Raw genomic sequence first — 142996 nt, forward strand, 5'->3', positions numbered from 1 at the left:
CTCTTGCAGGAACTAACCAGGGTCCTGAGAAACCCTGGGCAGTGGGAAAAGCCCCTTGACCTAGTCACCTCCATTAGGCCCCGCCTCTTAAAGGACCCACCACCTCTCAACACAGCCGTGCTAGCTAGCACCCTTCCAGCTTAGGACTCTGACGGATATCCTTAAATCATACCCAAACCAGGGCCAGAGAGATGGTACAAAAGTTAAGGCATGGACTGCTCTTCCAGAGGACAAGGGTTCAATTCCCAGCATCCACATGCGAGTTCACAACTGTCTGTAATTCCAGTTCCAGGGGACCCAACACCCACGGCAAGACACCAATGCATACAAAATAAAAATTAATCAGTTAAAGAAGAAACATACCCAAACCACAGCACACCATTTTCCCAGCATCCCCTCAGCTTCTCCACAGCTCCCATCATCGCTAGGCACTCTGCCCTCTCTGGACCACTGTCCAGAGCATGGACTCAGCATCACTGCTGTCTCAGGTAGGATATTCAGCCTCTACCTAGCAGGCACCTGCAGAGACCCACCCTCCCTAGTTATGACAACGAATTTGCCTGCATGTTTGCTGCTCCCTGGAAATTTTTGCTCACTAAGGAAGAAACTGACCCACTAAGAACCACAAGCTTTAGCAGTTAAAGCCACCGGAGTAGCTTTAGCCAGTGGCTTAACCTCTCTGACCTTTAGTCTTCTGGTCTGTGAAATGGGCTCCTCAAGACTCTAATACATGTACTGAGGATTCCAGGACATAATGCTTGAGAGCCATACTTGGAATACTTAGCCCAGAACTCAAAAGGGAATGAGCTCAAGAAGGAAATGGCATCTAGAGGCACGAGTGACTTCCTGAATGGGACACAGTGCCCTGGGGCCACAATGCCCTACCCTTTGTCCCCCAGACTTCACAACAAGGTTTACTTCCTGTCTCCAGTAGAACAGTAGAACAGTAAAGAAAATGTGACCATATCACAGCTGGGAGCAGGGCAGATGCCAGGGAAACTGCTGGGCACTTTATCTCATGATTCTCTCTCTCTCTCTCTCTCTCTCTCTCTCTCTCTCTCTCTCTCTCTCTCTCTGTGTGTGTGTGTGTGTGTGTGTGTGTTTGTGTGTGTGTGTGTGTGTGTGTGTGTGTGTGTGTGTGTGTGTGTGTGTGTTACCTGCATGTTGCATGCCTAAGGAGGCCAGAAGACAGCATCAGTTCCTCTGGGACTGGAGTTATAGGTGATTGTGAGCCACCATGTAGGTGCTGGGAATCGAACCTGGGTCCTCTGCAGGAGTGGCACATGCCTTTAACTAATCATCTGCTCAGACCTAACTGTTCAGGTCTCTAACTTTAACTCTTCCTCATCCAACTGTCACGTTCAACTCCTCTCCCCTTTTCTCCTTGCAAGAGGCCTTTGGGGCTTTCCCTTTTCTTGCTCACATATGTTCACACCGTGTGTGCGTGTGAACCTGGAACTTGCTGATTCAGCTGTCCCCCAGATCCTCCCGTCTCTTCCTCCCCAGCACTGGGATTACAGATGCATGCTACCACACACAGAATGTAGATGGGCTCTGAGCACAGATCTCAGGTCCCTGTGTGATCTGTCTCCCCAACGGAGCCATCCGCCTGCCGATGTGCAGTTTCCCTTGTGAGTTGCTTCATCGTTTTAAAAAGCCACATAAAGCAAGCAGGTGAGGAAACTGAGTTCAGTGAGTGCCAAGCTGAGACTTGCTGGAGAACTGAAGGGAACATTCAGAGAGCAGGGTGATCAGCTTCACACACTAGGGCAGTGACAGTGTCGTTAGTGACAGTGCTTCACATGTAATCTGCAGTGACCAGTTCATCCGCACAATGTCCCCTGCAAGCATGACATGATTTCCTTTAACTGGTGAGGAAACGCAGCACTCCAGCCAGCATGGGTGACCAACCTAGATCCCCTCATCCAAAAGCAAGCTCCGTTAATTCTCCCCACAGGCAAAGACCCCAGTGGGCTGACATTGGACCTCATCTACCCAGTCCCAGCCAGCTATCCCCACACTTTGCCCTCCTGTGTCCTTGACCAGCTATCTGGGGCACCACCAGACTCAAAAGGGCAGAAGCAGGGAATACCTGCACTCGGGAATACCTGAAAAGAGGTTCAGGGATCAACAGGGTGGGCCTGGAATGTGTGATGAATGAAAGAAGCCAGATTCCCAAGGACCCACACTGCAACGTCACCAATAGGAAACCCTGGATCTCCTGGAACAGGAAGTAAATCAAAGAGGTGCTCCTGTGAGACACTGGAAATGGCTGCCCCTGTTAAAGTTTGTCACTCTCACCATATCATTTGATATTTTGTAGTCTAGGCTGGTCTTGAGCTCTGGATCCTCCTGCCTCAGCCTCCCCAACAATTAGAGATGGCTTTAACAAGAGTTGTGTTGGGCTGGAGGGATGGCTGAGAAGTTAAGAACACTGCTCTTCCAGAGGTCCTGAGTTCAATTCCCAGCAACCACATGGTGGTTCACAACCATCTGTTATGAGATCTGGTTCCCTCTTCTGGTGTGCAGATATACATGGAAGCAGAATGTTGTATACATAATAAATAAATAAAGTCTTAAAAAAAAAAAAAAACTCTTGTTCTTCTGGGAGGGGTACTTAACAGGTGTGCTGGGTCACTTAACTAGTCATCTGCTCAGACCTAACTGTTCAGGTCTCTAACTTTAACTCTTCCTCATCCAACTGTCACGTTCAACTCCTCTCCCCTTTTCTCCTTGCAAGAGGAACAAACTCTCCTTGCAAGAGAACAAACTCTTGTTATGTCTTACCATAAAACAAATACATAAATAAACAAACAAACATCTGGGTGTGATGTGCATGGGATCCTAGCACTCTAGGTTGGGGGAGGGGGTCAAGGTCACTCTCTGACATGGCAAGTCCCAGATCAGACTTAAGAAGATGAGACTCAGGGCTGGAGAAATGGCTCAGAGGTTAAGAGGGCAGACTGCTCTTTCAGAGGTCCTGAGTTCAAATCCCAGCAACTACATGGTAGCTCCCAACCATCTATAATGAGATCTGGTGCCCTCTTCTGGTGTGCAGAACACTGTATACATAGTAAATAAATAAATCTTAAGAAGGAGGAGGAGGAAGAGGAGGAGGAAGAGGAAGAGGAGGAAGAGGAAGAAGAAGAAGAAGAAGAAGAAGAAGAAGAAGAAGAAGAAGAAGCAGCAGCAGCCAGGTGTCTGTGGCTCCAGTGCCAGGGAATCAGACACCCTCACACAGATATACATGCAGGCAAAACAGCAATGCACATAAAATAAATTTAAAAAAGGAAGGGTGGGGGTGCCCCTGACCTCTCTATGATTGTCTATCTGAAATAATAATAAATAATAACAATAATAATAGACACCTGCAATCTGACAGTCAACTCTGGCAATCCATTTAAATCTACATCAAGCTGTTTCTTCTTGTCCTTTGGTTTATTTTAATTTTGCAAACAGCATGACCCAGAGCTTCAGCGTTCTGTCTAGTGGACACAGCAGCTGTGTTCACTGCTTCCAGCTGGGACCCGGGTGGCCCAGCCTCCTACCCCACCGCAGGGTAAACAGTGACCCAGCACACCTGTTAAGTACCCCTCCCAGAAGGAGAGGCTCTAGGCCTCCCTGTTTCGTCATCTCTCCCTGGCTTGGAGTGAGACCAAAACTGACTTTGGCTCTGGTTGCCGGAGGGCCAGCTCCTTCAAAGATAGCGCTGCCCCTCCCCTATTAACTGGCCAATTTGGATCCCTGGTCTTGAGTGAAAATATTATTTTTCCCCAGTCAATCTCAAATTGCTTCTTCATGAAGTTAAAGTGGCCAGTCCAAGCGAGGGAAAAGAAAACAAAAACCCAGGCTTTGAACCAGCTGCACACTCCTGTGTAGACAAAATATCCCTTTGACCGGCGTCCCAGGCAGCCCAGGACCCCAGTCCATCCTCCCAGCTCCATGGCTTCTCACACTTCTCTGCTCTGGATGAGTTTGTGATACAGATGAGATTCCAATATTCCAGAGACGGGATGAAAAGGGGATAGCTTTGGCTGGCTCCTGGCCCTGACCTGCTCTGACCACTGAGAATGGATCTAGAGCCTTGTAGCTACTAAGCAAGCATTCACCCACATGGCCAGCCCTTTTTTGTGATTAATTATTTACTTATAGGACATAGCCCAAGCTGGCCTTGAACTCGTTGTAGAAACAAGTATGCCTTTTGAGCTCTTGATCCTCATGTCCCAACCTCTGGAATGCTGGTGTGCTCCACCATGCCGGGTTAATGGGGTTGAATCCAGGGCCTTCTGCGTGCAATCACACACACACACACACACACACACACACACACACACACACACGCACGCACGCACGCACGCACGCACGCACGCGCGCACACAGGCACGCACACAGGCACACACACACTCATTCCCAGCCTCCAGACACCTTCCCTTCATTCTCCTGACTGCAAAGAATGAATCTGTTTACTCTTGAGGGTTTCTTTTTTCATGTGTATTCATGTTCTATCTACATGTACATATATGTACCATATGTGTGCAGTGCCTGAGGAGGCCAGCAGAGGGCCTTGGATTCCCCTGAAACTTGAGATGGCTATGAACAGCTTTGTAGATTCTGGGAACAGAACCCAGGGCCGCTGGAAGAGCAGCTAGTGCTATTAACCACTGAGCCATCTCTCCAGCCCAGTATTGCTTTATTAATCCAAAACTCTTTTTTTCCCAAAAAAAAATTCCAGGGAATATCAAAGAACAGCCTCCCTTAGAAAGGGCTCTGAGTTTGAGGCCAGCCTGGTCTACAGAGCCAGTTCCAGGACAGCCAGAGCTGTCACACAGAGAAAGCCTGTCTTAAAGAAAAGAAAAGGGTCTCCACTTTGAGTGGCCCACAACTCTTTTTCATTTTCTTGTAGCAGCATCCACAACAAGAATTCTCACAGCAAGCTGTGCTGTGGTGGCACTCACCTTTAATCCCAGCACTTGGGAGGCAGAGGCAGCTGGATCTCTGTGAGTTCAAGGCCAGCCTGGTCTACAGAGTGAGTTCCAGGACAGCCAGGGCTGCTTCACAGAGAAAAGAATTCTCATGACAGGAGGGAAGGCAGCTGCAGGTGGGTTAGGCCTCCCAGCCCTGTAGTCACTCTCTGCAGAGAAGAGTCAAGAAGCTCAGTCCAGAGAGGCCCAGAAGAGCTCTGGGGGACACCACACACACATCCACCCAAACACACTCACACATCCAGATGCCCACTGACAGGAACTCTTAAACATGCTGACTCTGACTCACATGTACACCCGCTATCTCACACAGCAGGACACACCGGAACAGACACACTATCAGCCACACAAACATGTACAGTCAAACCTGCACATTCTCTCAACACTCACACTCACACACACTCACACTCACAGTTATTCCCACACAGACTCAGCTTCCTTCCCTAGAATGAGTTAGTCCACGAAGCTCAGCGCCAGTCTCATCTTCAACAGTACCCAGCTCTGGAAACGCAAAGCCCAACAAAGTTCCAGATATCAGTTCATGGATTCAGGGTCAGGAACCCCTGAACCTGTAATTAAATCAAGGAACAAGGAGGCCTGGGCAAGAAGTAGCCTACTGGGCTGGAGAGATGGCTCAGAGGTTAAGAGCATAGGCTGTTCTCCCAGAGGACCTGAGTTCAATTCCCAGAACCTTACATGGTGGCTCATAACTACCTATCATGAGATCTGGTGTTCTCTTCTGGCAGGCATGCATATATGCAGGCAAACACTGTATAATAAATAAATAAATAAATAAATAAATAAATAAATAAATAAATCTTTAAAAAAAAATGTAAGCTACTGTGGGGCGTGGTAGCACTTGCTTTTAATCCCAGCCCTGGAAAGGCAGACGCAGGCAAGTATTTGTGAGTTTGAGGTCGGCCTGGTCTACATAGTGAATTTCAAGATACACAGTTAGACCCTATCAAAAAGAGGAAGGAAGGGGAAGGAAGGAAGGAAGGAAAGAAGGAAGGAAGGAAGGAAGGAAGGATATCATTTTAGTAACTTAAGTTAGCTGGAGTGGATGCCCAGGCCTGTGACCTAGAGAGCCAACTCTAGAGAGAGAGGCCTAGGATTGAATACATGGGCTGGGGATTTGGCTTAGTGGAGAGCATACTTGCATGAGGACCAGAGTTCAGATCCTAGAGCCCCCTCAAAGCCAGGAGGAGCAGTGCATGTGCTGTGATCCCAGCATGTCTATGATGAGACAGAGAATTGCTGGAAGCTCTGGAGCTTGCCAGGCTAGAGTACACACCAGAGATTATTCTCTGACCACTACACATGAGTCATGTACCTACACGCCACACTTAAACATACACAAACACATTTATGAAGAAGGACAAGGAGGCGGAGGGGTGGAGAGATGGCTCAGTGGTTAAGAACCCTGTCTGGTTTTGCAGAGGACCTGAATTCAATTCCCAGCACCCACATTGCAACTCAAAACTATCTGTTAACTCACAACACTCTGTAACTGTAGATCCAGGGGATCCAATGCCCTCTTCCAGCCTCCAAGGGCACCAGGAACACACCTGGTGCACTCACATACTCACAGGCAAAACACTCATCCACATAAAATAAAAATCAATAATAGTAACAAAAATTTACAAAGACTCAAGGACACTAAGTCGCAAAGAAACAGACTAGTGCTCCCTTCCTGGAGGAAGTGCTCCCTTCCGGGAGCAGAGCCACAGAGGGAACTTCTGCAGACACCAGCGCCACAGAGAGTTCTCAAAGACTTTCTTGGTTTAATGTATGTGGAGAGATCTTTGGGGAGTTGTTCCCATTAATCAGCTGTCTCTGTGTGCTGCAAGGGAGGGCTATCGAAGACACTAACTCATTTACCAGAGCCTGGCCTCCCAATTTCAGAAATGAGTTTAGCAGAGCCGGCCACTCTGGGAGTATTCGAGAAGACAGGAAAAGTCCATGTCCTCCTCAGACATCCCCAATCCTGCATATACTAGGCCCTCAGCATCAGTAACTCACTAGTCACGTGCCTTAGAATCTTCCAGAAGGCTTGCAAAAACAGAGATTGCTGCCTCCACCTACCTTCCCAGTCTTCAGAGTTCTCACTCAACAAGTCTGTTGGGGATGGGGTCTGCTGAGGGTTGGGTGGGGTCTGTTGGGGGTTGGGTGAAGTCTGTAGGGGGTCTTTTGGGGTGGGGTCTGCTGGGAGTGGGCTGGGGTCTGTTGGGGGTAGGGGGTGGAATCTGTTGGGGCAGGGGTGGAATTTGTTGGGGTAGGGGGTGGGACCTTTGGGGACAAGGGTGGGGTTTGAGATGCTTCATTCCTCACAAGCTCCCAGGAGACAGTGAGGGGCTGCTGGTCTGTGGCCCACTCTTCAAGGTTCATCAGTGCACATCCTAAATACTACACTGACATTCAGACACAAGAGTGAGTTTCTTCACCTGGAGCAGAAGGTACATTGCTTTGGGCTTGGCACTCAAAGTCAAGCAGGCACTGGGGAGAGGGCTCAGTTGGTAAAATGCCTTTGGTGAAAGCTTGGGGACCCGGAGTTTGGAGCCCAAGTTCAGAAGGAGACCCTGCCCAACCACCCCCTGAAAATAGGATGAATCTCGTGCTTGAGGAAGATACCTGACATCAACCTCTGGCTTCCACACACATGCTTGTCCTTGTGCAATGCCCTTGTGAGCTCTCATGAACACACACCTGCAGAGTCCTGCAGACATGGCGGACTCAGCGGGCATGCCACAGCAATGATCAAGGGTGTCTCGGCTTGTTACCTATGTAGGTGAGAGGGTCAGCAAGGAGAGAAACAGAGGGAAGACAGGCTCACAGATCGGGTGGAGACTCCTCTGGTGACCACCTTCACAGTCAGGTGCGCCTGGGTTGGATCGGGTGGTTCTTTGCTTTGTTTTGCTATTTTGCAATGCGGGGGGGGGGTTAAGATGAAGAAGAGGAAGAGGAAAAGGAGGGAGGGAGAGGGACTGAGCCCCCCCTCTCCAGCAGAACTAAAACGCTGTTAGTACTTTACAAGCTGTGAGAGCAATGCAAGCTAATCCACGCACAGATGGAGGCCAAGACGGAGAGGAAAAAATACACACAGCACAACTGCACATCTTTCGAGTCTGCATGATGCTTCTAGAACATTCCATGGGACGGCTATTTCCTGCTGTATCTGTCATTATCCTATCATTACAAGTTTTGGTCCTATCTCGAGTCCCCATTGTGGGAATGTTGGGATGCTCTTATGCCTCGGCACACATGCGTGACAAACCCCAGACACAGGAACGATATGCCAAGGATGGCGCTAACACTGCTACAGCTTCTCAGACATTCCAAACTGCGCCTCAGCAAGCTGGTACCAATTTACTAAAAGTTTCCAGGGCCTTAGCCCTGATACCATCGTCCCCACATGGCTGCCACTTTGATGGGAGAGTGTGGCATCTTGTTGGTCTCATTTCCTTTTTCTTGGATATTGGGTGAGACTGGAATTTTTTTCACACACTTGAAGCCCTCAGGTATGTCTTTCATAAACTGCCTGTCTGTATCCTTGGCCCAGAACTTGTTTATCATTCTTATTGATTTACAAAAGCTCTTTATATAGCAAAGATATCAGGCCTCTAAAGCAGAGACCCTAAAGGTATCTTCTCTGACTTGTCATTTTCTTTGTTTTTATTTTATTTTTTACTTGGTGTGTGTGTGAGAGAGAGAGAGAAAGAGAGAGAGAGAGAGAGAGAGAGAGAGAGAGAGAGAGAGAGACGTGCATGTGAGCATATACCCATAAGCATCTAGGAAGAGGTCAGAGGAGGGTACCATGTCTTCCTTCGTTGCTTCTGCCTTATTGCCTTGATCCAGGGATCTGCCAGTCCCTGTCCTCTAATTCTGGAGTTATACACAGAGAGAGATAATATTTTATGTGAGTGCTGGGGATTCGAACTCAGGTCCTCGCGCTTGCAGTGAGTGCTCTTACTCACAGAAGCTCCTTGGCCACTGGGTTTCCTTTCTTTATTTGTTACTCTGCTCCTCTGAGATCCACTGGGTCACCAGGCAGGGGAGCCCCTTGTCTTCAGCCCATACCCTGTCCACCCCACCAGCCGTGGGCCCTCTCCAGCTTGAAGCCTGGGGCAGTTTCTTTGATTTGCTACATAATGAAAAGTCCTAGTTGGAAAGTAGCTCATCAGGTTTTCCAGAATTCCAAAATGACCCCCAACCCACTGGGCTCCTAACCCTGCTGGCTGGGATCACAGGTCACAGGTCATCACGCCCCAGTGACCCCCAAAGACAGATGGCTCTGGCCCCTGGTGATAATAGTTGATGCCAGCCAACTGGTTCTGCAGCTGGCGGAATGTGGGTAACTACATAGGCCTGCAAGAAAATGACTCTCCTTTGAGGGTAGGTGATGAGCCTCATGGAGCCAGGCTAGCTTAGAGCTGCTGTGCTCTGCCTAGCCAGAGGCTCCTACACACTGAGGCTACTGTGTTTGTTCTTTAGGAGAGATGAAAGTTGAGTGGCTTTCTGTGGGGAACCCTCCCAAGACATGAAACCAAAGTTACATGTAGGAAGTCTGCTCTATTCACAAACCTTTTTTTTACCACACCAGAGAACCATGGGCTCATGTGCCTGCACCAATGAATAATTATTAGCATGAACACACGTGTAGATAGCATGCATATCTACATGTGAACACTGCAAATACATGCCCACAGTGTCTGTCTGTCTGTCTGTCTGTCTGTCTGTCTCTCTCTCTCTCTCTCTCTCTCTCTCTCTCTCTCTCTCTCTCTCTTTCTCACACACACACACACACACACACACACACACACACTATTTTATATTTTTCTTCATGTGTATTTGTGCATGACTGGTGTGTGTCATATGGGTGCAATGCCTACAGAAGCCAGAAGAGGGCGTCATATCCCCGGAGCTGGAGTTACAAATGGTTATGAGCCACCCAATGTAGGTGTTGGGAACCAGACTCAGGCCCTTTGCAAGAGCAGCACACACTCTTCACTGCTGAACCATCTCTAGCCCCCAGAGCTATTAAAAGATAAAAAGAATTAAGCCCAGCTGCCTCCAGCATCCAAGCTGTGTGACCCCATGGAATTCACTTCACATCTCTGGGCCTTTGACTCTTTATCTCCAGCGTGAGGCTACTGTTGTCTGCTGCCTGCCTTTACAAGTGTGAAACAGACCTTTCTGAAAGGGAGGACCACATTCTCCAGCATGCACAACACCACTGTGCCCCCACAAGCCAGCAGGACCTTGAGTGAGAGAGGGGAGGTTCATTTTCAGGCTCTCAGGCCCTGATTTCTGAACCTCAGCTTTGGTGGGGGAGGGTGCAAGGAGCTGACAGCCACCGTGGTGGAAGGAGCCTCTGCCAGGGCACTTTTTTGATCTGCTCTAACTGCTACTATAGAAAATTAGATAGAATTCATTTCTGTGATGAAGGAATTAATGGTTATGGAGAGAATCGAGTTCAGGTGGAAGGCTTGAATCCAAGGAAGGGAATAAAGCCTTGAAATTCAAATGAAAAATTATGATATAAGCATAAAGGAACCCTATTTTACACCTGTAAGACCAAATGTATAAATATGAACCAACGGCTCCCTCTGGGAGACCGGGATTGTGCTTCTAATTCACCTAGACAAATAAGCCATGCATGCCTTCCACCCACACGTTCCAATGAAGGCCCGGCACCAGGCAGACCAAAGACCCGTGATGGCTGCCTCCTTTCTCTGCAGCACACCTGCCAGTCAAGCCAAAGCCAGAGCTCCAGAAACTGCAAATGCCTTGGATAAGGTCATCCATCCCCACGCTTCCTCTTAGCTCTAATTCCCTGGTCTTCAATTTCCCCATCTCCACCATGCCTCGAGGGTATAAAATCACCATCAGGTGGCTTTGGCTTCATTCATTCATTCATTCATTCATTCACTCATTAACTCACTCTTTTGAGTGTCCACTCCATGCCTGATATTGGGTATCGACATCAAGGGGAAACTGAGGCTATGGGTTTTGGGATCAGAGAGTCTAAGTTAAAATTCTTTCCTACCATGTTGAGTCAGAACTTAGCCTACTTCCTCATTCTAGAACAAGAGTTTTGATAGTCCCCTTCCCCCTCCCACGACAGGACAGCTCAGAGGTCACAGTGCTCTACATACCCAGGGCAGAGGAGGCATATCCCAGAGGTCAGCTCACAATCGTTCAGCTTGGCTATCAATTGAGCATCATTTGTTCTACACTTCACCTGCTAAGCCCAAGCATGCAGAGGTACAGACAGATGGACCCAAGCCACCCATGGCCAAGGGTCCAGCAAGCAGGAGCCAGCATGCAGAGTGCCAACTATAGGCAGGGCTCCATGTTCTTACCCGACCCAGCCACCAAACTCTGGACTAGCAGGCTGTGTCTGGGGTTCACCATGCCTAGATGGCCCCTCAGAGCAAATCACTGAGTCCCTGAGATTTGAGTTAAGGTCCTGCAGCTTTTCCTTGAGCCCAGATGGCCTGCTTATGTGAGAATCATTTGTTCACTCTTTCCTTCATTGCCCAGGGAGACTACATTGAGCATCTAGGGTGGGCAGATGGGAGACAGCAACACACAGAACAATGCCCTCCCACTGGGGGAGCTTCCAGAAAAATTCCAAGACCTTTGCTCCAGCTGACAGGGGTGGAGAGAGATGCCTCCCTCTCCAGTGAACTAATTTGGAAGCAGGAAGCAACAGGAGCCCCACGGGCCTAAGAAGCCCAATTCTATCAGCTTCCTCTTGGCAACTGGCCAATCTGAGGTGGCGAACAGGTAGTGTTTGATCTTTCCATCCCCATTCTCATCCTTCCTGGTGCCCCTAAAACGCCTGGGGAGTGGGAGGGGGGCTGAGGGAAAGTTTTCCTGGGCTTGAGGCTTTCCCTGGATTGGTGCAATTGGTCCCAAACTGCAGATCTGCCTCAGCTGCAGGCCGGACTGCACTGGGCTCACTGCACGCCCCCCCCAACCCCGTTTGTTTAATGAAAATACTTTTCGGGTGCCATAGATGGTCGGCTGTGATAAGGTAATTGCCCAAGGGCAAGGTCTACAACCCATTAACGCCCAGACTTGCTGCAAATTGAACTTGGAGGAGGGATCTACAGGGGCCAGAGCCAACAGCCCAATGCCATCTGACACTTGGTCTTTTGTTCGGACTGCTGGGAGCCCAGAGGAGGCACGAATGCACCAGCCCAGGCTGTGCTCACAGACTCTTGTGCATGTGTGCACACACATGCTCCCAGCCACACACGGAGAACATGCACACTCCCATACACACAGTTACCCCCCAACCCACTCAACTGGATGGGGGCCACCCAATCTTCGGCTCCTGGCAAGGCTCTTTCCCACTCCAGGAGTTGAAAGGAAAGAGAAAGGAGAAGACAGAAGACAGGCTGCTGCAGATCCTCATGACTACTCTGCAAAGGCAGCCTTGGCCATTATCTCTAAGGCCAGTGGGGAAGAGAGGGCAGGTGCATGGGGACAAGAAGGAGGAAGAGGCACTCCTGGGTCAATGGAGCAGTCATCTGCCCTGCTTTTTATTTCTAGAAACTTCAGAGGTGCAGGCTCCCAGGACCAGCCTGAGAAGAAGGCAGAAGATGAAGGAATAGAAAAGAATGGACAGGAGAGGGAGAGGGAAAAGAAGAGACAGAAGGAAAGAGACCCAAGAGCAGTAGAGGAAGAAAAACGGAGAGGAAGAAAGGGGAGGGAGGGGAGGCGGAGGGCAGAGAGGAAGAGGAGGAAAGGGGGGAGGAAAAGGGAAGCCAGCAGAGGAGACCCCAGGCCCCGTCCTCAGGCTCCTGGCTCTCAGCATGTGGTTCTCTGCCTGGAGAACAGCAATCTCTATGCAAATTGATTTTTTGTTTTTCTGGGGGAAATTAAAACATGAGATATGAAAACAATTGGGGCTTCCTTCTCCTTCCCATTCCTGCCTGGGCGGGCACTTCCGTGTCAGCACCCAAAGAGCACGTTCCCTACAAAGGAGGTGCAGCTGTGTCTCCAGGGATCCTCTTCGCAGGGCTCCAGTCCCACCTGGGAGACCCAGGAGCCTCAGGGCCCTTTGTTCCAGGCCACTCCGCCCCGTGCCTTCACCACACCCACCCTCCTGTCTCATCCAACCGCAGCAGTCCAGTTAGTGGGCTCTGGCCCCTCCCATCCCAGCAGAGATGTCAGGAGCCTCAGGAAATGTCAAAGACCCCAAACCAAAAGCCCCATTTTTCAGTGTGTCCTTAGCACCCTGTAAAGAAAGACGCATTGGGTAATCATGTTCTCAAAAATGCTCACTGCATCTGAGGTGAGATAAACAGAATCCACCAGCATCAACTTCCTAGAGCTGGGGAAGCAACAGTGGACACTCGGGGGTTGGGGGAGGAGGTATTGGCTAAAGTCTCACACTTCCGGTGCTGTGTAGACCTGAGCAGCCAGGGTAACCATCCCCCAGCTCCTTTCAACAGTCCATATTGACTCCGTTTCTCCCCCCCCCCCTTGCTTAATGCAGTTTGGAGGGCTCCACTAAAAACTTGAAAGGAAGACTGTTGGTGTTGCTGCAATCCTCTAAGAGAGGGACAGTGGTTGTGTGCAGAGATTCCAGACTACGCTAGGAGAGGTGGGCTTAGAGAACTGCCTAGGTGGGGACAGCGCTGAAAACAGAAGTGGTTCTTAGGGGGATGAAGAGGGTGACCTGCACAGTTAGACCAAAGAGAAGACGAGAAGAGAAAAGATGGAGGGAAGAGGGAGAGAAAAGGAGGGGAGAAGGAAGAATAGGAGAGAAAGGGAAGAGGGAGGGAGAGAAGGGGAAGAGGGAGGAGGGGGGAAACGGAGAGGAATAGAGGAAGGAGAGGAAGGGAAGGAGGAAGAGAAAGCAGAGTAAGAAGGAAAAGAAGAAGAGGAGGGGAGGAAAGGGGGAGGAAGGGAGAAGAGTCTCATCCCCAAGATCCAGCTCCATCTGGACCAAAGGATTCTGGTCTGAGTTCCAGCCCACAGAGCAGTGGAGGCCGGTCATACTTCTGGAAACCATGGAGATGGGGAGGCGGGAGGACCAGGCCACAGAGTCGGGTAGAGGAAACCCGCTGGGAGGAGTCAGAAAGGCGAGGAGGGGGAAAAGAGAGAGAGAGACACACACACAGAGGGACCCTAAGCACAAAGCAGACGAAAGGAGAGAGGAGACAGATGGTGGGGTGCAAAGGGAGGCTGGGACAGAAAAAGTGTGCAGGGAACTGAGGTGGAGTGAGGGGGAGGAGAGAGGGAGGGGATGGGGCTAAAGAGAGAGCTGAACAGGGCAAGTGCAGGGCTGCAGCACACAGCTGGGGCAGCAGTCCTGGGAGCCTCTGAGGCTCTGGAGATCTTGGGAGTTGATTGATGACTTGAGAAGGGGTGCATTGGGACAAGGGGCTAGTCAGGGGGACCAGCAGAGCAGGAGAGATTCTCCCCCACCCCAGCTGTAGCCACCCATCCCCAGGTGAGCCCCCCTTTCCCCCTGTTGGATGTGAAATCGCCATTTCACCCCGCCACACTTCTTAATTGTTGCAAAAATCATTTGTGAAATTGGTCTCCAACAGGCAAGAACGGCCACGCTCATTCTGACAGACAACCCCGCTTCCTCCCCCGTGGTGCCCGCCCTGCCTGGGCTCAGGGGATCCCCAGCTGCAGGAAGGCAGTGTGGCCAGCGCGGGGCCTGGGCAGTGAGCCTCTGTCTCTGTGTCTTCCTCCCTGGAGGGTAGAAAGTAGAAGATGCCTCAAGGACAAGGTGGCCCCCAACTACCGGTCTGAGGATCCCAGCAGCACCTGCCCTGCACAAGGTGACCAGCTGGGTGTCTGTCCCACTCCACCCATGTACCAGTTGCAGGGCTGATAACAGAGAAACTGTGCCTGACAACCCAGGTGGCAGGCAACCGCCCCCCCCCAGAGGAGCTAATCAAAATAGAGACCACCACCCCTTCCCAAACTTTGCTTAGAGCTATGCTTAACATACATGGAATCCGCAACATAACACCTCTGTTGAGGGACCCACATTTAATTTACCAAGACTGACTCAATACAGATCTACAGAGAACCCCACCTGCACATAAAAACCTAAATATGCCAGCGAAAGCCACTACGCTCACCCATGAGTACACTGGGACCAGGCCATAGAAGGTACCTAAAAACCTGCCATGCCAGAAGGTGGATGGATGGAAAGACAGATGGATGACAGGATGAGAACACATCAAGTGTGTGTTGTATAAGTTTAGAGAGAGAGAGAGGGACATAGACATGTTTTTATAAAAATCAGTATCTGGGGCCGGAGAGATGGCTCAGTGCTTAAGAGTACTGACTGCTCTTTCAAGGACCTGGGTTCAATTCCCAGTACCCACAGGGAGGCTCACAACTGTCTGTAATTCTAGTTTCAGAGAACCTAACACGCATGGCAAAATGCCAATGCACATAAACTAATCAATTAATTTTTAAAAATGAATATCCACTTCAAGACAAAACAGGCTAGGTTCCCAGCAAGTTTCCTTTTTCCCTGGACAAACTACAGGCTAAAAACTCTCACGCCCCACCTGGCTGTTGAGGGCGCCTGTGGCTCAAGCAACAGAGTCGAACACTAAATGGTCTCTCCCCTCTTCCCATTCAATCCTGCAAGCGTGTATTTAACAAGCTTTTCCACAGGGCTCCCATCCCCGGAAAGCCTGCCCCCAAAAGTCTGACGCCACCCCCCCCCATGGTAGGAGAAAGGGTCAGTAGCATGCTGAGAGGGGCAAAGGTCACAGGTGAGAAGGAGGGAAAGGAAGAAGACACACTGGGGCCAGCCGGCAGAGAGCACCCCCCAGGCCAACACCAGACTGACCCTCTCCGCCACCAGGAGAAGGCGGGGAGTTTGGGGGGATGGATTTATTTTATTGTATTTTACCTCCAGGGCTGGACCAGCGAGGCGTATTCCTGGAGTGTTGGGGGCGTGCGGGGGTAGGGGGGCGAGACACAAAAGGTCTGTGGTAGTGGCGTCCTACCCTGCTGGGAGGGCGGTTCACCCCTAGGAATCTATGTCCTGAGGCTGAGACCTGGTTACTCTGGCTTAGGAGAGCAGAGAATTGTGGGACCTCTGACCAAACCCACACGCACTCTGGACCATCTAATTGGGGGACCCCACCCCCACCCAGCCCACCAGTGGAGGAGTTGAGTTGGTACCAAGCTCTGCCCAGCCATCTCCTGCTCATCTCCCACCAGTCTCCCAGATCCACAGCCTTGCGGGTGTGCTTTCCGGACACCCAGCAGTTTTCTAGTAAGGGGTCCTAGGTGGTGGCCTAGGAAACGGAGAAGGGGGAGCTGAAAAGAGGAGGCAGAGAGGTTTGGCAAACCCAGGTTTGCCACCACCGGGCTAGCTATGTCCTGCTAGGTTTCTTCGAGCTGCCAGGCCAGACCAGAGCAGTAAAGCCCCGAGGTCGTACCAGAAAAGTAAAAATCTTTCTCTGGACATCACCCCAGTATGTTCCCCCAGGGAGGGAGTCGCTGTCAAGGAAAGTTCAGAGCTGGTGAGTTAAAAAGAGAAGAGGTGGGAAAGATGCCCTCTACTCCGGGAGGTGGGGGACCGCAGGAGAGGACAGAGGTGCGCCCCTGCACAAGGCCCGCTTTCCTAGACAGCAGGGAGACACTTGAGGGCTGGGAGCACGAGACCCGCCAGTTCATCTCTTGACCACACTTGTACGAAGTTGTCCCCGCCCTCTCTCGGGCACCCCCAGCCCACCCCATCCCTGGACTCTGTTCCCTCTATTTTCACCAGAGGTTCAAATTATCTCCCTCCCCTAACATCCCCTGCAGAGAGAGAGAGAGAGAGAGAGAGAGAGAGAAGAGAGAGAGAGAGAGAGAGAGAGAGAGAGAGAGAGAAACGAGGTCGAGTTGGAGATTAGAAAGGAAGAAAAAATATTCGTTGGCGACTTCGTTTCCCTCCCGAACTGGCCCCCTTCCCTCCTCATGAATAAAAGAAAAGTCCGAACCTATCAGATCTCTCTGGCTGTCTCCTGCTCCCTCCCCTCCCCTATGGTTGAGCACTTTTGCACAACTTACCCAGCTGATCGCTCGCGCCCCCTCGCTTTTCCTCGTCTCATCCCCAGCCCTGTCACTCGGGTCGCCTCCCCTCCAGCCAGAAACCCGAGCAGGCGCGCGTCTCCGCTCCAGTCCTCCCGGGGACAGGGTGTGAGGGCGAGCAGAAAGAGGCGTGGAGAGGAGGGATCCAGGGGAGGAGGGAGCCCGAGCCAGACCCAGAGAATAAATATATAAATAAAGACCCAAAGAAATCCACTCCGCAGCCTCTCGGCTTAGGAACTTCTGCGGAGAGCGCGGGAGCGAGTGGCCGGCAAGGCGCAGCTGGGGACGGAGAGCCCGGCCTGCAGGGCGGGTAGCTGCTGTTGTCACTCGGCTCAACTTCTGGCCGGGCCTGGCGGGTGCAGGCGGACTTGGGGTTGGAGTGTTTATTTGTTTGAACTTCCTTGTCGCCACCTTCCCTCCCCCTCCGCCCCATCTCCCCCCCCCCCCGCGCCAAGCTTCTGGAAGGGGAGCGTCTGCAGTCGGGCGGGGGAGAGCAGAAGGGAGGGGGAAGAGGCTGGGGGTGCGGTGGGGGGGAGAAGAGAAGCAGAGAAGGATCGCAGCAGGGGTGAAAGGAAGAGACGCCGAAAGGTTTCTCCATCCGACTCTGGATTCGTCTCCAGCGTGCGCAGGAATGGCGGCGCTGCCCGGCGCGGTCCCCAGGATGATGAGACCCGGCCCGGGGCAGAACTACCCGCGCACCGGCTTCCCCTTGGAAGGTAAGAGCGCGCAGGAGGCCTTCACCGGATATTCCAGGGCCTCGGAGGTGCACCCTCCCTGGGGAGCGAGCGGCGGGTCTTCCCCGGCTCTGCTGGGTCGGAGTCTCCGTGTGCGACCCGGGAAGTTTCTAGAGCCGATACTTGTCGGTTTCTGCGTGGGCTTCGCTGACCCGCGGCCGGGGCTTCGCGGGTCACGGGCAGCGGGCCTTTCCCCGCAGGGTGAGACTCCCCGGGGAGTTTGCATCTGGTCCGTTTTGCACTCTGGTAAATTCCAGTTTTCCCCACTATTTTCTGACACTTGGCGTAGTTCCCCGTCTTTGCACAGTGCCGCCGGCTTTCTTCCCTAGTTTTGAATCGGTCCCTCAGCCTCAGGATGGGGTCCCAACCCCTTTTATTTCGAAATACCAACAAGCAATACTCTATTCCTACCCTACCAAACTGTCCGCTTCCTCCAAAGCAAACTTATTACCCGGTTTGTCTTTTCGGCCCGGAAACAGACTAATTGGAAATAATACCACATTCTCCCTCAAAAACAAAAACAAAAAAACCAAAACACAACTTTTCCCTCGTTCTTTCTAAAGTCTGCAAACGTCCCGGAAGAGAAATTCGAGACAGAGAGAGGGTACAGCAATGTCCAATCCACGGGACTTGGTGATGAAACATTCATCCAAATTCGTTAGCCACTCCGGGGAGTAGACGGGACCGGCAGGCGGTGACTGGACCCGGAGAGGAGAAGGGGCCCCTTTGCGCCCCCTCCCTTTTCTATTTAAACTGATGCAAGGCTTTCAGCCAGTCACGGAAGGGTCATCCGCTTCCTCGGGTCAGGCAGCCCAGGGTGGGTGTCACAGGAACGGTTAGAAACAGTTATTTTTAGTCGCCCCTCTTGTCATTGTGTGGGCCCCACTTGCGGGTGCGGGAAGATGGGGGGGGAAAGGCGAGAAGGGGCGGTCTGGCAGCCTGCGATCTGGGGAGGGAGTCCCCCCTCGGGCAGCGAGAAGCCGCCGGGTCCCCGAATTAGACAGAGGCGAAGAGAGTGGGCTGCGTGATCAAGTGTGCGCGAGCGGCCACGCAGGCGGGAGAGCGCGGCAGCCGGGGATTTGCGGGAGCCCTCTCCTGGAACGAATGCAAGCAAAACAGGCGGCTGAGGACGAGCGAAGGATTAGGACAATATTTGCCCAACATGACGCAGAATACTGAGGAGAGCCGAGTGCCGGTCGCTAAAGAGGCTCTTGAATATAAAGTTGGGCGTTCGAGAGCTCTCCAGCGCTAATGGCGTATCCCGCCACGGAGACCGAGTGACTCTGGCTTGGCGACGCACGATTTCTGATTAAATCCGAGGGTGGCTTCAGATACCTACTTTTACAAAGAGAAATTGGTGGGGGGGGGGAGCAGGAAAGTAAGGAGTGGGCGGTAAGAACAGCTCAGCAGACTGAGCCTTTTCTAGCCTCCTCCTTTCCAATTATTCTATCTGCTTTCTCTGCTTGGGCCGCTGTGAAATCGTTGTAATCTTCCAGATCTCTGTAGCCGCGAGTCCCCAAATTGGGGGTATCGAGGCCGGATTAGTGCACTGGGTATCCCCTCAACCTTCTGTGATAAAATTGTGTAGACTTTGCATTAAGGCCTGCCTAAGTTCTCCCCTCCCCAGGTATGCCAATCTTCCTAGCACACACACACACACACACACACACACACACACACACACACACACACACACACACACACACAGTGACCCATCTTCATTACAGCAAGGACTTCTGGGACAGTTACTGCATTTCTGAGACCCAGTGGGGGTATTTTGGAGCTTGTGGTAATGGTGGCATGTGCCCTCAATTTGTCTCCAAACGAAATGAGAACGTTGAGGGTGTTTGGAAGCAAAGGGAATCCGCTAAGGGGTGGCCTGTGCTCCCTGGAGGCGGTACTGGACAGCTTTATGTCACCAACCCTTAAAATGTAAATACTTAGGTGGCATAGCCCGGGCAGCTCAAGCCAGAGCTGTAAATATCAGGAGTGGAGAGGCCTACTGATGGTGGAGTCCTCACAGCCCAGGGTTGTAGAACTGACCTGGTGGGCTATATCTGACTGACCGCCAGCGTCTTCCAGGGCAACAGGGCTGTGACCTCAAGCTATGGCCCCAGAACCATTTACCACTGCTACTAGGATCTCTAGTCTCCACCAGGACCCACTTTCTGTCCCTGCAGCAACCCACACCACAGAAAGGTGTATCTTCATTTCCTGCCGTGTAGAGTGACTCTGGGAGACAAACAAGCCACAGTTCTGAAGCCAGGGCCCTCTTCTTTCTCCCTGTTGGAGCCTTCGAGCGCTTTATGAAGACCTTGGAGAGCAGCTGTTGGAAGCCTAGGGTCTCAGCTCCCCTTCTCACACTCTAACCTAATTCTGTGTTTTTCTCCCACACCATCTTCCCTCCCTCCTCCAGTGTCCACCCCTCTTGGCCAAGGTCGGGTCAATCAGCTTGGTGGGGTCTTCATCAACGGGCGACCCCTGCCAAACCACATCCGTCACAAGATAGTGGAAATGGCCCACCACGGCATCCGGCCCTGCGTCATCTCCCGTCAGCTCCGAGTCTCCCATGGCTGTGTCTCCAAGATTCTGTGCCGGTATCAGGAGACTGGGTCTATCCGGCCTGGGGCCATCGGTGGCAGCAAGCCCAGAGTGAGTGTCTTGGCCTCTGAGGCTGGCAGCAGAGCTTCCCTAGTTTGGGGACCTTGGTTGTCACCTGGCTCACAATTTCTTGTCACCCAGCAGCCCTAAGTATCTGGACGCTCCCCATGGAAAAGACTGTAGGAGCTCCCCTTTAGCTCTCAAATACTTCCCCATTATACGAAAATTTGAAGGATGGGTTAGCTGAGCTCTAGATTGTCCAAGACTTTGAAGCCAATAATCCCTCCCTGGAATTTCCCTACATCTGCCCCCACACCGTACCTCCACCCTAGCCACAGGAACTCTCTCTTCAGTGTTGACTGAGGTGGTAAGGGGGGGGGGGGACAAAGGGTTACAAATTAGATTTTATTTCATTTCGGTACTTATCCCTGCCCCCACCGATGCCATCTTGGGAGCCAGGAACAGTTTCCTTGAAAAACCTAAAGGCCATCTTAGGAAGAAGGGCATGATAGTCACAAGATAGTGGAAATGACCCTCAGGAGCGGCCAACCTGGCTGGGAGCTTTTTGGGAGGTTGATACTAAAACTGTCCCCCCCCCATTCCTGCTATCCCGCCTCCACCCCTGAAGCAGGTGGCGACTCCGGATGTGGAGAAAAAGATTGAGGAGTACAAGAGGGAAAACCCCGGAATGTTCAGCTGGGAAATCCGGGACCGGCTGCTGAAGGATGGCCACTGCGACCGCAGCACGGTGCCCTCAGGTGAGAAGGCAGCTGAGCTGGTGGCCCAGCTGGCAGGGAGTCTGGCTGGGGATTCAGAGTGTGGGGCTGGAGAGTGGACGGAGGGAGGGGGCGGGTGGGTGGCATCTGAGAGGAAAACAGTAAAGCATACAAGCAAAGTAGAAGCAGGCGGACCAGAAGCAAGAGGGGGATAGAAAGCAGGAAAAGGAGAGGTTCGGAGAAGGAAGGGAGGCGGGAATGCTAAAAAAGAAATTAACCTCGAAGGTAGGAGTCCCTTGAGCTTTGGGGAAAGAGATCTGGAGAAAGTGCCACCTGTCCCAGCAGGGTTGATGTCCCTGGGTGCCAACCCCCACCCCTTATTAGCACCCCTGTTTTGAAGCTCAGATCTTAGACTATGCTGCCATGAGGGGGAAAGCACTCAATCTGTACAATTGTGTGCAGGCAGGGCCAGGACACACCTGCACTGCTGCAGCAAGGGCTGGGGTGCTGAGGTTGGCTCTGGGGCAGTGGCCACGTTGTGAGTGCATGTAGGGCACCTGATGAGTGTACAAGGATGTGTACTGAGAAGCACTAGGTTGGTGCTCTCCCGGCTTACCTGGGCGTGTGTGCCTCAGGAGTGACCTAGGTTTCCTAGGCCGCTGCGGAAGGAAGCCTGACATGCCTGGGTGCCAGGGAGCCGAGAATGGGTCTCTCTGACTTTTGCCTCCTGGTCCTCTGCCCCAATAACTTATACTCTCTCTTTTGCCTTTAATTTCTGAGGTTTAGTGAGTTCGATTAGCCGAGTGCTCAGAATCAAGTTCGGGAAGAAAGAAGACGATGAAGAAGGGGACAAGAAAGAGGAAGATGGCGAGAAGAAAGCCAAACACAGCATCGACGGCATCCTGGGCGACAAAGGTAAGAACCTGCCGCGCGACCCGCGACGCTGGCAAAGACCATGTTTTCCCACGCTGGTGGTGAGGACTTGTGCGGATAAACAGCTGAGACAGCCGAAAAAGTCGCAGGGTGCAGGCGGTCAGGGTTGGGTTTTGAAAGCTTTACGGTGCGCCGCCGGTCTACCCCTCCCCATCAAGCCAGTTCAGGGGTTGCGTGGCTGCGGGGTAACCCAGGCGTGCGCCTCAGCTGTCACCCCCGCGCACCGGCCCACAGCCTGTGCATCCTCCTGAGATGGCTTTGGAGTCGATCAATTATTTATAGAAAACTTGGGCAAGCTTGCGGGGGGGGGGGTGGGGGAGGAGGGCCAGGAAGGAGGAACACGCCCGGGGCTCCCTAAATGAATTTGTTAACCAGACCCGCACACGCTTTCTAAACGGTCCCTTGAAACCCCGCCTGACAGCTGACTGACCGCTGCAATCAATAAAAATTAGCGCGGGCCGCGCGGGCAGCCTCTCGGCCCCGCATGGCCAAGGAGGAGTGGGGGCACTCGAGTGCTTTTCTCTTGGCAAGCACTGTTGTGGCAGGGGGCTGGAGGCCAAGCTCCCAGATGCCAAGGGTCGGTGGATTCAGAGAGAGAGAGAGTCAAGCGCCCCGCATCCGCGGCACAACCTCAGCTAGGCTTCCCTGCGCCGACTCCCTCGCTCAGCTTTGTCTCCGGAGCTGCTAAAGCTGAAGTTTATCTTTCAAGCGCCTGCACCCAGGCCTGGAGAACCCCGCTGTGTTTCTGTTTCTGGAGGGGGATGTCGTCCCTTGTCACCCCTCCTGTAGAAGTTTTCTTGTTTTTTGTGAAAGCGGGGCCAAAGGGTGGGGTGGGTGGAGATGGAAGACTTCAGAGTCACAAAGACTGACCCGGGGTGGGGGGTGGGGGTGGGGGGTGATGCGGGAGAAGGCGCCTGAAACACACATGCCAGGGAGGCAGAATGAACCCGAAAGCCAAATGGAGAACCTTTACTAAGGAACCCTTGTTGTACAAGAATTCTTCCAGAGGTTTCTGCAGTCTAGGTCTAGGTCTCTCTGGTTCTCAGGAGTGCCCCCCCCCCAAGCTTGAAGATGAACTTCACAAACAAAAGCCCACTTCTAAAGACAACTCCCAGAGACGGAGGCCCAGTCCTGCCAGCTCAGTCCAAGGGGGTAGGATCGGAAGGAGGCGTCCCCCTTCTTAGGGCAGTTCTTGCAAGGGAAGGACAGGCTGCTGACACTCTCCGGGCCCCTGGAGGAGCTGCTGTCCCTCCAGGGACAAAGGGGCCAGGAAAGAAAGGCAGAAAGCAATGTGTGGTGCCCTGCTGTGCCCGGCCTGCCAGGGGCCTTGGGTCTGCTTCGGGAGGCAGCCTCTGCAAATAGCTTGGCCATTTTGCCAGAGCCCAGGGACTCCTTCTTGGGGACCCAGGGTTTATCTGTTTATCAGGAAGACAAATGGAACTTTTTTCCCCCTTCTTTTCAAAAGTCAGTTGTACTTCTGGTGGCCTTTGAATCTGAATAATCTTGCCAAGGGGCATGCTATACACCAAATACCTCTAGGAGTTACGTCCAGAATTGGTTGGGATATTTCAATTTGTTTGAAGTTATCTTGCATGTGTGCATGAAGAGGGATGTGTCTAGTTCCGTGTGTGATGAAATGCAAGAAGTCAGTGGCCTTGGAGAAAGGGAAGAGGAAGAAAAGGGCTGTCTTGGGGGAATCCCTGGGACTTAGAGAATTCATGGGCTTCACAAAAACAACAACAAAACAAAACAGTGAACCAGAGGCTTCGGTGGAGAGAGGGTTTCCCTGCCAGAGACCCAGGATGCTTCCTGTCTCCTGCGGTTTAGAAAAGAGACCTGTTCCTTCCACAGCTGAGAATACAAGTGTTGAATGTGTACGCTGTAAGAGTGAACTGTCTTGGGGGGGGGGGGGCTGGTGTCCTGACAGATGCCCAGGGTTTGAGTTGCTCTGGGGGTATGAATGGAGCTCAGTGACACTGGATGGCTATGGCAGTGCTTGCGTTCTGTAGGTGGCTGTATGCCTACCTATGCGCCTTTGGATCGGGTCAGGAATGCCTCGAGTCTTAGCCGGCAAGAGTCTGCAGCTTGATCATAGGCGACCTTGGATCGGCAGTGGTGGTTCAAATGAGAGGCAGTTTTCATTCTGGACAGATTTGGTGTCCAGTGTGAACTCTGGCCTGTTGACTGGCAGGCATGTGGGACTGCTCATCTGTGTCTTAGACCCTAAACATCAGTTTCGCTGCTGACTTAAAACCACTCCAGCTTGCGCTCAGGTTGTAGGAGTTCAGAGAGGGCCCAGATGCCCAGGCACCCCCCTCCCATGGGCAGAGCAGGGGGAGGGGTACACACACTCACAACTTTGTTTTGGCTTCTTGCTTTTTGACAAATGCTTTCTCCCAGGGTCGCCCCTCTCGTGGCGGGGAGCCACCAAAGAGGGGTTTAAGAGAGCTCCTCTTTAAGCGCTAAAGAGAGATCCCTCCCTGAGTCCGTTTCTTCCTATCGTCCGCTTGGCATTTAATAACGTTAAGACTTATTAGAGCTGGTAATGAAAACTGAGGCTGCTGAATAGGAAGCTGTGTTGGAGAGGGGTGTAATAGCTTCCAGGCATGGTAAGAAACTATTTATCCGCAATCAGTCTTCACTCTCAGAGTTTGAAGCACAAACGTTAAGTTGAAGGGTTTTAAAGCAGATTAAATTGAGCTTTTATTTCTCCGCACTTTCATCTCTGAACGGCTCACTCCTGCTTCCCTTGGGCTGATATTCATGAGACTGTGGGCTTTTTCCCCCCTCTCTCCCTCTTATCCTAGTTAAGACTGAGTTATTAGGATTGTTGCTTGTGAGAAGTCTCAGGACTGCTGCCGATAGGGGCTGCAGTCTCGCTCAGCTTACCTGGGGAAGGAAGGGGACAGTTTGCACCCTTGATAGGTTAGACCCTCTCCTCTCCATCCCTTTCCCCAAGAATCAGGGGGTGGTAGCTCCAAGAGCCAGCCTACTAGGGATCTGAGCAAAGAAGGTAGAGAAAGAAAAAGATTTCCCCCAAGAAACGGATAAGGGTGTGCAAAGAATGGTTGAGTTCTGTAGTCGATGAGAGAGGCGAGGAGGAGAAAGAAATACACAGTAAAGTAACAACAGCTACACCACCTGCAGCCAAAGCTGCAGGCATTTGACAGTATTTAAGTTGAAGCCACAGATGAGCACATCAGACATAGGATTGCTCTCTAGGGTACAAGGCCCAGTGGGGTTATAATTAACATGAAACACTCAAAAGTTACCGGGGGATGAGAAGTTGTTTTCCTATGTGGCCAGGAATACCTGTGAGTGTCAGGGTCCAATGGGAGAAGAGTACTGGAATGTGAAAGGCCATCGAAGGCTTGGGAGGAGGTTGGGGACTAGGACTTAATTTTTCCATAGAGAGGATTGAACCGGAGTCTTGCACATGCCAGGCAAGCACGCTCTCCCACTGAGCTATAGCTCAGGCCTTAGATTTGTTTTCTTTGCATTTTCCCCTTAATTTATTTGAAGAAAGGCAAACTTACAGGTGTGGAGTGGGATATGACGGGAAGGATGGAGAGGAGGGGAGAGCCTGAAGTCTCGGGTTTAGACACTTGTAAAAGGAGGTGGGAAACAATTTAATTTGGCAGCGGCGATGGCTGCTAATGCGGTTTTCGGTCGTTTGCCGCACCGGAGGAAGCTGTTTTGATTGTGTGTACAAGGACCTGCCAAATTTAATTAGGCTCCGGGGGAGCGAATGAATAGGGGAAGGGGGGGGGGGAGTTAGGGCTCCTCACAACCCACACTTTTTCTTTTCTTTCCTTTCTTTTTTTTTCTTTTTGAGACTTCACACCTGGAAAGGTCGCTGTTTTTTTTGGGGGGGGGATAGGTGAGAATGGGGTTGGGAGGGGCCTTGGAGAAGAGGACTGGGCGGAGAGGGGACCTAGTCGGCCCATTTATCAGGAGGCGATCTGCATTGATTTAAACCTACAACTTCCCTCCTCTGTAAATGTGTGTTTAGAGAAAGGTAATTGACACTCCACCAAATCAAAGGATTACCCCGGGTTGGCAATCTAATCAAACACAGTCCAGGCGGGATTTGAGTCTGTTCAGAGGAGGATCAGCTTCGCATAATGGGGGCTCCGAGGAAGATAGGGGGTGTCAGGCAATTCCTCGGCTTTAGGCAGCGCTCCGCTACGGATGTGGAGGGAACAGAGCAAGCGTGGAGGGGGCCCTGAAGGCCCCACGGTCCAGTGGGGGATGGGACGAGGGAAGGGGGGATGCTAGCGAGGGGATGAGCCCACATTGAGCTGACAAGCCCCCCCCCATCCCCCTGAACCCAAGACAAGAGTAGGAAGGAGGGGGCTGAGACTAAACCACTACAATGCGGCGATAACTGTTACAAAGGCGAACACGCGCTCGCACGCTCGCAGCCCCGCATCCCGCGGTAAATAAAGTCTGCGCTCCAGATAAACGGGTACCTAAATCTAGTGTGACGGGCCAGGAGAGAAAAGACAGAAGAAGATAAGGTTGGGGAGGGGTGATGGAGGAGCCAATCTAACAGAAGACATTCAGAAAACAAACTTTATAAACAAGAGAACCGCCGAGTGCCGAGAGCGCGAATCTCGCAGGGCTGCAACCAGCGTCTGGGCCTGGTTGCTGGGGATGCCTCCGGGATAGTGGGGATGCTGCAGGGATTCAGAAGCCGAACGGGCGGGCGCGGGGGGGGTTCGGAAAAGAAGCAGGGCTTTCAGAAGTTGCTGGAGTCTAGCAAGTGGGGTCCCCTGCTGCGAGGACTCAAGTGGGGTCCCCTGCTGCGAGGACTCGCGGGTTCTGTGTTCACCTCCGGGCACTCACCCGCAGCGCAGCGGCCATTTCAAGGTGTCTGTACCTAAAAGATTCGTGTGCACGGAGAGGCAGTTAAAGGAATTAGATATTTACCAGTTTGAAATAAGCCTGGCTAAGAAGAAGGGAGAAAAGAGAGAGAGACACACACACATTGAAAAGATGAGGCTGGGGAAGACTTCAAACGAATTCATCATTTGGAACGGTGAAGGGAGATTTACCAGACAGTATTGGGAAGTTATTTAGATATTAATAACACATTTTCCTGAGGCGCGACCACAGCAGCCGTCTGCGCTGCTCTCCAAGCTATTTGGCTGGGTAAAATATGGGCGTCTCAAATGTTGGGAGGCGATAAGGCAATCGGGCCAACCCTGGTCCTGAGTCTGCATCGCAAGAGCGTTAAACCGGGATTAACCTCCCCCGCCCGCCACCCCTCCCCTTCCACAGATTTCCAAATTTTTGAGTGGAATTTACATGGAAGGGTTTTTAAGCGCATATAGCAGTGACCATAAGGTAGCGAGGTGATTATTGGGACTTTTATTTTTATCATTTTTTAATTTAGGAGCCTTTTTCTGAAAACAATTGTTATACATTACGTTGCATATCAATATTACATAAAGCACAGAGAGGGAGGCGGGAGCAAACCACGTTCTTTGTAAAGTTACGATATGCCGTTATTCTGGCCATCAACAAAGTTAAGGCGGCCTCGGCCCTCAGCCCCAGGTGAGGGCATCTTAGAATATAAACCCGTAAATGAATAGGCTCAGGACAATCGGCCTGTGAGGAGGGATCGTGCTTTGAAACCCCAAAAGGAAGGTTCTCTGGGGCCATGAAGGCCTGACTGGGGGGGGGGGGTCGGTGTGCATTCCGGGAATTCCTGAAAAATAGCTGCATCCCCTCCCACTCCACTAATGGGGTAATTAGGAAACCCAGTTGGGGACCCAAGGTAAAAGGAAGACTGAGATGCCCCCCTAAGTTTCTGTTACCCTGGGCCCTCCCTCTCTTTTTCCCTATCCCTAACTCCTGCTGAACACGGGAAGGGGGTGGAAATGGGGTCAGCACTTTCTGACCCGCTCTGTTGGGACTGGCCCCACTGGGGTCAGGCCCGAGGAGGGAGGAAACTCGCCTTCCCAAATCTAATCAAGGCAGAACGGCGACCTAAGGGGGAAGCTGCACCGTTAGTGGCTAGATCTCTCCATAACTTCAAACAAAGTGGGGCTGGGGAGAGGTGAGACCGGGAGGCGAAGGGGGAAAGAGCTTAGGGAACTGGGGGGGGGGGGCGCTCAACATGCGAAGGGGAGGGGCCTGTAGGAGGAAGAGAAGGGGTCGAGGGCAAAGGGGAGGTGGGGGCCAAATGAAGGGGGGTGAGGAGAGAGATGTGAAGGCGGGGTCAACAACTTAAGCCCCGGAGGAGAGAGAAAACCTTCGACAGACCCGGGCAGCCTCGGGAGAGGTGCGGGGAAATTGTGTGTGCCCCAAATCCAGTTTCCAAGTGCCCCAGAGCGTGTGTCTGGTCCTTCAGTGGGGCAGCTCAGTTGAGCTCGGGCAGATTTCCAGGAGCAGGAGGCGGCCGCAGGTCTCTGGAAGTCCTCTGCGGCCGTGAATTGGCCTAGCGTGCCCGAGGTCTAGGGTCAGCCCGGTAGCTCGGGCCTTGGAAGTGCGCGAGGCCTAAGTCCGAGTGAAGAGTCGGGCAGCGGTGGGAAGGAAAGGTGGAGACCCGGAACCGTAGACAAGGGGTGAGAAAGTCGTCAGAGAGGGTCTGCAGAAAGGGCGCGATCGTGGAGAGCCGCGGAGGAGAGAAGACCGGGAGTGGAGTGTGGGGACGCTAAGCGCTCCAGGGGGCGGGAGGGGGGGCGCAGGACAGCAGCTGGAAGGACAAAGGGACGCAGTCGCCGAGAGACAGCCCAGGCCGGCGAGCGCGGCGGGCTGCAGAGCAAGCGGGGCCGGGCGGCGGGTCGCAGCGCTTTTGATCCTCGGCGTTGGGTGACACCAGTACAAAGGCGGCTCATCGTATTACCGCGCGGCCCGGCGGCTTCCCGGGATCCAGCCGCTTAATTAGAGGCGAGCGCGCCGGGCTGGTGGGGCGGGGACCCGGGCGGCGCGCTGTGACCCAGCGCTGGGCCTCGGCCAGCGGCTCAGCGGTGCGCGATGCCCCCTCCAGCCGTGAGTCGGGCTCTCGCCTTCCCGTTTAGCTGTCCCACTGCGAAGTTCCCGGCGACAGCGCGCAAGTCCTCAGCTCCAGGTTTTGACCTCGGAGTCAGGGGGATGGGAGAGGGGACACTGGAAGACTGCTCCCTAGCGCGTGCTGGAGGCTAAGTGCTGCCCCGGGTCCTGTTCCACCCACCACTTATCCACAGCTGAGTGTTCGCGGCCCTCCACCGGCCTGTGCTCCTGGCCCCAGCAGCTCCGGGTGGGCGATGCTGGAGGACCCGGCACGGCGCAGGCGTGGGGGGTGCAGAACGCACCAGTCCCCAGAGTAGATGAGTAGATGAGTCTGTCTGCTCCTCGGTTTTCCACGGACAGGGATTTACACAAAGGTTCCCATCTTTGGGATGGGATTCTGGAGCCATTTGAGAGTCGGGTAAAAGCTAGACAAAACCAACCAACAAACGCCCAATCCTTCACTGGACTCCATGGGGGCAGAATTTTAAATACTGTGTAATGACGGGCCTCTGCTTCCTGAGGTTACACCCTGCTCAGAACCCCACAGCCACATTTTCTGATAGCCCCATGTTCTCTAAAGACCTGGGCCTCCCAGAAGAATGACATTTAAATAAAAGGGGCAGGAGAGAAGTGAGAATCTCTCTCTCTCTCTCTCTCTCTCTCTCTCTCTCTCTCTCTCTCTCCAAAACAGTCAACCGACTGGAGACACAGGTAGTGGTCTAACTAGGCTGACTCTGAAACACAGGCAGCCTCTCAGCTTCATGATTGGAAAGGTCCTTTCCCAGACATTTAAATTTTCATTTATTTAGTTATTGTTTGGGATTGAGTATGCACATGAGAAGGTCAGAGGACAACTTGCAAGAGTCGGTTCTCCCTTCTCATCATGTGGGTCCCGGATTAAATTCAGGTCATCAGGACCTTTACCGGCTGAATCATCTCACTGGCCCCTTCACAGATAAGTGCTTATGTGATGTCCCCTTCTGTCCCATATCACTATCAGAAAAGGAAGGAGAGAAAAGTCTTCCTCTGAGGAGTCCCATCATTTGTTCTTCAGAACTTTTTTGTAAGGCATATTCGAGGCACCGGGCACAGTGTTAAATGTTTAAACTATACTCCAGATACCAGGCGCCTGCCTTCATGAAGTTCTGACCCTGGTACTGGGAACAGACAATAAGCCTCAGTAAACAGACCTCTTTCACTGGGTGTGTCTGTGTTCACCTGCGTCTCTGGGAGTGGTGTGTGTGTGTGTGTGTGTGTGTGTGTGTGTGTGTGTGTGTGTGTACATGGTATGCAAAGTCTGCTAGGGGCTGCCACTGGGAGTAGCAAGCAGTCCCAAGCTGACCTTTGGAGTTGCAGGCATCCGCTGCCCAGCTTCCCTGTATTGAGGGTTCCGGAGGCAGCGGTGGAGGATGCCTTCACTGAACTCTTTGTCTGAGGGGCCAAAAGACCTGAGATCAAAGAAGTCTCGGCAGGACAGAGAAGGGGTGGGAACACGAGAAGTAGCTTAGAAAACTCTAACCTGAACTTCTCTGGGGTCCTTCTCGGGGAAGCCCCAGCAAGCGGGCTGGGGCCTTTCTGAGGGTTCCTCTCCAAGGCCCAAAGCCTCAACAGGGATGACAGGTGATCAGCCACGCCTCCGGATGTGGGTTTAATTTCAGACAGCAGGTCTTTAGGTGACTGGAGAAAGTGAAGCCCAGCCTGCCAGAGGTGTTTGGGGAGTGTGGTGTGCAGATGGGGGGGTGGTGTCTGGCTTAGAGCTTCCTGGGTTTGTATGAACTGTGTAGACCTGAAAACCAAAACTGGAGTTCGCCTCCTAGGCAAGTTTTGAGGTTGATATGCATTGGGGGGGGGGGTCTTAAGGAAAGTTTGAGTACTATTGGAAGCTTCCAGAAGTACCCCTATCTCCTGCTTTCTCATGCGATCACAGAACCAGGAGAGCGGTAGACTGAGCCCTTCCGCTCAGGACTAAGCTTCTGGCCCCGCCCCCACCCTTGTAATTTCCTTCCTCAACAGGACTTCCTGGATTTGCCCTCTCCAGGGCAAAAATCCTGTAGAAAACAATAAATTCCAATGGAGGTGGGAGGGCTGCAACTGGAAGGCACCTTGGGCTTCCGCTTTGGATCTCCCCTGACCTGGGGGCCAATACCCTTTCTCTCATCTTCCTCCTGCTGTCCATCCAAAAATGAACAGGAGTCAGAATTCCTACCCCTCTTTTGTCAGGGATGGGATAAGAGTGAATTACCCATGCACTTCACACTATTATTAGTGGGGCTCCAAGAGGACCTAAGAAAAGAGGCTCTGGAACTCTATTGAAAAGCAGGAGACTTTCAATGTGTTCTGGTGGGACATTCCCTTCCATAACCAGTTGAAGCGACATTGAGGGCCACCAGAGAGTGCTCCTGGCCAAGCTGCAAATGGCCTTTTGCTCTGAACCTCAAAGACTGAGGGTTAGAGTTAGGGTTCAGATCCCAAAGTCCAGTCCCTGGAAGGGAGCCTTGCAGCAGTAGTGACTTCCCAGCCAGCCTTAGCCTCAGTTTCCCCATCTGTTCAGCACTGTGGAGAGATGCTCCAACAGGAGGGAAGACAGGACGGATAAGGGGGAAAGCTCCTTGGAGCTCCTGGAGTCCCGCGTTGGAGAGAAGCCCTGGCTCCTCCTCCCCTCAGCCGCCGCCTGCTCTCGCCTCAATGGCCACTTTAGAAATACAAACAACTTTAGAAATAAAGTAACCAAACTCCCAAGGGGCTTTGAAGCCCTGCGATTGCCTGGTGGCGCTTTGCTGTGGTGTGGGCCAGGCCCGGGCCTAATCTCGCTTTCATTTCCACCGGTGGCTGCGGGGGAAGAGCTCCCGGCCTCCCGGCCCCTCAGGAGGCTGATTAGGCCACAAAGAGCCCCCATTATCCCAGAAGAAAACGGGGGCGGGGGTGGGGTGGGGGGGGAAAGAGAGGCAGGAGCGGCCTCTGAGCCAGTCTATTGACTTAGTGGATGAAGTCAAGAGTCGTGCACACACGCAGGGCCTCGAGGGGCGGGGGCAGGCCCACAAAACCCCCAACAAAACGAGAGCAGCCAGCCTCCTGTACAGGGATTGCTCTGCTGAGCTGCTTAAGGGTGACTGCCCCAGCTGTCCACCGAGGGCCTAAGACAGTGAGCTCCACCAATCTAGACCTTGGCTTGCTGAGCGAGGGGACTGCTCTGCCTCAGGAATGCCCCTCCTTTGTGAGTTCAGGAAGCTGATTTATCCAGAAGTCACTCAGCCACTGAAGAGGAGGAGGTTGAAACTGAAGCCCAGGAGGGTTCAGGGAAGAAAGGTCCTGGTAACTCAGTGAGATTTTTCTGAGACCTCATGTCCTTTTTGATGGGGTTTCTCTGTGTAGCCCTAGCTATCCTGGAACTCGCTCTGTAGATCAGGCTGGCCTCAAACTTAGAAATTTGCCAGCCTCTGCCTCCCAAGTGAGGGGATTAAATCCACGTACTCTTGGCAACTGGAAGGTAAGCATAGATAGGTCTCAGGATTCTGGGTAGAGGAAAAGATAGCACTGTGCAAACCCAGAGCAAACGCCCAGCTCCCCAGCATCCTTCCTCCTTCAAGGATCCCTTGGCATGTGGGCTGTGACTCTACAGCCATCATTCAAAGGTGAGTGGGGTGGAGGCAGGACAGCCTACAGATGACCATATTCTTCCTGTCTACAAACCCGGGCCAGGAAACATGATAGACCCCGGGGAGCTGCCCATCCAGAGGGCCAAGGGAGAAGAGCCAGTTCTTAAGTCAATGAATGCTGTTAGTTAAATGCAAAGACCTTGATAGTTCTGTCCCTTTGCAAGGAGAGGCTGGGCAGCTGGGTGGAGAGGGTGGGGCCAAACACTGGGAACCAAAAATGGTAGAAATCCCTCCAGATAGGTATGAAGGAGGCAGGGAAAGATGAGTGACAGGAGTCTCTCTTCTCTCTGCCTCTCACCCCCTAACCTAACTGTGCATCCTTTCCGATACCCAAAAGCCCCCTTGAGACCGGGTACATGGGGCCCCTGCATACCTGGGCCATGATGTGCAGGCAACGCTGCTCTTCAAACTATTCATCCCCTCACAAGAGACTAAGCTTGGCATGGTGTACCATGCTGGGAAGTTGCTTCCCCAGGGTCCTGGTTGGAGGCTCCTAAAAAGCTGATCTCAAGACTTCAACTAGGGTTTATTCCCAGGACAGTGGGGCCCCAGGGAGGGATTTCAGCTGGAGAATGATGGACTGAGCAGAGATGTTGTGGAGGCTGATGCTGTGATCCAGAGCTGGGAGAAATGAGGGTAGGAGTAGAGAGCTAAGGTTGTATGGAGACGCTCTGCTGCTGACAGGGAGGCAGGGAGGGAGGAAGCCGCTCAGTCCCTTAGTCCTCCCTGCCCTGGAGGCTCCAGGGTGTGGAGCCAGCAACTGCCACCTGGGGGTTCCTCTTCAAGCTGGGAGGGCACAGACTCAGTCAGACCCCTGAGCTCATCATTTCACAATGCGAGTTCAGGGAAAAGGTGACAGGAGTGAACGAGAGGAGGGACAGGCCGCAGAGCACATGAGTAGAGGAGCAAGATGAACAAGCAGCGGGCCAGGTGTTCATTCAGAAGGCGTGACATGAAATCGGCTCGTGCAGACTCTGTGTTGAATGTGGCACAGGCTTGAATACTTCACGGAGAGGGAAACTGAGGCAGAGAGGTGGTTGCTGGGAAGGAGAGCTCTTTTTTTTGAGTCAGCTAGACCTTAATTTCCTTGGTTCTCGGTGGCCTGGAGGGGACCCAGCCGTGCTCTTCTGATTGTCTGGGTTGGACGACTGAGGCCCACCACCTTCCCCATCCTTCATGAGCCCTGAATCTTCTTCAGTCCCAGGGGAGACTGTGGCTCCAACAGAAATCCCTACTAACCACTTAGGATGTCAGCATCCCCAAGTAGCTTATGAGAGCCGAGACAGGACGGATGTCTCAAACCTGACCTCTGAAAGGTCTGTTTCATCACCCTGTGAAAAACCCAGTGAACAACAGGGAAATGAAGCTCAGGAGGCCAGGTGGCCGCAGGCCAGCAGGAGTTGGAGTGACCCTCTGCGAATCTAGTCTCTGGTCCTTGGGTCTCTTTGTCCAACCATGGCAAGGCTCAGCCCAGCGGTTTTCAAGTTGTGTTGGACAGGCACGTGCGGTGCGGGTGTGCACTGGAGGGGAAGATGTACAAGGCAGACTTGCCAGGGCTGATGGAGTGCGTGAGACTGGGCTTTGTCCCAGGGAGGACAGACCAGGCTGCTATCCAAGGCTTCTCTGGCCAGGGTGGAGGGGAAGCTCTGTTTCTCTTGGAATCAGCCCCTGGGGCTGTGGTTATTGGTCCTCAGAGATAAGGTGGTGATACTTATCTGGTGACAAGTGGATCCTCTCCCTTTCTAGTCCCCTGATTAGGGAACTTTCTCTCCTGACTGAGAGTCTTAGGCTGGGCTGTTTTATGGACACTGGTGTCTGCCTCCCAAGTCTGCCCAGCTTACTGTGTCACCAGGGCAAGACTTCATCCCCTGTGTTTTCCTGGTGTGTATGTGGGGTGCAGGCCATGTGGTCCATCAGAAAGGTGCTAGAAGGGGGATGCAGCAAAATGTGAACACGGAGGTTCTCCAGCCAGCAAGACTAACATGTATATCCCAGGTCACTTGACGGCCACCAAGACTGGAAGTCACTGGCCTTGTGTAAAACACTGGTGTAGAGATAAAGAAACAGAGGTCCAGAGACGGGAAGGGACTTGGTAATTGTCACAGTTCAAGTTAAGAGCACCTGAACAGGGCTGCCATCTCCACACCATTAAGCCCCGTCCTTCAGTGGAGCATTCTTCCAAAGTTTCTGGGTTCCTCGTTCTTTATTCATGCATCACTTGGCCCTGTTGAGGATCTGCCTAGCAGGCACCACACTCTACTCTGTCCTGCTGCTCCCAGCTCTTGTTTGGTTCATGGGGTGGCCCTTTAGGCAGTGTGTGCAGGTCTCAAGCCTGGGCTCTCCCTGAGATGTGGCTTTTATTCCTTCTGCTCTCTGCCTTGCCTTTCCCACCCAGCCAGTGAGGATAAAAGCCACACACACCGGAAGGGAGCTGAAGCAGAAGAAGAGGCACTTGGCCTTTAGGAGGGCTTGGTTAAAATGAGGGGAAAGATTGGAGGGTGCTCTGTGTGCCACCCAGCAGACACAGAGGCTGGCTAGATGAGGGATTCCCAAGCCAGGTGCACACTGCTCACCAGGGGCTTTGAAAAAACATGAATAGAGTCCTCCCCCCCCCCCGCCCCCTTGTGTGTTTAAAGATTTACTACAAAGGTGATACATGCTTGTGAAATTTTTAAATTGTATTATTATTGTTACTATTTTATTTAGTTAGTTTCTATTATTTTATTTTGTTTTTTCGAGGCAGTATTTCTTTGTGTAACAGCTCTCTGCCTGTCCTGGAACTTGCTTTTTAGACCAGGTTGGTCTTGAACCCACAGAGATCTACCTGCCTCTGCCTCTCAAGTGCTAGGATTAAAGGCATGTACCACCACCGACCAGCCAGGTTGGAAATTTACCTATCTGTCTGTCTGTCTGTCTGTCTTAGTTTTTCCAGACAGGGTTTCTCTGTAGCTTTGAAGCCTGTTCTGGAACTCGCTCTGTAGACCAGGCTGTCTTCGAACTCACAGAGATATGCCTGCCTCTGCCTCTCAAGTGCTGAGATTAAAGTGCCACTGCTGCTGGGCTTAGAAATTTATTAACTTACTGTTTTTGGTTGGTTGGTTTTTTTTATTTGTTTTTTTTTTGTTGTTTTTGTTTTTGAGATGGGGCCTCATGTATCCAAGTTAGCTGCAAACTCATTATGTAGTCAAAGACGGCCTTAAACCTCTGATCTTCCTGCCTCCATCTCCCAAGTGCTGAGATTATAGGCTCGCACCACGCCATTCATGCGGTACTGGTGATTGAACCCAGTGTCTCATGTATGTTAGTAGAGCCCTCTACTACCTGAACTCTCCAGCTCCTGTGAATAATAAAAGTATTAGCTCTGGTGGTGGCGGCTGCGCACACCTTTAATCTCAGCACTCAGAAGGCAGAGGAAGGCGGATCTCTGTGAGTTGGAGGGTAGCCTGATCTACAGAGTGAGTTCCAGGACAGCCAAGGCTACACAGAGAAACATGTATAAAGAGATGGCTCAGTGGTTAAGATCTCTTGCTGTTCTTGCAGAGGACACCAGTTCATAACCATCTGGAACTCCAATTTCTAGGGACTCTGACCTCCACAGACACCAGGTACACATGTGTCACTCACACACACATGAGGCAAAACACTCATGCACATAAAGTAAAAGAAATTAATTTGAAAAATATTTTAAAGTATAGAAATTAATGTTTAGCTGGGTGGTGGTGAGGCAATGCCTTTAATCCCAGTACTCGGGAGGCAGAGGCAGGCGGTTCTCCTGTGAGTTCGAGGCCGGCCTGGTCTACAGAGCAAGTTCCAGGACAGGCTCTAAAGCTACACAGAGGAGCCCTGTCTCGAAAAACAAAAACAAACAAACAAATTAATGTTTAAAGATCCACCTTCAGACCCATGTGTTGCCAGCCTTTCAGGGTTGGGGCAGAACCAGCTGTGTGGCTGCAGCTGTGTGTTTCTGAGTAACCCTTGTAGACCTGGATGAGGGTGTAAAGTGGGTCATATCAACTCACTTTGTGACTGTAGCGGGGTGGAGGGTGTGACCATGACCATGAACCCCAGGTTGAGTTTCTGATCCGTCTACCTGTGCTGTTCCCCTGGGCAGAATCCTTGGGGTTTGTTTGTTTTGTTTTCTTCCCCTGGGGTCCTTGCGATGTTCAAGCTGTACCCTTAGCCAGAGCTCAACATCCCTAACAGGTTTAGCACCCAAGTCAGAACATTTGCAGGTGTTTGTCCCCTCAGAGCCGCCCCCCCCACACACACACACCTAAATGCTGCCCCTCCCCTCCCCCTCCTGCACCTGCCCCAGCTTCCGGCCTCCTCCGCTTCAAAGCAGCAGGCTGGCTTTACCTGCCGGCCTTTGAGAAAAGCAGTCAGGCCTGAAAGGGGAAGTGGTATTTTAGGGGCTTAATTAGACACAGGACAAGAATGGAGGCTGGCGCTCTGGTCCGGCCAGAAGAGACTGTTGGGATTAACACCCAGGTAAACCTATCAAGGCCTCAAGGCTGGCAGGCAGCAGGCAGCAGGCAGCAGGCAGCAGGCAGCAGGGGAATCCTGGGTAGCAGAGATGCTGGGCCAACTGGGCTGTCACCCCAGGAACCATACTGGCAGGGGTTAGGAGTCACAGTGGTGTGTATTGAGAGAACACCCCCACCCTGAGCCGTCCCTTCCCGGACTCTTTCCCCTTGAGAAGGAGGAGTTAAGAGCCATCATTTTATTCTGGCTAGAGATGTGGGGAATACGGACTGTGGGTGGTGAGTCAGGATTGAGAGCCTAGGTATGAAGGGGCAGGACCCCACTTCAGGCTTACCCATGGGGGAAACTGACGATGAGGGGGGTGCGGAGCTGGTAGATGCTTCTGGGGGAGGGCTGTGGATGGAGACTGAGGCTGGAGGATGACAGATTGGAGACCACCTGCACTATGTAATAGGGTCCTAACCCTGTCTTAAGAAAACAAAACAAAATCTACTACCAATTCCATCCTTCAGAGGAGTAAATTCTCCAGATAACAACTAGAAGTAGGAATTATCACAAAGCTCATGTTTAGATAGGAAAAAACCTGAGACACAGTGGTCACCCTGGGGCAGAGCTGGCTCAATGGACATCCATGTCCAATGGGGCCACCTTTAACTAATGTGAAATACAATGGAGTGCTTTATAAACCTCATCTCATTCAACCAGCCAGCCCCATTATCTTTGGCTGGTAAAAAGTGGCTCAGAGAGGTTCATTCATTCACCTGGCATCACACAGCCAGAAAAGGGCAGAGCCAATAGCTAATATAGGTCTTTCTATTGTGGCATTGACTTTTCCACAGGCATGCAACTTGGGGACATTCTTCAGAAGTTCACAGGGTCCTGTGTCCTTGGAAAGTGGCTTCCCTGTCTCCTCCTGGGAGGGGGTTTACTCTTTAGGGAAGACTCATGGAGAGTAGTGACTGCCTCCTTTGTTGTTTGTTTGTTTGTTTGTTTTTCGAGACAGGGTTTCTATGTATAACAGTCCTGGCTGTCCTGGCACTCACTTTGTAGACCAAGCTAGCCTCGTACTCACAGAGATCCACCTGCCTCTACTTCCACCCGGCTGGCTGGCTCCCTTTTCTAATGGAGTTCCAGCTAACAGTGTTGCCAACTTGCTGTGTCTGATCCTCAATCAAGAAACCTCAGTGACCTGGGAGTGTGTTGGATTGGTAGATGAAGCAATCCCTGTAAAGGGCATTTTTTTTTTTCTGTTGTGTGGCTTTTGTTACCTTTGTCACCTGGCCTGTGCTGAGTTGCATCTTGGGTGTCAGGATGACAGCATGGTGGACCTCTCTGGTCGTTGGTGTGTGTGGCATAGCCTAGGATGTGTGCCAGCTGAGTGCTGTGTGCATGCAGGTGTGTGGCTGCTCTACCCACAAAAGAAGTGTGTGCTCAAGTGACTGTGGAGCCCACTCTGCCTTGTGGATTTGCCCACAGCCCCATTCACACATAGGAAACGGGATAGAGGGTCCAAGTCAGTTTTGTCAAGGCACCTAGCTGGGAGTGACTGAGTGAAGAAGAGAAACCAAGGCTGGCTTCAGAGCCTGGCCTCTCTTCTCTGCTCCCCAGGGAAGATTTAAGTGACAACAAAAAGTTTAAAGGCACTAGCAGCATGCAGTGGCCCCACTGTCATCAAGGGGTCTGGCGGACTGGCGGACTGACTGTGAGATCACATGCATGCCCCCTCCTCATTCTGGCCTCTCAGCTCCTGCCCATTCCTGGGCCCCCAGCCCAACCCCGTCACACGAGGGCCTTTCTTTCTGGGGATTGCAAACGCGCCAAAGATTAACGCCTGCAGCTGGCTGTAGCCCTAAACAATGGCAAGACCTAGGAAGTGAAGGCATCGCCAGGGGAACACAGAGCCCTGTCCAGTGAGGCGGGTGGGTCACGGTCTGCCCGCTTGACTCCAAGTGACCCCGACCGCCTGCCCTTCCCCCAGCTCCAGCTCCAAGCTCCAGGCTGGAAGCATAAACAGGCGTGGTAGAAATTCTCACTCCTCAGACTAGACCACTTTGCACAAATAAAGCCTTCTACTAGAGATTGGGGGGGGGGTTAGTTAGGGAAGATTGGGAGCACCCCTCCAGCCAGGAAATAATCAAGTATTGGGGAGGGGCCTGGTGTCAGAATCACAGCTGGGAGCTTTGACCCACCCTGTTCTACAACAACAAGATAAACTGACAATCCCAGCACTTGTCAGGCTGAGGTAGGAGAATGGCTATCCTGGGCTACTAGGAAGGCCCTGGGGACTAGCGGGGGTGGGTAGGGAGAGGCAAAACCAACCCAGGCAGGTACACTGACTGCCTTTCTTCTCCCTCTCGTGACAGCTGAAATAGGCCTTTCATACTCTTGAAAACTTCACCCTGGGCTACTAAAGGGAAGGAAACCATAGTGGGAAAGGCCAGGCAGTCATCTGCAGTGATTTTTCAAGGCAGTGAGAGTTAGGGAGGGCTGGGGCTTATAGTTTGGTGCCCCAGTACCAAAATCAATGAGCTGGGACAAAGCATATGGTGGGCAGAGCCTGCTGGCTTGTGGCTGGAAGGAATGTCTAGGCACAAACCTACGTTGGCAGATGACTTGCTGTGTGCTAGGCACAGCCTTCTGTCTCAGAATCCCAAGAAGGAAAGGTTTCAGTGATCCCATTCACAGATGACAGAATATAATAGCCAAGAGATTTAGTCACTCGGCCCAGACCACTGGGCCCAAGGAAGAGACAGAGAGCTATTTGATCCTAGCCTACCTGGCTCTGGGTTCAATACTGATATCTTGCTGGGCATGATGGCATATGCCTTCAATCCCAGCACTTGGGAGGTGGCAGAAACAGGCATCTCTCTCTCTCTCTCTCTCTCTCTCTCTCTCTCTCTCTCTCTCTCTCTCTCTCTCTCTCTCTCTTTGAGGCCAGCTTGGTCTACAGAGCGAGTTCCAGGACAGCCAGGACTACACAGAGAAACCCTGTCTCCAAAAAACAAAACAAAACCAAAAAGATTGATATTGCCCTCCTGTGTGTGTGTGTGTGTGTGTGTGTGTGTGTGTGTGTGTGTGTGCGCGCGCGCGCGTGTGTGGTGGTGGAGCTCAGTCAGAAGAGTCCATCAAAGGGAGAACTTACCTTGCTTGGCTTGCCTGGCTGGTGTCTACAGCTCTGTGGAGATTTTATCCCCCAATCCAGAGCCACCTATATCTGTCTTGAATTTGGGCATTATTGGTAAATTCAACTCTGTTCTTTTCAGGGGCTGCTCAGGCGCCTGCAAATGCCTTCCCATAGCACACCAAAAACAAACAAACAAAAAAAGAAATAAAAGCACTGTCTGGGTAGAAAACAACGCCCCCCCCCCCTTTTTAGTAGCCAGATGTGGGTCTCCTTGGATCAGAAACAAGGGCTGTGGCAGGTCCCAGCCCGTGACTGCAGAGCTTAGAAATGCAGGTGGCGAGTCCCCTCCGAAGATGAAGCCACTTAATTACCACGCAATCAATATGCAAACAAGTGCCAAACTGGGTTTGAATCAAATTTCTCATTGGGGACTCAGTGGGGGAGGAGAGTCAGGCAGGAGGGGGGCCGCCAGGGTGGAGTGCAAAGGAGGGGGCTGGCTGATAGAGAAACGGGCACCCCAGGCACCCCAGGCCCACTCAGAGCACCCCCCACCCGGAGTCTGGCATGGGGCCCTGCTTCCCATTGAGAGGAGCTGGGGTCTGTGCCTCAGGCCGCCTTCTTCAGGAGGGTTCTGAGGTCTGTCAGCTGAAGTCTGGCGGCCTCTGCTAATTCATTTGACTCGGAAATCTCAACTTGACCAGGTTCCCCCTCCCCTCTTTAAAACAAACTCATTAAACTTGTCAGCACTCATTAGGCCTGTAAAACATTGAACTGGAGCCACTGGGGGAACTCGGAGAGGGTATGTGTTAGCTGTGTGTGAGCATCTGGGAGCGTGCACTTCGGAGCTGAGCCAGGCCCTGGGAGACTTAGCTCAGGCTTGGCCAAGGGGACCAGAAGTCACAACGGTTTGTTTTCTTGCATCTGCCTGGTTATCAAAGGCAGAACAATGCTGGGAGTGAGGCCCCCGGGAGCTGCAGAGTTGAACTTCAGTTGGAGTTTGCATTTGACTGTCTTGTTCTATCACAGCAGGATTCAGCTCACCCGGGCAAACACTCTGTCACCAAGCTGCATCCCCAGCCGAGCCTGATACATTTTAGAGCCTGGCATTGGTAGCTGCTGTGACTTTGAGGAGCTGCCCCCCAACTTCAGCTTCCTGCTGCGAGCCCATCTTTACAGGACAGCCTTTTTCTCTGAGCCTCGGTTTCCCCAAAGTAAAAAGTGCGGCAGTGGAGAAGCAGGGTTGTGGTCAGGGGTTGGTTGGCACACGAGCAAAACCAGTAAGGTCTGTGCTCCCGCAGGGACATCAGGAAAGAATTTCTTCTTTGTCCCCCACCCACCTCTTCTACCTGCTCCGCACCCTCACACCCTCGCCACACAGTGTGGTATCCCTGGGGTGTGGTCTGGATCCCAGTCCTTTGGTGAGAGGCATATGTGTTTGGGGAAGCAGAGATCTGAACCCAAGGATGGAGGGACACAGAGGGTGTTAGAATGAGAAAGCACGGTTAGCAAGAGGGAAGCGGGTTGCGGGGTTGGGAGTATAATTTAGTCACAGAGCTCTTGCCTAGATACAGGACATAATTCTCAGTATGGGGGGCATGGAAAAGAAGACCTTAAAGGAGAGCTAACTACTGTGTATACCCCCCCACACACACACACAAAGCGCGTGCCTGCTTTTAAACGCTGCCTGTTGCAGAGGAACCCAAACCACTCTACAAATGGCAGCTGGAAGAATCCTGCTGCTGTGGCCAGGGTCTCCTCCCAGTCTTCAGAGTCCCGGGACGGCCTCCCTGCCTCCCTGGTTCTGCTCTCTGGCTGGGGAAACAGCATCCAGCCGATGAATAGCCGTTTTGTCTGGGACCCCTTTTAGGATCTATGATGTGTTCTTTTCCCCTTTAAAGTGGGGTATCTGCAGTCTCCGGCTCTTTCTCCCTTTCCCCCTTCCCCCTCTTATTGAGAATACCCCCTTTAAAAAAAAAAGAGGAGAGAGAGAGAGAGACGCCAGCCTTCTGCTATTTTCCCCTTTCCTTGAAAATGAGAACATCAGCCATTGAAGTGGATTGATGAACTCTTCCAAAAAGTTTATTAAGGGAGCTTAGACAAAAGCCCCCGGGCCTGCAGGCAACTGAGCAGTCAGTATATATACTGGGCCCTTTTGTCCCCCCAGGGCCGACGCTTGAATACCTCTCAATGGCCCTCTTCAGAGTGACAAGATCAAGCCAGACAACGGCTTGTTAAAAGGAACTGCAAGCCGTTTCTCTCTGGCCGGCGCAAAGCTGCATCCCCCACTTTGCTCCTGCATTAATGTGCATCTGCACCCTCGGGAATAATCGGCTGGAATTCTGTTGGTTTTGTGTGGGTTTTTCTTTTCTCTTAAATACACCCTCCTCCTCTGCCCTGCCCCCACCTGCCCCTCCCCTAGCCACCCCCTCCCTCCTCACAGCTGTCCTGGAGGCGTATGTTACCCAGCTCTGCGTCTGTGTCTTGGGAGTACCCCGGGATGGGTACTTCTGGAGAGGAAGGAAAGACCAGGGCTCTGGAGCCCCTGTCTCTTTGGCCCATCCTCATGGATGCTCCTGTGCCCCAGGGGGTGGGGGGTAGGAACAGCCACATCGTCACTCCTGAAGCTGGGGATCCTCTGTCCCATTTTTGGATGGAAATCCAGGCGGGTGAGTGGGAGTCTGAGATATTCTCCAGATCTGGCCAACTCAGTGTCCCTAGGTATGGAGGGCTTCCCCTGCAGCAAGCTGGTGAGAGGAGGGAAGCTGTTCTTAGGGACAGAGACAGCTGGATGCCAGATCCTAGGATGGAGGATGGGCAAGACTGTGGAAGATCCATGGGAGTGGACGGGGAAAGTACAAGTTTCCTAAGAAGGAACCATGGGGGGACACTGACAGGGGGACACTGGACAGAGAAGCCGAGCAAGGGTCAGATCTGCCCTCTTCAGCTGGACTGGGCAGTGTGTGTGTGAGTGTGTGTGTGAGTGTGTGTGTGAGTGTGTGTGTGTGTGTGTGAGAGAGAGAGTGTGTGTGTGTGTGAGAGTGTGTGTGTGTGAGTGTGTGTGTGAGTGTGTGTGTGAGTGTGTGTGTGTGTCTGTGTGAGTGTGTGTGTGAGTGTGTGAGTGTGTGTGTGTGTGAGAGAGAGTGTGTGTGTGTGAGAGTGTGTGTGAGTGAGAGAGTGTGTGAGTGTGTGTGTGAGTGTGTGTGTGAGTGTGTGTGAGTGTGTGTGAGTGTGTGTGTGAGTGTGTGTGTGAGTGAGAGAGTGTGTGAGTGTGTGTGTGAGTGTGAGTGTGTGTGAGTGTGTGAGTGTGTGTGAGTGTGTGTGTCTGTGTGAGTGTGTGTGTGTGAGTGTGTGTGTGTGAGTGTGTGTGAGTGTGTGTGAGTGTGTGTGTCTGTGTGAGTGTGTGTGTGAGTGTGTGTGAATGTGTGAGTGTGTGTGTGAGTGTGTGTGTGAGTGTGTGTGTGAGTGAGAGAGTGTGTGAGTGTGTGTGTGAGTGTGAGTGTGTGTGAGTGTGTGAGTGTGTGTGAGTGTGTGTGTCTGTGTGAGTGTGTGTGTGAGTGTGTGTGAGTGTGTGTGTCTGTGTGAGTGTGTGTGTGAGTGTGTGTGAGTGTGTGTCTGTGTGAGTGTGTGTGTGAGTGTGTGTGAGTGTGTGTGTCTGTGTGAGTGTGTGTGTGAGTGTGTGTGAGTGTGTGTCTGTGTGAGTGTGTGTGTGAGTGTGTGTGAGTGTGTGTGTGAGTGAGAGAGTGTGTGAGTGTGTGTGTGAGTGTGAGTGTGTGTGAGTGTGTGAGTGTGTGTGAGTGTGTGTGTCTGTGTGAGTGTGTGTGTGAGTGTGTGTGAGTGTGTGTGTCTGTGTGAGTGTGTGTGTGAGTGTGTGTGAATGTGTGAGTGTGTGTGTGTGTGAGTGTGTGTGAATGTGTGAGTGTGTGTCTGTGTGAGTGTGTGTGTGAGTGTGTGTGAATGTGTGAGTGTGTGTGTGTGTGTGTGTGTGTGTGTGTGTGTGTCCATGTGTGTATACTGTGAATCACTGTACTAGGGAGTTTCATTCTACTGTCAACTGCATCTTGTTCTGTCTGGATCCCCCCAGCTCCAGAGTCAGGACACTGTGACAGACAGGTGCTCAATAAATGTTCCTTGCATCTAGAACCTTCCTGAGATCCAGAGGGGTAGCTGCTTCTTCTAGGGGCTGAAGCTCTTCCCTCCCAGCCTCAGAGACAATTATTTTCCCCTTCTCCGGCACTGCTAGGGGAATCAACTATTCTCCCCTGGAGGATAGAGATAGCACGAAGTAGAGAAAGGGCTGGGGCCAGCAGCCTGTGTAGCTGGCTCCTAATGGCCCTGATAGGGAACAGCTTTCTCAGTTTCCCCTATTTCTGCAATGAACCCCCGCCCCCCAGGAGACCTAGGCCCATGGATGGCCCAGACAGCTCAGGTGAATCGGCTCATTCTACTAGCATGAAACCTCAGCCTCACTCCACCTTGGTGTAGACCAGCATAGGCAGGTTCAAATCCTGCCCCTGCTGCTTGCCAACCGAGTCACTGTGACCAAGTCTTTATGGCCAGCAGAAAGGAAATGCTCAAAAAAATGTTCAGGTGGGGACAAATGTTCAGGCATCAGGGCCAGCCCTTTCTCTGCTCTCGTCCCAGCCCCCTTCATGTCTTCCAGCTTAAGGATAGAATTGGGAGAAAGGAAATCCAGGTGGATGTGTTGATGTGTGTTTACTTGTGTCTGTGTGCATGTGTACACCAGGTGGGGGGAGGTGATGGGACAGCCATTGTAACTTAAGAAATTTGCCTCTCACCCCTGTCCACCCACCCCAGTGAAAGATAACTATTTCACGGATGATTCAAGCCAAACTTCCCTGGAGGAAGGGCTCTGACCCATGACCTCTGTAACCTGTATTTAGCACCTTCAAAAGCCCCAGAGAGTTGCCCTGAGGCAGACCTAGGGAACAGGGCCATCAGCAAGTCAGGTCCTGAGCTCAGGAATCCTGAGTGAAAAGCCAGATGGATCTGGGAGGAGCTGTCCTAGCCTGTGAGTGAGTGGCCACAGGGAACCTGGGATGGTGGAGGGAGGGATGGAGGAATGGGCTCCTAGAGGGTGAGCAGGAGGTAGAGAGAGTTAGGGCAGCTGTCCCCACATGAGAAGATATCTCCTCTCTGACTGTGTTGGCTTACTTATAAATGGAATGGCGTTGTGGGGTTTTGCAAGGATGCATGAATGCTATAGAAGCTGGCAGCTCCCATAGGCCTAGCCAGTATTGAGGACTTGTCTGTGTTGGAGGGGGACAATGCAAAGGTCTGTACACAGGCAGGACAGCAAATGGGACAGATACAGTGATGAGGCTGCAGTTATTAGCTCAAGGGTGTGAGTTCATGACATTGTCTTGGCCTTTCACTAGCAATGCCAGACACGTGCAAAAGCCAAGAACAGTGTGGACTCATCCCTGTCCCCAGGGACCCCTGTTGTGATAGACAGATAGATAGGCAAATGTGTCCCCTTCTAGCCTATATAAAATATATCTGGGACTGGAGAGATGGTTCAGCAGTCAAGAGCACTGGGGCTGCTCTTCCAGGGGACCCAGGTTTAATTCTAGAACCCACATGTCAGCTCATAACTGTCTGTAACTCCAGGATCCAACACCCTCACACAGACAAAACAACAACGTACATAAAATAATGTTCAGGTGGGGACAAATGTTCAGGCATCAGGGCCAGCCCTTTCTCTGCTCTCGTCCCAGCCCCCTTCATGTCTTCCAGCTTAAGGATAGAATTGGGAGAAAGGAAATCCAGGTGGATGTGTTGATGTGTGTTTACTTGTGTCTGTGTGCATGTTGGACAGGTGATGGGTGGGTTTCTCTGTCTCCCCAGCACCCCCCTCCGTGTGTGTGTGTGTGTGTGTGTGTGTGTGTGTGTGTGTGTTTTGAGACATGGCCTCATTCTGTAGTTCAGACTAGCCTGGAACTCACCCTGTAATCCAGGCTGGCACAGAATTCATGATCTTCCTACCTTAGCTGCCCAAGTGCTGAGATGACAGGCATGAGTTACCATCTGGCTTGCTTTGTCTTGGTTTTCTCAAATTGCATTTCCTGTGCATCTCTGCAGTCTTCAGATCTCTGGGCTGGAGTGACAGTTCATCTGGTAAGAGCTTGCTATGCAAGCATGAGAACCTGAGTTCAAACCCCCAGTGCCCGCGGCTGTGTGCACCTGTAACCCTGGTGCTGTGAGGGGTGCATTGGAAGCAGGAGGATTGTTGGGGCTTGTTGGCTGTTGGTCTAACTCCAGATTCAGTGAAAGACTCTGTCTCAAGGGAATAAAGTGGAGATTGATGGAACGAGACACCGTCATCTTCCTGTGGTCTCTGTATGTGTGTGCACACATGTATACATCACACACACACACACACACACACACACAGAGAGAGAGAGAGAGAGAGAGAGAGAGAGAGAGAGAGAGAGAGAATGAAACAGAGAGAGAGGGAGAGAGAGAAAATGAAATATGGAGAGAGAGAGAGAGAGAGAGAGAGAATGAAACAGAGAGAGAGGGAGAGAGAGAAAATGAAATATGGAGAGAGATCTTGGTCTCTTCCCCCACCTCCTGCTTCTTGTCCCAGCCTTGCCTTTGTCCTAGCCGTCTCTCTTCAACTGGATATCACTCTCCCTCCTCTTTCAGGTAGGAAGGTAAAGGCTGAGGGGGAGAATGGTCTGTCTTCACTGTCCTTTCAGGGCTCTTTGGAAGCTGACACTGGACAGACTCCTATCTTAGCTCAGTCCTTACTCTGCCACCCCAGGCAAGACACCATCTCTGTAGGTGGGGGTGGGTTCACCATCTCACAGTGGGAGGAAGCCACATGCTAAGTCCATGACCTGGCACATAGTGGGCCCTTAGAACCTAAGTGCTGATGTCCAGGAGGCCCTGGGGCCCGCATGGGCTTCCTGGCTGTGTGCAGAGCCTGGGCTCCCACAGCCTGGCCAGCCTTTGAAGGTCAGTGCAGCCCTTTATTACCACAATTAATCATCCAGGGACAATGGTGCTGTCATGCCCTCAGCCTGGCCTTCAAGGGGCAGGGGTGGGTGGAGGGCACCCGAGGGGGGTGTAAGCAGCTGCCCGTTTGTTTAGGGGTGTAGAACATTTGCTGGCTTGTGCTACAGCCCCATTTTGGAACTAAAGAGTGTTCCTAGGGAGGGGCGGTGGTCAGTCTGGATCGAGAGGGAGAGTTGCTTTTTAAGGAACACAACTTGTTCTCAGATTGTGCCAGAATCCTTTGAGGTCTGCTCAGGGGCTGGGTGACAGCTGTGGTTAGCCAGTGGTTAGAGATGACACCTTTCTAGGTTGGCTAAGTAAGACAAGGAGCTTTGGTGTCCCCTGGCCCACAATGAACATCCCCAGTGTGTGACTGGATAGAGTATCTCAGCTCTCCTGAGCTCTGGACTCCTCTTCCACAGGCGGAAAGTAACCAGTACCCCAGGGATGCTCTGGGGACACTTACTGGTGGCATCCAATTATAAGCCTTTGTGAAGTGTTAGGGTTTGACTTGCATCTTCCTTCTGTTCACCGTTCATTCATTCATTCATTCATTCACTTGTCATTCATCCATTCACCAGCCGTCCATTTCCTCACCACTTACTCATTCACCCATCATGCATCCGCTCATCCATCGCCCACTCCTCCATCAGCCTCCATCCACCCATCCATCCCTTCACTACTTATTCATCGTTTGTCCATTATTCATTATTAGCCATTCATTGCACAAAGTTCAGCATTCATTCATTCATTCATTCACCATTCACTTTCTTACCCTGCGAAACTGCAGTTTGAGGTCAAAATTCTGCCTGGGATTTGAACAGAGGAAATCTGGTTCTTAACATCCACAAAAATTTCATTGAATTTTCTTATTGAAAGAATCTCTTGCTTATTATAGAAGGAAATCAGTCAAAGGGGATAGAAGGTTTGCCTGCCCCTGCTTCCTACAGCTAGACTCTAGACGCAGGTAATTTGAGAGTCTGATATTCTAGATGCTTCTCTGTGGAGAAGTATGCTTATCTCTACCTATGTGTCCTCTCACAATGGGACAGTGCAGTGACACTGTTGGAATCTTTCTTAGATGACAGTGTGCCAGGGGCAGTGTTTGCTAGGAGCTTGGGAAGTGAGGTTCTTTCCCCAACACCCCCCAGTGCCAGGCCTCCTCATTTCCTTTGACTGCTGTCGATTTGGGCAGGAAGAGCTGAGGTGCCAGTGATTCAAGGTTTCCCATGGTTGCCTTTGGGCTCAGTGAGCCAGTGCCGCCGTCGTTTCACAGAGGGTAAGACCTAGCGCCACAGGACTATTGGTCTCAAAGTAGTTGGCATTTGGGTTGGTTTTTTGTGTGTGTGCGTATGTGTGTGCATGTGTGTGTGTGTGTGTGTGTGTGTGTGTGTGTGTGTGTGTATGTGTGTGTGAGTGTGAGAGAGTGAATGTGTACACATGCACTCTCTTGCCTGTACTGAAACCAGAGGTCAACCTTCAATGTTATTCCTCAAGGTCCAGCCACCTTCTTTCTTTTCTTTTCTCTTTTCTTTTTAATATTTACTATTTGTTTTATGTATATGAGGGACTTGTCTTATCTTCAAGCACACCAGAAGAGGGAATCAGACCTCATTACAGATGGTTATGAACCACAATGTCGTTGCTGGGAATTGAACTCAGGACCTCTGGAAGAGCAGCCAGTGCTCTTAACCACTGAGCCATCTCCCCAACCCCCATTTCTTTTGTTTTTAAAAAAAGATTTATTTTATTACTGTGTGTGTGTTGCGTGTGTTTTGGGAGGTCAGAGGACAACTTGTGGGAATCAGAATCAGGGTCTCTTTGCCACTATGCGGGTCTCAGGCGTCAAACTCAGCTCAGCAGAGTTGGCAGCAAGTGACATTACCCACTATGCCATCTCGGTCCCCCCTGAGCTCTCTCTTACTTTTTATTTTGAGACAGGTTCTCACTAAGTTGCCCAGGCTAGCCTTGGACTCACTCTGTGGTCCAGGCTGTCCTTAAACTTCTCATCCTCCTGCCTCAGACTTCTAAATGACTTGGATGACAATCCTTAGCCACCAGATCCGTTATGGTTTGGGTCTGTACTGAAAAACCCCCCAATCATCAGCCCCCTCTAGTTGTTAGTTCTGGAAACATCCAGAGCCTTCCACTCTTCACAGGGAAAGGCTGTGTCTTCAGGAAAGCTACCTGACTGTCCCAAGGTAATGTGGCTCATTGGTGGCATAGAGTGATGGAATATCAGGTCTGGGTGGGCTGAGGACTTGAGAAACACACAGTCCTTCCCCCGTTTTTTATAAACAAAGGTGAGATACTGAAGAGTGGAGGCAAGTAACTCCGGCCCTGGAGCCTCTTCCAGACAGAGGACAGTGAGCCCAGAGTGGGTAGAGAGGCCGTCCCTGAACCCCAGTGATTCTGAGCAAGGCAGGACTCATAGTGGCCTTTTCCAGGTTCCAACCTGAATCTGCTGTTTATCCTTGGGAAAACGTCACTGTCTCTCTGTGTTCCCATCTTCGTTCACGCAGTGTGCATTTTTTTTTACAGTGTACTTGAGAGGGGAGATGACCTCTTGCATGCAACCAGCCTGGGCACAATAGGTCCTCAGTGCATGTAATGGCCTAAGTGCTATTGTCAGGCTGATGGGCTAGAAGAGGTTGGCTCTGCTCTCAGTTTTGTGTCCCTGACAACGTATCCATAGCTTGTGTCATTCATTCATGGATGACTACAAATGGTGAAGGTGGGAGCAGGTGGGCTCATGCCTGGGGCTGCAGAGATGGGTGTGGGGGGTTTCACTATGGAAATGGTGCCCTTCTGAGGAAGAGCAAGAGCTGTGGCCTCTCTCCCCAAGGCACAACAGTCAGACCAGCTTCAAAGTAATGGCTTGATTACTTCAAACTGTTCTGCAGCCTGCCCTGTGGCTCATCCCTGACATCTTAGCACCCCTGAGGGGAGGCAGAAGGATGACACATTTCAAGTTGGCCTGTCCCAAATAGTATCACAAATACTATAGCCCTATTTCATAACCAACAACAACAAAGTCTAAAATAAACTAGGCCTGGTGGCATGTGTCTGTGTTGCAGAACTTGGAGGTGGAAGCACCCTGTCTCGGAAAAAAAAAAAAAAAAAAAGAAAAAAGAAAAGAAATATCAAGAGTTTAAGACCAGTCTTGGCTACAATGAGATCCTGTTCTCAAACACCCAAAAACAAACAGATAAAATAAACTCCAAACAAAAGCAGCTAAAAAGAAATTAGTTAAAAAGATAAAATAATTCTGCATTCTGGATGAAAGCCAAAACCAAAACAATGTCTGTTCACATGCCTCCACACACGTTTGGTTCATCTTGCTCTAAACAGAGACACTGAGCTTGCTCAACTGGTAGGAACCCAAGGCTCCCAAAGTTGTCAGGGAGGGGTGGCCTATGTTCTGCTCCACCCCAGAATGTCCAGTGCATGGGTGAACATCCTCCCCCAGCCACGTGCCACAGCTCTCTGTAAGTGTAATGCCACAGGGACCAAGGGGTCCCGCCTGCTGCTGCTGGCTTAACCTCCAGAGTGACTCAAGGCCCAACTGGCCTGTGACTGTGGGAAAGACTTGGAGTAGAAGGGCCAGTGAGGCCACCGCAGAAAGCGTCTGGCCATTTACCAAGCGGGACACCTCCCTGGTCCCTGGCAAGGTCCTCAGGGTCCCACCTCTCACCCAGGTAGTGTGAGGCAACACTTCACCTGAAGACAGGCTTTGAAAGTCAATTATTTGAAGTGAGGCAACCAAGGCCTGTTGGGCCTCTCAGAGAGCTTGCAGCAAACAGATTGTTGGCAAGTACAGGACCTAAGGAAACAGGATTGAATTTCCCCTCACCTCACCTGGGGAAGATCCACACTGCCCGTTGGTGAACTTGGCTGAGAGGCTTCTGGGGTAGGGGCCTTTCATGGTTATTGAGGAAAGGCCCAAAGATGCCGTAGCCCCGCCCATCCCTTACGCCCTTGACAGCTGCTTCGGGGCTTAGAACTACCAAGGCTGGCTGGTTCTTCCTTTGGTGTGACTTTCCTTCAGATTAAAACAAAAGAAAAATAAAACAAAAGAGGGCTTTGACCCTAGTTTAAAAGTTACACTAAGGAGACAAATCCAAGCCTTGACCCTTCCACAGGGAGCTGTGAATAACACTGGGCAAGCCTCTTTACCTTTCTGCTATAACCATCTTTGAAATGGAGGAGGGTGAGAATACTCAGGTTAGAAGGGCTGGGTGGTGGCGACACATGGCTTTCATCCCAGCATCAGGAGGCAAAGGCAGGAGGAGCTCTATGAGTTTGAGGCCAGCTGGTCTATATAGTAAATTCTAGGACAGCCAAAGCTATATAGTGAGACCCTGCCAAGAAAAAAACAAAAGTTCCTGGCCAAATATAGCACACTACAGATAAGGGGAAGAACCAGGGGAAGAGAGTTGGGTGGGTGGGCGTCACCTGAGTCCTTCCAAGAGCCTCTGGAATGTAATAGTGATTGGTCCTTCAACCCCCTGCACACACACACACACACACACACACACACACACACACACACACACACACTCGAACTCACACACCAACCCAGGCAGGATCTCTCGTAGCCTAGTCTGGCTATGTAGCCAAGGATGAACGTCTGATCATCTTGTATTTATCTCCAGAGTACTAGTGCACAACCACACCCAGTTTTGCAGGGCCTGGGGACCAAACCCACCATGTCCTGCCTGCTGGGCAATCAGGCTACTAACTGAGCTATGGCCCATAAAGATGTCCTTTTCCCCAAAAGCCATTCATGACTAGAGCTCAGGAGCCCCAACTTCAGCAAACGGATCTGAGGGACACAGACATGGGGACATGTGCCCTATTTAGTATCTACACGCTCTGCTGCAGTGGGGAGGGGAAGGGTAGCGATTTGAGGATTTGGGGAAGAACTCCAAACACAGAGGCATGGAGTACTTACTGTCCCAGTTCCTACCCAGGAACTTGGGTATACTATTCCCTTCAGCTGGGGACCCCGGTGCCTATCTGGAACTTCCTCCAGTCCTGTGGGCCTGAGTAGTTGTCAGAAAGCTCCCAGAGAAGGCTGGGGATGTAGCTTAGTTGGTAGAGTGTTCCCCTAGAGTGCACAGAGCCCTGAGTTAAGAGTCCCCAACACTACCAGACAGGGGTGGTGCTACACACCAGTAAACTCAGCTCTCAAGAAGGGGAAGTAGAGAGAGCAGAAGTTCCTGGTCGTCCTTAGCTACATAGTGAACTTGAGGCTAGCCTGGACTACAAGAGAACCTAACTCACCCCCCCCCACACACACACACACACAAAGTCAAAAAAGAAGGGCTCACGGTGATTTCAACCCTCCCCCACCCAGGCTGAACAGGAACACTATGGGCAGTCCAGCAGTCGCTGCCCAAGCCAAAACCTTCCAGGTGTCACTCTCCTTGCCTATAAAACCCCAGTATTATCAGTCATCCCACAGAGGTGACAGGCAGATTAGAAGAGACACCAGTTGGAGAGAGAGTTCCCCTGGCATCTGATAGATGCCCACTAAAGGCTTGCTAACCATAATAATGGCTTCTGTTTCTGGAGCACCAATCAGGTGCTCATCCCTTTGCATGCATCATTTACATAGGCTCTTCTCTGGAGCAGACACCCCCCTCCACACACACACCAGGAGGAGGCTTGCCTTTGTCCTGCTTTGGGGTGCTGGGGTGTGTCTGCAGCTGGAGCAGGCCCTGGGCTGGTGCCTGTTGGGACATATCTAGGCAACCTTCAGCAAACAGTGACTCAGTCACTTGGCTATAGATAAGTCTCTTCCCAGGCTAGTGCCAGCTTCCTCAGGTTTCTCCCCAACATGTCAGGACCCAGGAAGATGCAGCAAGCTTTTGTGTCAGTTTTCCCAAGAGGCCCAAGTAGAGGCTGGGGGCTGAGAGACTGGGATTCCTTTTCTCTTTAACCCCATTTCTCCTGGCACCAGGGTGGGGTGTCTCTCCTTCTCCCCTTTTCTTGTCTCTAGGTCTAGGACACCCTCATTGGGAGTAGGGTGGCCCTGCTTTAGAGCCAGTGATGGGTGATCTTAGAATTTAGTGAAAAGTAGCCCCAGACAGGACACTGGACTCCTTCGTTGTCTGTTAGGGCATGCTGTCATTCACCCTGATTTTCAGTGGCATACTCTAAGCACATCTGGGATTCTCTGGGAACAAATGGAGTGGGGGAGGGCTTGATATTAGTCCTTAGCTCCTTCGGTCACCTGCTGGGTGACTCCCCATGAATCCCATCCCCTCTCTGGGATCAGTCTTCTCATCAGTAAGGCAATGAGACTCTTGATGTGGAATGAGGTCTCAAACAAGTAGCCTGACCTCCTCTAGGGACAGCAGCCCTGGGTTCAGCCCCATAATCAGCCTGGAAGTTGTCACACAGAAGGTGGCTTTGCCTCTATAGGCTGCTTTCTCTGTAATATAGTTGATAGTTAAACAGAAACAGCTATTCTGCAAATGCCTCGAAAACACCCCGGCCACGGAAGCTGCCTTCCACATGCCCTCATGGTCACTGAAGGGGTGGCACTGCCATTTGGAGCCTGGGTCTCTCACATGGACATGATGGTACTTACCCGCTGGGAGAAGCTCCAGCAAGGATTAAATGAGATACTAGGTACCCAGAGCTTGGTTGGTAAATCATCTCAATCATTGCAAAAGCCAATTATCTTCACAGGTGTGGTTGAGTCTGTCTCCCTTTGCCAAACCCTGTCTTAAGAGCAGGTCAGAAGAGTTTGGGAGTCAAGGAGTGTGATACACAGAATGGTGTGGCTTTTGGTGACCCTGCCCAGGTACCTGGACGTCCTGAGTGTCCAGGCTCTGTGTTGCACCTGTGTTCTACCCCACTCCTTTAGCCCCTGGCTGTGGTTCCACCTAAGCAGAGTCTGCTTCCTCTGCAAGCTCTCCTACCCACTTGTATACCCTGGATCATAATTCTCCACCCCTAATTCCTGAAACCCGTGGACTCCTGATAGGCAGCAATACCCACCCCCCATGCCACCTCCCATCACCCCAACCACTACCAGGCATCCAATTATCTGTCTATTCTCCTATCATGAAGGAAGTCTTACTAGCCAGGCTTTGGGCTGTGCAGACGGAAGCCCTGGCCCGTGGGGCTACTCTCCACCTGGCTCCTGAAGCCATCAGGCCCCACTTAAGAGGATGTCCCTCACATGGAGGGCCCGTCCGGCTGGAGATGCCTTCAGAAATGGAAATGTGGTCCATTTGTTTGTGATTTACTCCCTGACCCTTAACGGGAACCCGATGGGACCAATAAAGGCTCCCAGCGTGCCCAGTGCCCAGCCTCAGGAAGGCTGGAGCGCATCCAGTTCTCTGGAGGCAAAAAGCATCTCTAAGTGGAGCCGACTGCTCTGCTCTCACCCCAGGCCACCCTAACCGCTCACCTCGGCTCCCTGAACTTTTGAAAGCTTCCTCGCTGTTCCCCAGATCAGCCTCAGGCCACTAGCCTTTCCTTGCTGTGGGCAGGAGGCAGAGGATCCGGCTTTGGAGGGATGGAGGGGATGGGGACCACAGTGAGGATATTCGGAACACAAGGTAGGTTGAGAGGGGTCCAGGATGGAGAAGAAAATCCAGTTTTCAATTTTCCTTGAGAGAAAAGTAAGCTGGCAAGAGACAGAATAATTTTCCAGTGTGCCAGCCATAAGTACAACCTCCTTGAGACGTAGCAAGTTATTAACGAGGAGAAAGAAAAGCAATTGTGAAACCTCTTTGCCTTTAGCAGAACTGTACAAAACCGCTTATTCCCAAGGGAATCTAATTAGAGGGTGGGGGCCTAGCTGGGGAGGGATGGAGGCCAAGGTTGGGCTGGGAGGCCCCAGTGGCTGGTTCAGGAGAAGGACATTCACAGTATCACAGCAGGTTCAGGGGACCTGGATGAGAAAATAGTCGGGCTTGCTAGGTCATGCCTGTCACCCTAAGGCTTGGGAGGTTGGGACAGAGATGTTGTCAAGAGTTTGGGGGCAGATTGGGCTACACAGTGAGGTACTTTGTGTTTGTATCTTGTTTTGTCATGAATCCTAGGCTGGCTTTGAACTCCTGATGCTCCTGTTTCAGTTTGCATGGTGCTAAGGATTGAACCCAGGATCTCACACATGCTAGGCAAGCGCTCTGTCAACTGAGCTACATCTTCAGCCCATAGAGTGAGCCTCAGGACACTGTTGGTTCAGAGTGAGAATCTGTCACAAAAAGGAAAGTCAAGAAACATGCCCAGAATTATAAGGAACACAGATAGACACCCCTGTGCCTGGCTGACCCATGTCTGGCAATGTCGGTGAGGCCATCCCTATTGGTCCCACCACACACAGCATCTACCACCACGTGTGACCTCATCCAGGACGCTTCATCCGTGATCACCAAATGCAGCCTCAGTCCACAGAACTCTGGTCCTCTTCGTCTCCCCTCATAGGCCATTCGCAGTAAACATAGATGTCTCTAGGACAGGGGATAAGGGGCCTGTAAAGAGAGCCAAGGCAGCGGCATCAGAGAGAGTGCTCTACAGTTTCCAGGGTCTGTTCAATACCCTCAGTTCACAAAGGGCAAAGTGACTAGAATTCTGAGTTCAAGTCCTGCTTTAGCCACCAACAGCTGTGTGGCCTTGGGTAAGCCCCAGCCCCTCCCCGACTCTTATCTTTAGAATGAGATTGGCCTTGGTGCCCACAGGGATGAGACACAGTTATGAGTGCATAGCTTGACACCCAGTGAGGCATCTCGGACACCCAGTTTCAGCTTGTCCTCACATAGTAGCCTCTAGCTCTCCAGCCCTCTGCCCTCAGCTCCTTCAGCAAAAATTTTGTCCATGTTCACAATACCCAGAAGCAAGGATTCTGCCCTCTGAGAACCAGTGTGTGTTTGGGGTTTGCCACCTCCTGGGATCTTAATGCCACTGCCCTACAATGGCTTGCCACATTTGGGGGAAATGACATTGCTTATTTTAACAAGATTCAGCTAACTGAGCCCAGAACAGTAATTGCCACGGGTTGCAAGTAACTGATTTATCTGTCTGTCTGTCTGTCTATATTATCTAAAACATATCAACCTAGAAATGGCATAGGCAACAGGGGCAGATTGGATTCTAACTCCCTCAACAGTCTGTTTATAGAGCTGTTTGACTCTAGCGAGAGTCCAGGGGTTGTCAGAGTCCCTAGGTAAAGGAGACTATTTAGCAATCATGATGAAGACACGGTATTTGCCTCAGGACGGGAGTGAACTGAACATCTGGACACAAATGGGGGACTGGATGGAGGGTCTTCATGTTGGTTTCCAGGGCTCAGGTCCTCAGCCCTCTTGGAGCAGTCAGCAGGGACCAGGCAGGCGGCTGGTGCCACATAAATCAATCTCTAATGAGATTCTTGTGCAAGGAGATGCTAACAGACTGGCCAACAATCATGCTGGCTTAAAAAGCAAATTACTGTGGGCATCTGCTGGGGCCTTCCAAGTTAGGGCACCCATCTGGACATGAAGAAGAATTCATACATTCATTCATTCATTCATTCATTCATTCATTCATGCCATAGGCCAGCTACTCTCCTGGGCATCAGGAACAAAGCAATGAACAAAACAGAAATGAATATATGCCATTAGTCTATGACGACATATACTCAATGTGGACCCTCCAAATCATTCAGCCACAGAGTTAGTCTGGGACAGGTACAGTCCTGACTTAAGTTTTTTCAAGGCCTCTCTTGATTGGGTGACAGTTCTTTGACCTGGAAAATATTAGGGATGCCTCTGACTGCAGAGCATAGAGGGAGGGACTGCAGGTGAGGAGCCGGACTTAGGTCAAAGCCTAGATGGAGAGGAGGGGGTGTGTCCAGAAAGGGCAGCCTGTATACAGGCTGGGTCCTGTGGGAGGTGGCCAAGAGATCTGGGGACTGCCAAAAGCCCTGTCATGTCATGTGGCAGGAGAAGGCTTAGGGTGGGTTTCAGGCTCTCCGTTCCTCTCTGCCATCACACAGGGGAGGAGAGCTGTAAGTCTTCACAGCCCTCCCCTCTCTGCTGAGCAGTCAGCCTTGTCTTGTGGATTGCTCTGGAGCCCCGGCCCCGAGGGGCCCTCAAAGCTGACAGTGACCAGCCCTCACAGGTGATCTAGGCTACAAATGTGCCTGCTTAAGTATCTCCCACAGACCCACCAGGTGATCCCACGTGGGGAGCTTGGGAGGCGTGGCGGCAGCACAGCATGGTGACTGGATGTAGTCAGCTCTGAGCACCTCCCCTGCTCTGAACCCAGACCTTGTGTCTCACAGGCTCAGATCTCCAGGCCTTTCTGAATGTTTCCAAATTGCCCCATCCATATGAGGACTGAAGATTTTAACTGCCTTAATGGCTGCTGGGACATCTCAGGTCAAAACCACCTCCTTCTTCCCCCTGTTGTGCCGCTATGGACAGACAGAAACCACAGCAGGCAGTTGGTTGGCAGTTCAGCGGGCCCACACTGGTCACTTTTGCAAATCAGTTTCTCCAACTCTGACAATGAGTATCACCCACTCTGAGAGCATCAGAGAGGCCCGATGTTAGTATTCATTCCAAGATGTCAGCACCCAGAGGGACTGTCTAGCCTAGCCCCTTCTTGTCAGGAAGAGGCAGGATCATGGGGACATTAACCTGGCCCAGGTGACACCGAATGTCAGAACTAGCTGCCCACTCCTCCCTACTACTTCCCCTCTTGTCACCCTTTGGGTCCTCACAGCTGGGCAGCTCCAACAGAGCTCAGCCCAAATTCCAGGCTCATCTTTCTTTTCCAAGCATGGTGGCTTTCCCAGGATGGGGTGGGAGAGGAGTGACAAAAGCCAGGGGCACAGGAAGAAGTTCTGGGTCTCCCCTTGTCCTGATGGGGGCAAGGACATCTCAGGGCAGTCACACTCTTGACTGCCCACCAGCACCCAAGTATAGGTCCTGGTTTCAGGCTGGCAGCTGCTCTGGACCAAGCCTTACAGGGCAGGGGCATCTGCCTGCTGCAAGATGTAACTGTAATTAAGAAATAAGCTGCCTCGCCCAGCACCTTGGCAATCATTTGGCTAAGTAACTAGCATGGTCCAATGCCTCAGAAATCACCATTAGAGTACGCTCCTTATGGCCATAAAATTTCTTGTTTTCTGCCTCTCGTCAGCCTCCCCCGCCATCTTCGCCTTGCTTTATTTACACATTCGTCCTCAAACAATGGCAATAAACTCTTTCCCAGAGTGTTGCAAATCAGAAATTTGTCCACATTTTTCCACCACCTTCCACTGTGGACCTGCTCTGCCTGGGAACAGCCCGGCCAGGCCAGCTGGAGAGGGCTGGGCAGCCTGGGTTGATGGAGGGTTGTCCCCACCCCCCACCCACCTCTGCCATGGGAAGAAGGTGGGACAGGAGGGAGCAGATTCAGAGGAGAGGGGGGCCAGTGACCAGCAGGATGCAAGGGGCATCTAGGACTAGGAGAGAGAGAGAGACAGAGAGACAGAGACAGAAAAGAGGGAGGGGAGGGAGAGGAGGGAAAACCTAAGAGGGCTTAGGAGGAGGAGAGAGAGGAAGGAAGGAAGGAAGGAAGGAAGGAAGGAAGGAAGGAAGGAAGGAAGGAAGGAAGGAGAGGAGGAGGAGGTGGTGGAGGAGGAGGAGGAGGAAGAACCAGCAAGAAAAGATGACCCCAGACAGTTTGTGAGGGAAAAGCTCTTCCTGTCCCATACAGGAAACATGATTTTAGGATGTTTTGTGGCCCACACTGACACCCCCAAATTAGTATCCGGACCCCTTCTGGAACTTCAACCCCCACTATCTGTAGTCTTTTTTAGGGTGACAGCCAGCTCTCCTGTGTGCTAAGCACACTGTCCTGGGCTTTGACCAGTGATGAATAAGCCACGTACAACCAGGGTCTTTCTTAGGTTGAATTTAGACACCTAAGAGAACCCCTTCTTCTCAAAGATGGGAAAATGGGGCTCAGAGAGGTGATTGAGACTCTCAAAGGTCACACAGCAAGTTGGTGAAACTTGTCTGGAGTTGTTTTTTTTTTTTTTTTTTTTTCTTTTAACTAGCCTTCTGGGAACATTCCCATGGCTGAGGTGACAGTCATCTTATCTGGGCGAGTTGTGGGGCTTCTTCAAAGACACACCTACTCTCTCACACACGCACACGTACATGCACATGAACACACACACATATTTGAGACACAGTCTTATGTAGCTCAGACTGGCCCCCAAGTGCTAAGTTACAGGCTTGTGCCAGCCCACCTGGTTTATGTGGTGCTGGGGATGGAACCCGAGACTTCCTGCGTGCTCGGCAAGCACTCTGCCACCTGAGCTACGTCTCTAGCCCTGTGTGCAGTTTCTTTCATAAATGCATCTTAGGTATCTTTATGTGTATGAGTTTTGTCTACATGTATGCCTGTGGGAGAAAGCATCGGATCCCCTGGAACTGGAGTTGCAGACAGTTAGTTGTAAGCCACTATGTGGGTGCTGAGAATTGAGCCCGGGTCCTTTGGAAAAACAACCAGTTCTCTTAAGTGTCCAGCCACTTCTCCAGTCCCACGTCTTAATTTTTTAAGTGACACGTGGTAGTTTCCCATGTTTGTGGGGTGCAGAGGACATTTCTGTGGATACAGGGTGTTTAGTTCTCCTACCTACACCTTCATACATGTGCCATTCCTTTGTGCTAGGGACATTTGCACTATGTCCTAGCCATCTTCAAATATTCCGTTATTCATGGTCACCATCGTGACACACCGCATACTAGAACACTAGAAGTGATTCCCTCTACTTCCCACAGTACCTGTGGCCAGTATCCACTTCTCTCACTTCCCTGGTGACACACACTTGTCATCCCAGTGCTGGGGAGGCTGAGACACCCACATCCCTGGAAGCTCTCTGGTCAGCCAGCCTGGACTACTTGGTGAGGTCCAGGCTAATCAAAAACTTAAATTAGAAACAATCTTATTTTACATATCAATCCCAGTTCCCTCTCCCTCCCCTCCCCCATCCCCTCCCCAGGAAGGGCGAGGCCCTCCATGAGGGATCATTAAAATCTGTCAAGTCGTTTGGGGCAGGGCCTAGGTCCTCCCCTGTGTATCTAGGCTAAGAGAGAATCCCTCCATGGGAAATGGGCTCCCAAAGTCTGTTTGTGCACTCGGGATAATGTTTGTGCTCTTGTTGGCTCACTTACCTAAGATCTCAATCCCCACCTGCTCTTCTGTGGGCGCCATTTGTATTCTGGGACAGATTCCTGTGGAAAGAATGAAGCAGAGGTAGCTGCATGCGGCTGGGTCTGTGAGAAATAAGAAGAGGGGGATAAAGGAGTATTCATTCATTCATTCATTCATTCATTCATTCATTCGTTTACTCCTGCCTTTGTGTTTTATGTCAGGCAAATCCTTGCCTCCAGGACCCAGGGTAAACTAAGTTATCTTTGTCAGAGGTGCTGGTGGTGACATCAACCACAGTTACCGGGTACTTACTGTGTATTGGGTACTGTTCCCAGCCCTTGTTTTACAACAGTCCCCTCCATCATCAGGAAAGAGGACTCTAAGAGATTGGGAGCATCAGCTGAAGGAAGCTGATGGTCCCTCCCTTGACTCAGAGGGATAAAGACACTTCCCTATGTGCTGTGGGGCTGGGAGACACTCTGTGCCTCTTGAGGGTCACTTTGAAGCTACACCAGCACCGTGCGGGAGAGCCGCGGCAAGCAGGTATCAAGAAGAGGGAGACCCCGAAGGGAGGGGTAACACACTTGGGGCTAGATCCTGAGGCTGCCAGTCTTCTATACTGGGTGAAACGAAAGAAGGGGCCTGGGGAGGTGGCTTCCTGAGCTGGTCACCTTGGAACTCTGTTGTCACACACAGGTCTGGGAGTTCAGCCTGGGATTCCATTCCATCAGAGTGGTTTCCTCTCTGCTTAGCTTCCCTCCACACTGTCATCAGTGACCTTTTAGCAACGACAAGCCCAGCAGCATCTGCGGCTGGAAAGAGGCAGACAGATCTCCAGCCAGAGCCACAGCCCATTTCTCTGACACCTTTGTCAGCTTTGGCTGCTTTGACCCTGCTCTTTTACAACTAAGAAGGCAAGAAATGGTGCCCTGGGCTCTCCTCTGCCCAATACTGGTTGTTGTTCTCTCTGATTGACATTAATAGGTGGCTTAAATCAGACAGTTATTGGGAAAACCCAAAGGAGGGCTAGAGGGATGGCTCAGTTGAGATAGCACTTGCCTTGCGGGAGGACTTGGGTTTGATCCCCAGAAACCACTTAGAAAGCCAGGCATGGTGACACACGCTTGTCATCCCAGTGCTGGGGAGGCTGAGACAGGCACATCCCAGGTCAGCCAGCCTGGACTACTTGGTGAGTTCCAGGCCGGTCAAAAACCCTGTCTCAAATGAGAAGTGAAAAGTGCCTAGGGAATAACACCCAAGGTTGTCCTCTGACCGCCATGTTTCATCATGTCCACCCCACCCCCACCAAGCACATGTACCTCCAAGAGTGTGGCTTACACAGACATACTAGAGAAAAAATAGAGTAAAAACAGTGTTCTTAAAGCCAGCTAGAGTGGAAAGTTTTGGAGTTCAGCTCCATTTAGAGTAGGTCTCCAAGGCACTCACATTATCCCATACATCTACCACCCCTCCACACACCCCACTAGCTACATAGGCCCCCCAGGACCCTTAGACCTTTTCTCTTCAGGTAGATAAACTACAGTTTTGAACTCTGCACCATGACTCCAGTGTCCTTGGCTGAGGTGTTTCCCACACAGGACACCTGACTCCCACACATGACATATGCTTGGTTCCCAGTTCAGTATGGAAGAAAGAACACTAGATCTGCCCAGGAAAACATGACTGAACTCTCACCACACAGTGCTGTTCCAAGTGGTGCTACTTCCTGCTTCCTGGATCCACCCCTTCCTGTCAGGAATGTTTGGACAGCGCCCTCTAATGCCCAAGGACAGTACTGTGCTTTTAGCACAGTATCATGCTCAAACTGCCCCACATAGACCCCATATTTTCTGATACAAATGGTCCCTCCAGGGCTCAGAATTTGAAAGTAGATGGGAGTTAGATGGGGAATTCCTAGCTGAGGAGGGGTTTTGTCATATTGAGAGTAGATGTGAGTTCAACTCCAGCGATCCCAGAGAGGCTACATTTTTTTTTTTCTTGTTGGGTTGGGAGTTCAAAACATCAACAGACTGGGGATCCAGGGATCCTGCTCAGTGCCCCCACCTCAGGAGGAGCCTCTATGGAAGCAAGCGCTCTGGCAGCCTGGTGTCTGGCTCTGTTTCACAGGGGTCCATCAGACCTGGGGGTGGGGTGGGGTGAGGGGTGTATCTTACTCTCTGACAGACCAGAGTCCCCTTGAGAAGTCGGAGCTACCCCTGCTATATTGGTATAGCTCACCTACCTCCCTAGACATGGGGCAGATATGGTATAGCTCCTGAGCTAGACTGGGCTCAGGCAATGGAAAACTCCAGAGTCGACTGACCGCCTCACCCCACCCCCACTGCTACTGCCTTCTGTTGCTGTGGGCACATCCCTGAGACTCTGACCTCCACACAGACTCTTAGCTCTGCCATGTAGTCTTGGCCCAGGAACTGGAGTTAATGGAGTTCCTGGAGCCCCAGAACATTTGGGCTCCACCATATCCCCCAACATAGGGTGAGGGAGAGAAGGCAGCAGGGCCTGGGGATTGATGGAGACCCTTCTCTGCACAGAGGACTCTTCAGGTCCCTGCCTTCTCCCCAAACTGGTGGGTGCACAGCCTGCATGGGGCAGGGTGCATGGCTGGGTCCTTGTTACCAAGACCAGGGAAGATGTGTATATGTGGAAGGAAGTGTGGCCAGAGAACAGAGCTCGGGGCCAGCATTTGCTCTCCCGGGGCAGGACTCCTTTTTGAGCCCCAGGTGGTGACGATAGAGAGGGTATCTGGGATGCTCATGATGAATCAAGGTTGGACCATTCTGCTCTTCACCAGCAATGCACGCACAGCATCCCTCACACTCAAACAGAGCAGGGTACCGTTAAGAAGAGTGGCATGTTCCCAGCATCCATCTCTTTGTCTTGAGACACACACCCATTTCATCCTTGGTTGACTTATGCCACACACCCTCAATGACTCTCAATGCCCAGCACCAGAGGTTCAGCTACGAAAAAAAAATGCTGGACAAGGGAGAACACCTACCTTCACACAGCTGGCAGTGGTGCGCTTGTGTAGCGGGTGTTTGGGGTGTCATAAACTGAGTTCTTCACCTTCCCATTGGTCAGACATGTCATGGGAAGGTTGGGTCCCCAGTATGAGATGATTTCACACAGGAGTCTGAAGAATCCTGTGTGGGTCAGCAGCCAGCATCTGGCTGTTTTGCCCACTCCCAACCTTCCTGGGTGGGTCTGGCTAGCTAACCAGAGGCTTCATAAGTGAACCAGGCCAGGGGGCATATGAGGCAGAGGGCACAGTCCAGGGTGGAATAGAAAGGGCAGACTCAGGCAGAACAGAGGGCTGGGCCCTGAAGCTGAGTTGCTTGGTGCTGGGCTGAGTGCCAAAGAGGAATATGGGTAGAAGAGGTGGGCAGGAGTGGGGTGCTTCATCTCCTGGCAGGAGTCCCCATGTCTCTGTGAATCACGTGTAAGGCCAGTTCCTGCAAACTAGCCTGGCCTGTGCACACCCGGTGAGCCAGTTACAGCTGAGCACTTTGCACAGAGGGGACGAAAGGACAGGCCACCACTAGGCTGGCGGCCCCCAGCTGAGCTGTAAATGACTTTTCCATTTGCCAAGGCCTGAGCCCAGGCCTGCTTGGTATTCAGGGACACCGGGCCCACACTCGCCAGCTCTCGGCTCTGCCCGAATTACTTGATTAAAACGCATATCAACTATTATGTGATTCGTTTCTCCTCCACAGCTCCACACCAGGGCCTATGTTAAACTGTAATAACGGGGATGGGAGGAGGAGGGAGAGGGATGCAGGGAAAGGGGCTGGGAGGGCCTCTGTGATGGGTGCAGAGGAGAGGGAGACCCTTGTGCCTCTTGACTAGTGTTGGCTTCCACTGCCTGGAAGAGAGGAGGGCTTGGGAGTTGTGTGGCTTCAGAAACCAGCACTATCTGCAGGACTTCTCCAGTCAGAAAGAGGAGGGAAAGGTTGGGGAGGGCAGAGCAGCCACCATGATTTCAAAATCACAGCGGGCTTCTCAGAGAAGCCACCGTGGCAGATTTCCACCACCATGGAGGCAGGGTCCTTAGCTTTTGTTCCAGCCTCACTGTTCCAGGACTTCACAGGCATCTGTAAAATGGGCCTACGTCATCTTCTGGCATTCCAACTGATAACAATGATTTCATGTTAGCAGTGTGAAGAGTCTGCAACGCTGTGCATGGAGATGGGTGCTGCAGGATGCCAGACTTCAAAAGGCACTTGAGATTGCTCTGCTGGGCTGTGAGCACTGGTGCTGCTATCCTGAGTACCTGCTGTGTGCCAGGCACCATCCGTATCACAGTCAAGGATCTGCTGGCTTAGCAAGACCAGTAGGCCCATCCACAGACACAGCCATTGTCTCCAGAGACTTAAGACATGACTCTGCGTATGTGTGTTTTTGGAGGATAGGGATGTGTGTAGGGACCAGAGGTTGATCCTGGGTGTTGTTTCCCCAGGAGCGGCTTATTGGGACAGGGTGTTTCACTAGGACCTAGGGCTCATCAGTTGAGCTGGGATAGCGGCCCAGTGATCCCCAGTGATTTGCTTCTGTCTCTCCTGTGCTGAGGTTACAGGTGCACTTCTCTGCTGGCTCTTTATGTGGTAGCTGGGGTTGAACTCAGGTCCTCACACTTGTGCAGTGAGCACTTGGCCATGGAGCCATCTCCCAACCCTTCATCCCTGCTTTCTGATGGTCGAGACTTAAGAGCCCCTCTAAATGTTGCTGAAATCTACCTGGTCTGACTCCTTGCTGGAAGATCACCCACTATGAGGGGTTGTACTGGATAAGGAGGCTCCATCCCACCGCAAAGACATGGCTAGAGGTAGAGGCAGGAGGTGGCCCTACATTTTCATATAGGAAGTGATAAGCCTAATTGTGAGCCTTGTATGTGGGAGTATAGAGTCTGGATACACAAATGGCAGATTAGTAGCCTCACTGGTTTACTGAGACTTCTTGGTATAGCCCAGAGCTCAATGATCGCTTCCTGGGATGGAATGTGGTCTAGAAAAAGACCCCAAAGAAGGCAGAAGCAGTGTGGCTGGGAGAGGTTATGGTAGCCACCCCCAGCAACTTCTCATTCTCTGTTTGTCCCCCACTGTCAGCATGGTCTGTGCTATCCTGGGCTGTGCTATCATGGGCTGGGCTATCCTGGGCTAGGCTATCCCAAGCTTTGACAAACTTGGCATCTCTGGTCCCTAAACTGTCTTCAGATTTCCCTGGCTTTGGCCAGTCATGTGGCAGTCTTGATGTCTGTCTGTTTGTCCATGCACCCATTTGCTGGATACAGTGCTTCCTCCCTTGGACTCGGATGTCCCAGCACAGGAATGACACCTCCTCCATCAGACTGGAAGCTTCCTAAGACAAACTGTTCCTCCCCATCAGATTGGAGGCCCCAGCTTAGAGACCGTTCTTCCTTGCTTGGCATGGGCCTCCCCTTCCTCTAAGCAGAGACAGGATTGAGGAACCCAGAGAGGGCAGGCTCCTTATTGTCCCTTCTCTTTTGCGTTGGTGCTTGGGACCGTTGCATTCCCCAGCTGCAGAGAAGGAGGAAGGCATGGGTCACAGCTGGCCAGGAGCTGCTCCCTCCTGCCCACCTCAAATCTGCCAGTTATTTAATGAATACTTTTCCATGTCAGCTTTTCCCACAATCCCTCTCCCCAGGCCCGATGCCCAGGCCCCATGAGCCACCAGCTTCCCCCGCGCAGAGGACTCAGCCACAGCCTGCAGGGCCACCAACACACTTAGTCTTGATTAGTTTAACTCAGAAGGTAAAGGGTTACTAGCTAGGGGTAGAGAAGGGGGTGCTGAGAAGGTGGGGTACAAGGAACTGAATCAAGGGTACTGAGGGGTGGCCTAGAGGCTTCCTGTCGCTTCTCAGGCTTCTCTGTTCCTCCCCCTCCCCCATTTTTCTATCATCTTTGCTGTCATCGTTAGTAATAACAATCCTACCTATACACTTTCTGTCCAAAGACACACGAAAGCCAATGACAGAGCCCTGGGCGCAGTTCCCAGCTGGACCAGAGTTGTCCCTGGAGTCCTCAAACACCCAGACTATCTCCCAACTACATCCTTGAGTATGCACTGGTGGGTAGTTCAGAGAGGAGAGTGTAGACTGACTGTAGTGTAGATTCTTGCCCAGAGACACTTCAGCCTGCCTTTCCGTGACTGGTTATCTATAGGTAGTGTGTGTAGGCAGCTTCTGAGTCTCTCCAGCTTGCACTGGACTGAGCGCTCTGGGCATGGAGCCTAGGTCCCTCCTTGTCCTCTGTGTGCTGGGCCTATGCAGGAGCACGGTAGTTGCTCAGTAAATGATTTGTAAATGAATGGGTGAGTGAATGCATGCAGGAATGAACAAGAAAAAGCAAAGGGGAAGGAAAGATAAAGGAAGGTTAGAAGCGGGAGAGACAGAGGAAGGAGCAGGACTGGTTCAATTGTCTCACTTCTGTCCCACCAGGCCAGAGAAGGGCAAGAGGCTCAGCATGGCTGGTGGGGGTGCAAAACCAGCTCTGTTCTTAGGTCTTAGCCCCAACAGCTGGGACAACTGATCAAGCCAGTTCTTTTTCTTTTTCTTTTTTCGAGACAGCGTTTCTCTGTGTAGCCCTGACTGTCCTGGAACTCACTCTGGAGACCAGGCTGGCCTCGAACTCACAGAGATCCGCCTCCCTCCACTGCCAAGTGTTGGGTTTAACGGTGTGCAGCACCACTGCCCAGCTGATCAAACCATTTCTGGCACCTCCTCCCCAGCTGGACTCAGAGCTCAGCTTGCCTGTCACCCTTTTCCTTAACAAGCCTGGCCCCAGCCTCTGCATGGGAGACCAAAGCCTCTACCTTGCAGGTTTTTCCCTAGGGTGGAGTTGCTCCTTGCTTACTGGTTTATGCTTTCCTGCTTTTCTTAAAGACAGGCTTTATTGACGTGCGTGTGTGCGGTAAAAATGCAACCACACTCCTGCCTCGGAGCTTATCATCCTTTGAGGATTTTTCAAAATTTATTTTACATTTATTTATTTTGGAGGAGGGGTACAGATCACAGTGCACATACTTGTGGGAGGGGGTTCTCTCCCTCCACCCTGTGGTTTCCAGGGAATTGAACTCGGGTGGGCAGGTTTGTGCAGCCTTTACCCCCAGAGCCACCTCCACGGCACCTATCCTTTGAGTTTTGAGAGATGTATTCCATCAGGACTTAAGTCAGGGGCATCCGTGTCAATGTAGATACTCTAAACGCCTAGCTGGAGGGGACTGGCTTTAAAAGCAATGGACTACTTATGCAGGAAGTGTTTGCCCAGTCTCCTGGGCTCTTCATGGAGGGTTCTCTCCCATCCTTCATTGCTAAGCCATGGTGTGATAAGCAGCCTTTTTCCTTTGGGAGAAAAGAACACAGTGTTCAGAGAAAGCATAGGCATGACCGGTGCCCACTGTGTCACCCGGCTGTAGGGAACCGTTTGGACGAGGGCTCAGACGTGGAGTCGGAACCTGACCTCCCGCTGAAGCGCAAGCAGCGCCGCAGTCGGACCACATTCACTGCGGAGCAGCTGGAGGAACTGGAAAAGGCCTTCGAGAGGACCCACTACCCGGACATCTACACCAGAGAGGAGCTGGCGCAGAGGACCAAGCTCACGGAGGCGCGCGTCCAGGTAGGGCGATCTCAGTGAGTGCTTGCTGGAGTCGGGGGGGGGGGGGGGGTTGGGAGGTGGGGCCTGGGGTGGAGGAGGTAATGTGGGCAGCTCCTGAGTGTAGCGCTTGCTTGTTCCAGAAGTTTCCTATGGGTGACCCTGGGGTCACGTGTGCGGCACATGCTGGCTGATTGATTTACCCATTAACAGAGAGGTGGAGAGCACAGAGGAGAGGGGGGACGCAGGGAGAGATGAGAAGAAAGAAGAGGGCGAATGGGGAAGAGACGCTGGAGGACTGGAGAGAGGGAGAGTAGGCAGCAGTCGGTCAGAGAAGAGGGCAGGCACATGGAGTCTCTAAACCTCCTGTGAGGAGGGAAACTTCCCAGCAGGCCTGTCTTCCTCAGGCAGGGAATGAGTTTCCCATTGCTAGACGAATACAAGATGTGTTCTGGGTAGGTTTGCCCAAAGCCCTAAACACCTGGAGTACACAGCCCCTAATCCCCTGGTGACAGGGGAAAGAGTCCAGGCTGAGGTTCAGGTCTCCTTGGGGAAGGTAAAGGAGGAGGGGCAGCCCATCTCATCTGCCCCAGGCTGAGCCCTGGGGGCCTTTTCCTGCAGAACACAGACTACACTCGTCTCTGTGCCTGCCTGGAGAGGGCCAGGGCTATGGAGGAGATTGGGGGAGGGCAGGATGACTTGATGAGTGGCTTGCACCAGAGCTTTGTCCTGGACTGTTAGCTTCATGTACAGAGGAGGTGGTGGTTCTGCAGAGGGGCTGCCTCAAACCATGCCACCCCGAGAAGAGGCTTTTCTCAGCAACCCCACGGCTGCAAGCCATGATGTCGAAAGCGATGGAGTCTCAGACTCAGGTTGGGATGGCCACTCCCCCAGCTCAAGTCACAGTAGAAGCTGGAGCTCAGAGTGGGACAGAGCTAGACTGGGGCAGTCTGGCCTGGCTGACACTGAAGCCTGCGTTCTTTCTGTACCCAAGAGAAGGAAGCTGACTCCGAAGCCGGAATTAGAAAGCAATAAGGAAAGTGCTAGAAGAAACTGGCCTTAAACCCTCTTTCCACTGTCAAGGGGAAGCGGCAGCCCACGGCAGCCAGCTAGCTCATCTCATCCCCTCCCCTCCTGCTGACACTGGAGCTGCAGACTGCCTTCCTTTCTCCTTGATCCTCGCAGCTGTTGTCCTGAGCACATTCCTCCCAGCTTTCTCATTGCCTAGTCTGGCAGCCCCATGGCTTCCTACCACCCGGAGACTGGCAGCTTCTTAGAAAAGTCCCTGGCCATCAGAGCAGTGCTTTCATTGGCCCAGGGGACACGGAAACAGGTGTTACTCAAGGTTCAAAGAGGGAGGGGTCTGGGAATGGAGGAACCACAGAAAGGGCCACCAGCCATTGGTTTTTTGGGTCCCTCTCCTCTCATGGCCTGGAAGCTCCCTGGATAGGATAGAGCAGAGAGGAAGAAACAAACACAAAACTTTAGAGAGGCTGACCCAAAATCTTAAGGCTTGGTGCTAAGGGAGGAGTCTGGAAGCTCCCAGATACTTAGAGGCCCTGGAGGTAGGACAAGAGCTGACAGGACATCCACTCAAGTCCAACAAAGAAGTCTGCAAGAAGAGACTCCAGGTGGAAAGCCTCCATCCCTGCCACTGAGCAGCCAAGTCCCCTTCAGCAGCTCAGCCTCCTTTCCCAAAATGAAGTTTGTAACGGGTCGGAGCTCAGTGGTCACCAAGACTCCTTTGGGTTCTGAGGTCTTACTGGCATAGCAAATGCTCAGTGAGGGGGTGAGACACAGTGTTCACGGATAGGGAGCCCTGGTGAGGGGTTTTCTGCTGTAGGGAACGGGCCAGGGACTCAAGGCCCTGGGTGTTGTGATTCTCCAACTCCGTGTGTCTCGCCATTTAGCCTCTGTTTCAAAGAATCTGTGCTTCTAGGGTCTCACAACCCAGGGACATCTCATCTCAGCATGTGGGCGAGCAGAGTGCTTGACATGGACATGGAGGTGGTGATATGGGTATATCTTTCCTGTCGCAGTGTCCTTTTTTTTTTGCAAAACAGAGACCGTGACAGCAGGGTCTGCTCCCTTCTGGGGTTACACAATTAAATACGAAGCAACAAGATGTTAGGGACTATGGCAAGCTTGTAGCTCAGTGGGCAGAGTGCTCGCCTAGCAGCCTAGCATGCACAAGGCCCGTGGTTTGGTTCCCAGCACTGTATAAACCAGTTGGTACACACCTGTTACCTCAGTACCTGGGAGTGGCAGGAGGAAGATCAGAAGTTTAACGTCATCCTTGGCTACCTTTCAAGTTCAAAGGCAGCCTAGACTACAGGAGACCTTATCTAAAAACAAAACAAAACTCACAAAAAAACCAGGTGGTGATGGCACACACCTTTAATCCCAGTACTCAGGAGGCAGAGACAGGGGGAACTCTATGAATTTAAGATTAGCCCGGTCTACAGAACGAATTCCAGGACTGTCACATAGAGAGACCTTGTTCCACCCTTGTTCCTTTCTTCATTTATTCAGCACCTATGGAATGCTCACCCTGCAGGGAGGGCATAAGGAATGCAGGGCCTCTGCCCTGGATTTCCCAAACCTGAAGAGAGGCTGAGAGCTACTCAGCTGGGAACAGATAAACAGAATGACGCCGATGTGAGAAGGACCAAGCAGGGCCTCCCTTGGGGCAGGGCGCGGGGGGGGGGTCACTTGCCCATCTTGGGTGCAGCCATGAGGGTGTTGGTGTAGGAGGGGCTTTCTATCTGGAAGCCAAAGAGCCCGACATAGAAACAACCTCTGGTGAAAGGGAGCAGTGTGTGGAAAGCCCAGAAGTGGAAACGAACCCCCTGCAGCTGTGGGGGTGTGGGGGCGTGGGGGCGTGTTGGTGTGTGTGTGTTGGTGTGCATGCATGTATGTGTGTACCTGTGCATATGTGTGTGTTTGTGTGCATGTGTGTATGTGTGGGCCTGTGCATATGCTATTCTAGCAGTGCCCAGGCTATGTGAGCAGGGCAGGGTCTCAGCCTTCAGTTGGCCCAGCTGGGTACCAAGGGCATCCTTACTAGGACATTCTGTATGTGTGGTGTCCTCTTGGAGGGCTTCCTGGAGAAGTTGGAGATTTGGAGCAAGGACTGGAGACCTTGGGCTGGAGCACTGCTCTGGGAAGAGCACTGACAGACCTCTCCAGGCCTCCTGTCACCCTGTCCTGTGGCTGTCAACTACTTCCTCTAGCTCAGTCCCTCACTGGTAAAACAGGGGTCATTCTAAAAGACCTCTCTGGATAGTGGTAAGGGGGGCTGGCCTTTGAAGTTCCCTGCAGACCATCCTGGGCTGCACAACAGGTACCCATGCCTCAGCAGGGACCCAAGCTCAGCATCTTCTCCCCTTCAGGTCTGGTTCAGTAACCGCCGTGCCCGCTGGCGCAAGCAGGCAGGAGCTAACCAGCTGGCTGCCTTCAACCACCTTCTGCCTGGAGGTTTCCCACCCACTGGCATGCCCACCTTGCCACCCTACCAGCTGCCGGACTCCACCTACCCCACCACTACCATCTCCCAAGGTGAGTGTCTTCGATTAGAAAATGGACAGTTCTGCTGTTCTGACCTTGAAACTCCTCTTCACTAAGGGCTAAAGAGCCAAACCGATCCCACTCCTCCATCCCCCAGGGCTGCACTGGGCCACTGAGACCCCTTAAGGAAGGAAGATCCCTTGGGCACAGTTCTTCCAGTAGCTTCTAAGATGCCACACAGCCCCAGCAAGGGGAATGCTGAGGGGGAGGGAGGTGGCAGGGAGAGAGCCCACAATACCCAAAAGGTTTCCTTCCCCAGTGTCCTAGGTGCCCACCCTGCATCTTGCTCCCACCCCAACACACACAAGAAACCTCTTGATGTCTGAGGCAGGCACAGGGCTGCCTCCTGAAGGGCCTGGAGGCTGGCATTCTGGAAGCTAAGGAGCCAGAGAGCCCTGCCCATGATTCGCAATAAGAAATCAAGGCAGTGCTGAGGACATCAGGGTCCCAGGCTGAAACTGTGCAGAAGCACCCTACTGAGCAAAGGAGAAGCAAGTCAGTTATTTCAAGCATACTTCACTCATTGGCCTTGATTCTAACCCAACCTGACTGAGGCACAGACATCCCTGCCCCCTGCCCCCATAAGCTAGGACTCACTCTTGGCTTTGTGCTCTTCTCAGCATGAGGGAAGGCACCAGATGGGTCACCAGTACCCACAAAATGCTAATAGGGCAAGTCTGAGCAGATTATAGTTCTCATCAGGTACAACTTACAATCCATTTATTGAGCACATGCAGTATGCCTAACACAAAGCACCAGGACCTACCTGTGTACAAGTTGCCTAGAGGTCATCTATATGTCAACAGGGTGCCAGTCACGCCCCAGGTCAGTCTGTAGGGCTGCCTGGGAACCAGCCCAAGTCACTTGAGAAGCTGCTCCCTTCCCTCCAGAGGGCACATCTGGGTGGGAGAGTTCCCAAGGCTGCTTTTGCCACTTGCTTAGGACCTCTGTGGGTCTCTCCTCAGATGGGGGCAGCACAGTGCACAGGCCCCAGCCCCTTCCACCATCAACCATGCATCAGGGTGGATTGGCTGCAGCCGCTGCAGCCGCCGACACCAGCTCTGCCTATGGAGCCCGCCACAGCTTCTCCAGCTACTCAGACAGCTTCATGAACCCGGGGGCCCCCTCCAACCACATGAACCCCGTCAGCAACGGCCTGTCTCCTCAGGTAGGTGACCTCTTTGCCCCATCTGGGGGGTCCCATTGCCAGACTCCTCTTGGCCCGACCAGAGGTGCCCAGGGTAACCCAGTCTGGCTCTCTCCCACAGGGGAAAAGTGTCAATCAGAACTCAGTGGTCTTGGGAAGTCTCTGGATGCTGGAGACCCTGAGAGAATTTGAATGGAAAAACAAATGTTCCTTTTTCCTTCCCTTGCCTGCATTGGTGATCATGGTTCTGGGCTGACCTTCCTCTTGCTGCCAAGCTAGAAATTGGGGAACAGGTTGTCACTTCCCCCAAATAAGCAGGGACTGATTACAGGACCTGCTCTTGGCCCAACAGCCATTCTGAACTTGATAACTGATCTATGGTGTCATCATGTGAGCAGGGGAAGGCTGGTGCCGGGTTTGAATCTAGAACCAAGAGTTCTTTCTAGATCCAGTCAGCACTCCGTGGATCTCTCCTATTGGTGGAGAGAATTGCTGGCGAGGTTCTGGGCAGGGAACACTGCTCTCAATTGGAGCTTAGAAAATCAGGTTCACTTATGTGCAGTTGGTTGCTGGCTCAGTCACTTGTGGCCCAATGAAGTTGTGGCCTTGGAGAAAGATGGAACAATAACGAAGGGCTTGTCAGGGTTATTGGTGGCTTTGTTGAACAGACCTGAGGTTTGGAGTCTGAGTGATTTTTGAGGAGCCGATGTGTTGTCTGCTTCTGTAGCTACAACAGGCTCCCAAGTCCCCCAAGTCTATTCTGCCTCCCACCTGCTTTGCCCTTCTTCCTCATGTCTTCCAGAGCCAGGCTTGGCAAAGGGAGAAACATGATCTGCACCTAGCTGTGTTGCATGGGAAAAGGTGCAGGCTTTGGGGGAGGCGGAGAGCCTCCTTCTACAGCTCTGGGGCCAGTGTGCATATGGGTACCTCGGCCTTCCCCTGTTTACAGTTCTTAACACCCCACCAGGAATACAGCTGTAGTATGTGGACGTAGTGTGTGTGCATCCATCCACTGAGGGTGGCAAGGGTACCCTCTGAACATCGAGGGTCGAATGGAGTCTGGATAAGTTAAAAGTCTCAACATTTCACAGCCCCTGCTTACCTCAGGGTTCACTCTCATCTTCATGGCTCTGGGGTCTTGGGAGGGATCTGCTGGGGTAGAGAGGGAGCACAATTTATAGTACAAGTTGACCCCAATAGGAAAGTCCCCCATGGTTCATCTAGGTCCCCTGGGAGTGTGTCACCTGAGCTGAGGATGGTTGGCACACTATTACCCAGGATCAGAGATCTGCTCCCTGTCACCAGGATAGTGTTAGCCATGAAAACTGGAAGGCATTTTTGGTTTCTCCAGAAACCAAAACTAAAGCTACACACAGCGGGAAATTTAGGGATGGGACCAGCCTGCATATCTTGCTGGTGGTCTGTGGCTGCCTGTGGGAAAACCGACCTCTTCCCATGCTTTGACTAGGTTGTCTTGTCCCCATCCAGTCTTGGAAATGGGTGGCTCTGAGCATCAGGGACTCCCTGGAGAGATCCAGCAGGATTCCATAAGAAATCCCTTTGTTCCTGGAAGTTCTACAAGCTTCCCATTCTGGAGATGGCACCTCAGAGGCCCAATGGAGCTAGTGTGGGCCATTCATCAGGCGCTGTCACTGCACTTGGGACAAATCAGTGAAAACAAGGGGGAGAGCCTGCCCTGGGGGCCACCAGAGCAGCCAAATCAGTAGTGACTCCATGGCAAGAGGCCTGAGCTTTCTGCAGTCCTCGGGAAGACACTGTTCTGGTTGTTATTCGTATTTTAACCTATGTATGAGTCAGGCTTCAAACCCACATCTCAGGAGTCCCAGGGCCTAACTTCTCAGCTGGAGGGAGGAGAGGGGTCCTTCAATCCATGTTGTGAGTTTAAAAAAAAAAAAAAACACACAAACAAACAAAAAACCAAGATCCGGGGCTGGAGAGATGGCTTAGAGGTTAAGAGTACTGGTTGCTCTTCCAGAAGTCCTGAGTTCAATTCCCAGCAACCACATGGTGGCTCACAACCACCTGTAATGAGATGGGGTGTCTTCTTCTGGCATGTAGGCATGCATGCTGGCAGAACACTGTATGAATAATAAATAAATAAATCTTAAAAAAACAATCAAGGTACAAGCACTTCAGATTGGAGGCTACTGTCAGAGTAGACTCAGTCCGAGGCCTTCCTTGAGGCTGGGAATCTCTGATGCCCCAGCCCACAAACCCCAGCCTTATAGCCCCAGCCATTAAGTACTCCTCAAGGGACCTCCTGGTTGTGCCCCGAGTCCTTCTGATGAGGTGCAGGGAAAGAGAAGCCTGTCCTCACTTCTGATGACTTCTCTGGTTAAGACTTTGCTCCTGTCTGAGGGTCAGTTACTTGGATAATGACTTAGAAAATAGCTCCCGAGAAATGGGGCATGGTGGTGCACACCTGTAATCCCACCCAACACTTGGGAGCTAGGAGCAGGAGAATCAGAAATTCAAGATCATCCTTAGCTACATAATAAGCCCAAGGCCAGTCTGGACTACAAGAGGCAGGCAGGCAGGCAGCTTTTGCAAGGTGAGTCCTTTCGGTCCTCAGTGGATAAGATGGGCAGTTGCTTCCAGTCCTTTTCCAGGAACAGCATGATAGACCCACAGGACAAGGAAGGTATCCAGCCTGATGGAAGGGTCCCAATCTGATAGCAAAGCTCCCTTGTTGAGCTCCCAGTGGGATACAAGGACAGACATCAAGAGACTCTGATGAGCAGCCAAACTTAGCCACCCAGAACCCAACCAAAGAGTCAGGAGCAGAGTTCTTCCACACAGGGGACCTCAGGCTGCAGCAGGAACCTCTTCTGGGGCCTCTTCAGGGACAGACTTGTGGGACCTGGGGGGCCCTTCTCACTCACCATTAGTGGATGGATTTGGAAGTGGAAACTGAGGTCTAGGGAGGGCCCAGCGCACCAAGATTCTTGCAAAGTCACACTCCAGACTTTGAGTCCCGGGCTCTTGCCATTGTGTCACAGAAGGCAACATGGCCGCAGCTCACACTCTTCACACCCGCGCTCACCATCATCTTCTTTGTCCTTCTCCACATTTACAGTTCCCTCCAAAATAGTCTGTAGGTGGGCCATGAGTCACAAGTCTGGGATCTCAGCAAATTAAGCCCCTTTGGCTTTTCCTCCTCTTGACTACTTGTTCCTTTTTCCTCTTGTATCTAGAGTAGTTATACAGTACCCTGATAGGCTGGGGTAGGGAGTATGGCTCACAGGTCAAGTGTTGCTGACCCTGCACTAGGCCCTGGACTTGAGCCTTAGCAGTATAAGTGTAAACAGATGAATAAATAGATTAATAATAATTTTAGTGACCATCAAAACAAAGATAATGCTGAATACAGGCCAGACATAGAAGCAGCAAACTGTGGTTCCTCTTTCAATTCCTAGACTCATGGCAGTTGTCTTATGACCTCCGTTCTATAGGTGAGAAGACTGTCATCCAGGGCCATCCATCCATCCATCCATCCATCCATCTTTCCATCCATCTATCCATCCACCCATCTACCTACCAACTCATCCATCCATCCATCCTCTATCAATCCCATTTATCCATTCATCCATCCATCTATCCAACCAGCCACACACCTACCCATCCTCTCATTTATCTGTCTATCCATCCATTCACCCACCCACTAAGCCCATCCATCCAATCGATCCTTCCATCAATCTACTCATACATATATCCACACATCTATACATCTACCCACCTACCCATTTATCCTCTCATTCACTCACACATTCATTCATTCATTCATTCATTTATTCATTCATCTTCCTACCACCCACCTGCCCACTCATCCCCTATCCAACCAATGAGCACATACATACATCCCACAGTTTATTCATAGATCCATCTACCTGTCCACCCATCCACCCTCCCGTCCACCCTCCCCCTCATTTATCCATTTCCCATCCACCCATCCACATATCTATACTTCTTTTTTATTCATATGTCCGTCCAACTATTCATTCACTCAATATATCTTCCCACCTATCTATCCATCCATTCAACATCTACACATTTACTCATCTACTCACCCACCACACATAGAATCCACCCATCCATCCATCCATCCATCCATCCATCCATCCATCCAATGTGCTGAGCCAGTCTCTCCCAGGTTCTAGAAAGTATTAAAGCTGAGATTGGAACCGCCTGCCTGCAGAGTGTACCTCGCTGTTGTGTTGTATGGTTGGTGTGATGGTCCATAGAAGAGAAGCTTTGTATGATGGTCCAAGCAAAGAAGTTGAGGTGCAAGGCCACAGGGGCAGATCAGGATTCAGAGTCTGCATCCACAAATAGCAGTATCCCCTTCCTCCTGAGACGGAGCTTTAGATCTGCATGGTGGTTGACAAATGTCATCTTCTGAGTGTTTCTCAACGGCAGGTGCCCAGTTCTGCCCTCCATCATAGTCCAAGGCCTCCAGAGGAGATAGACCAGCAAGGTCAGATTCTTGGCACCAGAACCCATGTAAACATCTGGCCTAATGAGGTCATTTGAACCCCACAGCACCCTTCCTCTTGGGGAGGCATTCTTGGAGAGGTTGAGAAATTCACAGAAGGCCTCAGAGCTATTGAGCAGTGGAGCTGGGGTTCTAACTGAGATCTGCTTGACCTCTGAACCCCACCACCCCTGACCCTTAATAGGACAAGAGCAAGGCAGTCAGTGGACTCTTGGGACTGGATTTCACCTGCACAGGAGACTTCCAGCCTCTTTCTCCTCTCACTTCCTCTTTGTCCCCACCCCTTTATTGGTGACATTGCGTTTCTAATAAGCATTTAAAATGAGTCTTGCTGGACCCGAGATGAGGAAGGAGGAGGGAGCGAAAGACATGTAGGCAGGAAGATGGGGCGGTGTGGGGGGGATCATGGGGTGTTAAATAGCCCAGAATTTTTAAAAACCTGATGCAAATCATTGGTAGGAGAGAAAATTACGTGCAATTATGCCCTGATACTGGAAGGTTTTGCCTAGCCCAGGCAACAAGATCTCATTAACAAGCAGAAAATAAGATTGAAATGGTGTGTAAAAGAGCTGAAAAATGAATTTGAATGCTGCGTTTGTCCACAATTACCCCCTCCTTCACACATATTTTATTGCAATTTTTTTATTATTCTTAATCCCTCCATTCCTCAAAGCAGATTGGGGACATCCTGGCATTACCGGGGCATTGGGAGGAGGTGTGGAGGATCTTCCGCTCCCCTGAAACGAGACCCTTTCTCTACAACATCTTCCAAGGTTGGGATTTGGAGAGATCGGAATTCATTTCTCAGGCTTAGCAGGTTGTAGGGACATCGGGCTTTAACCCCAGCCAGAGTCTCTTCTGCACCCCCCACCCAGTGCTTTCTTTGCTGCCTTCTCGGGTGACTTTCCTGCCATTCATTGGCTTCCTTCTTTCTGCCTCCTCAGAAGGGGTCTCTATGTTCTCTTTTTCTCAGGGAGCTTCCCACTCGGGCCCCACAAGTGGAATGTGGGCTGGATCAGAAGAAACCTCAGGGCAGACACTAAGTTCTGATTCTGCCACTTATTATGGTGCTGTGTGACTCCAGGGCAGCTTACTTAACCTCTCTGGGCTTCATTTGCCTCACCTAGAAGGAGGGACATTCTCCTTGCTTCTCAGAGGCACCGAGAGGACTAAGTAGAGATCTGAGCAAAGTGCCTGCCTGGCACACAGGAGGTGCTTGGTAAACGTGCATTGTCGGCAGCCTCTCATCTGTGCCTCAGTCTCCAAACTGCACCCTTTACTCTTGCCCCCTTCCTTGCCCGCTCTCTCATCCCTTTTGGTTGGCTGGGGAATGGCTGTGCTGGTTTCTTCCTTGGAATAGTGCAGTGTGCTTGGCTGGCTCCCTCTGGAAAGAGCAGTGCTGGGGTGTAGATAGCACTCCTCTTCAGGAAACACAGGAAGCTGCCCACTGTGTACCCCAGAAGGTGAGCTGAGAGGGGAAGACTGGGGACAACTCCACGTGGCTTCCCAGGGTAAGAGGACAGTTAATGGAGTTATTCCCACCCTCCCTTCCCTGTTTCTCATCATGACTGGCAGTGCCAGAGTAGGGTCAGGAGTCAGTTTTCAGACAGGACCAGGAGTCTGTGGCTAGATTTTCTTGGAACCAAAGCCCAGTAGCATTTTTTTTTCAGCACCTGCCCTCCTGGCTTTCCCCACACCCAGTAATAGCCCATCTCTAAGAGATGCAAGCCACACCTGCCAGCCCCAGTTAAAGCCAGCTGGGGCAGCAGCTGGGGGACTTGTCACCATCACTCTGCTCTCTAGGGGTCCTCACACTCCAAGCATCCCCCCTCCCCACCAGCATTCTTGGCCTGGCCAGCTCTGACAAGGAATTAGCCACTGCAGAGGTATGAGCCCATGGTCTTGGTGGCCAGCTTTAGTCCCAGCCTGGAGATGCTGAACCTCCCTCTCTAGGGGTCCAGACCTTGCCAGTGCTGGCTATCCAGCCATTCTGCCTTTGTCGGAGGTCACCCACCTCCGTGGAAAAGCTGAGTTATTTCCCACTGGCTGCTGCTCCTGACACAGCCCAGCACCTGCTTTCATCCGTCAGAGGCCACAGCTCTGGTCCCCAGGGAGAGACTGGGCAGCCGCCTCTCGTGAAAACAGAGCCCTGTTTATGTCTCTGCTTTTGCCCTTTATCCTGGGTGGAGGGAACGGGGCGGGTGGGGGGGTGGCCAGGGTGGGAACTGCCTCTCTAAAACAGAGTGGGAAACCTCTAGCTGAGGTGTGGTACCATGGCTGTGGTGATCAGGGTGAATGGCTTGTGGCCCGGCTTTCAGGGTGACACTGGGGACTTTCTAATTATTGAAAGGACAATGGCTGAGTCTACTAGTCCTTTTCCAGAATGAGACGCTGAGAGCTGAGCTTAGCCCACTGTAGAAATAACTCCATCTCTCTAAGTGCCCCCATCTATGCCTGGAAAAGTGTGGCCAGAGCCAAGGGCAGCAGGAGGGACAAGAGTTTATGTGGGGTTCCACATCTCCAGGGGCTGAGGGAGCTCCATATTACTCAGCGCACTGTCTGCTGGATGACACACGTCATTCTCCGTATCTGGAACATAGTAGGTCACCAGCAATTGTTGGTCAACTCCAGGCCTGCTGACTTTGATGAGGTGTAGCTGAGATTGGCTCCCCAGGGAAGGTTGGTAGACTGTTAGAAGCAGCCGCTCATCTGGTCTGCACTGGAATTTTTCACAATGCCTGTCAAGTTCACTGGGCACGCGGTACACAGGGAGGTTTGGAAAGAAGGGGTGTGAGGTCCCCTGTGCTCCAGCAAGGTGCATTTGGGGAGGACAATACCGCCTGTCTTCACTGACACCCCCTCATATACACACACACCATTGGAGAATTGACATGGACAGTTCTGAGGGGTTTCTGGTTCCGAGGGAAGAATGGAGGAGATATTCGAGACAGAAAGACTACAACATAGCAAAGATCATGACAGCCAATAACAGAGATGGAGCGTGGGCTCAGCGGCATGGTCTGCAGGTGAGAGTTTGCATTCCAGGCACTCTCTCTACTTACATGACCACAAACAACCTCTGTGAGCTTCCTGGGCCTCCCTCTCCTCATCCACACCACTCATCTATAGCCTTAGAATTACGCGAGGGGCTGGGGCATAGTTCAGTGGGTAGGTTGCTTGTCTAGCATGCTGGAAGCTGGGATCCATCCCCAGCACCATAGAAACAGGGTGTGGCAGTGCATACCTGTAATACCAGTATTCAGGAGGTGGAGGTAGGAGAATCGGAGGTTCAAGTTCAACTTAGGCTACATATCAAATTCAAGGCCAGCCCAGGTGACATTAAACCCTATCTAAAGACAGACAAAAAGAAAGAAACAAGGCGGTTCATGGAAATGTGTCCTTGCCACACCTTGTACAAGACAGGAACTTGATAACCAAGTTCTTTCTGCTTCTCCTACTCTGAGCAGATCCTACTGTGGGGAAGTCCTGCTAGGCCCAGCCCACTGCAGGCCCAGGAAGCTACTGGTTGGAAAAACTAAGGGATCTGAGCTCTCTCCCAGTCTCACTATGTGGTCTGATGAGTTGAGTCCCTACAGTGGGCCTCAGTTTCCCACCTTATGCCATGAAGGAGGTGAGCCAACTGCTACCAAGGCATCTTCCTGTTTACTTCCCAGGACCCCAGCTTGGGTTGCTGGGCTTCCCAGAAGGCCAAGGTTTTAGCCTTCCAGGGCTGGCTGACTTGGTGGGAACGAATGCAAATGGCTGATTTCTCCTTCCTTCTGAGTAATGCAGGGCTCAGGGAGAGACGGTCCAGGGCAGATATGGGGGTTGAGAAAATGAGATAGGTTAACAATATCGAAGGCAGGCTGGGGGCCTTGAGACCTGTCCCTGGGCTTCCCGGAGGAAGCAGGGACTGCCTGGAAGCCACAAGGACTCCACAGAGGAGAGGTGGGGGGTCACATTGAAGGTCTCTGTAGGGTCACACTCTTCCTGCTTCCTGCTCCTGCACCTGCTGCCTCGTTGTGATGGAACCCAGCCCCATTTCCTCTTTTAGACTTCTCCTCCTGGGAAGTGTTCCTTTGCCCCCTCCTACTGGGCTAGCCGTACTTCCTCAGGCTTTTATCAATTTTTATCAGCATATGGAAAGCGCCTGCATTGTTAGACAAGTGCTTTTAAATAGTAATAATGATGATTACATTTTTTTTGAATGCTCACCCCAGGCCAGATATGTGCTGAGCCCAGTATGTGGGTCACTTTATCCCTGTCTCTAAACCATCCCCCTTGCAGGAGGCCCTGGAATCATTTCCGAATCCCAAGTAGAGGCATGGAGCATTTTAAGTAATTGGTCTAAAAAGTTAACACAGGGCAAAGCCTAGACCGGAATCCAGCCAGCCTGGCCCAGGACACACTGCTCTTTCCCGGGGCATGTCATAAAGATGGGTGAGACCCTTAAAAATATATATTTGTTTATTTGTAGTATACACATGCATTGTGCTATGTGCACCACAGTGCACACATACATGTGGAGGTCAGAGAACAATTTGAGAGAGTCAGTTTTCTGGTCCCTAGGGATCAAACTCAGGCTGTCAGGCTTGGTGAAAGGCCCTTTACCCTCTGAGCCACCTCTCTGGCCCTCTAGTTGGATCTTGTAAAGCCCCCAGTGGGACCTTGGATCTTCGTTGATCACAGACCCCTCTAGAGAAGAATAATAGAGGTCAAAGACAGGAAAACAGAGGCCAGGGCAGAAAAGGGCTGGGGTTGGGAGGGGTACCCGCAGCACTGCCAGTCCACACCTGTGTGACCCCAGGTAGTCTTTATCCTGCCCCTCTATCTCCCCATGTAAAGCGAGTGTAAGGAATAATGGGTTTGCAGATACATGTCCAAATTGCACCTGCACAGCCTATGTGGCTGGCTGCAGAAAGGAACTGTGTGCCTTGTTAGGGACCGCAGTGGGCCCAAGGTCACAAAGAGACAGTGTAGGTCTAGGCTAAACCTGGTTCTTCTGAATCCCTTTCCCCTCAACCTCCCAGCAACTCTTAGTCTCCATCTTGTTCCCTTTGCTCCAGGCTCCTCCCCAACCAAGGGTCCCCATCCCTAACCATTCTGGTTCTCTCCCCAGCTGGGACACTTCCTTTACCATCCTTTTCATTTGGGACAGGTGTTTGACCACCCACAGAGTTCTGCTAAAGCGAAGGCAAGAGGCATGGGAGTCTCTTGCTTGGCTTGAGGCTTCTGGGAATAGCTAGGTCTAGGCTGCTTTCCCCGGGTGTGGTCAGAGACCCTACGAAGGGGAAGCTAGACTATGATCTCATTCGTGTGTGTTTTGGCTGTGGGTCGCTCACCCCAGGGATCCTCTGTGTCTGCACTTTCCAGGGAAGACAGACAGCCTTTCCCTTCCCCTACCTCCCTCACCTGAGGTCCTAGCCCCAATGTTCTCTGGCACACAGCTGCCAGGAAGTGCATCTTTGGTTTCTGTTCATTCCCCTCCTGCCTCCATCCTTCTGTTGTCTCCAGCCCCACTGTCTCCTGATCCTTTGCCCCGCCTCACATCCTCTTGGACCCCATCTTACCCTTCCACATATTTGCACATAGGTGCAAGCCCCTCTCCTCCAGGGCATTCTCCATCCCTCGGTTCAGACCCTCTTCCTTTCTCCCCCTCTCTCTTTCCTGGCAGTTCCAGCCCCCACCCCATTGTCCTCCCCTAATCTCTCTCTACACCTCTCCTTTCCCTGGCTCCACAGAGGGCCTCTTCTTCCTCATCTTCAGTACCTCCTCCCTCCGCCCCCCCACCAGCGCCAGGATTCTTCATCTCTCTGGTCAGCTCATCCAACCTATAGTGTGTTGAGGCTGAGCTGGGTGCAGGGTCCCCAGGCCTTGTATGGGGGTGGGGAGCAGGGGGACTGGGATGGGGACACGGACGGGGGCGGGGCGGGCAGCTGACACCCCTCCCGCTCTGTTGCTGCTTCGGCTGCCGCGCCTTTGATCCATGGCCTGAGGCCGCCTGACAGTGGAAAATGCGGGGAGACAAAACCACTCAGTCAAAGTGATTCCCAACAACTGTCTCCCCGAGATAAGGACTCACTGGGCTCCGCAGCCTGCTTAATTCCTGCTGCCCGGCCTGGGATCCCGTGCAGCAGCAAGCCGACTGCCAGTAGAAAGCAGCTCTGAGAACCAGCCTGGTCCCGGGACACAGGATGGGATGCAGGCTGGGTACCAGCATCAGTGGGGGAATCTAGGACAAGGGATCAAGCATCCGGTGATCTGACAGGCTAGGCCTCCTTCTCCTGGCAATTTCAAGGAATCCTCCTTGTTCTATCCCCACCAAGGTTCTTGCCTCCTTCCCTGGACTGTTCTCTTCCTCCAGCGAAGGTCCTCAGCCCTTCCACCCTCCACTTTCCCCAGCCCCTCTTGTTCCCGTGCTTGCAGCATTAGCTTTGCACTCCAAGTTCTTGCTCCCTCTGTAGAGCAGGATCCAGGCTGTCTGGTGGCCCATGTCCCCAGCACAAAGCTTTAGACATAGCAGGGACCTTATAAATACTTATGCTAGGGACAGAAAGTGGACCAGCCTTGCTTGGACCATGCCTTCAAGAACCAGCAAGAATCCAGCACTGAGGCAGAAACCTCCAGAGAGGGAGGCATGCCCTAGATAACGTAGGGGGTGGTGTGTGGGTCCTAGACATCTCCACCCAGGGGCATACCTTCTTGATATGACAAACAGGTCTCTAGGAGGCTGAGCTGGGCTGAGCTCTCTGTCCTTGACAATAGGGTCCAGAATGGAGACCAGGAGGTTAGATTCTATATGGTAAGATCTAGAGGGCCCCACTGATGGGATATCCAGAGACCCCTGTGACAGACCTCTTCCCGTCATGGTGTTTGGCACACAGAGTTTTTGTGTGTGCATGGTGGCAGAAACAGGAGTCAAAGGAACTGGATTTAGCTCAGGAATCCTGACAGCCATATCTGGAAGGGGAAGTCGTGAGAATTAGTGAGCCCCCATGGGTGCAAGCGGAGCGGGTCCTTCACAAACAATAGAGATAAGATGAGTAGCAGGGTTTTCTAGATGTGGGCATCACAAGGATCTGGGGTGTCTGTTAAAACTCAGCTCCCAGATTGGTCCATGACAGCCATAACAGGTCTGCAGTGGGCCTGAGGAACCTGGTTTTAAAGATGGCACCAACCATCTGAGGCAGCCCATTGGCAGCCTGGCACCCCAGAGCACTGGATTAACATTGGCAATCTTGCCCAGTGTGGCTGGAGACCCTGCCAAAGGCCTCCCCGGTTTGAGTATGCTTGAGTTCCCTGTGCACCTCAACATCATCAGCATGGCAAACCCCTCTTCCTTACAACATGACTCCGAAACAAAGCATGGTGGTACATGCCAGCGGTCTCATTGTGGGGGGATGCAGAGGCAGGGGAATTGCCACGAGTCTCAGGCAAGTCTGGGCTGCAGAGCAAGACCCTCCCCCAGGCTGGGGAGATGGCTCAGTTAGTAATGCACCTCAGTGCACAGAGCATGAGGACCCAAGTTCAGTCCCCAGCACCCATGGGTGACCCCAGAGCAGGGAAGCAGACAGAGAAAGACCCCCTCAGGCTCTCTCAACAGCTGGTTCAGCCAGAACAGCAAGCACAGGTTCACTGAGAAAACTTGTCTCAAAACATAAGCTGAAAAGTGATTAAAGAAGACACTTGAGCCAGGCGCTGGTGGCGCACACCTTTAATCCCAGCACTCGGGAGGCAGAGGCAGGCAGATCTCTGTGAGTTCCAGGCCAGCCTGGTCTCCAGAGCGAGTGCCAGGATAGGCTCCAAAGCTACACAGAGAAACCCTGTCTCAAAAAACCAAAAAAGAAGAAGAAGAAGAAGAAGAAGAAGAAGAAGAAGAAGAAGAAGAAGAAGAAGAAGAAGAAGAAGAAGACACTTGAGGGGACTATAGAGATGGCTCAGCAGCTGAGCGATTCGAGAACCACAAAGATTATATATATATATATATATATATAATATATATATATATATATATATATATCACACAAAGCTATTGGCAGAATGAAATCCCACAACAGTTAAGAGCACTGACTGCTTTTCCAGGGTTCAATTCATGGCAGCTTATAACCATCTCTAACTCTGTCCTCTGTAGGCACTACAGACATACAGACACTCCCATATACATAAAATAAAATGAATAAGTATTGACTTAAAAAAGAAAACACTTGATATCCACTCATCTACCTCTGGTCTTCACATGTACATCCAGGCATGTGGATGCACACCTACACACACACACACCACTCCCTCCAAAAAGGAAAAAACAAAATCGCCTGTTGGGAGGGGCTGTTGGGAACTGCCCTGGTACTTTGTCCCCAGACATCTCAGAGCTGGGTGACACCCCACAATAGCCTTTGTCTTACATGGCACCTAGAGAGGCCCCAAACTTTGGCTGCCAGGGGGACCTGTTATTAGGCTACTCTGAGCAGCTGCCTGTTTCTACTGCTGAGCCAGGGCGATCGATGTCTTGACAGAGTCTGGTATGTCATGTATCCAAAACAGAGACAGAGGCAGCCATGTGGGTGAGATGATAATGGCCAAGGGGACAGGAGAGCCACCCTGTCCTCTCTCTGTCCTTCCATCCTGCTGCGGCTCAGACCTCAGCTCCCCAGGCTGTCAAGGTGCTGGCCCGAGGCCATATGAATGGGACCCTCTCATCAGACCAGGGCTATCTGACCCGAGGCATCAGAGGATTAAAGTCCCATGAGGGCCCTGGCAAGTGTCTTATCATAAAGGGGACATGTCCAGGCTGAAATTGAGACGTGGTGCCCAGGGGCAGAAGTCCCTGATCCCTACCCAAAGGGCTCCCTTTCCCTTCCAGCCACAGACATGCCCTCCCTGCATGAAATCCTCCAGTATCCTTCCCTGAGCTCCCTGGAGGCTCCCCTCCTCCAGGCCAACTTCATTCTCTCTTAAGGTCTCTGGGGTGAAGTAGCTGCCGCCATTGGGGTTTTGCTATGCTTTGAACAGCTGAGAAATAGGTCTGATATGATTACTGTATATAGTGGCTGAAGTCATGGTTCTTTTTTGTTTTCACACTCCTGGGCATGGAACTCAGCGCCTTGTAGATAAGTGCTGGGCAAGTACGCTACCGCTAACTACACCCCAAGCCTTGGGTTTTTATTTGTTTGTTTATATATTACTGATAACCTTTGACCCTGTAGCCTATGCTGGCCTGGAACTCACTATGCAGATCAGGTTAGCCTCAAAATGTCTGGATTTATAGGTATGTGACTTCACACCCAGCTTGACAAGGCACTTTTGTCTCCACTGGCCGTCTGATAGTGACACAGCACAGAGGACCTGTAGCCCACCTGTCCATTTTGCTGACTCAGATGTGAAATCCAAGGTCAGCATGCTGGAACAATATCAGAATTCAAAACCCAGATCTACTCTGGGGCAGACGTTCTCCCCTCTGATAGGTCACCTCAGTAGAAGGGACAGGCTTTGTTGTCACCTTTGCAGCTTAGATCTAGGCTGTTCTATAGAGGATTCCCCAGGGAGCCTGTGCTGTGAAGGTGAGCAGTACTGGCCAGGTGGCCTCTCCAACCTTCCTCTCCCAGCAAGTCAACTTAAATTATACCACCCTGGGCAGCAGAGAGGGGACCCTCAGACCCCAGGGGCCAAGGGAAAATGGCAAGGGAGTGAGACAGGTAGCCCAAGGGCTCCTCAGCCCTATAAGAGCTGTGCTGACCAGGCTTGACCAGGAAGCATATTGGGGGGCTGGGTGGACAGAGGGATCAAAGAAGAGAAAGAACCTATGTATGGTGGACAAATGGACCAGAGAACTACGCTATGAGATACTAGAGCAAGAAGGAAGGTGTGTCTGAAGTGACACACAGAGTCATGGAAAGAAGAGAGGGGAGAGAGAGGAGGAGAGAGAAGCCCGAAGACTAAGAGCAGAGGGACGAATTGGGGCTCAGTGACAGGGGCAGAGGCAGGGAAAGAGTCAGAGGGGAGGCAAGGGTGCTGTGGCAAAGGCTGTTGGGGGGGGGGTCAGAGTCCTCGCTCACTGAGACAGAGATCAGCAGTCTGGATAAGAGGGCCCAGAGGGGAGGCGGGGGCAGGTGCAGAGAGGGGTTAGAGGGCTCCTTGAAGAAGGGACCCAGCATTGCTCTGTAGCCAGCACAGATTGGAATTCCAGCCCCAGCAGCACCCAGCTGTGCAGCCTTGGGCTGCCCTGTCCTCCAGATCAGCAGCAACACGGGCCCATTTTGTATCCCAGTGGGGTGACCTGCTAGAGCTGACATTGGCACGTTCTCCCTGTAGCACTGCCCCCCCTCCCCCGCCACACACACACATCAGGTCAAGAACCTTTTCAGAGTTGCCAGGCCTGAACCTCAGAAGTCCTGGCTTCCCAGGATGGCAGTGGTGGTCCCCAAACTCCCAGAGCCCGAGGTGAGAACTCCTGCCCTTTTGGCAAGTGTTTCCCTTTAGTTCCAGATACCGTCCTGACAGGTGCTTCCTGTGATTAATGTCAACACCCCCTAGCCTTGGGAGCAGCTCCTCTTCCCCAAGCCACAGGCTGGCTGTGGGTGGGCAGCACAGGATCCTGCCTAGCCTTTTAGAATTGCCCCCTGTTCTCTCCCTCCCCTAGAGTCCCCAATGGACATGGGGCACAGACCAACTTGGACTCCGTCGGTGATATGGAAGGGAACCTGAGTTTTCAGATCACACCCAGAACCTTGCAACCCCATAGTCTCTACAAAGAATGGCAGTAGCGGGGACCCTGCATAGCTGGAAGTACAGCCATGGTTAGGGGGTCTTGGGCAGTTTAGGAGGTTGCTGTCAGATTTGGGGACCACAGTTAGAGTTCAAACTGATTATGTCAAATCAGAGAGCATCCTTCAAATGAGAAGCAGCGCTTCTGCAGCTGTGTGATCTTAAGAAGCTGACTTGACCTCTCTGTGCTGCCAATGTCCTACCTAGGTACTCTGAGGATTCTATATGTGCCTGGTCTGGGTGGGCCATCCGGAGACAATAATTTCAATATGTATGGCTATATTTAGAAGTGCAGCCAACTTCAGAGTCATGGAGTTGGGGCTCAGATTGGAGCTGGGGATATTAGTATAGCATTCGAGTTCCACCCCACGTCTCCCCCTTTCCCTCCCTTTCCTCTATAAGTATATAAACTGCGCCATCAGCATCCCAGTCAGTGAGGCCCTATCTCTAGCCGCATCTCTCCCCCCCAGGATGGGAACAGACAACATCTCAGCGCCGTCCCCAGCCTCTTGTTTGTTTGCTATGGAGTCCTCCATGCCATGGGCACGTTCTTTGCTAATTTTGTAGCTGCCTTTATCAAACGAGGATTCACAGGCGCCTTAGCCTTGATAAGTGGATTAGTCTCTGCACTAAACAAGGAGGTGCGGGGCGTGGGGGCTGCGCCACAGAGGATGTTTGTCTCTGGAAGAATGGAGACTGCATTCTCTGCCCTGTGAGGGCTGTCTGAGGTGCTGGAAGGGCCATCTGCGTGCCTTGTCTCAGCTTAGAACTTGCTGCAAAGCAACCAGGGAGCCAAGGGGAGGGACTGGGAGTTGGGGGGTGCGGAGGGGACTCTGGATTCCTTCCAGTCACATGATCTACCTGGGCTCCTCATACTGAGCATGGGAGCACCCGCCTGGGCTGCAATACTCCCGTGGCGGGCCCCTCCTCCTGCCGCCTCCAGTCTCTACTTTCTGTCTTCCATTGTGACTTTGCTGGGGATTCAGGCTCAGCTCTTACAGACTTCCCTAATCCAGTTGAACAAAGCACAGCAGCAAATTTCCAGGCCTTGGAACTCTGGAAGCAAGAAACAGGTCTGCTCAGAGGCTGTAGTGTTCCCAGGAACTTCCTTAACCTTGGTGAGGTCTGAGGAATGGCTGTCTGGAACCCTCGGGGCATCTTCCAGTCACCCCAGGTCCTAGTTGAGAATGCTTCTCCTTGAGTCTCTGAGTGTTACCTGAAACGTATGTTAGCTCTTCACTGTTGGAGCCATGAAATGTTAGCATCCTGTCAAGTTGACTCTTGGTCTCCAGGAAGTTCCACCATGTTTAGCTTGTGACTTTGTTTGGCTAGTGATGGCCTACTAGGTTTTGAGTCTGAGAGAGGAAGAAAAGACGTCTGGGTGACCACAGCAAGTCATAAACAGAGAATCTGGTGCTAGGTTCTGGACCAGGCTCAGCTCTTTAGAAGTCAAAGCAGGAGACATCCAGATAGGTGGACTGGGTAGAGGTCAGAGGAGTCCCTGCAGAAGCCTGGAGATGAAATAAGATACAGGAAGAAAGATGGTAGAAGGATGCTTGCTCAGATAAACCATCAAGGCTAATTGGGTAAGTGAGGGACCCAATGGTTCCTTTGCCCTGGCCCTTCTTAGTGTAAGTGTAAGTGGTTGGGGGTCTCTACTCTGTGCTGGCTGAGGGGCATAGGGAACAGAGGTACTGAGAGAGAAAGAAACCGGATGGAATGGAGCGGAGCGCCACAGGCCCTCAGCTGGTCCTTAGCCGCTCAGTCTCCCATGCTGCCTCCAGCTGAGTGTGATTTTGCTATTTATTTACATGTAATTATTGCTATGAGGTGCAGATATTAACGCTGTCAAGAGCAATTTGCTCTGACATTTTTCACTCCCTCAGTGCCCCCGCCACTCTTGATGGGGCCCAGGGCTCTCCCTGCTTAGCCACTGCGCGCTCGGTGGCCCGGCCCAGAACCACCCAGCCGGCAAGGAGCTGCGTCAGAGAGTTCACCGGCTCTTCTGCAAGCCCATTAAGCTTTGAAATTGAATTTGGTCTGGGAGAGGGTGGTTGCTCCCCACCCTGCCACAGTTCCACAAGCCAGGCTGGCTCAGGGCCTTCCTGCTCTGCCTTCCACAGACAAAACTGGTGGGCAAGGGCGGGCTTAATGAGGGCATGAGCCAAGGGTTAGAGGATGGCAGAAGGCAACAGAGAGGACAATAAGGACCTTAAGGGCCATTATCAGAGAGGCAGGATGCATGTGACTTTGGCCTCACTGATACAGCCTAAGACGGATGTGGCCACTCTCTCTACCTCACCATCTGGTCAGCCACCAAGAACGGGTGAAGGCTGGGGCAATAGGGAAGTTGTAAGGCATTAGGGGGAAAGAAACTGATCTGAGTTGACCCTCAGAACCTATGTAAAAGGCCTGGTATGGTGGTGAACACCTGTAATCTAAGTGTCAGGTGGTAGAGACAGCAGGGCCAGGTTAGCTTTAGGTCAGTGAGAGACCCTGCCTCAAAAAACACAGTGTAGGGCCACAGAAGAACATACAAGGTTGTCATCTGGCCTCCACACCCATGTGTATTAGTGCATATGTGCACCCACAGAGAGAAAGAAAATACTCAGTGGTGCCAGGGATAGATGGCTGTACCACACCTCAAAGAGAGTTTGCTCGGTAGCCAGTGAGGCATCTCAGTCACTGTGGAGTTGGAACAGAACCTGGGCTGGCACCACAGTGAATCCCTCCAGTAGATGTCAGGAATGGAACTGGCTTTCAGTTTATACATAAAGTATAGACTGAATTCCAATCCCAGCCCCAAAAGTGACTGAGCATTTTGATCTGGATAAACTACTTTACTTCCTGGGATTTCCTTGTCTTCAAATGAAACTTCTGGTTTTTTTTTTTTTTCCTTTTTCTTAAAAAAAGTATGTGTGTGTGTGTGTATGCATACATGCAGGTGTGTGTGTATACATGCAGGTGTGTGTGTACACATGCAGGTGTGTGTGTGTGTACGTGCGTGCGTGCGTGCGTGCGTGCGTGCGTGCGTGCGTGTGTATTCAGGTGTGTGTAGACAATGTGGAAGCCAGAAGAGGGCACCAGATCCCTTGGAGTTAGACTTGGTGGCGGTTCTGAGCCACCTGGTGTAGGTGCTGGGAACTCTTAACTGCTGAGCTATGGCTCCAGGCCCTAAATAGCTGATTTTCATTAGGCCATACTTGACTGCATCAGGCCATGGGATGGATGCTGGCTCACCTTTGAGATGACCAGGAGGTGTCCAGGCAAGGCTTCATACAGCATCCTAGCAGCCTGTTCATTCTAAGACAGCTGATGGGTGGAGGGACAGCCCCATTTCAGAAAGATTGACTCTGAGCCAGTGTCTTTCTGATTGGTGGGAAGGAGTGGCTGCCCACACATAGTAGGTGTGAAGGAGTGGCTTCCTGCACACAGTAGGTATATAGCAATGTGGGCCTGTCAGTTTCAGAGGCCAAATGGAAGAAGAAAGAGAGACCCATGGGTCCTTTTAGCCTGCTGTGGGAAGTTGGCACTCTGGGCGAGCAGCAGGCCTGAGCCATCATGGCTGTGGGTCCCTAACACACTGTGATGCATGCCAGCTTGTCTGCCCAGCTACTAATGAGGCCTCACTGCCACCACTCAGTCCCTGCCACCACCAATCTATATTCTCTTCTCTGACAATTATGAAGGGGACCCACACGCGCACACCAGGGGGAATGGAGGCCCCCTCCTGCTTCCCTCTCCTTCACCCCTCTGCCTCCTCCTCCCCCTCAGCTTGGCCAATTAGGCCCCTGACACCTGGAGCTGCTGACAAACTGTTTCTGTCACTTGCTCTCTGTCTTTCATTAGGGCAGCAGAGGAGGGGGAGCGGGAGAGGGAGGGGAGAGAGATGGGATCTTTCATGCTTAGTAAGGCCGGCTACATTAATTACAAAACGGCCATTTGCCGCGTGAAACTCTGCTAATTAAATTTATGCAATCATTATCTTTAAATAGTCATATCTTTCCCAGCGATCGGCTGGTCCCTTCCTTCCCAACCCCTCTGCCACTGCTCCAAGCGAGCAGTCGCTCTAATCCCCTGGCCGTGTTTATCCAGCTATCAGAGATGCTCTTCCATCTCATCCCTCCCCGCCAACCCCCCGCCCCACATGGGCACCTCCAACCTTGGCCAGCCTAAGGATCAGCCTGGGGGGCGGGGGTGGCTAAAACCTCTGCCATGTTTCTAGATATCTGGAGAGTGGCACTTTGTCAACCAAATACCGGATATGTATATACGTTCTTGACCTCCAGCAAGAGGTCATTCTGTCCACACCTCCTGTCCTGCCTCCCTGGCTCTGTAAGCTGCAGAGGGGTCCTCTGAGAATCTTCGGGATGGGGGGGCATAAGCATGCCACTAGATTCGCCCCTTTTGATTTTCATTTAAGCAAGCCAGGCATATGCCAGGCCTGGGCTAGAGAGAAAAAGATCCAGTCTTTGGTTCCCTCCTGAACTTGCTCACTCAGCAAATGCTTGCTGGACACCTACTGTGTGACAGGCATCCAGTCTGTCCCCAGGCAGCTCCTGCCCATCCAGTGCTGTTGTACATGGCCACAACAGAATGTGTGAGTGTTGAAGAGGTGCTCTGTGCATGGGGATCTGTGGGTATGTGGGGCAGCACACAGGATCTGCGGCAGCCTGAGCCCGGGGAGAGTCTGGGGCTGCAAGAAAGCTGAAGACTGGCTCTGTGGGGTGAGGCTCCAGCCTCTCCCTGCTGAGCCTTCTTCAGGTCCTCCTGGAATCAGAAGGACCTTCCAAACCTCCTGGATCCCTTCTGATGCTGGCTCCCAGAGGGCCCTTCTACCTTCCTCTTCACTCCAGGGGAACTTACCTGAAACCCTTACCTTGCCCACATACAACCAAGACACCCACACGTGAGCACAAACAATATATCCATGCACACACAGATAAACAGTACCATGTACACAAATGTACACGAACACAAAAAGATTCTCCTAGGAATGTACAGTACTCCCCTGTGCACCCCCAATCCTGAATACGATAACCCTTCATGCACACACATGCACACACTATGCTCATGCATGAACACAGCTAACAGCTATGCAAGCCTGCACTCAGTACTTCTGCCCACATGTACTTGCACACATAGCCCCCCCCCCACACACATGATATCCACACCCATGTCCTCGTGTGGACAAAATCCTATATATGACAATCCATTGTATACACACATACACACAGTAACAATGCATGTGCACATCTAACAGCCATGTGCACTCAGTACTCCCATGCACACATATGACCCATATGCATGGAGTACACACCATGCTGAGCTGCTGAGCTGTCTGGTAGAGCCTACCTCAGCACAAGGACAGACCAGAGCATAGCACTGCAAGCCAGAGCTCAGGGTCTCACTTTATTTGCCTCTTGGGTGACTCCAGGCAAGCCCCTGAGCCTGGGCTTCCTCACCTGCAGAGCAGGGTGACTGCCTCAGAGTAGGCTGTGGGTTTGATGGAGACAGGCTCTGGGAACTGGGGGGTGCTGCTCCCCTGCAAATGAAGAGGAACCTCACTGGAGGCTGGAGGGATGCTGGGATGTGGGGGCTTCCTGTGAATTGGAGGATGGGGTTCAGCCTCTATACCGATTGCTGGTGAAGGGGTGGGGCCAGGGAAACCTGGGAGAAATCTTGTTTGGAAGTTCCAAGTCAGCACCCGAAGCCCATTACTGCTGTCCACAGGGGGCGGGGGGGGGGCATAGATCCTCTTAGCAGAGAATTGAGAGGCAGGAGAGAAGAGGGGAGTAGTGGTAGCTGGCTGCCTGGGTGGGGGATTTCTCGCTTGCACTAATCCCAGCTGGAGACAGGCAGGGAACCAGCAGGGTAGGAATGCTTTTGTGTGTGTGTGTGTGTGTGTGTGTGTGTGTGTGTGTGTGTGTGTGTGTTGGGATTGGAGGAGAGTGATACAGATGCATAGATCTGCACAGGGGAGCTAGAGAATGTGGAGGTGAGAGACTGTGGTGTGTGGGAACAAGTGTGGGTCAATTTGCCTGTGTGGGGTATGTTGGTGACTTGTGAGCTAACATGTATGCATATATGTGTGTATGTACATATATATATATATATATGTATATGTTTACATGCATGTATATGCATGTGTGTGCTCATTTGTGTCTGTGGGGTGTGTGTGCCTGTGTGTGTGGTATATACCCCATGTCTTTGCCCAAGTGGCTCTGGCTACATTTTGAGGCTGCCTGTGCAGCAACTTCAGTGATGACTTGTAAGCGTTTGGTATCTTTTGAACTCTTGAAGTCACCTGGGGATATTAAAAATATTCCCAGGATCCAGGCAGATGACACCAGTGAACAACTAAGTGGAAGGAACGGAGATTGGACAGTAAATCTGTTCAGTCCACCCCGATGGAGTGCAGCTGGATCCACGGCTACCCCGGCTAATCCCACTCTGATTAGTCCTTCAAGACATTTTTGCACAGCTCCAACAAACCCTGCCTTCCATTCCTCGCAGTGGAGCAGGCTGTCACCAGTATGTCCCTGCTGTGGCCTGGCCACTTTCAGAAGTCACAGTGATGTGTTTTAGCAAGAGGGTGAGCCAAGGATGGAGCTGGCCCTGAGGCTTCAGGAACAGTATTTTGCGTGCCACATCAGGGAGTCCTTTATGACCAAACAGCTCGCGGTGGGAGTAGGGCTGGGTGGGTGGCAGTCAGCCCTTTCCCCAAATGTGTGTGCAGAGGGAAAAGGAGGAAAAGCTGTTTGGGGACCAGAAGAGGGTTGCCCCATTTGTGTGGCTATATGTGCCTATACCAAAGTGTGAGTTTTCCAGAAGCTCAAAACTAGGAAACTTCATAGACTTGCCCCAAATCCTCCCAGCCACCTCCTCTCCAGTGATGAGTACCATCATGCCTAAGGGGATATGGCTTGCTGAAGTATCCTGCACCTGCTCCCTTTTGGAGACTGCAGCCAACTCCTAGGTAGGACGGATCCATCCCAGAGCAGAGCCAAGCTTCCTCCAGAGGCGTGGGGACAGAGCCGAAAAGGACACATTCACCCAGGTGGCTGGAGTAGAGTTCCCTATGTCTACTCTCTTAGGTTTATTTCCATCTCAGGGGTCCCAGGGTCCCTCCTTTTAACTCAGGTTTGGCAGAAGCCAGCAGGGAGGGAGGACAGGCTGGCGGATGCTAGGTACATTCGCATTGCATCCTCCTCCTCACACTAACCCTCTCGGCAGCGTTAGTCCCACCACAGAGATGAGAAGACCAAGGCCTTCTTCTTGTAGGTTAAAGGACTTGAGGTAGCAGTGGGAGAAAGTGAAAGGGTCAGGGTGGGGGCATAGTGGTGTTAGTGGCTTGGTCTTGGGCACCTAAACTAAAGGAACTGTTCCCAAAACCAGGTGTGAGAATGCCTGCTTGGAACCCCAGTGCTCTTCCTGTCGAGGCGATTCAAGGTTATTTTTAGCTACACAAGGAGTTCTGGGGCAGCCTTGGACTATATGAGACCGGATTTGATATGATAGTCAAGTGTTTGAGGCCCAGCCTGGGCTACAATGAGACGCTATCTCATAAAACAAGCACCTCCCAGGCTCCAGGAGGATCCTCAGCTTTTTGGCCTTCAGCTGGTCTAGTGCCCTTGGGGAAAGTGCTGTAGCTCTCAGAGCCTCGGAGAAGAAACAGAGTCCAGCTTGCAGCTGGTCACAAGGGTCTTTGACCTAACGGTAACCCTCCCATTACCTTCTCAGTCCCAGGCCCATCTCCTCCCTCTCCCCACCACCCAGAGCCTACCACACAGCCCTGGCTTAGCTATGACACCTCTAATTTCAGCTCTGTTCCCCAAGCCATGCTGGGTTATCACAGAGGGTGCAGAGCTCCAAGCTCAGGCTCTTCAGTCCCAGGCCCTCAGGCCAGCTCAGGAATGGAGGGAATTAATTACATTCTACCATCCCCTTTTAAAGTAGGGGAGTGTGTCGGGGCGTCCACAGAGGAGGGGCTGCAGAGCAGAGGCTGTGGAAGGGGGCCCCCACCCCTGAAAGCAGCAGCCCTCTCCCCAGGGGCGGAAGGGGGTGGGTGAGGCTGGCCCCTTATTGATTTAGCCAGGTCTGGGCTGGGACTGATTTGGGGAAGGGGGTGGGGGTGGGGTGTGAGGGTGGGGGTTGGTGAAGGGGGAAGAAAGGAAGAGAGAGGAAGGTAAGGCTGTCAGTCAGCCTGACGGACAGCCCCAAGATTTGCCTTCAGATAAAACCTTACAGATGTGGAGGTCAGTATTGATTTTGAGTTAGTAACGGTACCTTACCAAGAAGTAATACATTAGTGAAAGCAAGGTCACTGGGATAAAGCAAACCCCACCCGAGAGAGGCCTCGGCATTCCTGAGGGGGTGTACATTACCGCATCAGACCAGTACTTCCTCAAGTTCAAAAGTGTGCAGGCCCAGACCTCCGCAGGGCCCCACTGTGGGCAAGAAGCTTCCTGCTTCTGTGGCAGAGGGACTTCCTGCAGTGGTCCCCCGGGCTCTGTGCCACCAGTACTGGGAAGACCCCCAAAGCCTAGTGGGAGCACCACCTGAAAGATCTAAGACCCAGGCACCAACCCTGGAGTGGCCAGTAACCAACTGTATGATATCCAATGGACCTTTCACTCCCTGGTGCCTCACTTACAGATTAGGGGTAGAAAACCCATTTGCTTGAGAAGACACCACAGTGACCTGGTACAACCCTGGCTGAAGTCTCCCCTCCATGGTAGTCATTGAGTTTCCTTAGGTTGTGCCCTGTCTGTTTGCTGAGAAGCATCTCTCAGGCAGATGAAATGGAAACCGTTTGATCCCCAGGCCTCCAGGGACTGGAAGCCACCATTCACACCTACCCCAGATGTGGATTTGATTTGATGTTCCAGGCCAAATCCCATTGAGCAAATCCCATTATAGGAAAAGCTCCCTGGGCCGAGCTGTCTGTTAAGCGGCAGGGTCCAAGGCCTTGGGAGCCACTGGGCACCACAAAAACCCCTTTCGATAAAGGCTGTGGGAGGCCTCACAGCCGCCAGGTCTTCTTCCTGTGTAGCCCTGGCTGGTCTGGAACTCACAGGGTAGACCAGGCTGGCCTCGAACTTACAGAGCTCCACCTACTTCCGCCAGCAAGTACCGAGCATCCAGAATCATGATCAGCTTAAAATATGTTTTAAAATGGAGTTCATTACTTTCCATTTATGTGTGTGTATGTGCCTGTGGGTGAGACTATGTGCAGCACGTATATGCAGATGCCCAAGGAGACCAGAAGAGGGCGCCACATCCCCTGGGAACCAAATGAGTCCTCTTCAAGAGTGGTCAGCCATCTCCCCAATCCCCTCAATGTGACCTTCTGCCCCCACCCCAGGGTCTTTGCACTTGTAGATTCCCCCTATCTGGAAACTCCTTTGCTGAATACGTCTTGTCATGGCTTGCTTTTCTGAACTTGATAGACATGAACACTCTGGGCAGGTCTTCCCCAACCCCACTCCCACCCTTCCCCTCTACCCAACTCCTTGCTCTGCCACCCCATCCCCTTCAGCTTTCATCCACAGTGGTCTCCAGGAGTAGAAATTGTGCCTTTTATCTGTCTACTTATTTGTTGACAGCTTCTTTCATTAGGCAGACAGCTCCAAGAGTGGTCCGGATTATTCTTTGGGATGTCCTAGCTAGTGATTGGCTTAGAGTCAGGTGCATAGTAAATGCTCAATAAATATTATTGGAGCCCTGTGTGTGGATTCAGAGAGCCCTCTGCGCTCGTTGTAGGCGCAGACACACAGTACACCCTGGAGCCGCAAGGCAGTTGAGAGCACCTACTCTGTGCCCATAGCAGCAGCGTTCTGTGACATGTTTGCTGAAGGAGTGCACGGACGACGTCTGCTTTGGGGAATACAATATTCCCGGGTCACAAAGGGTCCCGAGAAACTGGACTAGCAGAGAAAGGTGTGATCACAAGAAGCCCTTGCTGGGGCCCTTGATAAATGTAGGGTGATGCGGTCAGGTCTGGCCACCGTGTGTGTGGGAATCTGTCATAGAGAATGTGCGTGCATGGGATCTGTGGAGTACCGCCCCCTCTCGATTCCCACCCTTCTCCATATCTTCTCGGTAAAGGGCAGACTAGACTCAAGCTGGGTCCCAACCTCCTCCAGGGTCCTCCCACCCTGATATATGGTCTGTAAGAAGGGAAGGAGTCTATTCCTGGGGTCCTGGCTTTCTGTAAGGAGTGGGCTCTGTTTGTGGGAGACAGGATGACACAGGATGAGTGACAGGGTCATCATTTATGTGGGGAAAATGGGTCTTGATTAGGAGTCAAACACAGCTGGAAATAGAGTGGCATCTCCCAGGCCCCAGTCAGTTTTAAAGTCCTGAGTTCACCCTGGAGTACACCTCCCCACCCCCAGCACGTTTCCCCGGCTTGGGGACATCCTGCCCTGACAGAGATGCCAGAGGCAGGATGAGTCTGTGAGTTTTGCCGACAACTCAAAATGGTCCAGATGCATCCCACGTAGCCTCAAACCTCCCCTTCACACCTCTCCAAAGACACATAGCATCTCCGCCATCTTGGAGGGGTCCACAGGGTTCCATCCAACCTAAAAACAATCCCACCTGCAAAGCCTGCAGACAATCTGCCATCCTCTGGACCTGGCTCTGGTTAGGGTCAGGTACCTGGTTCACAAAATCCAGGCACTGAAGGAGGTGTTCCATTCTTCTACTGGCTCTCCAAGAAACAGATGACTACATAACCCTGCAAAGGGCTTGGATGGGTCAACTTGGTCCTTGGGAATCCGTGGCAGGTGATCTGGGCCATGAACCAGGCCCTAACTTGCTGGTTCCCTGAGCAGCTGTGAGGTCTGGTAGAAGCATAGTTCTCTGTGGACAGCACTATTTTTGCCTGAGAAATGGGTTCTTAGCTCCGCCCTGCATGTCTCCATAGTAACTGGATTGGGGATGTCATGTAGATGAAAGGTTAAGAAGAGATGTGCAGCCGGGCATTGGTGGCGCACGCCTTTAATCCCAGCACTCGGGAGGCAGAGGCAGGAGGATCTCTGTGAGTTCGAGGCCAGCCTGGTCTCCAGAGCAAGTGCCAAGCCAGGCTCAAAACAGAGCGTGTCCTGGACAGAGAGAGCTTCCTTCATCCTCCCAGCCACCCTCTGACTCAGCCATCTTCACAGTCCCTTTCTGTGGGACTTCAGGAGTCATGGGATTTCCGGGCTGTCCACGCCCCCTCAGTCACACAGCTGTTAAGTCTGAGAGCTCTGCCTCCACCCAGGGCTTGAAGAGCCTGTGTGTCTGCCCTTGACCTGTTCTCCTGCCTCAGATCCTATGCAGAACAAGTCATGGGGAGACAGATGTCCTCAGAGGGGTCTGGCTTCACCTTTCCTTGTGCTGGCAACTAGTCTTATCCCTAGGGACAAGTGAAGAGGTCACAGTACAGCAGGAGTTGCCCCACATTCAGCCCAAAGCTAAGCAAACAGGCCCAGCTGTGTTCTCCTGACCCAGGTCCTCTTTCCTATAGGGCAGCATCCCCAGAAGGTCACCAGAGGCCTGGGCCCTGCAGGCAGGTCTGACAGACTTTGCTTATCTCACCATTTGGCACCTCTGGATCACTGTGCCCTCTTGCTCTATAGGGTTACCCACCTACACTGCCTATCTCTACTGTTTCTGGAGTGCTCTGTGCTGGGTCCCACCTTCTCCAGAAGTCTCTGTAAACCTCTGAGAAATCTGGGGGCCCCCATGGCTCTCGTAGCCAAAGCTATAGCTACTAAATCCCTCAATGCTCTACGCTGTGAGGGTCTTTGCTCATTGCCCAGACCCTTTGCTTCCATTCTCCTGCTGCAGTGGGCAGGGCCAGGACTCTGAAGAGTCATGGTCTTCAGCCTGGGGCATGAGGCTAGACTTGTTATCAATACCTATTGAATGCCTGAGTGAGCACCCCAGTGCCCCAACATCCATTCTTCAGGCTGAGTTCCTAGAGATCAGTCTGGGGGTCCTACTGCTAAGCCAGGCCAAGCAGGGTCATGGGTGAAGGCCAGAGGCAGCAGGGCTGCTGGTGAGATGTGTCAGTGGGAAAAAGGCGCTGGTTGCCAAGCCTGATGACCTGAGTTTGATTCCCAGGACCTATATGGTGGAGGGAGAGAACTGATTGTCTTGGGTTGTCTTCTGATCTCCACATGCATGCTATGACATGCACACACACACACGCAAATAAATAAAATATCAAAAGCACAGGCTTTATGCTTTGGTGCAGTAGAGGCAGGAGCTCAAAGTCCAGAGAGGTTGAGAATGATACGGTCTTAGCCCAACATAAGTGTGGGGGTTGTGAAGCCAGGAAGGTCTGCCTCACTTCAGTGTGTATGAAGATGGGCATCCCAGTCTGAAGGGGGAGGCACAGCCAACTAACGAGTGGAGGAAAGTCCCTGACTGGTGAGAGAGACACTATCATCTAGTTAGGCCATGTAGGAACACATGCATCAATACATGCATAATTCATTCATTCAGTCATCCCTTCAGCTGATAGGCCTAGTGAGTGCATTTGCTCATTCATCAATCCATCCATTCATCCATCCATCCATCCATCCATTCATTCATTCACTCATTCATCCCTTCAGCTGATAGGCCTAGTGAGTGCATTTGCTCATTCATTCATCCATCCATCCATTCATTCATTCACTCATTCATCCCGTCAGCTGATAGCCCCATGATGCCCTTTATCTAGCTAGTAAATTTATTTCTCATGCATGTGTGCATTCATTCATTCAGTCAGTCAGTCAGTCAAACATGTAGCTGATAGTGCCCTTTATCTAGTTAGTGGCCATTCACTCACTCACTCACTCATTCATTCATGCATTCATTCATCCCTCCATCCAACTGGTAGACGGCCCTTGTGTAGTTAGTGCATTTGTTAGCTCACATGTGTATGCGCCCATTCATTTATGCGTTCATTCATTTCTTCCCTTATGCAGCTGATAGGCTCAGGATGCCCTTTGTGAATGAATTCATTTATTCATGCATGCATCCATTGGTTCATTCATCCATTCATTGATAAGCTGGTAAGTTCATTGGGCCTAACTAATGTACTATCTAGTTAATGCACTCATTTATTCAGTCATTCAGCTGATAGGTCCAGGATTCCCTTTATCTAGTTATTAAACCATTCATTCATGTGTACATTCATTCAGTCATTCATCCATCCAGCTGATGGGTTCAGGATGTCCCTTTGTGGCGTTGGTTCACATTTATTTATGCATGGAACCATCCATCATTCATTCACTCATTCAGCCAATAGATCCTGGATATCCGTCACCCAGTTAGTGAATGACTCATGTATGCATGCAGTCATTCATTCAGCAGAGTACAGAGGGTAACCCCTCAAACTAGGCCATGGGGGACAAAGGGCCTGCCTTGCTCCTGGGGCTCTTGATGGGGAACAGCCCTTTGGGGCCACATTTGGGTAGGGAAGTCTCTGGCGACCAGCGCCCATTTCCGGTGCGAGGCTGTGACACTGCTGAGGTCTGCCCTGGGCCTCCAGGTGCTCCCTTTGTGAAGGCACCCTGGGGTCCAGCCTCTGGCACTGCCCGTCTCTTCTGCAGGTGATGAGCATTCTCAGCAACCCGAGCGCGGTGCCTCCACAGCCCCAGGCCGACTTCTCCATCTCCCCGCTGCATGGAGGCCTGGACTCTGCTTCCTCCATCTCAGCCAGCTGCAGCCAGCGGGCCGACTCCATCAAGCCAGGAGACAGCTTGCCCACGTCCCAGTCGTACTGCCCACCCACCTACAGCACCACTGGCTACAGTGTGGACCCCGTGGCTGGCTACCAGTATGGCCAGTATGGCCAAAGTGAGTGTCCCCTCATTGCCCATCTCCAGTGGGCTGGCTTATTACTTGGCAAGGTGGTGGCTAGGGTGGAGGGTCTCTATTTTAAAAATTTTTAAATTATCTTACTGTTTTATGCGTGTGAGTGTTGTGTGTGTGTGTGTGTGTGTGTGTGTGTGTGTGTGTGTGTGTGTGTGTGTGATGTATGTTAGTGGAGGCATGGACTTGCCCAGAGTACAAATTTGTGTGGGGGGGTGTTGTTTCTCTCTTTCTGTCTTTACATGAGCTCTGGGAATCAAACTCTAGGTTGTGTTTTTACCCTTTGAGTCATTGCACAGGGTAGCACAGATGACCCTTTCACAGGCGGGAAAACTGAGGTCCTTAAAGGAAACAGAGGTGACCTAAGATGTTCTAAGCTGCCCATCCAACCTGGCTTACCTCTTAGTGAGACCCCCCATTTCCATTCCAGGAGCCACAAATGCTCCTGCATTTTTAAAGGCCAGACTTGAAAATGTAAGAATGGGGCAGGGTCATTTTTAGTAACATATTTTATTTAACCCGATATGCTCAGAATGCTCACTGTGAGTACCTAGGAAACAGTTTATATTCTTTTGTTCAGACTCTGTCTTTCAACACAGTGCTTTTGTTGCTATCCTTTGGTGATAGTGAGGATTGAACCTAGTACCTTGCCCAAGCTAGAGAAGAATGCTACCACTGAGCTACACCTCCCAGTCCTCCATTTACTTCTTACTTTGAGACAAGTAAGTCCACTTGTCTGAGATGTCCACACTGGCCTGAACTACTCTGTAGCCCAGATGGGACTTGAATTTGTTGTCCTTCATCAGCCCTTAAAGTTCATGAAGGTGCTGTTGGGGACACAGCACTGCACACCCAAGTCCTTCTAAATAGACTTGTAAGTTTTTCAACCATGAAACAATTAAATTAAAGATCAGCTTTTAAATTTGAATGACATAAAACTAACATCTGAGAGCCTGCTCCCCATTGCGCTAGGTACTGGTCAAGTGCAGGACAGCTAGCTGCCTGTGGCCAGTGGCATAAAGTGGGAACAGTAGAGTGGGGGATCTGCTCCCCTCTTGCCCCTCTGCATGGGGGATGGCTGTGTGTAGAGCTCTGCTTTCTTGCATGACTTCCCCTCCTCGCCCTCCCGGGTTTCACTTACCCACTCTAGCCATTGTCTCCTTGGCATCTTGCCTTGATATAGGGACAGCAGACCCTCAGGCCAACAGCTGGGCAAGATGGGCTTGGCCACAACCTCTGGCCGCCACCTGATGGGGCCAGCAGCAGGGCAGACCCAGACAGGCTGGGGGAGCCAAAGGTCACAAGGCTGCCCTCCTGCCACCTCCCAGCAAAAGCCTCACCTGCTGGTGTCAAACTAATCAAGAGGGCGTGTGGAGAGAGTGAGGCCTCCAGCCCAAGGGCATCCTCTCCTCCAGCTGCTGCCTGGCCCTGCCACACTGACCTTTGCTTCCTGAGGCCCCCAGCCCGCTCCAACCACACGGCCTTGGCCTCCACGGTTAAATGAGGGCCAGCTGTGTGGGCCTCTACCTCCCATGTCCATGTGTGCATGCTTGCGTGTGTGTATGCATCACAGGTATGTTACAGTCCAAGTGTCTGTGCACACAGTGTGTACAAGTGATGTGGCTTGATTCCGCAGCTGCGACGTGCCCACAGATTCACAGATAAGTGCATTGCCTATATATGTATAAATATGCGATGCACATTTGTGGGTGCCTTTACCTATAACCATATGCAAGTATAGACAAGTGACCATCCTGTGTACACACTGGTATGTGCATATGGCTTTGCATGCAAGAGCACACACAGGCACACATACATATGACAGCATGTGGTGGCAATATGCACACATTTAAATTTTCATAGGTTGGCTGTTATGGACTGGCATGCTTATCTATACGTGTGCGTGCGCACTGACAAGCATGTGTATCCTTTGTGTACAATGAGTATGTAGATAAGTGTGGTTGTGCCCACATGGTGTTTTGGTGTGTGCATGTGCTTAAAGGTGTCTGTGATTAGGCACGCTTGGGTGCTTTGCATGCTTGTGATGTGTGTGCCTGGGTGTGTTCCTGTGCTGTGTCTGGGCATGACTGTATATGCGGTTATGCGTGTGACTGTTGGTGTGTGGGGCTGTGAGTGTGAATGTGTGCCCGGGAAACAGCTCTACATGACCATCTGTGAGCAGGAGGCACCCATGTGGACAAAGCCTTCCCAGTGGGTCCCTGGTTGACCTCCTGACCTAGCGCATGTTCCCAGCCCAACACACGACACACATGCTCTTGATAAAACATTTGAGAGCAGCAGCGGCAGCGTGGCCAGCCCCGGGCAGGCGTTAGTCACACCCGGAGCCTGGAGCCCCTGCCCTGCTCCAGGGCGCCTGCCCAATTCGGAAATAAAATTAACCCCAAAGTCAGCATGGGGGTGGTGGTGGGGATCAAAAGAGAAGGGGCCCACGAGAGCAGAAAGGAGAGGCGGTTGACCTCCCTCTCCTTCCTCACCCCTCCCCTCCTTTCCCGACTCCTCTCTTGGCTGCAGGGAGAACTCAGGGCTCCTCTTGGGCTGTCCTCCTCTCCAGCCCCACATAGTCCTCACTCACTAAGGAACCTACCTCTGCCACCCTGTGCCCCAGGACAAGACACACACACAGCCTCAGCTTTCCCACCTGCGAGATGGGGCCAGGGACTAGACACATCGTCTCAGAGGGCTCCTGCATGCTACATCCTTTTCTGTTGACATTCTGGAGACGCCCAAGGGCATGTCATATCCCCATTAACTACCTGCAGACATCCCTGAGCACACACGAGGCCAGGTTCCCTGATAAGCGTGGGAAATCACACACATCTTACACACACTGCCCTATTTTGGTCCTGTCACCTGCTGCCTCTTGTCCCATGCTTGAGTTTAGCCCCTGCAGCACTGTGTGAAATGTGTGCTTATTCACAGAGCTTTCACAGTTCCTGGTCCTCCACCTGGTAGGCTAAGAGAGGTAGAGTAGTGTCCCCAAGGTCCCACAGCAGAGGCATTGTGACTCAAACCACAGGGGAACCGATTTTGTGCAAGATACTTGGTATTGATTGGTGCACGCGCTCCCGTGTGCAGACTCATGTGTATGACGCTCTCCCGTGTGCAGACTCATGTATGTGATGTGTGTGAAGGGAGGAGAAATGATGGTTAGTTGAGCATCTACTATGGAATTGACATCCTATCGACACTGCTACACAGAGCTATAGGTGTGATTATTTGTACAGCACACTACAGAAATGGCATCTAAAGAAGTTACTTGCCTGAAGTATTGGTGGGCAAGGTAACCAGGCCTGCTTCCTGGCCCTCAAGCATCACTTTCAGGTGTCTTTGGAACATGTACATGACCCAACTCCTATGCAGCAGAATCCTCCCCCATCTCCTAGGGCCTCTCGCCTTCCCAGGGACACCTTCACACCTTCTTTTCCAGCTCTGGCCATGTCCATCCATCTGCCCATCTCTCACCGTCCCTGGAGTGGGTGGGGGGCAGGAGGCCAGGGACAGGGCACATGGTAGATTAATATGGCCCCAGTGTTCCCAGAGGCCAGGGCCATACTAATGATGGGGCTGATAGAACGCAGGAGTGTGAAAAGAATTTTAATAGATCTGACAACTCTAATAAGAATTTGTGTCTAGAAGGGTCCTCCTCTGGGGCCGCTCGCTGACGAGGCATTGATGGCTGAGATTTGTTTACGGGTTGGCATTGCTGGCCCATCTCCTGCCAACTCCTGATTAATGTAATTGGAGATGTTCAGAGCCCAGGCGGGACGTGAGGCAGGAGAAGGGAAACACGGAGGGACAGAGGGACAGCAAGGGCTGTTGACAGAGTCCCTAATGAGGAGTGTCACCTTCCTGTCTTCTCGCCAGCCCCTTGGCTCTACCCTAGGAAGAGGCAAGCTGTCCCCACAGTTGGCCCTTTGGGTGCTCTGAAAGTTGCCAGGGTCAGCATGAAAAGTTTGACTTCTGGATGCTTCCTTGCTTACCTTAAGAAGGAACTGGGAAAGCGCCTACTGTGTGCTGGGGGAGGATAACCAAGGAAGAGGCACAGAGTGGATAGAGGTGCCAGTGAAACAATTCTTTATCCTTTATTTGTGTGTGCAGTTGTGCACGTGGAGGTCAGAGGTCAGGCTCAAGTATCATCCTTAAAAACTGTCCATTTTGGTTTTGGACACAGCCTCTCTCACTGGCCTGAAACTCACCAAGCAGGCCACCAGGCAGACTGATCATCAAGCCCCAGGGATCCAGCTGCCTGTCTCCCCAGCACAGATTCCAGCATGTCTGGCTTTTCTGCACGGGTTCTCGGGATCCAATTGTCACGTTTGCACAGTTTTGTCCATCGAGCTGTCTCCTCAGCTCCATGGGTGTCAACTTAAGCTCCTCCAGGCCACGTGTGAAGTGTCACTCTGGACTGGCAACTGTGCTGTGCTTCAGTTTCCACATTATGAAATGGGAACCATCCTGCCCAAGGCACAGAGCTCATGTTCCCCTAGAACAGCCAGTGCCAACTAAGTGTGGACTCTGCCTTGCTGTCATTGCTCCATGACAGACTCCATAGCCCACTGCAGGAATAACTTATGAGGTAGTGTCAGAGCCCAGCATGGCATAGCTGAGGCAAGGGCAGGCCACTACCTTCTGTGGCAAAAGAAAGGGTATCTGAGGTGATGTGTGCCCTTGGTAAGTCCATGACATTCCCTGAAGTGGAAATGAGACAATGTGAGCATGGGGGCAAAGTACCTCAGTCTTGAGGGCCGAGTGCACACCGGGGGCCATTGCTAGGGATGCTCATACTCCAGGGTTATTTCTAGGGGCTACTGATGAGGCCCAAGGCTAAGGAACTGTCACCAGGCTGCTGGGGTTTGAAAGCATAAATGAGGAAGCAGCTGATTTTAATTACAGTCCCCAAGGACCTTGGTTCTACCTTCTGTCAAACAGGGAAAAGGGACAGTCACACTACCTGGCTTGTAGAGCTGGAATGAGACCAAAAAGCACCCTAAGTACAGGGCTGGGAGCAGCACAGGGCTACTTCCCTGCAGCTTCTGTTTCTATCCCTTCTGTGCCTGTCACCCCTCCAAGAGGGTGACTCACTGGTCCACGCACCCTGGAACCCAAGGAGAAATGATAGTGTGATCAGAGCTGTGGGGTCTTCTCAAAGCTAGAGCTGGGAAACCCACACTCCCCACAGCTGTCTCTGCTCTACCAGCTGGGAGCCTGGGATGGAATGAGTGACATCACAGACCCTCAAGCCTCGGAGCTCATCACAGGACTTTCCTCCATTTGCCTACCTTGAGCCTGGCTAGCTGAGGCACAGAGGAGACCCAAAGAGACCATAGGATATTTGCACATCCCTTAGGAGTCTGGGGGGAGGAGCTTGTCCTGAGCTCTCTCTGACAGTGCGTCTAAAAACAATGACCACACCCAATTTTGCAGATGGATAAAAAGACCTAAAAGGAAAGACAATTTTCTCAAAACCACATGACCTGGAATGTGGCCACTTCCTTGGTCACCCTTTCCTCCATACCACTCCTGAAGGTCACATTTATTCTGGGGCTGAGTTCACAAGTGCTACTCTCTATCCTTAAAGACTATGTGTGTGGAGTCTGTTAACTTTCCTTGCAGTTCTTTAGTCCAGATGCTCTACCCCATGATACAAACAAGGAAATTGAGGCCTGGGTGGTGTGCCCCAGATCACACTCAAGGTTGGCAGGTGTGGCATTAAAATCCAGGTAATTTGAGCCCCCGTGTGATATAGCTCAGCTACTGAGATTGTCCCAGTGGCCTCCCTGGCCTAACTATCAGGCTGTGTCCATCCCCTCCTAGCTCTACTTCCCCTCTTTATGCAGAAGGCTCCAAGCTTGAAGAAGCTCAGAGTCTGTCTATGGGGAGCCCTGAAAGGCAGGTGACAGAGGGAGCCTTGTGACTCTTCATGCACGGCTTCCTATCTTCCCCTAAGCCCTCTGTGTCATGGGGGTCCTATAAGGGTGCACTGGCTACAGTCACAAGGCCCTGCCTAGAAGGCAGCATCCTGCACCCTGGGAAGCTTGGTCACATGCCTGTCCAGTGCCTTGGTCAGGACAGATTTCTGCTAGAGCTTCAGTCAGGACAGATCCACTCGCTGGCAGGCCAGCAGTTGTAGCACATTTGACGGATACCTGTGTCTCCCTCAGGTGAACTCTTATGTTCACCGGGCCTGTGCGTGCATAGGTGTTCCCATTTGTGCATCCACTCACGAGGGGCACATGGCTCACAGGTGTGTGTGTGTGTCCCAAATGGGCATGGGCAGGCATTGTTTTGTATGAACGTTCATGCTGTGTTCGGCATTGTCTTGTGAAGACACCCTCGTTCCCACTGGTCTCAGAGTACCCCATCACCATTCACGCTCACACCTCATCCCCACCAATGTCAGCCTGTTTTCACTGGAGCTGATGGTCTGTGGTTCTCAGCCCCCACTCTTCCTCCTGTTGCCCCCCTTGGTTCACTTGCAAGCCGCTTTGGCTCACAAGGGCCCTGCTGGGCCTTGTGCATGAGCTGCACTCAGGGTCCAGCACAGGTTGAGAACCTTCATCCTCGGTGCCATGTGGAGTCACTCAGCAGGGCTCACTAGCCTCCCTGTGGCCTGGATAGCCAGAGGGCTTGTGGGAAGGGAGCTTAATTCTCCACTGAGTACTGGGGTGTGTGTGTGTGTCTGTACTTGCTCAAAGAGGCAGCAAGAGAGCTGGGGAAACAACAAACACTGAGTAAATACCTGCAGAGTTAGTTTTCTTCATTCATACACAGCTTAAGGCCCCCTGCCCAGGGAATGGTGTCACCCACAGTGGACTGGGTTGATTAATAATCAGTTAGCAATTCGAGACAGTTCCCCACAGACATGCCCATAAGCCAACCTGATCTAGACAGTTCTTCAACTGATGTTCCCTTCTCAGGGAATTCTAGGCTGTGTCAATCAAGTTGACAGTGAAACTGGCCAGCAGAGGATAAGCGGAAGACGGACAGGCAGATGAATGAATAGAAGGAGGGATAGCTGGATAGTATGGATGGAGGACCAGAAGGCTAGATTGGCAGATGGATAGATGGAAAGATATGTGGATGGATGAGTGGACACAGTGATGGATGGATGGAAAATGGGTGGATATTAAAATTGATGGGAAACCCCACAGACAGAAGGATAGACGGTTGGATGGAGGGATGGGATGGTGGATGGATAGTAGATACGTAGCTGAGCAGAAGAATGAATGAATAGAAGAACGGATGGGCAGATTGGTAAGATGGATGGTAAATAGATGAATGGATGGACAGAAGGGTAGATGGTTGGAGGGACGGATGGAGTGGTGGATGGATGTACTGATGGACAGAAGATGAAGCTTAAATGGAAGAATACATGAAAAGAACTTCAGTTTCTAGAAGCTTCTCTCTCTTTCCAGCTGCTGTTGATTACCTGGCCAAAAACGTGAGCCTGTCCACACAGCGCCGCATGAAGCTTGGGGAACACTCTGCAGTGCTGGGACTTCTCCCTGTGGAAACCGGCCAGGCCTACTAGGGCCCCTGGGGCGACTTGCCTCAGTCAGTGGCCCAGCCTAGCCCTTCCCAACCCCCCCGAGCCTTCCCACCTCAGTCCCCTCATCCCCCTGGGGTTGAAGGAGGCCAGGGAAGGAACCCCTTCCCTTCCCACAGGCGGCCCTCTGGAGATGGACAACCAGTATCATTTACCCATGGTTAGTGTCCCAGAGTGGCCCCTTGGATCTGCACCCCCCCCCATCTCCTAGCCATCCTACAATGATCTCCAGCTTACATCCATTTTTCAGTGTCATGGCCTTGATCCTGTCTTGGCACAGAGACCGAGGGTCAACCTGAACCAAGCACCTGGTCATCAGAGGAAAATGGTGCCAAAGACAAGGCCCTGGAGTCCTTGACCTCTGAGTCCTGGGTGCCCTGGCCACAGGTGCAGCTGGAGTTCACAGGGGTGTGTCTCTTGCTTGGCATCAGAACTGCAGCCCCTTTCACTGGACACTGAGATGAGCCCCCAGGGGATTCCCAGGGGAGAAAGCAGGCAACATCTCAGTTTTACCCAGGAATCCAGAGGACTTTGTAACCATCCCCTTACACCCCTGCTGGATATCAGGAGATCAGTAAGATACTCTACCAGGGAGCAGGGGGCATGGAAGCAGAGATTGTTGGCCATGGGCTATCCCAGAATGCCTGCTGCCAGGTCCAGGAGGTACAAGGCAGGCTCAGAGGGTCTGAGGACATTCAGCTTTCAAGTCCACACCACTGGAGTTTTGCACACCATCTCACTGGCAGCTGGAAACCTGCCACATACATGCTGGTCCTCTGAAAAGGGCCCTCCTTCTCCCAGCATGAAAGGCTTTTGATGCCACTGGATGCAGAGAGCCTTCTTGGATCAGGCAAAACTGCTGGTCCCCCCCCCCAGAAGATGCTTCAATCTCCTCGGTGTCTCAGTGGAAGGCCATGTCCCTGTCCCTTTCAGAGTGGCATTTTTCAGTGTTGGCTGTTCTCAGTCAGGAGACTTCTGTCTCCTCACCAAGCACAGTGTCCCTGGGGCACTGTTTTTAAGCCACCACCCCTGGGCAGAGGAAGATGCCCAAAGTCCCAGCAAATAGGACAAGGCACCTTCCTTAAGCACTCCAGGGCCTTCCTTGCACTTCCTCTTTTAGAGCTGGGTCTTTGGGGAAATGGATTGCTCAGGCTCCCCAATTCTCCTCCCTGGAGCTCTTCATCGCCCTCTATTTATCAAAATTGGACCCATCTTTACCCTCTCCCTCACTATAATCTCAGCTCGGACCAGCTTCATCAAGTGCTAGGATGAGGGTGCCACAGCACCAAACCCACGAACTGCTTGTTCCCACTGCTGGCCCAATCCATGCCTCCTGCCCTCAGCCAGCAAGACATTCCTAGAAAGAGGGGCTGCTGCTCAGTAGCCCCAACTGATTTCCTTCTGCCTGGGGATCTGGACTGGCAAGACTCTGGGACACTTGTCTCCATGAACATGTGACCGAAGAACATGCATTTCTCATGTTTAGACCCATCACCCAAAACCTGTCCTGGGCCATGACTAGGGTGGCTTGTATCTGTGATTTAGCGATGTCTGTTAATAACTGGGACAAACGGACTCTTCAGTAGCATCAAACACCAGGCAAGTGGGGCTCACCAGCTCTGTCCAGGTTTCAAGAGAGGAGACTTCTGGGCTCTGCAAGGGCTGGACAAGAGGAAAGTCACATTGCCCCTTGGAAGCCCAGTTTCCCCTTTTGTAGGTCTCACAGCAGCAAGTGCCCCTGTCAGAAGACCAAATGCATCTTCCTCTGCATTCCTCGCTCCCTAGAGGCCTGGCTCTGGGTGCCTCTGGATCTCTGTCCACCCAGTACGATTCGGGATCAGGGACCTCATGCAGGTGGCATCCACAGGGCCCAGCCCCAGCCCAGGAAACAACATTCCAATGCTTGGACCAATTACAATGGTCTACCCACTAGGGTAATCACAACCAAGACCTGCTTGGGAGAAAAAAAAAAATGACTTCTCATTCCATTCAACGCCTCTGAATGTTCCCCAAGCTGCCATCTTGGTATAAAACTGGACTTGCGTTCCAAAGGGGCCTTTGACCCCCAACAGATTTCTCCAGCATCTCATGTCTTTGTGTATCTGTCCACCTTGGTCTGTAAAACTCAGCTTGCAGCTCACCAGAGAGGTGATGCCGGTTAGATGGGCGGCACCAGGCCTCTCTGTCCCTTTGGGGTTGAGCGCAGCCTAGGAGGCCTAACTTCCAGTTAGCCAGGTCAGACCAGAAACACCCCTCATCCCTGTATATAGAGTCAATAGCAAGATAAGAGGGGCGCCCTCCATGTCACCTCAAGTAGCTACTGGTTCTGTGGAGGCCCCTCTGAACTCATTGTATGTTAGTTGGAAATGTGGTGTTGTGCTGTTCGTTTATAGAACATTGGCTTTTTATATATAAATCTATATACTTAAAAAAAAGGGAAAGGAAAGAGACCCCCACAGTGTGTGTCGTGCTAGTGCCAGGGATCATCTGTAGGGATTTGTTCATTCTGTGTTTTGAATTATGTATTCCAGCCTTTCTTGAGTTCCTTCATCTTTTTTTTTTTTTTTTTTGGTCATCGTCCCCTTAATTTGGTATTTCTCTCTTTGCTATGAAGATGAAAGTGATGGTGGTAAGAACCAAGCTTCTATTCTCTTGTTTTATGCTGGGTTTACCTTTGCCCTTCTTTTGGGGACCAGGAAGGAGCAGAGGAAACAGACACTGGGAAACAGAAAGTAGGAGAAAAGATGAGGGCGGGGCTGGCTGGGGAGACAAGAGAGAAGGGCAGTTTTGCAGCAAGATGATGGCTGTGGCCCTGGACAGAGCCTGGATTGACATGCTCCACCGGGTCCAGTGTTGTTTTGTGTAGAACTGGTAGAATATTCTAAGAGGTGGAGCTGGGCCTTGCTGAGGGACTCTCCACAGTTGCCAACTACAGGGACGTCGTGTAGATCCTTTATGAGGCTGGTGTTTCCCCCCAGGCCCTGGACACATCTTTCCCTATCAGACACATTTTAGGGTAAACAAGCATCCTAACCTCCTGCAGATGCACCAAGCCAAGACCAGATTGGGGGACTCAGGCTGCCCTGCTGAAATGCTTCTAGACACCTGTGCATTGAATGTTGTTCTTGTCTACATTGACTGGGGGCGCCCCCTACTGGGAAAATACCCATACTGCTGGAGAACATTCCTTCTTTCTAGTAACGGCAACACTGTTGCTTCAGCGTTTGAGTCAGCCATGTACCTCCACGCCAAGTGAGTGTGTGTGCATGAGGGGTGTGAGTGGGATGCGTGCGTGTGGGCGGGTGTCTAAATATAATCGCACCATAATTTATTCAGCTATATGGAGTAGTAGACTAGAAAGACAAACTGGTATTTGCTTTAACTACCTGCTGCTTGTAAGCGCTGCCTCTGTAACTCAGGCATAACTGTTATACATTAAAAGACATTTAAAAAAATGTTGTGAAGGTTCTGTATCCTCAATTGACTGCCATCCTATGGCTGGGGACCAGGATGTCTGGGCGCACAATGGGTTGGTGTGAGAATGTTTCTCTTGTGTTCTGTATTGGTGGGTTTGCTAGAGAAACAGAACTAATAGAACACACACACACACACACACACACACACACACACACACACACACACAGGATTTATTAGACTGGCTTACAGGTTGTGCTCTAACTATTCCAACAATGTATTTCTCCCAATGGAAAGTTCAAGAATACAGTTGTTTTCAGTCCACAAGTTTGGATGTTTCAGCTGGTCTTCAGGCTCTAATGCCATTGAGTGAACGCACTTGCCAGTGAGAGTGAGGGCAAAAAGGCAAAAAGCAAGTACTTCCTGCTTCAACATCCCTTATATAGGCTGCCACCAGAAGGTGTGGCTCAGATTAATGGTGGATCTTCCCACCAAAAAAGATCCAGAGTTAGGGTGGGCCTTCCCACTGCAAATAAATCAAGAAAAACTCCTCAGAGGTGTACCCAGCCACTTGGGTTTTCTTGAATTCCTATATAGTCAAGTTGACTACCAAGGATTAGCATTGTAAGCCCTCCCTTTGTCCACTTAACACACAGTCATATCTCCTTTGATACCAGGAGTGGGGTACAAACCCCCATTGCGTACGACCCACCCCCAGAACCAGCAGCTGTTGGCACACTGTGTGTGCCCTTTTGGTATTAATAAGCATCAACACAGACGGATACAGATCAACAGAGGCAGCTACTGAAGCATCTCTGTGGGCTCAGGGGAGCAGCTCAGAGGCAGAGAATGGAGGAACGTTGGTGGCTCTCACTCTGCCTAGGACAGAACTCAGAAGCATCCGTTTCCCTAAAAGCAGCAGGAGATATGGCATGTGTACTCTCTGGCGGAATGACTAGGGAGCCCATGCTACCTCAAGGTGCTGGCTTCCTTGGATGAAGTTCTGAACAGAAAGGAGTTGTGTGGAGTTAGAAATGGGGGGGGGTGGCGGCATAGGTCAGTCACTCCTATTGACCTGGACCTAGCATAGGTCAGTCACTCCTATTGACCTGGACCTAGCATAGGTCAGTCACTCCTATTGACCTGGCCTATCTAGCCAAGATCAAGCTCTCCAGAGCAGGACTTGGAAGGAGGCTGAGTATGTGCCAGGCCTGAGAGCAGATGGAAGCTGCCTAGTCCCTTCTCCACAGAGTCCTTGCGTGCTGAGCCCCATACACACCCTTAATGTTATAACTGGCACCCTCAACCACAGCCAACAGGTACCCTTAACCCTCAGTTAAGAAGATTTGGGGACAGTCAAGACCTCCCCAAGTTCTACCCTCAGCTCTGCATCAAACTGGCTGTAGAGCCTAGGCCATTTTCTCCCCCGCGGACTGGATCTCCATGTGTTTTAGAAAACAGGCTAGATGACTTTTAAGGACTTCCCAAGTTACCATGGAGATCCTCTGAGCCAAAGACTGGGCTTGAAGGCAGCCTACAGCATGCTGGTACAGCTCAGAGTTGTCCATCGTCAGGACTGGACAAAGGAACCAAAGTGTAAGATACCAAGACACAGACTTTGTCCTCAGGGACCCAGAGAGCACCCTGACCCACTCCTAGGAAGTGTTCCTAGAGGTCATCCTTTTCCTGACAACCTTTGTCTGTGTCCCATGGAAAACTGAATGGTCTTCAAGAGGACGCACTGCTACCTGTCATAAAGTCAGATTTCCATATACAAAGAAAAAGAAGAGGCAGACATTGGACAGATACTTGTATCTGTCAGCTATTTCAATGATACTGCTGTGTAAAACACAGTCTGGGTAGTATCACTGGCCATACTCACCATAGGGTGAGTCCATTCCAAAGCATGAAAAAGTTCCCTTGCATGAAACTGATTAACAAGGGACAAGAGGTTACTTAAGACAGCAGACACATGGAACCTGTGAGGTGGGAAGGCTACCAAGACAGACACTAGCTCAATCCCAACTGTTGCATATCCTGTTGTCTTACTTAGGGTTTCTGTTGCTGTGAAGAGACAACATGACCATGGCAACTCTTGTAAAGGAAAAAATATTTAATTGGGGTGGCTTACAGTTTCAGAGGTTTATTCCATTGTCATCATGGTATGATGGTGGCACGCAGGCAGACATGATGCTGGTGAAGGAACTCAAGAGTTCTACATCTTGACCCGAAGGCAACAGGAAGTGAACTGTGTCACTGGGTGTAGCTTGAGCATAGGAGACCTCAAAGCCCACCCCCATGATGACACACTTCTTCCAACAAGACCACACCTATTCCAATGAAATAACACCTCCTAATTTTGCCACACCCTTTGGGGGCCATTTTCTTTCAGACCACCACAATGGTCTTCCTAAGAGCCTCTAGTGTCCATTCTCTCCCCTCCTCAGCCTATGTGACCTACTCTGAGCAGAGATTTACTTTCATAATCCCAGCCATGTGAGCAACTGCTGTTGGGAGTGGGGCTAATCTCCTGGAGGCTTCAGGGAGTGGGTTCAAATCTCCACTACCTCTCTCACCTCCCCTCAACAAATTGAAATATGTTTCTTCAATCAGGCATCACCCTTAGGCCCAAGGCCTTTCTGTGTGATCAAAGGCAAGTCACTTTCCCTCAGATGTCCCACCCTTCAATCAGAAATACAGTCTGTCCCTGTATATCAGAACTATAACCAACAACACTATGGTTTGCTAGCTTTACACACCAACAGCTTGCAGCAGGTGTGTGGGGGTGGGGGTGTTCCTTGCCACTGTTTATAACCACTACACAGAATAGTAGTCCTATTACTGTTGCTACAACAAAATACTCAAGATGGGGGGATTTGTAGAGTGGGCATGGCTATCATGATGGCTTAGCAGGTAAAGGCTAGTCACACCTGGAGACCTGAAGTTGCTCCCAGAGTCCAGGAAGACATGAGCTGGCTTCACAAGTCATCCTCTGATCTCCACACTTGTGCTATGGCACATACACCCACACATACATCAGGCACACATGGAATAGAAAAAAAAAGTAAAAAGAGTAGGCATTGATTTGCCTCATGGCTATGGAGGCTGGGAAGCCCAAGAGTATGACCTACATCTGCTCGGCGCCTCTGCCTAGTAAGGGCTTCCTGCCTCAGAACTGCATGGTGAGTGGGCTGTGTAACAAGATGGTTTAAAAAGAAAAGTGTCGGCAGCCATGACAGTAACACGTGCTTTTCTGACCTTGCCTTGGGCACTAGAGGTTAGGTGCCTGCCTCGTGGAAAGGAACCAATCAGAAGTTAGCTGATGGCGCTATGCTTTACGGCTCTGGGTGTACTTTACCGACAAGTGCACAGCAATGACTCGCAGAGCATAGCAACCACCCTGGGAAGGCCTATGGGCCATAACAACCAGTTGGCCAATCAACACAGGGCAAGCCCTCCAAGCCTGGAGGCACACCAATCCTGAGCCTGTGCGTACCCCTAGACACTCCCCTTACACTGCCCTACTATGCAGCCCCTTTGATCTGTCTTTGCTAGCCATACGCCATGGCGGGTGGTTGAAAGACCTGAGCTAACATGTTAGCTCATTAAACAACAATAATAAAACCTCGTGCTGTTTGCATAAAAAAAAAGAAAAGATAAAAAAGAAAAGTGGCTTGAGTGTAGAGCACTCGTGAAGCCTGTGCCAAGCCCTGGGTCCAATTTCTAGCTCTACAAAGATGTAGATACTCTTCTAGTTGCTTTTCCAGTTGCTGTGACCCCATAACTGACAAAAAAGCGCACAGCTCAAAGGGGGAACTGGACCTGCTCCCCAAAACAAACCCTTCCTTCTCTTGCTTCTTGTCAGGTGTTTTCGCATAGCAACAGAAAAGTCATTAATAGACATTTCAAGAGTCCCAGGTCCTAGTAACAGGCTATCTCAAAAGTGGCGAACAGTGCCTGAAGTATGACACCAAGGTTGTCCTCTACCTTCCACATGCATACTCACCTGTACAGGTATGTGCACCCAAATACAAGAACATGCACACACATGAACACACACACACACACACACACACACACACACACACACACACACACACATGAAAGTCACTCTCAAAATCCCGTAGGTCTCCATCATGGTGGGCTGGAGAGCGGGTCCCCTACCTGCTCTAAAGAAATACCAGTGAGAGGTCACACAAATAGAAATGGCTAGCTCGACAAACTGAGAATCACCTTGAACAACAGTAAGGAGGTGAGGTCCTTCCTTGGTAGTGACAGGAATAGAACCCCTCTAACCTCCAAGTGAGCTTGCAAAACTGTTTCTCTCCTAGGAAGCCTTCATGTGAGAAGGCCACGCCCATGCTTGACCACCACAGTCCAGATCCTCAGCAAGGGACACAGCTCTGCTGAGCTCAGGGCTTTTGAGCTGCTCAGTGAGTGCTGTCTGGGTACCCAAACTGTGTAACAATGGAAACTCCCACAGAGGATAGGGGACACGAGGACCTGCAGGTCTAACTGTTCTGGGCTAGTACCTTAGTTACTGCTTCTATTGCTCTGATAAAACACCTTGAGCAAAAGCAACTTGGGGGTGGGGTGTTATTTCATCTTACAGCTTGTAGTTTGTCATCTAGGGAACTCACCACAGGAACTCAAGCAGGGACCTGGAGGCAGGAACCTATACAGAGGCCATGGAGGAGAACTGCTTACTGGCTTGCTCTGACCGATTTCTTATACAACTCAATACCGCCTGCCTAGGGTTGGCACCACCCATTGTGGGATGGGTCTTCCCACATCAATCATGAAGACAATCCCCATAGGCCAATTCTTAGGGAGGCATTTTCTCAATTGTGGTTCCCTCTTCTCAGATAATTGCAGCCTGTGTCAAGTTGACATAAAACTAGGCAGCACGACACCATTCCAAAGCACCAAAGATCCAGTGTAACTTATTTCAATTTATTTCCCATTTCTCAATCCAAGTCCCCAGACATCTCATGACCAAGACAAGTCTCATAGCTAATCTCAAAGTCAAAGGATGGGGGATGTACTTGCCACCCATCTTGAGGCATGGAGAGGGATGGAGTTCTAGTTTCATCCCAGAGGAGTAAAGAGCTGATACGTGTTGTTCAGGAAACATAGCAAGACTGCACCGTGTCTGGCCTGACCTCCTCCACTCCATGGACAAAGAGTTAATCAATGACAGTTACTTCCCAAGGGGTTGACGCCCTGGATGCCCCTTTCCCAAGCCCTGTCCAACTGGCTCATGGCGGATGACTAGGCCTCCAAGAGAGGACATTGGAACCATAGAGGAGTGAGGAACAAAGATCATGTGAGCCAGGATAGATTATTGGGTCATCAGGAACAGCATGGGACATGAGTGTGTCACAAGGAATGTTCCAGGCACAGGGCTTAGGTAAGGCTCTGGGTAGAAGAGACTGGCTCCCCTGAGACCTTATACTGGGCCACACCCTTCTTATTCTCTAGACCCTTCCTTCTTTGGGAAGCTAGTCTGATGCTGATGGCCCATGTCAGCCGCCTGCACTGTGGGACCAGCATTTTCCTGTGCTAGATCCCTTCTACACACTATTTGCCTATAGTTTTCAGAGAGCCACTCTGAAGTCAGTCTATATCCCAAGCTAGGGACCACCGATGACTGATCTCATGCAAGAGGTCCAGCTTTCTCTGAGGACTCCATTTCTCTCTATACAGCATGCTTAATGATGGTACCAACCCCCGAGGAGGCTGGGAGGATTCAACAAGGTCACAGAATATCCTTACGGCTATGTTTCACAAACTTACCAGTCACACGACCTTTTACTGCATAATCTTCACTGACGGTGCACAGATGAGCCAGGGACTTCTCAGCACCAACAGAAAAATCAGAGCCCTGATGAGTGACGCAAGTATTGACATCAATGGAAAGAAGAGAGGCGTGGTAAGGAAAGGTTCAATATTATAAGTAATTTCTTCCCAGTGTTTTCCAAGAGAGACTGCTTGGTGATAATAAATAACAACTCAAAAATAACCCTTTGACGTATGTAAAGATGTGTTGTGAGGGTTTGTTCGTCATAAAAGTCTCCAGGTAGAAGGTGAGAAGAGAGAACAGAGCGAGTTTGTAGACATGTTCCTTAAGGGCTTCCCCTGTTTTGAGGGTCACTTAGGAATCACCCAAGATGGAAAGTAATGCCACCAAGAAAGTCACACAGAACACAAATTCATAAAGAACTGGGTCAATGGGGCTGGAGAGATGGTTCAGCACTTCAGAGCACTGGCTGCTCTTCCAGAGGACCAGGGTTCAGTTCCAGCACTCACATGGCTGCTCATAACTGTCTATACACCAGTTCCCGAAGATCTGGTGACCTCTTCTGGCCTCTGTGGGCATTGCATGAACATGGTGCACATACATACATGAAGGCAAACATTCGTACACACAAAAGAAAAGTAAGTAATTTTAAATAGCTGCTCCACAGATTTCTTATGGCAGTTTTGCCAAGGTGTGACAATCTCTGCCTTATAAGGTTGGTTTCGGCCTTTTATATTTAATGCAACTTGCTTTTGTTTGTATCTTTGTCTCCTCATTTTGGGTTGCTGTTTTGTGAGTTTTGTGTGGCTTTTGTTTATTTCTTTAGGGACTAGGGGTCTAATGCAGGCCCTCATGCATATTAGGCAAGAGCCACTAAGATGCATCCCTAACCCTCAAGTTATTTCAAAATATTTTAGTTCATCTATTGGTTTATTTTACTATATATTTATTTTGTGTTTTTCAAAACAGGGTTTCTCTGTGTAGCTCTGGATGTCCTATAACTCACTGTGTAGATCAGGCTGGCTTTGAACTCACAGAGATCCTCCTGCCTCTGTCTCTGCCTCTCACGTGCTGGGATTAAAGGCATGAGCTGCCACCACCCAGCAAAATATTTCTAAATTTTATTTATTTATTTATTTTTACTATTATTGAGGGGACATGTACTCCAGTGCACACAGGGAGATCAGAGGATAACCTGTAGACTTGGTTCTCTCCTTCCACCTCTATATGGGATCTGGAGATTAAACTCAGGTTTCCAGTCTCACACAAGTTCTTTTAACCATGAGCCATCTCACCAGAACCTTACTTTTTAATATATTTTTATTATTATTGATAGGTTTGCTATGAAAGTTTTAGACATGGATCTCATTGTACTTTGATTAGATTCACTTGTTTCCTTTTAAAATTATTTTTTAGAAAGAGTGTAAGGGCTGGGCGTGGTAGCACACACCTTTAGTCCCAGAACTCAGGATACAAAAGCAGACAGATCTCCATGAGTTTGAGGTCAGCCTGGTTTACAGAGTGAGTTCCAGGACACTTAGGTCTATTATACACCCTGCTCAAAAACAAAACAAAACAAAATTGGTCTTAATAATAAAAGCCAGGTGCTCGCTTCAGCAGCACATATACTAAAATTGGAACGATACAGAGAAGATTAGCATGGCCCCTGCGCAAGGATGACACACAAATTTGTGACGAGTTCCATATTTTTAAGATAAAGTGGGAAATACCCTTGAATTAATTGGTACAGGAGACCACTTCTTGAACATAACACCAGTAGCACAGATACTGAGGTCAACAATTAATAAATGGGACCTCCTGTAACTGAGAAGCTTCTGTAAGGCAAAGGACATAGTTAGCAAGACAAAACGACAGCCCACAGACTGGGAAAAGATATTCACCAACCCCACATCTGACAGAGACTGATCTCCAAAATATACAAAGAACTCAAGAAGCTTGTCTCCCAAACACCAAACAATCCAATTAAAAAATGGGGTACAGAACTGAATAGACAATTCTCAATAGAGTAATCTAAAATGGCTGAAAGACACCTAAGAAAGTGTTCAACATCCTTAGCCATCAGGGAAATGCAAATCAAAACAACTCTGAGATACCATCTTACTCCTGTCAGAATTGCTAAAATCAAAAATACCAATGACAGTTTATGCTGGAGAGGATGCGGAGAAAGAAGAACACTCCTCCACTGCTGGTGGGAGTGCCAACTTGTACAGCCACTTTGGAAATCAGTATGGTGACCCCTCAAGAAAATGGAAATGAGTCTACCACAAGATACAGCAATTCCACTCCTAGGCATATACCCAAAAGAAGCACATTCATATAACAAGGACATATGTTCAACCATGTTCATAGCAGCATTATTTGTAATAGCCAGAAACTGGAAGCAGCCTAGATGCCCCTCAACCAAAGAATGGATAGAGAAAATGTGGTACATTTACACAATGGAGTACTACTCAGCAGAAAAAAAAATGGAATCTTGAAATTTGCAGGAAAATGGATGGAACTCGAAGAAACCATTCTGAGCGAGGTAACCCAATCACAAAAAGACAAACATGATATGTACTCACTCATATGTGGACCTGCTTTATGATACACAGTAGTGACTGTGCTTTATCAGAGCTGTTTTTAATGATGTTGCTCAGAATGGTTTCCTTCCAGATGATGATCGAGAAGCTAATTTTTTTTAAAAATGGTGCCAGGTACCACAAGAGTAACAGAACTGTGCTGTTTTCTGGGATTTTGTTTTTTACTTTTTTTGTTTTGTTTTTTTTTTTTTAAATGGAGTGTGCTGGATGTCTATACAATTTTGTTCAAATGACTGCAGAACCTGGAAAAGCTGTTGCTGCTATTGATGCATAACATACTGCCATTATTGGTATTTTTATATAAATATAAACATATATATATATACATATATAATTTGAATTTTTGGAAACTTTAGCTGTGCTGTCAACTTTGGAAAAAAGTATCCCAGTTTACCGTGTTGAGTTGGCATTGTACAGAAATTAACAGCCATATTGGTCTAGAAATGTCTAACTTAATTTTTTTCCATTTGTACACGGGTAACGCACTGTATTAAATATGTAAGGTCTTATCTACGTGGGTTTGATTACAAAAACTAATAAAGTATTCTCTAAATAAAAAAATAAATAAAAGCCCGAAGTCAGATATAGGGGTAAATGTTGAAAGATCAGAGAGACAAAGGAGAAAGCCACAGCCACACCTTACCTCACCAACTTCTTAGCCAAAAAGAGAACAAGCTCCTGTCTCCTCTGAATCTACTTTTAAACCAAAAAAAAGCAAGTACCAGTCTTAAATCTTTTACATTGACAAGGATTTCTGTATATAGAGACAAATTTAAGATTATTTTTGTTAGAATATACTGTACATACATTTCTAATCTTGTTCAAGGTATTGTACCTATACAATTCACTTAACAATATAATGCAAAATTTTAACCCTTGTAAGTTATTATTACAAACTATGTAGGATAATAAGGAACTGCAGGTTAGCAATTACTCAACTATTACAATTGAACTTGTAGTTATATTAAGTATGTTTTAAAGATCAAATAGATATATTTTCGATAGGCAGGTCATCTTCAAACTTCAGAGATCTGCAGAACATGGTATTTAAGATGTTTTAATAGCATAGTTTCTTTTTTTATGACAATGAGACATGTCGGCTCCTGGCAGCACCAACCTATTTCAGAGAAGATGATGGGCACTGAAGAAACTTCACATGGAGTTACTTTTTTGTGGCAAAGTTAGCCACTGGGAAAGAAAGTGCCCTTGCCTCAACTGCTGACAGTATGCTGTCCAAATTGGACAAGCAGGACACAAAAGACTGCCAAATTTTGCCAAGACAGGGTAGGACAGTCCTTCAGAATATCCTGATTGACAGAAAAGTCTGTCAGATATGCTAGGCCTGTAGGCCAAAGATGGCTGCCCCAACATTGCAGAGCAACCTTGGGTGACTGACCAGTCAGCTGTTCCTGTCATTTCTCACATCTTTTAGAAGTCACTTGCTTATACCTTCTGCTTACTCAAATAATACTATTTCCTTCTGTGATGGAGTTGAAGACTTTATAGTTGTTATAGTTTTCCTTGTTACCCAAGAAATTCACTAAAGAAATGTAAAGTATAAAATGTTGAGAGACATAAAAAGATAGTTTTGATAATGCAATTTAGTATAGAAGGTGAATTAGGTACAATCCTTTGGACTCACCAAGATAGAAGAGATAATGGAGTATTTCCCCTGAATTTTTCAAATGCAAATGGACTAGACATTGTTGATGTATTTATTGTCTATATATATTGTATATAGTTATTGTACTTGTTGTATATAGTTTTTCTTATATTAGTTGTAACCTTTTTTAATTTTTGACAAAAAAATGGGAAATGTGATATTTTGTTTGTGCTCTAACAAATAAAGCTTGTCTGGAGATCCGTGTGAGGAGCTAGCCACTAGTTAACCACAGAGGCCAGGCAGTGGTGGCACACACCTTTAATCCTAGCACCTGGGAGGAGGAAGCAGGAAGTGAGATGGCTGGGGGGACAGGGGGATAGGAGCTTGGTCTCTTTTCAGCTGAGAAGTTGGTGAGGTAAGGTGTGGCTTGCTCCTTTTGTCTCTCTGATCTTTCAGCATTTCCCCTCTATATCTGATTCAGGCTTTCATTATTAAGACCAATTAGAACTCATGATACAGTGTTTTGAGGGAGCTCAGGAAGGAGCTGGCTCCACCACATAGGCAGTGGGCCTGTGAGTTCATCCGCCATATCTCTAGAGGTCAAGACCCATCTGCGTGGTGCTAATTCTCCACTTGGCCAGAGTTGATTAGATTCTTTCTGGAGACAGCCAGGTGTGGCAGGATACCTGTTTTCACTCAGGCATACTCCGTCTTACACTGGTCTTCTTGCAGTCTGAGCATCAGCCTAGGAATAGGTAAGGGAGATGGTTCTGCAGGACAAGGCCCCAAGTGTCTGATAGAGACGTGGCATCAGGTGTGGTGCGTTCCGGCGAGTGGGTGTGCTGTGGGCCCAACCTGGAGACAAGGGAAAGATCTGGGTTTGGGGCTAGAAGCAGCAAGAAGAGTGACTTTGGGACCAGGCAGGACCACTGCTCTGCCATGGTTGCCTTATTTGACACTGCGTAGCCCTCCCCTGGGATTCACTCCACCCAGACTCTGCTCATCTGTCAAAATGACTGTGCCATGACCTACATCACAGGACACCATGAAAGCCATCCAACAGATACTGAGTTCAAGGGCCCCAGCAGCACAAAGGGCTCATCGAATGTCTCAGAATATCCAGGGAAGGAGCCGGGTCTCAATTCTGAGACCCTTTCCTGCAAACTCACTCACTCCGTCCATCGGTCACTCATTTGTGATGAAAGGCTTCAAGAGTGACATGGGAGAGACTGTGGATCTTATTTTATTCTAAGCCTGTGGGACAGTCCCAAGGGGCGTCAGAGGTGGATGCAATCTGATTTATGTTATAAAAAAAAAGTGATTGTCATATGGAGACAAGCCTGCTGGAAGAGAGGAGGGCATGTGAAGGATTTAGTTAGTATTTCAAGTTTACACGAGATCATCACTATCTGTGGTGGTGTGAATGAGAATGGCCGCCATATCTGAATGCTTAGTCCCGGTTTGGTGGGACTGTTGGGGAAAGTGAAGGAGGTGAGACCTTGTTGGATGAGGTGTGGCACTGGGGGTGGGCTTTGAGGTTTCTAAAACCCATACCAGGCCCAGTGTCTCTCTCTGCCTTCTGCCTGCAAATCAGATTGTAAGCTCTCGGCTACTGCTCTAGCGCCTGCCTGCCTGTCTGCTGGCATACTTCCCACCATGATGACCGTGGACTGATCCCCTCTAACTGCAAGAAAGTCCCCAACTAAATGCTTCCTTTGATAAGCAGCCTTGGTCATGGTGTCTCTTCACAGCAACAGAGCAGCAACTAAGACAGCAGCATGACCACCCTACCGTCTCATCTCCACACCATCATCACCAAGAACATGCTGGTCACATTAAGACATTTTTGATCACTTCTGCCAGAAGAGACCATTTTGCAGGTGGGAACTGAAGTCTGGACTAGGTGAGCGTACCTCTTGGTCCAGAGTACCTTCTGACATCCTTGAATAAATGAATATCAGTGATTTTTGAGATAATTCTGAGTAGAGTTTTTCTGGTGGGGGTGGAATTCCTAATCCTCAAATAAATTTTCTACCCCTTTGATGAGTGATGGACATCTCTGGATAAACTTGACTTGTGACACCCGCTACATCACCCTGCAGGGTTGGTTTTCCTCCTGACATGAAGGGCTGGTACTTGTCTAAGCCCTCTGCTTGCATTATTTCCAGGGCTGGCAAATTCTTCCCGAGGAGCCAGGTAGTAAATATTATAGGTTTTGTGACCAGGCCATCCTGTGGCCATTGTTCAACTTCTCCACTCCAGAAGAGCAGCCACCAGAGACCCAGGAGCAAGCTGTGTGCCAGCAATACTTTCTTCTTCTTTTAATTGTTTTTTTAACTGTGTGTATGAGTGTTTTATCTACATGTATGTGCACCACATGAATGCAATGCCTGTAGAGACCAGAAGAAGGCATTGGATCCCCTAGACCTGGAGTGGCAGACAGTTGTGAGCCACCTTATGGGTGTGGCTCATTTTCCAGCAATTAAAAACAATGCTCCCTGCCTGGCTGTATGGCAGTGGCAGGAGGATGTGTGTATATAAATGTTATTGTCACCCCGTTTTTAAAGACAAAGGAAGTGAGTCATAAAGCAGAGGAAGTCTGGGCAGGGGCTCAGTCTAGCTGCTGCTGCGCAAGCGTGAGGATCTGAGCTCAGATCCCCAGCACCCGAGTGAAAGTGGGGTGGGTTAGAATACATCTGTGATCCCAGCACTGGAGGGTGGAGTGAAAAGGATTCCCCAGCTCACTAGCTAACTACTCCAACCAAATTCCTGAACCACAGATTCAGTGAGAGACCGTGTCTCAAAAAATAAAATGGAAGGCTGGAGAGATGGCTCGGCAGATAGAGGCTTTCAGACAGGCCTAACAACCTGAGTTCGCATCCCAGAGCCCACAAGACAGCAGAAGAGGACACACACCTAAGTGTTCCACTTGTGAGCATGAGCACACTTACAGGCACCTGTACATACATACACATCACTGTGCACACCTGTGCATGTACCCCACACACACACTCCTGTACACACGCACACATAACTGTTCACACACACTTGCATGCACACATAATTAATTAATTAAAACTTATAGTAGAAAGAGACTAAAGAAAATGACTGATGTCCACCTCTGTCCTCCACAAACACACACACACACACACACACACACACACACACACACACAGTGCATACACAGAGAAAAGGCATTGTGTGTGATCCCACAGATAGCCAGTGGCAAGGGAAATCAGGTTGAAGCATTAGGGCTCTTTACCATATGGACCCAGAAAAGGAAGTGAGGTACAGAAAGCTCAAAGCGGAACACACAGTGGGGTCTAGAGTCAGAGACTTGCCAGGCCCGCTAACTGGGCCCAGGTACAAGGTGGGACTTTGTCATTTATGACAACTAGTTGTCATCTGTTCGGCATAGCAGCACCTCCAGTGTGCAAGGTGGAAGTGGGGGCCGGGTGGAGGAGACAGGACCCAGATTCGAGTGAGAGGAGCCACAGTCGTGCACACTGCCACGTGCTCACACAGAGACCAGTGAGAGGGGCCACAGGTCGCACACACTCCCATGTGCTCACACAGAGACCAGTGAGAGGGGCCACGGTGCGCGCACACTCCCACGTGCTCACACAGAGACCAGTGAGAGGGGCCACGGTGCGCGCACACTCCCACGTGCTCACATAGAGACCAGTGAGAGGGGCCACGGTGCGCGCACACTCCCACGTGCTCACACAGAGACCAGTGAGAGGGGCCACAGTGCGCGCACACTCCCACGTGCTCACATAGAGACCAGTGAGAGGGGCCACGGTGCGCGCACACTCCCATGTGCTCACACAGAGACCACTGAGGGGGCCACAGGTCGCACACACTCCCATGTGCTCACACAGAGACCACTGAGGGGGCCACAGTGCGCGCCACTCCCACGTGCTCACGCAGAGACCACTGAGGGGCCACAGTGCGTGCACACTCCCACATGCTCACACAGAGACAGGGCTTCCATTTCCCCGAGATGTCCACCTGCTTTTTATGAATATAAGTGGATCTGTGACAAGCATTGCAGCTGCAATGGCGCCATTCATACATGGGGACAATTTTACTAGATAATAGACCATCACGCAGGATACAATTTAAATTAAAAAATGCAATTTTCACCTTGAAATGAACAAATGATTACAATTTCTATACAAATTAAGGCATTCAGCCTCTCTTTCAGTAGTGGCACCAGCCCATGAAATATGACATAATTACCATGAAATACATTTTCAAATATTTTGATTTTTTTGTCCGCCGCTTTTTAAAAAACATAGGCCGCCTTCTAGCTCTCCGGGTGTGTGCTGGCATTTTCCCACCTTCTGGGAAAAACACATTAAAAAGAAAAGCCGAGGTCCCCCCAAGATGAAGTTGGCCCCCTCCATGCCCTCCCCTCCTCTTGCCTCATCACCCCTCTGAGCCCCCTGCCCTCCCCTCCCCATCCCTTGGCTCAGAGATAAAATTGAAAAAAGGCAGACAGGAGGAGAGGGGACGCAGGCGACCAGCTCCAAAGCCCGAGATTTATCTAAGTTGCTACGCTTATCTGCGGATCGCATCTGTTGGTTATCTCCAGCCAACCACTCCAAGCCGCATCCTGCTCCCCTCTGGAAATCTGCCCCCTCCCCCGGCCCCATGCATCTCCCCCTACCCCCACCCCACCTCCGCTCTTATTTTCTAATTATTTCCCCCGTTCAGTTGTCTTCTGTGGCTAGAGAGGAAAGGATGAACAAACATTGCCTGCGACTTGATCAGTCTGATGCAACTCAACGACTCAGAAGGCAGAGGTGGGGAGGGGCAGTCAGGGGTCTTGGCTCCCTGTCCCTCAGTGGAGTTCTTGTGACATTCATGAAGGTCATCCCTACCCTACTCTGCCTCATCCCTGTGTCTGTAAGGCCACCATCTTGAATGTTCCAGCCCCTTGCTCTGAGCTTGGGCCAGGTTTTGGGGGCCAGAGTACCTAAGGGCCTTTGGGCCTCTCCTTTGCTTCTTGCTTCTAAGCAACACCCCCCAACACACACACACACACACACACACACACACACACACACACACACACACACACACACCTTTGCAGGGGTTTCAGAACTCCTAGCTCCCCAGTAACTGTCCTCCAGCCCCCTTCCATATGCTGCTGGTTCCCTGGCATCCTTCCTGGCCCCCTGCAGGGCAACTCTTGCAGCCAGGCCAAAGTTTCTTCTTCCTCAACCTGGTGGTCTCCCCACCTTCCTTGAGCCTCACCAGAGTCCCTCCACTCTGCTTGGCTTACTGGCCCTGCCTTCCAAGTGCTGTCACCTGCTTCAGTGAGGTGGCATCTTCCAAGTGTTCCATAGGAAGGGCATCCCTCATGGGGGATGTATCCAGCCTTTCACAGGGAAAGCAAACAGGAACTCTAGAGTAAGGTAGAGAGCCATCACAGCAGTCAGGTCTCCCAGTGGCTTATTTAAAAGGTGCTTTCTGGGCACTTGTGACTTAAAGCACCCTTTTCTCCTGCCCATCCTTCTCTATGTTCCGCCCTTCTCTAGTGACACCAGGGTCACACTGCTTCAGAAAGCAAAACAAGGCATCTTTGTGGAACAAGAACACATTTTAAAACCAAAGGCCCCCAACTTTCATAGTTAAGCCTGCATTGCTTTCTCTGTCTACATTCTTGGTCTAATCTCGTGGTCTCTGTGCCTCAGTTTTCCCTACTGTAAGATGGGGTCATGATTCTTCTCCTGTACAGAGGCTGGAGAAAGGATTTCAGCAAGGCCAGGCAGGTCCTCAGTGGTGTGCACAGCTCTCCTTGCTCTCTGATTCCCAGCTTACTAAGGAATTTAGAGGTGGTTAAACAATCCAGGTCCAGCCAGATGGCTCGGCCGGTAAAAGCACTGGCCCAGTGAACTGACTGCCAAGAATTTTCCTCTGGCCCCCCATGCCTGTGTTGTGACACATTCATGCCCATATTTACTCCCACATCATATTCATAGACACACATACATGATAGCAATCATAAGTGCTATTTAAGAAATAAGAAATGGGGGCTGGTAAAGTGCTTGTGATCCCTAACACCTCAGTTTTAAAAAAGGAGGGGTCATGGTGCTCTCCTGTGATCCTAGCACTGAGGAGGTAGAAACAAGAAGAGCCCTGTGGGCTGGGCAGTGGTAACTCACACCTTTATTCCTAGCACTAGGGAGGCAGAGGCTAGCACTAGGGAGTTCGAGGCCAGCCGGTTCTACAGAGTGAGTTCCAGGACAGCCAGAGCTTGGTAGAGAGGCTGTTTCAAAACTAAACAAAACACACGCTGCTGCAAATACCCAGGCACACACACTCACATACATACACTCACACACCACACACACACACACACACACACACACACACACTGGCAGGCACACACTGATGTACACACACTGATGTACACTCACACACACCATAGACATACACTGGTACACACACACACACATTCCTTCCAGTTTCTCAGAAGTGTTCAAGCATCCATCATTTAGAAACTGGTTCACTGATGGGATGAGTTTGTGCCTGAACTAGACACCAGCCTTTACAAGATGATTATGTGAGCCTCCAGGGAGGGGTAGGAGAGGAAGAGGAAGCAGGAGTCAGAGAGGATGGTCACTGCAGTGTGTATCACACACACACCTTCCTGTCTGTCACAGCCACGACACTAAGGACTTCATCTTATTTAAACCATGTGACACCATTATGAGGCTAATGTCAGCTTCACTTGTCAAGCGGAAAAAACAAGTTACAGGGAGGTTATGTGATCTGCTAATGGTCACACGGCCAGTAAGTAACAGAGATGGGATTTGAATTCATACTTCCAGACTCTTAAAATACTGTTCTGCTCAATTGTTCTAGGTAGACCAGATGGCTCTGCCTTCCTGATGTAATACAGTAAAATAAGATACAGCCAGCAGGTTGAGTGACATGAATACACACACTGTTTCCCTCCTGATGGAATTCACTAATGCCATGCATAGGGATATGGGTCGTATGCCCATGGCGCTCTGGCCAAACTTGAACCCCAGCACAGCTGAGGTAGTAAAGATAGGGAGAGAACAGCATAGGCCATCCTGCTTCTGCAGAGCCCTGGCATGGTTTGGTCATTAGTGTTGCAGGTCTACATCTTCAGCTGCAGAATTCATGGACTGAATCTATGAGATCAAAGCTTGCACCTGTTCCCATGAGTGTCACAGGGACAGGAGAAAAAGGCACTGTGGATACACATGCCCAAAGCACCAAAGATGGGCAAGCAATTCCCATATTATTTAAATGGTCAGTTGTTTCTGCTGTTGGGGATTAAATCCAGAGCCTTGTACATGCTAGGTGAACACTCTACCACTGCCATTTCAGTCAAAATGGTCCAATTGCTTTTAAACATTTAGAATTATTTATCTATTTGTTGGGGGAGGGCATGCATAGGTCACAGTGTGCATTTGGAGGCAGAAAGAAAGCACCCTCAGGTGTTGTCTCCCTCCTTTCACAATGTGGGTCCCCATGATTGAACTCAGGACATCAGGTTTTGTAGCAAGGGCCTTATCCACTGAACCATCACACCAGCCCAAATAGTCCAAAAATTTTATCTTAAAAATGCATATGGAGGGGCTGCAGTGTTGGTTCAGCGGTTAAGAGCACTGACTGTTCTTCCAGAGTCTTGAGTTCAATTCCCAGCAACCACATGATGGCTCACAACCATCCGTTATGAGATCTGACGTCCTCCTCTTGCCTTCAGGCATATATGCAGACAGAACACTGTATACAAAATAAATAAATAAAATTTAAAAAAAGAAAATATTAAAAAATGCATATAGAGGCTAGGGAGGGGACTCAGCAGGTAAAGTACTTTCCACCCAAGGATGAGGGCTCAAGTTCAGATCCCCAGAATCCACATAAATGCTAGGCAGTCATGGCAGCTGTCTGAAACCCAGCACGCAGGAAGCAGAGACGGGATTCCAGGGCAAGATGGCTCGCTAGATTAGCTGAATCCATGAACTCTGGGCTCAGGGAGAGACTTGACCTTACATGTCACTCACACACACATGTGTACTCACACACACATGTGCATCCACACATATGGGACCATGCATATACAAAGATTGACATATGCACACACAATTGCTTGTATATGTTAAATTCTGTTCCTAAATGCATATGCCAAAAAACAGTGCAATTCAACTTGTGATTGAGTCATCTGAAGTCACCACCAACCCTCAGAAACAGTTTACAGTATTTTTCCCCCTTGCTTACCTCCCCACCTCCCACACACAGCTTCAACAACAGGGAAACTTCTGACTTGTCACCCCACTGTGGCCAAAGTTACTGTAGTATAATGTTCTAGTCATCCTTGTGACATCCATGAGGTCTCACATGGAGTTAAGTGTCATGAGATGATAACATGGTCCCTCAAAAGATGACACAGCTCTTTCACTCAGCATAGTGCCCTCAGATGTGGGTGGGGCTCTCACACTTGGGTACAAGATCCTTTAGGCTCACTTAACTGCTCCATCCTCAACCCCCTATTTTCAGTCGAAGCCACAGCCAAGAAGGCACTTAGACTTTGCTGCTCCCTTGCCCAGGGAACTGGAGAGCCAAGAAAGTCGGATCCAGACACATCCCAACTTCTCTCCCAACTTTTTAGTCATGTGACTTAGATGCAGTTAAGTGATTTGGTCATCCTGAAATCGGGACAAAATGAGAACCACAGAAGCCCAGGCCCTCTGATGCAACTGGACACAGTTTAATAATATTTATGGTGGCTAGTATTTGAGCCTGGGGTGAAGCTGGGACAAGGCCTCACAACATCTTTACAGGCTACTGTCTGTCATTGTTCCTATAGTACAGACAGGAAAACTAAGCTCCTGGGAGGGGTAGCGGCTTGCCTAAGTCCCACAGTAAGTCAGCGAGAGAGACGGGATTTTAACCTTTGGCTGCTGGCTTCCAGCTCAGTCGTCTGTTGAGCCTGTAAATACAGATGGGCCTGTGGGATCAAGAACATGAACCCAAATGGAACTGAGGGAGGCCACCTGAATCCTTTGTTGAAACTATTAATTGAGTGGGTAGTGAGCACCAGCCAGCCTTCCTTTGGGGGAAGAGCTTGCCTGTTTTAAAGATAATAGCTACTCAGGCTCAAGACCTCAGAGTAAAGGATGGAGCAGCAGATGGAAGGGGCTGGAGCCCAGGGCAGTCTGCTGCTTGTGGTAGAATTCTCTTTCTACCATGGGATGGTGCCTAGCCTCACCAGGCAGCGCAAATGACTTGGAAGGTCATTGCCCTACTGTGATGATCATGGATAAAAGGACATGGGGTATTGGGATGATTTGGGAAGCACAAATGTTGAATTTGGGTCTCTTGAGTGAGAGTCATGTCTGCTACAAAGCCAGGATCTGCTGAGACACATATTAAAATATAGAGAAGGGCCAGAAAGATAGGTAGCTCAGCAGGTAAGGAAGCTTGCCACCAAGACTGAGTTCAATCCCCAGGACCTGCATGGCGAAAGGAGAAAACCAACTCCTGCAAGTCATTCTCTGACCGCCACATGTATGCTGTGGCACGCGCGCACACACCCCCCCACACACTGAATGACTTCCAAACCAGCCAGTTAGTTAGCCCATGAGTGTAAAGCATATATACACAAAGAAAAAGTAAACCTGAGTGCTTGCTGTGTGTGTTTGAGACATCTCTGAACTGGGCATGGTGGTATTACATCCATTATGTCAGCGCTGGAGAGGACAGGGCAGGAGGATTGTGAGTTTAAGGCCTGCCTGTGCTAAATAGTAGGCCCAGGTGTAGTGGTGCACGCCTTTAATCCCAGCACTCATGAGGCAGAGGCAGAGGCAGATGGATCTCTGTGAGACCAAGGCCAGCCTGGTCTACATAGAGAGTTCCAGGACAACTAAGATTACATAGAGAGACCCTGTCTCAGAAAAACAAAAATAAACAAACAAATAAATAATAAAAATTTAAAACTCCCTGGAAGCAACACAGGAGCACTGGACTGGCAAGATGGCTTAGTGGGTGAAGCACTTGACTGGGAAGCATGAGGATATGAGTTGAGGAACTTTATGAGGACCTCAGAGCCCACAAAAAGCCACCCGTCTACAGTCCTAGTGCTTGTGTGGCAAGGTGGAAGGTGGGACAGGAGAGCCCCTGGAAGACTGTGGAGCACTAGCCTGCGCAGGCATCAGCAAACAGCACAGAGACTCTGCCTCAAACAGTGCAAAAGCTGAGAACAGACACCTGAATTTTTTCTCTGGCCTCCACATGTGCACCACCCCACCCCATACACCACACACATCATACAACGGGTGGAAGAACCTGTGACCCACACCACAGAAGGGACAGTGAGAGATGCCCTCGGCCTTTGGAGTTTTGAATCATGAACATGTATGAAATTTCACAAATTTACAACATTTAGGGAAGAAGTCAAACAATGGAAAGCCATTGAAAGCCCAGCCCTGGAGAGATGGCACAGTAGTCTAGAGCACTGGCTGCTCTTACGGAGGACCAGGGTTTGCTCCCCAACATGCACGTGGTGGCTCACAACCATCCCTAAGTTCAGTTCCAGGGGATCAGACATCCCCTTCTGACCTCCATGGAGCAAGGCACACATGGGTGGACAGTCATACATACATACATGCAGACGAAACATCCAGACATGTAAAATTAAAATACATTTTTAAATGCTTTTGAACTATAACCCACTAGGAACATGCTAGCTGTGCAAGCGACTAGGACAGGCTCCAAGCCATCTCCCTGCGTGGTTCTCGGGTATTATGGCCTCAGACTCAGGGCTCAACTCTGTCAGGGACTGAGAATGTCTGGTTTCTGCCATCAGACAGTCATTTCAGGAAGCCCAAGTTAGCAAGGAGCCTGGAATACTGAGGGTGTTTGGCGGTTGAGATTTGATTCAGGAAGCCAAGAAGACAGAGATAAAGGAGGGTTGGGGAAAAACTGGGGTGTAACTTAGTGATAGATCATGCATCGCACGCATGCAGCCCTTAGTACTGATGCAGGGGGGGAGATAAAGAGAGAGAGACAGAGACAGAGGCGGAGAGGAGAGTTTTCTCCTTCCACTATGTGGAGTTGAATCCTTGAGTTCAGGGACTGAACTCAGGTTATCAGGCTTGGTGGTGAGCTCCTCTACTCACAGATCCCTCTTACTCACCCATCAGAAACAAACATCAGAAGTGGTGACTGCAGGTGGCAAAGGGGCAGAGCATGTGGAGAGAGAGTTAACGTGGATTTCACTCACTCGACAAACCAGCGCCAGGCCCTGTGCATTCCAGAGTCACAACACTGAGCAACACAGTCAGTCCCCATCTCAGAGAGCATACAATAAATATGGGAAATTGATGGGGAATGTACTTCTGTGTATGTTCATCTTATTGATTGTTGAATAAAGTACTGTTTGGCCAATGAGGCAGCAAGTTGGACCGGACTAGGAGTCAAGGAGGATTCTGGGAAATGTAGTAAAGAAGTGGTGATCCAGGCAGGAATTGACATAGCAGGGAGCCTCAAATTTAAGCAAGGACAAGCAGGAAGTGGTCCCATTTCCCCTTTGCTCTTCCTCCTGCTCTCTGCTCGGAGCCACCATGTGATCCTGGGGATGAGGACGCCAACAGAAGGTGTCCAATAAGATGTCTTATGTGGTAGAACATAGATTAATAAAAGCAGGTTAATTTAAGTTATACAAGCTAATTGAAAACAAGCCTAAGCTAAAGGCCAAGCTTTAATAATTAACAATAAGTTTCTGTGCCTTTATTTGTGGACTGGTGATGGGGAATGTCCTTCTGTATGTTTCTCTTCATGGTTGATGAATAAAACACTATTTGGCTAGTGGCCAGGCAGGAAGGATAGGCGGGTCTATCAGACTAGATGAGGAGAATTCTGGGAAAAGTAGGCAGGGAGGACGCCATGTGAAACCAAGAGGATAGGTCGCACCAGGTGTTCTCCAGTAAGATAAGAACTTGTAGAAATACATAGATTAATAGAAATGGGTAACAATTAAGACAGAGCTAGCCAATAAGAAGCCCTAGCCACCAGCCAATAGTTTTATAATTAATATAGCATCCTGCATTTGTTTGGGGCTGAGAAGGGCAGCCAGACCTGACAGGACCAAGAAAATCTAGCAACAGGCTGGTGCCGGACAAGAAAGTCTGACTACAGGTGTGTGTGTGTGTGTGTGTGTGTGTGTGTGTGTGTGTGTGTGTGTGTGTCTGTGTGTCTGTGTGTCTGTGTGTCTGTGTGTCTGTGTGTCTCTGTGTGTGTATCTGTGTGTACATCTATATGTGTGTGTCTGTGTGTGTTTACATTTATTTACTGGCGGTTCATGGGTATCATTGTGAGTGTGTGGAGGTCAGAGTTAATTTTTTCCTTCCACCATGTGGGCTCCAGGAATTGAACTCAGGTTTGGCAGTAACCACCTTTACCCATTGAGCCATTTCATTGGCCCTCAGACAAGTTTTCAGGCTCTCTATTTCTCAGTTTCTAATTATTAAAACAAAACACAGTTAATAGCTATTTCTTGGTGCTGAACCAACAGCTCAGTCCATGGATGCTTGCTTTGCAAGCATGAGGACCTACGTGTGATTCTCTGGGATCCATATACAAAGCCTGGCATGGTGACAGGCACCTATAATCCAAGCACTAGAGAGGTGGGGATGGGCAGACCTTTGGGGCTCACTGGCCAGCCAGCCTAGTCTCCTTGGTGAGCTCCAGGCAACTGAGTGACCCTGTTGCAAAACACATTCAAGGTCAGGCAGGATGGAGCAGACTTTAATCCCATCACTTGAGAGGCAGAGCAGATGGATCTCCATGAGTTCCAGGCCAGCCAAAGCTACATGATAAGACCTTGTCTCAAGAAAAACAAAACAATAACAACAAAAACAAATAAACAAAAAGCAAGTGAGATTTTCCTCTGGCCTCCATACCTAGACACACATTAATATACATACATATATACATACAAGCACACACACACACACACACACACACACACACACACACACACACACACACAAATATACACACATACCAAGTTAAGATAATAATGGCCATTCTAGCAAGGCTGTCAGAAAAACAACTGCCTGGTAGCAGACGCTCAACACATGTTGGAAGTGACAGCTCTCTGGGCCTTTTCCACCCAGGGAGTCAGGGAGGAAGTCACATATACAGAAGGAAAGAGAGGTAAAAAGTCACGTGGTAGAACATAGACAAATAAAAGCAGGTTAATTTAAGATATAAGAGCTGGCTGGGAACAAGCATAAGCTAAAGGCCAAACTTTCATAATTAATAATAAGTCTCTGTGTCGTTATTTGTAGGCTGACCCAGGTCACAGGGCCAACCTCTCAGCTCCTCAGTCCAAACATCTAGGCCACAGCCCATCCTGTGTGCCCTGTTCAGAGGTTCCCTTCTCCTGCAAACTCCTAGCAGTTCATTCTTCCCCTCCACACCCACCTTGCTCCCAGCCCTACCCCCATTAGCCCCTGCCTCCAGCCCATCTCCACCCTTGCTCCCCACCCCTGCCTCTCACCCCCATCCTCACCCTTGCTCCCCACCCCTGCCTCTCCCTCTGCTCCATCCTTCAGCCCCAGCACTTATAAGCCCGGCCCTCCACTCTCCTGAGAACATTCAGGTCTTACTGATCTCCATATCCTCACCAGGCTCTCAGTGTTTCATAAATGGAACAAAAATTAAGAGTGAGTTTTTCTAAATGCATCAGCCTGTCACCCCAGCTACTTTGGAGGCTGGGTCAGTGGAGTGTCAAGCTCAAGGGTGGCCCACTCAGCGATGCAGGAACCAACCTTAGGCCTGGGGACACACCCTTAAGGAGGGAAGGGCTTCATCACCTTGGTTTATTAGAATTACAACCGAAGGGATGGATTCATGAGAGACTTGTGCCCAAGAATGGCTCCACCTCCTGTCCTCTCCTGTGATCTGTAGTTAGGGGACCATTCTTCTTCAGCGCCATGCCTACACTGTAGGTAGGGCCTGCAGCCTGAGTCCCTGGCCTCCATTCATGTCTGTTGACTGTGACCCTGGCTGGGTGGCAGACTCATTTCCAAAGGGGCTCATGAGAAGAGCCAAGGAGTGTCACAGCCACTCAAGAGAGCTACAGGGGAGGGAACGGGGAACAGTGGGTAAAATCTACTAAATGCCATTCAATAAACATTTATGTAGTATTTTCTGTGTTCTGACAACTCAGGACTCAAAAGGCCTTCAGATGGGGAACTGAGGCCCAGATAAGGGATAGCAGATTGGGGACTAAACCTGGTTTTCTGCCCTCCACACCCCCATGGGAGTGGGACTCAAGACCAGAGCAGGCGCCAGGAGGGGAGCCCTTCCTTCCTCCCCTAAGAATGCTGCCAGTTCTCCCTGGAGCCCTCAAGCATGGGTCTCAGTACCTACATTTACAGGTGAGCAGGTTGAGATGCCCCACCAAGCCTGTCTAATGAAGACCTACTGTGTGCCCCTGTGTCAAAGGAGACCTGCACAGTTAGACAAGAATTTGCCATGTGAAGTCTTAGCTGGTTCAGCTGGTGAGGTAAACCTGCCCTCATCCTACTGCACCTGGCCTTGGTCCGCTGGGGAGATAGGCAGTGGCTTCTTGGGCAAGACTCCTGACCCTGTGTCTCCCATCCCAGTGTGTCCCCCATCCCAGTAACCCCTGTACTTCCCCTGCCCCCTGTGCCCCCTGACTGTCACGGATTATCCAGGGGACCCCGGGGATGGGGAAAGGACATCTGGATCCAGTTATGGGGCCTAGCTGGGGGTGGGGGTGGGGTGGGGGTTGCTAAGCCAGCAGAGTAGCAGACCTAAATCAGTTTCAGAGCTTTGGCTGCTGCGGCCTGGTGCTGGCGGGTGAGGGGCCCGGGGCCTCAGATCCTGGCAGGCAGGAAGGTGGATAGGGCAAGCATGGGGCCTTCCTGAGCTGCTGGGCCAGGCCGGCTGAAGCAGGATTAGGAAATTAGTTCAGGTGGCCGTGCTGGGCAGGGGCTGGTAAAGGTGGCCCCAGGCTGTGGCCCAGCCTGGCTCGGCCTCCACCTCCCTGGGGACACTGGGCACCTCAGGTTAGAGAGAATATGGTTTGGTTTAGGGGCTGACCCCACAGAACAGGACAAATCAAATTCAGCTAGACATTCCAGGCCAGTCACGCAGGCTAGGTGAGGGCCAAAGACCAGTGTCTCTGCGTAGGTGGATAGGATCTGTTTGGGACACGTGAATCGTCCCCATAGGGACATCTCAGGACTTCGTTGTGTTTAGGTCAGAATGTCCTGCAAGGACTGGGAAGCCTACATGGCCCAGCTAGACTCTGTCCTTACTCTGTGAGGACACTGGGCAAGAGGAAGGGACAGTAGCAGAGTTTGGGGGTTAGACCAGCTTCCTGTGTTCTGAAAATGTCTGCTGGCATATATACTACACATGGTGGGCACAGAGAGCGGTGGGGAAGGAGCTGGGAGGGACTTGTTGGAGGCTGGCACACGGGTTGGAGAAATGAGGAGGGAAGTGTTCTGAGCTGAGGACCCAGGAGAACAGTGGCACCAATGAGGCAGACAGCCCACATGCTGGGTGGGCACCCAGGAAACAGAGGGTTCGCTGGGTAGTGTCTGGATTCACAAGGAATAATCTTTGGATGTCAGGATAAATGGCTCACACTTCATCTCACAGACAGCCTGAAGCCACTGGGGACTTATGAGCAGCATTGGTGTGACCAAATTGGGTGTCAGAAGATGGCCAAAGTGACACTCACAAAATGGGGTGAAGAAGAGATGGAGACAGTGTGTGTGAGGCCAGCCTAGCAGAGTCCTGGATGAAGAGGACCATGTGAAGGGCAAAAAAAGGGAGACTAAGTCCCTTAATTACAGATAGCATTTACTGCTGGAAACTCCCCTGTCTCTCCCTGCCTCTAGTGTGTGTGTGTGTGTGTGTGTGTGTGTGTGTGTGTGTGTGTGTGTGTGTTCACATGTACATTGCATATTCATGACTGCATGTATGTGGGGGTGTACTCCTGTGTGCTCCTGTATCTCAGGACAGAGGACAACCTCCTCAGTCACTTCTTCACCTTGTTTCGAGGCAAGGTCCCTCCCAGAACCTGCAGATCACTGACTAGGCGAGCCAGCTAGCCCCAAGGTCTTCCAGTCTCATCTTCCAGTCTCAGCCTCCCCAGGGCTAGGATTAACAAGCATGTGCTATCCTGTCTGGCTTTTCCATGTAGGCACTGGGGCTCCATCTCAGGTCTTGATACTTGCAGGGTACCATCTCCGAGGCCCCAAGGTCCCGTTCTGAGCATGTGCAGTATGGCCTAGAAGTGGCATTATTATCAAAATCAACAGCTTGTTTGCTTGAGACAAGGTCTCACACTGTAGCCCAGGTTGGACTGGAACTCATTATGTAGCCCAGGCTGACCTCAAACTTGTGGTGACCCTTCCTCTTCAGCCACCTGAATGCTGGGATTGCAGCTGTAAGCCACCATACCTGGGTAGAAAGAATGTTACAAAGAAATGTCATCTCTCCGAAAAACGGCTTGAAATCTGAACCCATATTACACTAGACGGGTCTATAAACAAACCATTAAAATGATGATCAGAGGTTTTGGAGTGGGAGAGAACCAGGCCCTTCCTTTGACCCTCCATGTGGCCGTAAGCATATAACTTAACCTCCCTGAGCCCATGGCATACTCTGAGCACTGTAGGAAGTAATAAAGGTCTTAGTCCCAAGACTGGCACATAGTAGGTATCTAATACACGATCCTTAGGTCAGAGTCTGGAGACTGACTGGGTGACCAGGTGGACATCACGAAGACCCAGTCAGATCTGAGGTCCATGAGAGCGGTGCTCCTGTGGACTGGGCTGGTGGTGGCACACCCTTCAGAGGCAGGTGTGGGCCCTCAGTTGGGTGTGCACCTTCACCTCACCAGATGGCTCCAGATGCTTCAGGGCCTCATGCCTAACTCCCAAGTCAGTGCTCTCCAGGCCGAGATGAGCATCAAAATGACAGTGGCAGTTCTGGAACAGCGACCAGAATGGGAGCCGTGGAGGTGGCCGGTAAGAATAGAAGATAAACTAGCCCCATATGACAGTGCACACATGAAATGTGGAAGCAGGAATCCAAGGCCGTCCTTGGCTGATTAGTGAATTTGAGGCCACTGACCTGAGCTACATGGGACTGTGACAAACAAACAAACAACAACAAACAAACAAACAAAAAAAAACAGTTGAGGACAAAGGTGAATCGTCAGCTCGAGTCCCCCATACCCATGTCCTGCACCATGTGAAAAGCCCATTTCTCACACCCTGAGGTACACTGTTCTCAGGTGAGTTGCTATTTGCTGCCGCATGCCCCTGAATGACAGACAAGGCTGACAAGGCCCAGAGATACCCAGTGGCTTCACTGAGGACCCATAGCTATCAGAAGCACACCCAACTTGAGTCAGCATCTACTTGGCTCCAGGCCACCTGCCTGTCACCTAAAGCTACCTCCCAGGTCCCTCTGCTGATTCAGTGATGCACAACACCCTGCACTGCCTGGAGTAAATTCCCTGTGGTCTGTGGATTTCTAGAAAGACAGGCTGGCCAGGCATTGGTGGCGCACACCTTTAATTCCAGCACTCGGGAGGCAGAGGCAGGCGGATCTCTGTGAGTTCAAGACCAGCCTGGTCTACAAAAGCTAGTTCCAGGACAGGCTCCAAAGCCACAGAGAAACCGTGTCTTAAAGAGAAAAGAAAGAAAGAAAGAAAAAAAAGACAGGCTGGAAGGCATGGGGCAGAGGAGCCCAGGACACCTCTACCTCGGGATAGCCCAGGAGACAGAGGTCTGGACTCTTGAGAATCTGCCTCCAAAACCCTACAGACCAAGTTCAAAGCCTCTCTTTGTTGCTTCCTGCTGTGTGTCCCTGAGTAGGTGGCTCAGTTTCTCTGTGTAAACAGGAGTTCTAATTGATCTTAATAATAAAAACCCACGAAGCCAGATATTGGGGCAAATGCTGAAAGATCAGAGAGAAAACAGAGCAGCCACAGACATCTTGCTAACTCCTCAGCCAAAAGAGACAAGTTCCTGTCTCCTCCTGCCTCATATTCCTCTCTCTACCCAGCCATATCACTTCCTGTCTGTCTGTACAGACCTCCAGATCTCTATGGTTAACTGGTAGTTAGCGCTGCCCTCTGATCTTCAGCAAGCTTTATGTGTTAGAATATAAACAAGATATGGCTACATTTTTGTGTCTCTGGTTCTTTACCTGGAAAACAGGCTCATGGCTGGGCTGCCCACTAGAGGGTCAAGTGTTTTGCTGTCACTTAACATTTGTTGTATGCATTCGATCCAAGTGTCCCTGGCTGGCACCTGGCCTCACAGTGGACTTCCATGCTGAGAGCCATAAGGTTCTGAAAGGAAGAAGTTCCCTGCTAGGGTAGCAATGCCAGAGTCTACCAACACAGGCCCCAGCCAGGGTCTTGCGGTCTTTCTAGGAGTTTCATGTGCCCCACCAGGTAGCAACTTCACTGCCTCAGATACTCTGTCCCAAGGCCAGGAGGCCACCAAACAGCCCAGTGAGCCCAGAAACCAGGCTGTGGGCTCACTCCAAGCTCCAGACATTAATATGGCTTATCAGGCACCTTCACTCCCTTGGGGTGTCTGTGACCATGTATGGGTAACCTCTGGATGTTTGTGGAGCATCTACTGTGTACCAGGCATTTGTCCACAGTTCTGGAGATCTACGTGCAATGTCTGTCTGCTCAAGGTATCTACAACCCAGGGCAGTGACATGGAGGGATGAGACGAGAGCTGTCCCAACACACGAGGAGACGGTGGTGGGGACTATGATAAAAACTGAACACTGTGGCCTTCCACTAACACAGGTACTCACCGTGCAACAGAGCTGAGCAGGGTCGCAGAGGCAGCGAAGGAATTTGTGGGCTGGAAGTATATAGAGCTGGCGGCTAGACACATGTCACTTCCAAGACCCTTCCACAAGGGGCTGCCAGCTGGGGAGGAGCATGTGCATGTGTGTGTGCATGCATGTGTGAGTGTGTGTACACGCACGTGTGTGCACCTGCATGAGCATGGGCATGAGACTAGCCCTGCCCTGATGAGCCTCAGTTTCTTGATGGAAAGTGGGTCCCAAGTTCCTCATAGAGTGAGTGGCTGGCCAAGTTCAAGGAACTCTTTAGTATAGCCGTGCACAGACCCACTTGGTTGACCTGCTGTGTTCACGGCCCGGCTGGGTGTACCTGCTGGACACATTGTCAACTACTAGATACATTGTAAGTGCCTACTTAGATACATTGTGCAATGCCTGCTGGGTACACTGTTGAGTACTTGCTGGACACATGCTAAAGGCTTACTAACCACACTGTTGGGTGTACTGCTGAATGCTTACTGCATACCCCAGGGTGGGAACTGGGGACCCTATCTTTCCCTGACTTCACCATTTCCTCACCATCCTAGGCATCAGGAGAGCCCAGGCCCTGGCCAGTTCCTCAGCCTCAGGGCAGGAAAGGGCAGCGGTTCCTTTAAGGCAGGCCCCAGCTGGGCTGCCTGGATATTGGAGCGGGACCTAGATTAGGTGGCAAAGGCGCAGGGCCCAGGCCAGATGCGCCTGAGCGGGGCCTCATTATGTATTCATGAGCTGTGAGGAAAAGAAATAAAAGGATTCATTATCGCCCAAACTGTTACTAATGACATGTACCTGGAGCCCTCGCACCTCTGGAAATCCAATACGACACAGTCCGAGAGAAAATGCATTCCTGCCCAGGCCGCCACTGCAGAGTCCCCTCCCTGCCCTACTCATTGCCATTCACTGAGGCGACATTTACAATTCTCCTACCATTATGTCCGACCAGGGCCTCTGAGCCTCTGTCACGACCTGCACATTAGCTGAAAATTGGAAATTCTACAGCGTGGCTGTGGCCATGGAGGGTTGGGGACATAGTGGGGAGTGGGAACCCAGAGGTGCACAAGCGAAGGATGCAAAGTCTGAGGGAAAGATGAGCATGGGCACCAGAGGAAGAGGGCTACTGTCATCCCCAGTGCACCCCGAGTCAGGTCACCTGCCTTCCCAA

At 51.0% G+C, this 142996-nt stretch overlaps 1 protein-coding gene and 1 non-coding gene across 3 annotated transcripts; both read left to right on the forward strand.

Annotated features, from left to right (window-relative positions):
• The first annotated feature begins 17688 nt into the window (after positions 1-17688).
• Pax7 (paired box 7) lies at positions 17689-109490 on the forward strand. 2 transcript variants are annotated; one of them, XM_027398998.1, is made up of 9 exons: positions 17689-17773; positions 20208-20443; positions 21021-21150; positions 21889-22023; positions 67924-68123; positions 71492-71657; positions 72632-72834; positions 101677-101923; positions 109375-109490. In XM_027398998.1, the coding sequence occupies exons 1-9, from the start codon at positions 17689-17691 to the stop codon at positions 109488-109490; spliced, it is 1518 nt and encodes a 505-aa protein (XP_027254799.1). The 2 variants fall into 2 exon arrangements, with proteins under 2 accessions (XP_027254799.1, XP_027254800.1); XM_027398999.1 differs by having other exon boundaries at positions 21895-22023.
• Positions 109491-120323: 10833 nt separating this feature from the next.
• LOC113833897 lies at positions 120324-120430 on the forward strand. The gene has a single exon (XR_003482087.1). It is a non-coding gene; the product is annotated as a U6 spliceosomal RNA (small nuclear RNA).
• The last annotated feature ends 22566 nt before the right edge of the window (positions 120431-142996 follow it).

The sequence above is a fragment of the Cricetulus griseus genome, chromosome 2, assembly GCF_003668045.3.
Source record: "Cricetulus griseus strain 17A/GY chromosome 2, alternate assembly CriGri-PICRH-1.0, whole genome shotgun sequence".
NCBI lineage: Eukaryota > Metazoa > Chordata > Mammalia > Rodentia > Cricetidae > Cricetulus > Cricetulus griseus.

Bases quoted from the DNA above. Each gene is read 5' to 3' on its own strand.
- Pax7 (XM_027398998.1), top strand. From the start codon at position 17,689: ATGGCGGCGCTGCCCGGCGCGGTCCCCAGGATGATGAGACCCGGCCCG. The intron at 68,124-71,491 runs GTAGGGCGATCT...TCTCCCCTTCAG, and splicing joins TCACGGAGGCGCGCGTCCAG to GTCTGGTTCAGTAACCGCCG. The intron at 71,658-72,631 runs GTGAGTGTCTTC...GTCTCTCCTCAG, and splicing joins CACCACTACCATCTCCCAAG to ATGGGGGCAGCACAGTGCAC.